The following is a 144,179-nucleotide window of genomic DNA, read 5'->3' on the forward strand; positions in this document are numbered from 1 at the left end:
GAACTTGATGGCATTTTCACTAGCTACAGTAACTGCTACTGCTACTGTTAGCATTTAATGCTGATTGTTGATATGCAAGTATGTATTTTGATACAAAAATATAGCAGTAGTAGAAACTGTCTAAGCCAGTCAGGGCCAATGTTCTTTTGGCCTTAATATGCAGGTGGCTATTTATATAGTTTGATGAGTATAAATGTCTTACTAGAACAATTTAAAGTTGACCCTTAATAGAAAGGTGGCCTTTCATTACAGGTGGCCGCTAAGACAAGTTCCACTGTAATTTGAAACACTTACAAATAAAACATAATGTTATGTAGCTGCATTCTTTGTTTTAACACAGGCATGAATGTTTCAATATTGTAATCTACTAGAGCCTTTCTAACAAGTATAAGTAATGAATGACTGATGCAGTATTAACAGTCGTTTCAACTTGTACCTTCAAAAATTCAATTGTGTACTGATAAATGCATCAGATTTCATTGCATATCAAAGTTACATGTGAATGATTGTAGAGACTGTCATGCAATATGCATCACTTTCAGTCTCAACTTTTACTATAACACTCTGATTTAACTTTGAAGTTAATTGCCTTGACCCTTTCTTTAATCAATTGTTGATGTATTTCACTTAAGGCTATAGATATGTATCAGTGTGCAATTGCTGTAGTGAACCTTTGTACAATGTAATTTCTATGGAACATTTCTATGATTCTATGATTCTCAATTATAGAAGAGCTACATTGCTATTTTTATCATGATACAGTTGATGTATGGAGTTACCTTAGGGCCAAAATTTCTGGGCCTTGATGTGCAGGTAGCTGCTTAATACATTTGCATAAGTGTATAGCAACAATTTAAAATCGGCCCTTACGGAGTGGTGGCCTTTCTATACAGGTGGCCACTTTCCACTCTATTCCATCAAATTTTTGACGAGTAAGTGGTTTTAGAAGTGTACGTTTTCCCAGTAAAGGCATTGTTTATAGGTACAAACATATAAAGGTGGCCTTTAAGTAGTCAGTAGTAGGCTTGCCCTTTCAAAGTATGATTCAAAAGTGATATACAGTGTAACATATCTTAGCGGCTACCTTAAAGGCCACTTTTTTTATAAGGGCCAACTTAAAATAGGATATTTCTACTCTAATGCAACTATATGAAGCAGTTATCTAGGTAATAAGACCAATAAGCTTTGGATATCACTAAGACATGGAATTTCGATTCTACTTTGCATGTACATATGTATGAATAACTGTGTCGTTTACATCCATTATACACATGTATAACTATCATCATAATCTGTGGCCGAATATTATTATTATACAGTAAGTAAAATTGAAAGAATGGATTGGAATATCATTAGTTGTACAGTAAATCCCTTATAAATATAGCTAACTGTATAATACGACCACCTTGTTATAGTGGCCACCTCTATTTTATAGGACACTGAACTTACAGCAAAAACATAATCAGTGATGCCTTTATTAGGCAGCCTTATTATTGCTCCAACTTTCTTAGCTTTAAAAGTGGCTCTGTTAATATGGTTTCGCTGTAATGAGCCCTTGTCAATACAAACCCTAACTATTTTAATGCATAAATGATTTTTGACATACCAATATAAGGTTACTTGCAACTGGTATTAGAAATTACACTGTAAAAATACCGTACAAGCAGCAGTAATTACAAGGCTACACATTAACACTTATAACTCATGATCTACTATTGCTCCCAACTTTAAACTCACAGTGATGAATGATAGGTACTAGAGCAACATATAAACCAAAAATAAATGTAATTAAAGAATATATATTTGAAAATTAAGATCAAAGGAAATTGCTACATTTTTGTGGTTTGACCTTTTTCTTTTAGCAATTATACAACATTATATATCACCTGAAAGAGAATTTAATAAGGATGTCAAACATCTAAACCAGAAGTTTCTACGTCAATTACAAACAAAGTTATGGCCATTTTATTGAAGATGTGTAACCAACATAAAATTTTCAGCAGAAACTTTGAGTGGTCATAACTTAAAGGGAGATCAATGAAATGAGCCAAATGTTGGTGTGAGAAAGTTTCTTGATAGGGTCCATTTGTGTGCCAAATTTCATGAAAATCGAAAGGGGTCTGGATTTTTTTGTTGATTTGGTATGGAATGACCCTATATTATTTTCTTACTCATAAAAATGACAATGAACATGCACTATATATACTTGGGGAACTAACAGTGCAGACCACAAATAACAACTAAACTATGTATGCACTATTTACTACACATTAACCACCAGTATCAGTAATGAACTAAATCATCACTATAATATTATTTTCATGATTCAAACACTGCTAGTGCAGACGATCAGCGTGTAACAGCAAATGTGTATTTCTTATGCTGTTCTTTACATGGACTTTTATCATCACATGTAACACAACTAGATAAAGTGGCAAAAAGTAATGTGCTACTAAACAGTATTCCATAGAGCAGCTAAGCAAAAAATTTCACTTTTTGATAAAAGCACCAAACTTGGTATAACATTTGCTTAATTCATACTATTTCATATTAGATATAATTATATGGTGCCAATAAAATTACCAATCATATCATGCTCAAAACAACTGACTAGTAAAATCAATAGAAATGTATTGGGGAAGCCATAAAAGTGCACGATAGTGAACATACAGGAACTTTGTATCTGCATAAACAAGCAAGGGATTGTCATATCCAAAAGCTGGTGTCCTTCTAGGTCATTAGCTTGCCATAAGAGGGTCATGGTATATGAAGCCATAGATGTATAATATATTATTTCTATTGGATAGTGCCTGTACTTTTTAACACTGAAATATTAGCTCCATTAAAAATGTTTTTAAAGATTTTTTGATAGCACCTGAACAATTTCTCAAAATTTGTTACTCAGCCGTTCTACTAATATATATGTGAGGGGGATAGGAAAAGGGACTGATAGCAGTCAGGAACGGAATTTGAGTTATGCTAATCAAAGAATTCCACAACTTACCAACTATTCATACTTCGAATTTCAAGCCAATACTCAATTGTTTCATAAAGTTATAAAGAATTTAAATACAAGTGTAATTTCCTATTGTATAATACTTACCTACCAATAAACGGAAATTTACTGACTTTAATCAAAAGCTTTTTAAAACTCTATCATATATAATTATTTTCGCATGCGAAATTTGTACGAAAATATCTTGCACGAAAATTTTTATCAAGAGCGAACTACTCTAATAGAGCAGTCATTTACGTAAATCATACGAAAAATTTCTACACGAAAACTTTTATCCCGAAAAATCTTTGCACGAAAATAAAGCGAATTACGGTAGGTCTCCCTTATTCTATGCCCATTTACATACACCCTTTTCATATGGCCACCCAAAAGTGGGTTCAACCCGGGTTGAGAGTAACCCACATTCAACCCAGGTTCAACCCAGTTTCTGTTCACCAGCAAACCTGGTTATAGTGGTCATATGAACACGTTAACCCGGGTTGAATGTGGGTTCAACCTGGTTTAAAGTGACCATATGAAAGGGGTAATATATGTATACACTACTAATGTCAGCTATAAATCGCATTGTCAAAAATACTGCAGCTGATTAATTATAGCTATATAAAGTAATCAATCAGCATAAAATAATTGGCAAACAAGGATGTACATGTTTATTTTAAATTAGCCACTTCCTTTAAGATCTCTTCTCTAACATTTGTAAGCTCCTCTACATTCTTAAAAGCATCCAGCAGTATTGACCATGTTATAGGACTAGCACTCGCACCATGGTCCGCTTCCAGCAAATCCTCAAAGAGTTGGTCACTACATCTTTTAGGATCTCCATTTTGTTTTGCTTCTATCTTTCTTACATCAGCAGGTTTAAACTTCAATGCATAGGCAACTTTTTTCCAGTATTCTTTAATCTTTGGAACCACAATATTATATAGATCAATCATTGCTGGCTCTGAGATATCACAAATAATAAACACAAATTTTTATTAGGCTCAGACTCACCAGATTTCAACACTTCATCTAATCCATCTGGGGGTAAGGGTGGTGCTGTAGAAATTAAAGACAATCACATCATCAGTATAATAGAGAAGAATGGAAATACAAAAAGGTCAAGAAAATGTCTGGCTATAACACTGTAGTCATGTGTCTTGTTCAGAATAATATAAAAGTCAAATTTTACAACAGCTTACAAGAAATGTATAGCCATTTTAAAGACATTGTACACCCACCTGATTCCACCAAATTGCCCTTTTGATGTATTTTAATTAAAGCTGAGGCTCAACAAGCATGACATTGTGTTATGTACCAGCTTTCTCCTGTAAGAAAAAATACAGAATAGGTTCCTTGCTAGTTCAGCATGGTCTACCTTAATTTGTTTTATGTGTATATAAAATGCTTTTCATATGCAGAAAATATTTTACACAACATTTTTTGCACACTAGCTTGTACCTCAGAAATATTGGCCAAAATTTCTAAGGATTAACTGTGCAGCAATGCTATAATGCATAATGTATAGAGCGGTCATATATAATAAATTATTCAAAAATTATTTTATACAAAAATTTTCATCACAAAAAAAATTTTAATAAAGTAAAATTGTGACTGAATTTTGGGCGCACATGAAATAATTAGAATTTTCATGTTTAGTGGGTCGCTAATAAGAGCAGGGCACATTTTTGAAAATATTTCTTGTAATTTAAGGTATTGAGAATGGCTTAAAACCACCAACAAGTAGATTTGTACTATAAACATTAAGTTTGTGATTTGATCATTAAATATTTTAGGTGTCAAATGTTCCCATATGGATGATTTCCAAAATTCGATCACAATTAATTATGATACATTTTGCAGCTCCATATTAGAATATTGATTGTCTCCTTACCCGGATACAAATACAACTTTTTTCGTAAAGCGCTAACAAAGTGTGGCTGTTGTTTATATTTTCCTCCATCAAATCTGCGTTTTGCCATTTTCCTGTTGACTTCGGTTAGCATGTCAGTCAGCTGTTCTTTATCTGCCATTTTCCTAAACACCTCATCCAGCTCCAGTATGAAATATGACCCTATAAGGTTGTTACGAAATGCTGGCCTGTTAGGGATTGTGGCATAAGCTACCAGGTAATCTGACATTGTTGGTAACCCTACATGAGAATATTTGATATTACTATTTACCTACTGTACGTACAGTACATAATTATGTACACATGTCAAAAGACAAGCATGGTTTGAACATGCAGTGCATTTTATGGTACCCATGCAGGAATAGATTCATCTTATATGCAAGGTAACTATAAGATACGTAATGTGGTGCTTCATTGGCCCAGTGCAAATATAAAATGATCTACACACCATGACTTCTGCTACTTTACTAATATACTTCAACTTGGCCCAGAGGATTGCTTCTAGTGGAGTACAGATGTTGGACCAGTTTGGCAGAGAGTAAAAATTGTCAAAAACACTGAGCAGAGTATGGATCCATTCACAGCCAATATGCATACCTAATAGTTTTACTCTCAATCTACATAAGTCGCCAAAACAAACCTGAATTGCTATCAATACGGTCATATGTGACCGGGCCGGTGAAAATAGGGAATGTGGGCACAAACTACACCCCGTCACTCTACAGGGAATATCTCAGTATTGGAAAAGTATATTTCCATCTGTAACTTGCATCATGATGCCCATTAAATGCTTACTAAGTGCTGAAAATCGCAGTGCCATAGCATAGTGGTACAAAAAGTTATGAGTGATGAAACTTTGAAAAAGTAGGCAAAAATCATGTACCCACATGCCCTATTTTCACAGGCATGGTCACATATTTACTTAAATGTTTCCATACAGTGTATATATCATTATTCTGGCAGTGAAATCAGATGTTAATTGTTTAAACATGCTTGCATTTTATAATTTTTGGATAGATAACCTACCCGAGTCTACTTCATCAATGCTGGGCCCATCCGCAGCATCAACACCAGGATCTTTTTCATCACCTCTGCAAGCCTGGACAAAGAATATCTTTGGCTTGCTTATGAGAGAAGGGCAATTGCTACCATCAAAAAGATTAATAATGTGCGTGAGAGAGACAGTTTTATCTGTACCATACACCTTTTCCATCTTTTCACCATGTGTGAGAATAGCAACCAACAAGCAATTATAGCCCTTGTGATCTGATGCAGCTACTTGTCTTAGGACATGTTCCATCTCTGCTGCAGGTAAATCATCATACAACTGAACTGTAAAGCCCAGATATTCAAAAAGTCCTTGCAATGTTTTGGCATCTTCTTCTGCTCCATCTCTCTTATTCTTTCCATAAATATTCTTGTTGTTAATGATAATTCCTAGACCACGAGGATTTAAGTCAATTTTATAGACTTGTAGATCATCTCCATCAGCATCATCATCAACATCCATCAATTCTTCATCGGGTACACTTGCTGAAAATTGTCTATTGTACTGTTGGGTGGAACTATCCCTGAAGTCATTTGCCTGAGAAGCCAAGTCAGGGACAGTAGCCTCATCTATTAAAGAATTAAAGTATTGTAAATTAAGTAGGCATTAAGTGGTTCTATGCCTATATGTGACTGCGTCTGGGAAAACTAGTCTTATCGCCAATGACAGCAGTCTTTTCCATGAACACAAAGCCACATGAATGCACTATCAAATTTCACTGTCAGGCTTGTCAATGAGTGGTCTGCTTTTCCAAAGCTCAGTGGTGAGCTTTAAAAGTAGTCTGGGACCATGATGGGGCTCTTGCCAACTTGGGGAACATTCAAACATGCATGTGTTGTACTGTAATATGTACGCAACATGCACACACACAAACAGAGTACTGCAAAATTTCAGCATTACAATTTGGTGTATATTTGTACATGTGGGCAATACAGTTTACTCACCGGATTTCAGACTTGTATCTGACTGATCATGAGTTACTACCAGATGATTTGGTGGCTGAGAAGAATGCTGGTCTTGTACTGCATAGAGTAATGTGGTAATCTGATAAATAATCTGCAGAGTTGATTTATGAATGCATATATACACACACACAATGTATGTACTGGAGCTGAAATGGTACGTAGCATTGACCTTGGTGACGGAATATATGTGTGTGTATGTGTGTGTGCATGTGCGTGTGTGTGTGTACCACACTTTCACACCTCAGATCAAAGGAAAGCCTGTGAATATAATCACATATTGCACTGGTTCAGAAAAAGTTAACAAGATATATGCACTGTGAACAGTGCATATTATATAGTTATATAACGGGCACGAGCGCTCTGCCTGATTTAAACACACGAGCCTGAGGGCCATCAGGCAAGTGCGTTTATACAGGCAGAGCACGAGTGCACGTTGCATAACTGTTATGTACCACTCACCTAATAGGTGGGGAGAGTCTCACAAGACAGTATAAAGGCCAGGTTTCTAACATTGATTGTGGGTAACCAAGTTGAATGTTGCGATGACATTCCCTCGACAGTACTGCAGGCACCTGAGATAATGAAAGCTAGTACGCTATGGGTCATTAATCCACATTTGCTGTTCGATTCTCATCATGTAGTGCTCAGCATTTCAGCGTGATCAACTCAATCGCCATATAGACTAAGCACCAGACTAATCGCCATGGTGATTCTCTCAAGGGAAAACGCAGCTAATAGTCGGTTTAAGTAAACAAAACCTAACTACTAAATGATACTAGTCTAATTCTTACTATTCACACTAGCTAAACTTGAATCTAGTGGCATGACAAAATCTGGTTACCACAATCAAACATAATGGTGAGTAATATTTAGAATATACTAGTTTTATTGAGTCATTGTCGAAGTGGACTACAGTTTAATCTGGGCTAAGATGGCACCATACTAGTAAGGTGTATAAATACATTTTTATATATGTAGACTAGAATTGTGGCCACTGCGTTGGCTTTTTCGATCGCCATTGACAGCTTGGTAAACATTATACGTATTGGTGACGTTATGGCCCACAATCGACCGTTACATGTCAGGCTATAAAAGAATTCGAGTGATCTGTGAGGTGTCTTTCCACCTATTAGGTGAGGTGTCATAGCAGTCTCAGCTGCTGGCACTTGTGCATTGCCACACAAAACCGCAGCCAGTGCAATATCTGTATAAATTATTGCACTGCGGCTGGTGCATTATAACTTATAATGCATTCGTTGCAGTCTACAAAACTGCAGCCAGTGCATTATAAGTTATAATGAACTCACTGCAGTCAGCAAGAGTGTCATATACAAATTATGGCACTGGAGGGGCCTTGAACTCCTCACGCAGAGTGGTACATATCTTGTTAAGACAGTGTGTGTATTTTGTTAACTCAAGATATTGCAGTTAGGTGTGCATATATCACATTAACTCATTCCAAGAACTCCTCACATTTCTTTGATGTCTTTTGCTATCTCTTTGTGTCATTATAATAGTCACACATCTTGAGATCAATTGTGGGATTAAGTTTCATAGTCCTATTCTCAAAGCATGCTGAGGAGTTCCTTTGACTGAAATAGAGCTGTTTTTAATACAGGTGAGTTCTATAGATAATACTGTTTTGATAAGGTCTAGATATCTGTCTTGATGTTACATAACATGCGCAAAGTAGATTTAGCCATTAGAGGTAAAGTGGCAGCTATTCATGTGCAACTTTAATTTTATTCATGGACATAACTCATTCACAATTATTATACTAAATACCTGGAAGCACTTATAACAGCATAAACCAATTTTGATGTCCTATGTATGTCTCAATGTTATGTATCATGTGCTAAATAGATCAAGTCATTGGTGGTAATACTAAAGTGATATATACTCATGCAGGATCGCAATTTTATTAATGACTATGGCTTACTCGATTAGTGAATACTTGACAGTATAACAACATCATTATCAAGTCGTATTTCAATGTCCTGTGTCTCCTTGCTCACTGTATAAATCCATGATCAAAATTTTCATATGCTCATGTCGCTGTGCGTACGTACGTTTGATTTCTTAGTGCAGCAATGCCTTGCCATTATTCTTATGTTGTTTCCAGTTCCCACTACTGAAATTCACAAAGCCCAATATAAATACACTTGTAAAGCATGCCAGCAGTTTCCCACACGTGTAAGTGATTAACCCACATGGCATATATTAGTTATACTATGGGCACCCGTGCTTTGCCTGATATATATGTACACACTAACACTCGGGCCTGCAGCCCTCATGCTCATGTGCATATATTAGGCAAAGCACTTGTGCCTGTATTATGTAAAAACACTGCTACACACATGTATATAACTCCTTAAACACAGTAATTGACCAACAAATTTAAAGCTGAGCATCTGGGAAATTAAAAATTATACCATATCATTTAAAACTACCTTCATGACTTATAATTCTACCTGCATGTGATTACTTATGGTATTGCAGAACACCGATTCTACCTGCATAACCTAGGAGCATTAAGCAAGCATAATGGGATCACTGAAGAGCATGATGGATGAAAACTTTGGGAAATTCCTGAAAGCATTTTGGGATAACTTTTGTGCATATTTGACTAGGCTTGTGTCAATTATGCCGGCATAATTTCAAGCATAATAGGCTAGCAAAAGCATCAAGCATTATGCCAGCATAATAGGACAATTTTCAAGAATTTTAATTAAAATGTGCAACGCGTGTGCTAAAAATACTGCACAGCATGAACACACTGCACATTATTACTACATTTCATATCAAAAAATCCTTGCTGTGTTACTATTTTATTATTTCTTGACTGATTATTCACACTTTATAGAAATAAGATCGAGATACTCCAATGCAACAGTCAGGAAATGCAGATTATACTCTAATAAAACAGTCAGCTCTTGAGCATAATCTTGATTTTGAGAGCATAATTTTGAGCATAATAGGCTGGATTTTTGAACACTGCTCAAAAGCAAAAATAGGCAATTTTCAAAGCATAATTGGTATATTTGACTCAGGCCTAGACAGAATGGGCAGTTTAGGTGACATGATAACATACTTATGTCTTCATTTATTAGTGTCTTTACTGACTGTATAAGACTTACTTGATGACAACTTATCTAACCCTAGCGTTGGTCGAATTGTGTTAGTAATGGCAAGTTCTAGCTTGCCCCATGTGGCAGTTGTATCCATACGTAACCATTTCTTTAGTGTTTCTCTGAAGCATTCTCTGTGTTTCTGTGGATGATTAGCCTTTATGTTTTCAAGTACAGAGTCTGTCAGTCCTAACTGACCACCAATGCCCTCCCAATGAGTACAGTAGTCAGTTAGTGGTTTCTCAAGATCTCTCATCTCTGGCCTCTGGTTGCCTATATTAAACATTAATAACATTTTGATAATCATTACTTGTAGGGTTAGTGTAGGTAAATTGGCCAAAACATACTAGTATAGGCCTTCCAGGCCCTCCCATACAATAGATATGAATGCACCATATATAACTGTGCTATAAACATTTATTAGTGTCAAGGGCTTTATTAACATGAGCATGTAATGATTTAGGAGGATTGAAGCGCAGTAGCTACATAAACCACACCAACATGACACCTTGGTTGTACATTAAGTAATAGTTATACTTCAGACCACCTAGTATCCGAAGGCCCTGTGTTTTGGTGCCTGAGTTGAACAAAGGAACTACTGCAGGGCCTGAGGGTTACTAAATTACTTAGACCCCTGTGGTCTGAAGTATAACTCATTGAGACCCTTTATGTACAGTAGCTGTTGTACCTTAATCATATTGTTGACAGCTGCCTGTAACAGAGAAATATATCATTAATTATTAGAAACAAGCCATCATCACTCCACCCATAAAAACAGTCACAGGTTTAAAATTAATTGATTCTTTTCCAGTACTACCAGTGCAGGTATGTAATAATCATGAAAAAAGGATCTATGTACAGTAAGTAAACATGAAAAGGGTCTAAGTAACTTAGACACCTCCAAAATCCACCACAAAAGGGGTTAACAGTAGTTTAGGTCAGTGGAGTCCAGTCCAGGTACACATGATTCTAGTGTTCCAGCTTCCATTATTACACAGATCTGTTGCACACCATAGTCTCCATTTTAAATTAACAGGCCTGTCACACACTACATTATAGTGTGCAACAGACCTGTTAATGTGTGTAATAATCATAAACCTTGGTAATTTTCTGCAGACAAAGCTGCTGATTAGTAAATTACTTTGTAAAGTAACTAATGTGCTTGTTTGTTGGATGCAGCCAACATAATTCCAAAACTCAGTACACATGGGATATTAGTACAGGTAAACTACATGTAGTTACTTCTCTTAGGTAACTATCACAACTCTGAGACTCAGGCATGTAGTGCCAAATTCCTACCATAAGCTGGTCTGGAGCCTAACTCAAAACTACTTACTTTAGTCCAATGTAACTCCATGAGTTCCTCTTCCATTTTGAAAACAACCTTTTTCCAGCTTCACCAGCCCCCCCACCCATGCAAAAAAAACTATTTAAAGAAAACCGACTATGGGCTGTTTGCTATTTTTACAGTGAGTTTCCTGGAAGGTAAGGAATTATAAAACATGTGAAAAATATGGTAGCTAAACTCCATTGGAAAGCTGAATAATAAAAAGTAATAAGCATTGAGAATGCTTTTGTCTGAGCCTGGTCACATCTACTAAACATGGCTGTAATGTTTAGTTCAGACTCAATGATATGACTGAGATCACTTCATACCAATGAACTGGACAAAAATATGCTATAGTTAGGTGATAAAGGTGGAGAAAGATCAAGCACTCCTACAATAGCTGCTGGAAAGTGTCACCGTGGGCTCTGGCCCTGCTTACTACAGCCATAGACTCTATTATGTGTGGTAGTAATGCTGTCTAGTAGTAACATTTGAGTAGAAAACTCAGGGTGCTAAAACTCAGGCCTGTTCAGCCTGAATTATTGAGAATTTTTTTACCAAGGCAGCTGCCTCGGTTGCCTCAATGGTAGCTATGCCACTGTTCAGTCATTGAATGCTATATCTCCTTTTCATACAAGAATTCTTAAATACAATAATATTGCTTTGTTGGAAATTCCCTCAATCAAAAGACTAAATGCCAGTATTGGCTGGACCACTTTTCAGCTACTTGAATTTACATGAAAAGATCGAGATATTCTAATAGAGCAGTCAACGTAATATACTCTAATAGAGCATTCAGTACAGCTTATAGCTACTGCTCTCATTACAGTGCTTGGTCTAAATCTTATATGTTAATTGTTACTTTTCAAACTGAGTTCCAGTGAGACAACTGCATGGTATTGCATTGAGCTAATTGATCATTGCATATCATGCATTAACAGTTACAAATACTGCCTCCACGTGCCATTTCAAAGCATGTATTTTCAAAATTTTCCTTGAGGGAGCATGCCCCCTACTTCCTAGCTTGACATGCTTAGCACATGTAGTTGAGTACCACATGAAAGAGATAGCTACAAAATATCACATCACTGAGATCAATAAAAGTAGATAGCCTCCATACATTGCAGTCCATCAATGGCCTGACCATGCAAAATATCTTCGGCAGAGTAAGTCAGTTTTTTGTGTTGAGTATACGTAATAATTGAAGCATAGCAGAGCATTACTTATGACATGTAGAAAAATATTCTGAAACAGTTTCTTCCTTTCCACCAGAGAGTCAACCTGCAAATGCTGTACCACCGATACTTGAAAGTTTTTGTGAGTCAGAAGCAGACTCTCTCAACTTTGCCTCGGTAAAATGTTTTTCCTGGCTACGCCACTGCTGAGTACACATATAACATAGCTATAGAAAAAGTTAGGCCAAACAAAGTAGATTCCTTGTTTCTCATCAACCACAACCACACTTACTTTCAGTCATTCAGGTGGTGGTCATTACTGATTATCAAAAGAAGTACAGTATTCTGGCAACAACAGCTTATTGCGATTGCATTACCAAAAATAATGAATTTTGAAGTGGCAGTATAAAAACTATTGGTGTGTGAGAGTGACGAAAAACAAAAAAATCAACTTTGGCTGGCCTTGATAGCCTGGTGCAGCCATTTCTTGGAAAAACAACATGTAGCTGACTTCCGTCTTGTTGGGACTGTCATTTCAGTGATGACTGTGTAAGATCCACGACAATAAGCACGATGAGTCTTTTAACTGTGTCCACAGAAAACACGAGGCAACACTTACCATTCACGTGATCAGGGAGGAGGCGGTATTTAGAATACAATAACTAAAATACATGGGTGAAACTACTACATACCTCCCCCCTTAAAACAAACACTATTACAATAAACAATGTTGTGCAAATGCATGAAAATGTGTGTGGTGTCAGTATCCATAATAGTCAACAGGTCTTACAACTCTTCCACTCCTAGTAGTGATGGGTGGTCCAGGCTGAGGAGCGGCTGGTGACTCATCATGAATAGCAGGGGCTGGGTGGTCATCACAATAGTATTGAAATAATGGGGTGCTCCATTGTCCTACTGGTTCACAGCATTCGGTTCTTGAGTCAGGTCTCAGAAGTGGTCTCACTCTGTTCACATGAACCACCCTCTCTTTGTTGTCCATTTTTATCTTCACATTCAGAGGCCCCTTCCACTCTGTCACTATCCAGGGTCCAGTCCAATGTGGGTCTGGTTTGCCTCTGGCGGGGTTGTCCAGTAGCACTTCCTGTCCAGTTTGTAATTTAACAGGTTCCTTACTTCGGTAACTTTGAAACTGTTTGTTGGCCATCTCTATGGTATTAGCCTCCACCAACTCTCTGAGTTCCAATAGCTTCAACTGAAGAAGAGAACTGCAGTCTGGTGGATCCAGATGTGATATCATGCCGGATGTTGGAATGTTCAGAGGTGGAGGATTTGATCCAAACAGGATTTCATATGGAGACAAGCCTGTGGTGGCATGCTTGGTTGTTCTGTACATGTGTAGGAGCAACTAAAGGTGCTCTTCCCAGTCTTCTACCTTATGAACCAGACCACGGAGCAGGTTAAGTATCGATCTGTTCATTCGCTCCACTAGTCCATTGCCTATGGGATGATAGGGTGTTGTGCGGGATTTGGCCACTCCAAATGCTTTGCAAAGCTCGCTGAGGATTTGGCTCTCAAAGTTTTTGCCTTGGTCGGAATGCAGCCTCTGGGGAGGACCAACCAGTGTGGAAACCTGATCCTTCAAGGCACGCACAATCTTGCCTGCAGTCTGATCTGACAAGGGTATGGCAAATGGCCACTTGGAGAAGTAATCCTGCATAACTAGCATGTACTGGTTCCCTTGGCGGGACATTGGCACCTTAAGAATATCAACCACTACTAGTTCCCATGGTCGGCTTGCCACTACTGGGTGTAATGGAGCTGGTTGGGTACTGACCGCTTTGGTGCATTGACATGTGACACAATGTGTGCAGTAGTTGTGTATATCCTTACCTATTCCAACCCAGTAAGCACCTTCAGACAGTCGTGCCATTGTTCTCTCAGTGCCCTGGTGGCCAGCCTTGTCATGGGCGTTCTTCAATAGCTGTCTTCGTAATGAAGTTGGGACGACCAGGAGTAGTTTCTCAGATGGCATGGTGGGAGTCTTCACTTTACAGTATAATACAGACTGATGGAGAGTCAGCTGGGACCAGATCTGGTAATATCACTTGAGAGGGAACTTTCTCCAGTTACCAGAGAGTGTTGGAGCTATTTTGGATGTCATCTGCTGAAGGACTGTCTTTAGTACTGGGTCTGATTGTTGAGCTGATGCAATCACTGTGGTATCCAGTTCATTACTGATGGCTACAATGGTGACAGGTTTGCGGGAGAGAGCATCGGCGTGTTGATTGTTGGGTCCCCGACGATAGACAATGGAAAAGTCAAATCCTCTCAATTGCAGAGCCCACCTCTCCAGCTTCTGGGAGCATGCATGGCTGGGTCACTTTGACTGCAACCACTCTAAGGGCTTGTGGTCGGTCTCAACGATAAAGTGTGCTCCAACCAGGTAGTGTTGTAGCTTGTGAGTTGCCCAGACAATGGCCAAACACTCCTTCTCGGTCGTTGAGTAGCTACGCTCTGGTTAGGCTAAAGTACGACTAGCATACTCAATCACTGTTCCCAGGGCAGTAGACAGGACTGCACCGAGGCCGGTGTCTGATGCATCAGTGGAGAGCACGAACGTGTCATGACGCCTGGGGTAGTCAAGTATGGGTGGGCTAACTAATGCATGTTTAAGTGTATCAAAGGCTGTGTCTTCCCACTTAAACTGGACATGTTTACTTGTGAGTGCAGTAAGGGGACTAGCAATGTGTGCAAAATTTGCAACAAAGCAGCAGTAAAAATTAGCTAGACCAAGGAATGCTCGAAGTTCCTTAGTGGTCTTTGGTACAGGCCAAGTTGAGATGGTCTCAGATTTCTCTGAGGAGGGAGCTACGCCCTTAGCTGAGTACTCAAACCCTAGGTGGGTGGTGGTGGTTTTCCCAAAGAAGCACTTGGACCCACGGAGCGTGAAGCCAGCTTTTGATAACTGGGCGAGGACTTTCTTAAGGTCGGCTACATGTGTGCTCATATCATCAGAAAAAACAATGCAGTCATCTACATAGTTGTCAACACAGTCCTTGCAGTCCTGCAGGATGTTGTCTAGGCCTCTCGGGCAGGTTTGTGTTGCACCGGTTAGACCATAGGGAATTCTGGTAAATTCCCACAGTCCGTAACCTGGTCCTGGGCAGAATGCGGTCTTCTCAATTGATTGTGGCTCCATGGGTAACTGCCAGTAGGCACTGCGGAGGTCAAGTTTTGAAAAGACCTTCTTGCCAGCCAGCTTCTGTTGGGGCCCTTCGGCACGAGGAACAGGATAGGAGTCCTTCTTGGTGACACTGTTCAACTGCACATAGTCAACACAAATCCTGACTTCTCCTGAGGGCTTGGGGACACAGACTGCCGGAGCACACCAAGGACTGGTGCTGGGTCTGATGATACCTTCTTGAGCCATTTCTTGGAGTTGTTGGTGGACTCGTTCAGCATAATGAAATGGAATCGGGTGGGATGGGACTTTGACAGGTGGTGCAGTACCTGTGTCAATAGTGTGCTGTGTAGTGTTTGTGCATCCAAGTTCTTGTAAAAAAAGGGACTTATATTCATGTAGTACGTGTTTAAGCGCAGGGTGAATGTCAGTGGGCATGTCTAGTGTGGGTAAGCTCCCATCTGTGCATGGTGTAGGGTTTGCCTGGGGGCATTCGTCATCCATGGTTATGGTGTGGAGCGGCTGAGGAGTTGTCTTTGTGGGCAGTAACTGCAAGACCTCCTCTGGGTTTTGGGCTCGCTTAAACATACATTCCTTAAAGTCCAACACATAACCATGGTTCATCAGGAAGTCGCACCCTAGAAGTACTGGCGTGGATAAATGGTCAACAACTACAAATGTGTGAGTGGTGGAGAATTTTCCCAGGTTAATTGTCAATGTGGCAGGGTGTGATGTCTCTCCCATCAGCATTGACTAGTCTAGTTGTATGTGCAGATGTAATGTGTGCATGGGCAGCATGCAGTCTTGAGACTACTGAGCAGGATGCCCCCGAGTCAAGCAATATTAGGATCTCACGATTGTTAAGCATGCCATGTGTGCATGCCACCCTGTTGGTGTTGTGTGTGAGTGTGGGAACAGTATGCACATGTGTGTTTGTGCATGGTGTATGCGTGACTGTGTGAGCACTCACCGGCCTCGGGGGATGCCCCCTGCTCGTGGGATCTGGGCACCCCCTTGTCCGTTTCCCTGGCTCCGTCACTCCCTGGCCACATGTCCTGTCTTCCCACAATTGAAACATTCGACCATTCTCCGTGAACGGCAGTTCCTTGCCATGTTGCCAGGTCGACCACAATTAAAACAGCATATAGCTGGTTGAGGTACTGTTAGATGGCTGGTGAGGATGGCCAGTTGCTCAGTCACTTGTAACAAAGACTTCTCCACTGTGTCCAGGCGATCGCTTTCACTTCTGATGGAGCTCACAGGGTGGGGGACATTGTTTCGACTGTAGATCAGTTGGAGTTCTCGTGCCTTGGCAATAGTAGCTGAATAGTTGCCTCTAGGTTGGAGCTTCAGCTGAAAGGACACTTCATCCGGTAGAGCGTTAATAAGGTGGAAACGCAGTTCTGCTTCGCGGGTAGCTGCTGGAAGCCCTGGTGAGGCTTGATCGAGGAGCTTTTCTAGGTCCCTGGCTAGTTTGTCGATGCTCTCTACCCCCTCACGGAGTCGCCGTTGAGAGAGTTGCTCCCGGGCGGCAAGGCGGTGTTGTCTGAGTCAGGGTTCAACCTGTCCAGAATGGTCTTCTTCAGCTTATCGTAAGACTCCTTGTCGTCATCGCCGAGGGATTCATAGATAGCCCACAATTGGCCGCGGAGCAGTGTTGGGAGGCGCAATAGTTGTTTGGTGGAATTCCACTCGTTAGCAGCAGCGCACAGTTCAAAGCGCTTAAACCAGGATCTCGCGTCCTCATGCTGCAAAGGTCCCGGCACACAAATACTACCGTTACTTGCCATCTCGTCTGTCCCGGGTTTCGGCACCAATGTAAGATGCACGACAATAAGCACGATGAGTCTCTTAACTGTGTCCACAGAAAACACGAGGCAACACTTACCATTCACGTGATCAGGGAGGAGGCGGTATTTAGTAGTGTTGGGAGATATATCGATACTGTATCAATATCGTTTGATATTTGCTGATATCGACAAGTATCGATAAATTTTTAAAAATTCGATATGTCGATACGATATCTCACGTGATCTGTATTCAATGCGCTAATAAATCCAGTGCGGCTGGGCATAGTGGTTTGATGCTTTCACTGCTTTTGTGCTTTGTTTATTTCGTTGCTTACAGTGTTTTACTTTTGCTGGTTTTCAAGCAGCTATTTTATGGTTCAAGGCGCACTTGAGGTTTTACTTTTGCTGTTATTGTTTAGTGCAGCAGCATCCGCTCCTTTGCAAAGGAAGCTCAAGGGGTGGCCGCGCCAGATTAGCGGTTCTTGTCAAGATTCTTACAGGATATCAAGTATGGCAGAACAGCCTGAGGAGCAACCTGAGTTAATGGCCATATCTAGTTACACAGCTGCGGCACACTTGGCGGCACACTTGGCGGCACACTTGGCGGCACATTCTAGTAGTGACTCTACCTCTGCACGCTCTACCTCTACCAAGAAACAAAGTTTAGTGTGGTCTTATTTCAGAGAGTCAGCAACACATTCAGTTGACAAGGAGGCAATCAGTATGTAACAAGTGCGAAGACAAGGTGTCTACTTGTGGAAATACTACAAATATGGTAAAGGTTAGTACAACATTAACTAGCTATAGCTAATGGTACTGAGCTATACACTGGTAATGTATGTATTGTTACAAGACAAGTTATGCTTGTTTAATAGTATAGCTGTTGCAGGATTGGGCAGAGTTTCCTGCTCTGCCCACAGAATGTTGATTGGCATGAATGGCAAGTAATGATTTTATTGACAGTGTCAACTGTTTGGTTATTATAATTCTAATAGGTGCTTTCATCATCATAAAAGACTTGTAGCCATTATTCATTGTTTACCAATGATTGCTTGCTATGATGCTATAGGTAAAAGGGAGGAGTTGTGCCTGTGTGTAACTCTAAGTGTGGTCAATCACAAAATGCATTGCTTGTATGATTGGTTGCCATATGCATGGCCTTCGTTAAAACCCGGAACTGACCGGACCGGACCGGACCAGAAGTTTATTGTTGAGGAGCACGTATCCAACTAAAATAAATTTCGGTGCGCTTGCAAAGGATACAGGACGTGGACTCTGTTCTTCATTTGCACTCAGGGCACGATTGTCTACTGATATCCAGAGTGGCTGATGGTGATTTCGAAGCAAATATAGTTGTATACTGGTATTTATACAAGCCAGTTTGCGAAGCGGAAACGTAGCGTATTACAAGGACTGGATACTCTCACCGTAGCTAACAATGGTGGCGAGATACAAGCTAGCTACTGTAAGACTGGTCACAAATAATATACCTGGGCTGATCTATATACCGTACGCAAGGAAATTTATACGTAAGAGAATTTGACGAATCAGGTTTGATTAGTCAAAATTTTCTTAAGTCAAAATTTCCTTGCGTACGGTATGTATACAGATCAGTCCAGTTAGCTATATTATCTATGACCAGTCTTGGCTAGCTTGTATCTCGCCACCATTGTTAGCTACGGTGAGAGTATCCAGTCCTTGTAATACGCTACATTTCCGCTTTGCAAACTGGCTTGTATAAATACCAGTATACGACTATATTTGCTTCAAAATCCCCATCAGCCACTCTGGATATCAGTAGACAATCATGCCCTGAGTGCAAATGAAGAACAGAGTCCACGTCCTGTATCCCTTGCAAGCGTACCAAAATTTATTTTAGTTGGATACGTGCTCAACAATAAAATTCAGGTCCGGTCTGGTCCGTTCCGGGTTTTAACGAAGGCCCATATGCATGGTGTTGTTTACAAATGTGGGGCTCCATCAGTCTGAACTTTAATTGTGCCTCACTGTGGGCCATTGGGTTGCAAAGTGTTTACTGAATGTTGTCACTAATCTTGCAGCACCTTTCTTACCACCACAAAGAGGAGTATGAGGAACTACTACAGCAACCATATCAAAACTTGTGTCAAGTTTACCGCAAAAATTAAATTACGCGTATACGAAAATTTGACTCTAAGTTACCAGTAGAATCTCTCTTCTTACTTGATATAAAATACATTACTACAAACCTCAGTCCACTAGAACCCCTGTTGCATCGAGTAGCATCCGTAAAGTAGCTCTCTGGAAAGTAGGTATTTCGTGTGTCCATTCAAATATATGGAGTTTTTGTTACAAACGTTTAACCCTTCAGAGCACTGGCAAATACTGTCGCAATCCACATAAATTTTACACCAACCTGTTGCTGCTAGACTGCTCTAAATAATGCTACCCGTTTTAATGGGGATTTCCCCATGTGTGACTTAGAATCATCGCGATAAATGAGCCATGCGCAATCATCAATACGCAATGTATGGGAGTTATTTGCAATCAACGGACTTCAGCCTGAAAGAGCAGTGACTTCCCGGTTGAATTGTGATAAAATTGTATTGAACAAAAGAAAGCTGAAGGTTAGAAATTGTTAATTCCACCCGTTTTTTTTGGGAAAGTCTAATGTGTAAGGTGTAGCGAACCTTTACGCTTTAAAAACATGTGTTTTGCGTACAAAATGTATTGAAAAAACGAAATACGCATATGGCTTCATTTGACAAAATGTACAGACTAGTTTTGATATGCAACAGGCTGCACAAGCTAATAAAAAACAAAAGTTATCATCACGCCACAAGCAGATTTCACTGATGCAGAGCTTCAGTCAAACAGCTGGTTATGGAAGTATGTCACTTGTTGCATTTACGTAGCAATGATTACATGTATTTTACGGAAGATTCACTGCGTCGTAAGGCTATTGACAAAGCCCTAGTGAAAATGCTAGCTATTGATATGCAACCTGGTAGCATTGTTGAAGATAAGGGATTCCAAGACTTTCTTAAAGTAATTGATCCTAAGTACATTCCTCCTAGCCGCCGTACTATAATGAGAGACCATTTGCCTGGATTATATAGAAATGCTACAGAAAAATTGCATACTCAACTTATGAAAGTGGAATACTGCTCTATAACTACGAATTTGTGGACCTCCCAAGCTACCATGGGGTATATAACTGTAACCTGCCACTTTCTCACAGATGACTGGGAGTTAAAATCAGTTGTGCTAGAAACTGTTCAAATTGAGGACTCACACACTGCCGAGAACATTGCTTCCACACTTCTTTGTATTACAGATAAATGGAATATTACAGATAAAATTTGCTGTGCCATAACAGATAATGCAAGCAACATAGTTGCAGCAATACAGCACAATAAGTGGAATCATTTGCCTTGCTTTGCACATACTTTAAACCTAATAGTCAGTAATTCTCTCCAAGATGTTCCTGAAGTGGCAGCTTTGCTGCAACGCTGCAAACACATTGTGACCTATTTTCATAGGAGTACTAAAGCAACCGATAAACTCACATCTATTCAGAGCCGTCTTAATATTGATAACCATAAATTGATACAGGAAGTGGAAACCCGCTGGAATTCATCGTTTTACATGCTTGAAAGGATTATAGAGCAGGAAGAAGCTGCACGAACAACTTTGTGTCTACTAAATAGGAATGATCTAACAATTTCTAGTGAAGAAATTGAGGTAATGAAAGTAATTGTAGAGATATTGCAACCTTTTGAAGCTGTTACCAGAGAAATATCTGCTGATTCTTATATTTCAGGCTCAAAAATTATCCCATTATCAAGAGCACTGCAGAGACTTACTTGTTCTTCTAAAAAATTGGAAGTGCAAAACCTTAAAGACAATCTGTTACAAAGAATGAATAGAAAGTTCTTGAATATAGAAGATAACATGTTACTAGCTGCTCCAACACTGTTAGATCCTAGATTTAAAAAGATAGCATTTTCAGATTTTGGAAATGCAGCAAAGGTCACACAGTATATTATTCGTGAAATAGCTGCATCACTGAGACTGGATGATAGTGATTCAACTGACAGTACAGAAGTCGAAGTCATTGTTAAAGACGCATCACCTACTGATGAAAGCGGATTGTGGGATTTTTTGATCAACAAGTAACACAAGCTTCTACAAGAACCTCGCTCAGCTCAGAACTGACAATACAAATGCAACAGTATCTATGACTGAACAATATTGAAAGAAAAGATGATCCTTTACATTGGTGGAAGAGAAATAGTGCATCTTATCCACATGCTTCCAGATTAGCTAAGAAGTATCTTGCAATTCCTGGAACATCTGTACCTTCTGAGCGAATATTTAGCAAGGCCGGGCAAGTTATTTCTCAAAGAAGAAATAGACTGAAGCCAAAACATGTAAACATGTTCATCTTTTTGAACAACAACTTGCACATGTAACATTAGTGTTGTTTGTTATACATATCGTATCGAAAAGTATCAGTATCGCTCATATTTTTTAGTATGGTATCAATATCGTATCGTTTTAAAATTCCAGATATTGCCCAACACTAGTATTTAGAATACAATAACTAAAATACATGAGTGAAACTACTACAACTGGACCATTGTTCAGCATTAATCTAGTTTGCTTAGAATTTAGTATGTACGTATCCTCATGCAGGAACTTTACATGTGCACGCAGTTAGCAAACAATTATGGCTGTTGCCATTGTTCCGGCAGTCACATGAATAAAAATAAAACTTAGACAAAAAAGGTTCTCAAATGAAAAAAAAAGAAAATCACAAAATGCCTTGAGCAAGAATCGAACCCGGGACCTCCAGCGCTTGAGCCCAGAGTCCTACCCATTGTGCTACGTGCCTCCCAGCTACCCAACTGCCTTAGTTTCTACCATATATGTCTCCGAATTGAGTAATTTCTATATTATATATATTGAAGGTGAAGAAGAAACTAAAACTGAACCCAACCCTAACACTAGAACTACTTTTCACGTCCCCTAAGTTGAATGCTCGGGGCAACCTACTAGACGCGTTCCCTAAAGTCGAATACTCGGGGTTACCTACTAGACGTGTGCCCTAAAGTCGAATACTCAGAGCATACCATGCAACTAGTGTGCTTGATAGGGGCTCTTGGAAACAGTGGAAATGGAAACCGGAAACGGAAAGTGGAAATGGAAATGGTCAAATTGTTATATAAATGTACCCTAGAGTGAAACCCTTGCTTAGTGGCCACCTCTTAAAGACCACCTTCTTATAAAGACCACCTCTGTACAAAGACCACATTGTAATTAGATCCCAAAGATGGCTAAGGACCACTTTGTGGTCACCTTTGATCTAATATTTGGTAAGCTTCAAACATGTATTTCATGACTCATATCAATGTTATCTCTGTTCACACTTCACTCAAGTCATATACCATCATCACTTAGTTTGTACAAGCATAGATAATACTATGGTACCAGAATGTGTCATACAATAAAATTCCATGCAAGTAAAACATAGCTAGTACACTACAACCTACTGTATCAACGAAGAGCCTAATCTTTTTAGCTTTTTTGATAAAGTGGTCTGACATAAGATGTTTGGAACCTAGCTATTATTGCAATGTGAAGAGGTGGTCTTTGTAAAGAGGTAATTGTTATAAAAAGTTCCTTAGCCATATTTGAGATCTAATTATGTGGTCTTTGTACAGAGGTGGTCTTTATAATAAGGTAGTGTTTAAGAGGTGGCCACTAAACAAAGGTTTTACTCTAGGGTACATTTATACGCTGTTAAAAATAAAGAGTAACCACCACTCTGAGAATTCCCAGTGTAGGGAGGATTTAACACCCCATGGAGAGTAACCAACACTCTGAAGAGAATAACCATTACTCTGAAGAGTAAGTGACACCACCTTCAGAGCATGTGTTACTCCCCAGTTACTCCTTTGGAGTAATGGTTACTCTCCAGGGGTGTTAAATCCTCCCTACACTGGGAACTCCTTGAGAGTTGTGGTTACTCTTCATTTTAACAGTGTATGACAATTTGACCATTTCCGTTTTCCATTTCCAGTTTCCATTTCCAGTTTCCATTTCCACTGTTTCCAATTGCCCGCTTGATAGTGAGAAATCTAGTGGACTGCCGGAACAATAGGACTGACAAAATATTTCGGGCTGCCGGAACAATAGCCTTGACAATAGCAACTTCGAACAATTATTCGTATGAAAATTAACACAAAGGCTTTATAATTAATATAGCTAGCTAATTATTAAATGTACTTATTGATTATTATCCGCAACCCAAATCACATCATTATCAATCCAGCCAGAGCTGATCTTTTCTAGTCAGGACAGGACGAAGGACCGATTACTGAGCCGACGCCTGAGTGGTGATGAACCAGTTTTTGTGACAAGTATTAGTATATTTTAACATCGTTGAACTTACGAGGCATTCCTAGACTGACCACACCATCAGCCATAAGTAGCTACAGGAATATCCAATAGCTCGTCTGAGTGTTCTTCAATGATAGACTACGTAGTCTAGCTCTATAGGCCTCCACCCTTGTTACTAAGGGGCTACACAGCTCAGTGGTTGTTTTTATAATACAAAGAAACCGATTGTATTACAGTGGGGAAAACCAAGGGAAAAGGGTGTGACGTAATGTTAGATTTACGTAATGGTTACAATTTACCTTTAAAAATTTACCTTGTACTGAAAATATTGGATAATGCGAGGGATAATGCGATTTAGGCCTAGTGCGGTTTCCCTTAGTGTCAGGAGCTCGACGCAATTGGGTGCTTGTATCTAAGCCCGTTATAAACCACACAGGCGTGCTAATACTTTACAATCGATTGTGGGTATGAAAATTGTTACCTCTGATCGAGGCTATTGGAAGTAGTAAGTACTGTGCCACTAGGGACCCGAGAAAAGTTGATTAGTAGATTGGAGCTCTAGTAAGATTAACCTTGAGACACTCGTAAGTTTTCTTTGTAGTGTCATCGAGTGGCATCATTATCAGTGACTACACGGGGAGCATATAGACCTCTTACCAGAATGAAGTCTATGGTGCATAGATGTAGGCCTCCCCGCCCCTACTTAATTAATCTGTGATCATGGTATACACGAAAAACTTTAAAGCAAGGATAGAACTGCAATAATTACAATACTCTGTGATCTAGCTAGCCATGGCCAGTCTTCATCCAGTTGGTCAAAGATGAAAATGAATATTGACCCTTGACTCCACTGCTAATGTGATTGACTCTTGATGACCAAAATCTTGTGTACTGTAAAAGTGCCAAATTGTGGTATATATGCAGTGTAGAAATGATGTTCATCTAGGCCATACCTATTGGATCTTATATTGCATGGGCCTAACTAACTGTCTTTTTGCTTGACCTAGAATAATAATGATAATCACGTGATATTTGATCACTTGTGCTGAGATAGGATCATGGCTTCAATCTCATGTGAACAAGTGAAAGTCAGCAACTAAGGCACTAAAAGACAAGCTGTAAAGGTGAAGTCGTCCAGAGAAATTGGCAAGAGGTTTGTTTCAGTGTACAGTAAACGCTATTATTATGGTACTGCAGAACACTACTATAATTCACACAAAGCTTTTTGTAGTAGCTCCTGTATGGTAAACTATATTGCTTGACTTTTCTAATTATCATTATCAAACCAACCTACCTACCCTTTTTTTGAGAGGTTTTACCTGTGCAATGTAAGATCCAAAAGGTATGGCCCTACTGCAAGTTTCTTCTTTGACTGAGGATAAAGATCATAATAATAGGTCACCTCTTAGCTATAATCTAAGGCCTAGTATTCATACTACGTGTATGGTTAATTTTTTATTATTTATTATTATTATTATTATTGCTTTATGGTGTAAACACACCAAAGGTCTGTTGCTAACATGTACCAACAGCCACGAAAGTACATTACATTACATTACTTATTACCTACTTACTTACTTACTTATATACACACATACATACAGATTCTACAAGTAGTTCAGGTTTGAGGTGGGTGGACGTGACTGGTGGCATCTTGAGCAAGGACAGAGATAGTGTAATGAGCAATTGTTGTTATCTTCAAAGTTAGTTATAAAATGATCCCAGAGAAAAGTTTTTAGTTTTGATTTTAGCAGAGGAAACATTAGATCCAAGTTAAGGATAGGCATGGCATTCCAGAGAGTTGGTAATCTATGGAAATAAGAATGTCTAGATACGTTATTTAAATGATGAGGGATGATCAATTTGTTGCTGGTGCCGGATCTAGTATTAGCTGAGCTGAAGTTGATATGATCATGAATATTGAACTGTTTAGTTTGTACCTTGATTGATTTGATTGCAAATAATATATCTTGTAACTCGAACAGGTACATCAGAGGAAGGATCCTTAGTTTTACTAGACGGGTTTTGTAACTACTGGTGTAATCATTTAATTTAAAAAAGGATGTGTCTAGCATTCATGTAAACATATGGCCAATGAAACTGTTTGCAAATGCAAGCAACACACATTTATGTATCCTTGTATACCAAATTGTGAGTGATTCAATCTAGCCATTACGGAGATATGACACAAAGCATCTGGCTGTGTCAAAAAACATGTACCGTATGGCTCCAAATTTTCGTAGCAAAAAATTTTCGTATTTACGAAAAATTTTATTACGAAATTTTTATGTGCATTGAAATCGAGCCACCGATAGTTACAGCACGAGGTTTGTGAGGGTTTAGCTATACGATAGTGTTGGTGTAAAAGGAATTTGTTAAATACCATCTCCAAGTAGGCTACTATCACATGAAATTTACTATTATTATTATCATTATTATTATTATTACTCTTCGACCTTAAAATAATGCTCGGCGTACTACCTGTCCAGTCGTTTTTGGTACACTTAATAACCTCTGACACAAGTATGATGCTTTTTTCATCCATCCATTAAGCATCCGTGCTTCTGGTTTTGTCTTCACAAGTATTCTACTTCGTGACGATGTAACTCGTGTTCCACATATTACTGTAAAAGCACGTATGTACACCGTCACATTTTTTTTTAATTACGAAAGGGTTTGAAATTACGAATTTATTTTTACGAAAATTTACTTATTGATGAAAACATGGCTTTTTACGAAATTTTTATACTACAAAAATTTGGAGCCATACGGTATGGGATAACTTTGTGAATTTCTGACATATAAAACAATCGACACCACCACTCTAGCTGTAATTCAAGAAAATGATCCTACTTTGTTAGAAAACATACCAGTAACTAAACTGCAACTGTCTTGTAGCATTTCCCCAGGCAGACTAAAGCTTCAAGGAAATTTCAATGCACACTACACTACTTCATGCAGTCACACTGAACTGGCATGAAAACCAGAGTAGCTAGAAACTTCCACTTTGATACAGGTAATCACCATGGCCTGGTGTACAAATATTAGGTTGGTTCTGGTTTAGGAGTTACAGTCCATCAAAGCAAAATTCTTGAAGTTACTCTAGTCATATACCATTTACCTTGTGGTATTTTTATTCTGCACAGCATGTATTATGAGACACATGCATGGGATATTAATTATGAGACATCATGCTCATGTTTTCTCAGATCATGTTAGCTAGTTATTGCTGCAAAAAATGTCACAAGAAGCATTGCAAACAGTTGAAACTGTTCAGTTTATTTGACCATCTCACTAAAGACCAGCCTAGTTGTACAATCATACATTTTTAGAAAACATATTTGAAAATATCATAAATTATGCATACTGCAAAGAAAAAATATGCAAGTTTTATTCAAGCAGATAAGCAAATTTTAAATCCATTAAAACTATACACCATTTTATTCTCCTACTCATGGAGAGTTCGAAAATCTTTGTTTCTGTAACTCCAACAGTATGCATGTCACATGCATTAGTGTATGATGCAGTAGATGTAAACAAGATCTTGTCATTTCATCAATAAAACCATTAACCTTTATATGCATATAAGTGCAAGTCACTACAGAACTAAAATTATACCTTGGTTGATTATGGGGAACATTGTAAGCCAAATTCCAATGCTGTAGACTAGAAGTTGGTTGTGAATGTAAGTACCTTTAGTTTATTTTTAGTATAGTTGCTGAACATATTGATTTCCTTGCTTTTCTTACTGTCAAGCACTATCATTCCATAATTACTCAACATGATTAGCTTACAAGTAGCAAGAGCTACACACAATATATTTTCAGGGGACCATAGCACTTTGATAAAAAGGCTGGAGTGTGTGAGTTATATCCTTGCTATGCTACTTCTTATGGTATCTTGAGCACAGTAGACATATAACATTTCTATTGTTTTACTGTGATTTAATATAGTGCACTACTCCAGCTTGTTTCAGTACTTTTTGCCAATGTGCTATGGTCCTACTCTAGTTGAAAATCCCTGTTTGTTAACTTTATTTGTAAACTATTATTATGACTGGTGAACCCCATGCTTACCACATCAAAAGAAAGAAAGGAATGGCACCATGTGCCCCAGCTATCAATTATCGTCTGAATAGTGAAGTATCTATCCATTACACTTTGTTATCAACCTGTTCCACAGCATTACGAATCAAGAATTATTCGAAACGCACCTCTGGAATCAAAGTAAAATATGGACGATTCCCATTACAAAAGGAAACCGTTACGTGCTACCTCCAAATTGACAACTTTTTCTGTCAGCAAAGATGAATGGGACACAAAGAAGGACACTGGTAAGGCCATGAAGAATGCATTGTATGTACTGCGGTATGCCAAAAAGCACGTGTCTGGATGAAGCAACGTCGAACAGTGAAAAAGTCAAGCCTGCCTTAGCCGTTATTGAGTTACGCATGTCTGAAGGCATCAGTCAGTCAAGCAGTCAGTGTTTAAAATTAATTATAAATAGCAACATGTTGAAAACATTTCGGAAGGCTTAGTTTTACCTAACCAATGTAACCTCATCATCATTCGGGAAAAGTGAGGCTGCTTTTCAGGTGATGATTTTTCATGGGCCACACCCAAACCTTTGTGGTGCCTACTTTTTAAGGCAACTTGAACTGAGAGTGTGGTTTCCCATCCTGATGGGCAGAAAGCTCATTATCATTGTTGATTATTAAAAATGTTTGATTTTACACCCTTGTCTGCTTGATGCTCTATTAGGCCAATGAAATTTGATTAGCAGTTTCGCGTCATCGCCCGCATGCTTTTGATACACCCGCATGGAATTTCATTATTGGTGTTTCAGATTGAAATACTCTAATAGAGCAGTCACTTTTACTCTAATGGAGCAATGAGCTATACTCTAATGGAAAAATCACTTGTCATACGGATTAGTAACGTATTTTAGCTATTTAATGCAGGAGTAATCAATGTAGACTCACTTTTTTTGGCAGAAATCTTCATGTTTAGGATGTGTGTTGTGCTTTTTGGAAAATAATGAATAATGAATAATAACCGCCCGCCCGCATCAAATTTTCAAAAATCTGAGCGAGAAACTGGTAATCAAGTTTCATTGGCCTTAGAGTATTTCAGTGAATTTCAACGACATTTAATAGCCAGCTCGTGAGCCAATCTTAAATGGTATATAGCAACAGCTAAAATGTTATGTTGTCATTAACAATTATCATGTTGCATTAAATGTGGTGGTTACTTAGGGTGAATGTTCTTATATCCAGATGCTACTTTACATATATGCAGAAGCATTTATGTAGCTACATTATACAAAATATAGAATGCTAGTATATAACAGCGTTGAAACTGGGTCGGGTCATCCGGGTCACATTTTCTCTGGGTCATCCGGGTCCGACCCGGTTTACAAATTATCCGGGTCTGACCCGGATTGGATCACATGAGAAACGAAGTTGTTCATTTGACGACGTGGAAACTTATAAACGCTATCAGAGAATGTGATTGCAGCCCAATCTATCAACAGTTTTAAAAACCTACTGGATCAACACTTCTCCTCACAAATGTTTACTATCGATCATGACTAGTAGCTAATTTAAATTATGTTTGATTTTATTTTGCTAGCTATAGAATAGGATCATATACAGGCATAGCCTATGTATCCTAAATCACTAATACCAATACTAATACTATCGCGTAGCTCTTTCGTGAGCCACGCCCACTTATCGCATTACCAACATACGCTCAGCCACGCCCATTTATTAGTAAGTGCAGTATGTAGCACGAAACTGATGGTATCTATGGTGAGGGGTAGCTATTGTCAGTAGGTGATGACCCTTTTTTTTTGGTCTTCAACTTACAGCTAGGCTGAAGTTGCAATATTTAATCAACACGAATCGAATGCTCAAACCGTAGTCTCGTTCGCTCACTCACTCGAGACTAGCTGACGCACGCCTGGGCTTTATTTAATCTGGGTCACATCCGGGTCAGTGGGTCATCCGGGTCAGCAGTAGTGACCCGGTTTCAACGCTGGTATATAATATGTGTTTAGAGGAGCAGCAGTAACAAAACTGTATTTTAGTTCTGTTATGCACACTACTGTAAGTAGTAATAGAGAGACCTTTTATTTTACTACGATAGTGTTACGTTCCCGTTGACTGTATTGCACAGATTAAAGATGACAGATCTTTTCCCAACAACGTCGGATTATGACCATTCTCTTGACATTAAGTATCCTCCACTTCAACAATCTAATGACTTCACCAATGACTCTTTTTATCCTCCTGCAGCTCAAGAATTGTGTGAATATAACGGTGAGTTTATTGCCATCAAAGATCCTCTAAGTTCTGTTTACAGTCCCCATCTGATATAGTAAACAAATACAATTAATGTACGTGTACATTTTATACTTAAACTATATAATATGTATGTATACATTATCTCACATTTTGAAGTTCTGTGTACTATAACTGTTTATGTAGCTATGTGCATTGTATCATCATTATAGCTTTCCCCCAGAAATCAGGGACAGAATTTGACAGCACAACAGCCAATGATGCAGAGATAACAGTCAACCAGTTTACAAAACAAAGTGGTGGCGACAGTGATAACTGGAACTCTCTAATTGATTGTATTGTTTACTGCTTATTTCCACCATTATGGTGCAGTGGTAACAAGTGTGATAATGTATGCATTGTATGCACTAACAGATGTGATAACGCTTGCTTGGTGTGCACTAACAGATGTGATACTATTTGTACTGCCTGTACTAATGGACATGGTGTTTGTCAGTGCTGCATACCTGACTCAGTTCAAGAAGACTAGAATGAATGTATAGTTAAAATATCATCTTTTGTACTTTGAAAACAGGCAAAATGTTCACCGGCATTATAACTATAGTACAATGAGCAGTATACACAAATATTTTATTTTTGTACCAAATTGCAAAGCCTTGAATGGTTATAAGAGTCTGTAATACTTAATAGACACAATTTTCAGTTACAGTCATGATTGTTGCAGTCACAGCAGCACTTCCAGACATCACATCTATAAGCTAATGCAGATATGTACATGCAGCCTGTGATACACATGGACATTCGCCATGACTCACTAGACTTTTCAAGGCCCTTAATGTAGTTGCACCATAAGATGCATGTGCTAGTTGAAACCTTCATACCATTGGTTACAGAGTTTAAGAAATTTCTTTTGCAAACATCACAAATCTTCAGGGTATTTTTGTAAAGTAAGAAATGCATTTTGTACAGTGTAGTCAACCTCTCAGCATTAAAAATATGTTCAGTGGCATGCTATTTGCTACATAATGAAGTTTGAGGCGGTGTGGTGAAAAGCGATGCAAGAAATAGTTAATCAAGCTTGCTATCTCTGAAAGTGAGTTGTCGGCTAAAATTCCATCCTCAAACTTGGGTTTTGTATGCATGAAGATAGGCAGGAGTCTATAAGTGCCACAAGGCATGGGCAGTGATTGTGGGCTCCTAAGGGTAGCGATCCTTGAATAAAAGTTGTCTGTGTTCTTTTTCTGTGACTCAAAAACATGTATCTATGTGGCATGTGACAAATACATATAACTGTTAGCATCTTATCATACATATAAGGTCACTTATGGAAGCTAGTGATTGCAGTTAGTGAACTGGAATTCATATAATAATATAACTACTTAAATTTTCAATACAAATTTACGAAAGAGATGCAGTATGAAGTGCATGATATATAAAGTATATAAAATATAGGCAAACCAACATTTCATGTATCAAATATTATATTCTTATTTGCTAAGCCAAATCTAGCTTAGCTAGTTCTTTTTGGATCTCTTCTCTGGCTTTTGTCAGCTCTTCCACTTGGTTGATTGCGTCCAATAGTGTTGCCCATGTTTTGGGACCAGCACGTGCACCATGATCTGTTTTCAGCCAGTCTACAAAGAGTTCTTGGCATTGTTTTTTTGGATCTTGGTACTTAGCTTCTATAGCATCCACACATTCAAGCTTATAGCGTAAAGCATAGGCAACTTCTTTCCAATTTTCTAGAATCTTTGGACGGACAATGCTATTCAGGTCACGCATTTCAGGTTCTGTGTGATCATGTCAAACACATCAAACTAAAATGGTTATATACATATTATATAGTTAACTGTCTCACCACGTTTTAAATTTACTTCTAAGTGATTGTTTGGTACTTCTGTCTGTTGTGGCGGCTGTGAGGGTGGTACTTCTTGCACTGCATAGAGAAAACATTTAGCAATAAATAATTATTCAAATGTGTATGCAACCTTAGTACATATAATACAAATATATGTTTATAATTTGTTACTTTCGAAAAGCTAGACCAGATCTGATAAAAGGTTTATACAGTCAAATCTCTCTACTTTTACGCTCAATTGGAGTCAAATTTTTTGCTGTATTAAGGAGGTTGTTGGATTATCAAGTCACCTATGTAATCTGACATTGTACAATACCTAGAATTATGACAGATTATGCAGTAAATTACAGGTGAAATGAATCACATGATATTTTAAACATGAATTTAGAATTTGCATGCAAGTATTACATATTATTGTTAACCAATTAAATGCTTTGGTCACTTAACAATTATTTTTGTGATTAATTTTAATGCTGCTATTATTCTCTGTCAGATTACAAAGGTCGAAAACAATGTATTTCCAAGTTTAGGGAATTGATTTTGTGTTGGATTACGGAGTACAGGGGTGTCAGATTACATGGATTGTTAAGTGTTGGTAATCGACATTTTGGTCAGATTAGAGAGTATTCTGGATTATGCAGGCATCGCATCGGAGAGGTCTGACTGTAAGGTACTAAATTTGGTCTTATTATATGGTGTAATTTTAAGCTGATAGATGAGGAGCTGTGATCAGCCAAACCTGGAAATTTGGAAAGGCTGCTTTTTTGCAGAGATAGTCCCAGATGACACTTATTTAATTTGCACAAACAGTCTCGATACACTGCACTGCTTAAATGCAATTTCATGTAACAGAAAGCAAGGTATAAACTGGCATGCAGCCAATATTGTACATATAGTATTGTACACAAATACATAACATTTCCATGAATCCTGTTGTGATGAAGCTACTATAGTCTGTTCGTGTTCACCTGAGCCCTCGTTTCTTGTTAATAACTCTTGTTACATGGGCCAACTGCCCAAACATTTAGTAGCACTGTGAAGCCATTTAAATGCCGGAACTTTTAATCAAAAAGCGCTTTGATACGGGAAAGAACCAGTGACCTTTAAAAATATCCCATACATTTAGTATGGACAATTCAGGCAATTCAGGTGTGCAAACATGTTTTCAATATGCAAACATGTTTGTTCCTGCACAAACCATTGGCAATGAACAATTGTAACTTACTTGATGACAATTTAGGAAGGGCACCAGACCCTCGGGTAGCATTAGTAATGGCAAGCTCAAGTTTGTGCCATGTTGCCTTTGTATCCATCTGTAGCCATTTTTGCAGTGTCTCTCTAAAACATTCCCTTTGCTTTGTATTATCAGCATCTATTACTCTAAGTAGTGCAGATGACAATCCCAACTGAGCACCAATGTCCTTCCATTGTGTACAGTACTCAGTCAGCATTTGGCCAAGGTCTCTCATGTCAGGCCTCTGGTCATCTGTAGAGATACGTGGACAAAGATGGATAATAATGTTGTATTTCAATGTACACAATCTATGCTGTAAGTGGTATTCATAGTGATCACCAACTAAAGCAATCTAAAACCAATTTCACTAAACAAAAGAAAGAATGAACTTGTACCTTGCAGGCATGGGGCGAAGTACATGTGAAAGTACTTAAGTAAAGTACAAGTACTTTGACATTTGTTGAAGTACAAGTACAAGTACATGACATTGTTTTAAGAGAAATACTTAAGTAAAGTACAAGTACTTTTGAAAGTATTTAAGTACGAGTACAAGTACAGATTATGTTTACAGTGTTCACAATTGCATTTATATAGTTTTGGTTGCACCTAATAAAATTGTGAAAATCTGCCTTCTGTAAGGCGAAATCTTTTAGGAGTAAATACCTTTCCTGCAATGCTAAAGGGTCTCTCAACAGGCACAGAGGAAGATGGTACTCCTAGGATGTTTTTTGCCAACCTTGAAAGCAGAGGATATTTCCTTTGGTTATCTTATTTGCTGGACTTTGGGCCATTGTTACTGCGTCAGCTTCAATGTATTCATCCACCTGCTTAGTGAGTGTACTTCGTTGTTTTTGACTTTCTGTTCAGGACATAATCTTTCTTCTTAGCTGCTATAGCTGCCTGCTTCTTATAATGATCAACTAAATCTTTCAGGCCAAAAGCAGTACAACTATTTCTAAGATCAACAGAGAAATGAATCAGAAGATGGGAAACCTTTTGAATCCTGTTTTTAGAGCAAATGCAGCAATTGTGACTTCAACCAAAAGCTGACCATGTCAATCCATCTTAAGCCAATATATATATAGCTACAACTTATTTCACTTATACATATGTAAAAGGACTTCATTGTACTTCATGTACTTCAAAGTACTTATAAGTACTTTGAAGTACTTTAAGTACCTTAAGTACATTGCTTAGAACTTAAGTATAAGTACAAGTACATTACATTTGTACAAAAAGTATTTAAGTATAAGTACAAGTACTCAAGAAGGTGTACTTAAGTGTCCTTAAGTACAAGTACCAAAGTACTTCGCCCCATGCCTGGTACCTTGCAATGTGTATTAATGTGTATAGGCAACAAAGCTATGGTGTATACAGGATGCTGTTGTAAGAGCCAGCTGGTCTCCTGCACTTATATACAAAATTAACTAGTGCACAGTTTGTGTACGAACATGAATGGCATAGCATATACATGGTATGTGACATGGTACATGCTATATCAAGACACACGGTAGTGTGTCGTGCGGCCCAAGAAGCCGGCGCGCAACACCCGTGAGTATATTGACAGGAAGAAAGAAAACGCAATTTTCGCACCTCCGTAGCTCTGTGCTGCCTTGATGAAACAAGACAAATTTTGCTGTGTACATTCCCTCCAACTTCAGTACTCCACATTCCAAATTTGAGCGAAATCGCTTCAGGCATTCCTGAGATATGCGACTTCAAAAATTGGCTTAGTTTCTTCGTTTTTTTTTTTCTTCTTATTTTTCTTCCTCTTTTCGCACACTTACAAAAACCGCTATAATACGCGAACGCGTTATCCGATTGCCTTGAAATTTGGCACACAGAAGGGGGGTATAAAGGCGCATCTCTGTACCAACTTTGGCTGGAATACCATAAACAGGCAAAGAGTTATGAGCGATTATGCACGAAAAATAACACCAATATGTTGTCACGCCTACAGGGTAAACCGCGTATGGGAAGAAGCTGAAAATCGGTGGGTGAATAGGTTAACTATTGAACCTCAAACCTTTTGTGGTTTGAAAGAAATCGAGCTAAAAACCAGGAAGATACAGCGAACAAATCAACAGTGTGTAACAATTACGCAATCGAGATTAGCTAATTTTTATTATTATTATTATTATTATTATGCTTGCCACGCCTACCAGATAAACCACTCGGGGTAATGCTTTGAAAATCGCTGTACAGATGGAGTTATCATCTTAGAAAGGCTCTTCAATGGTATAGAAGAATCAGACTTAAAGCCACGGAGTTATAACACGAAATCCAACTTGGTGTAGCAAGTGCGAGATCGAGATACTCTAATAGAGCAGTCATCCTAATAGAGCAGTCACCCTGAACAGAATTCAAGAGATCAGTTAGAAATAAGTAACCTGTATAGAGATCAGCTACAAACAAATCACCCTGTAGAGAGTTCAGCTACAAACAATTCACCCTGTTCAGACATCAGTTAGAAGAAGTTTTCTTGTAGAGAGTTCAGTTACAAACAAATCATTGATCCAGACACATATACCCCTGTCACCTCTCACATACGCGGAGTTGGAATATTTGTCTCTGAGAAGCTGCAGGCTCATCAAGTATTTTTTCACTCACCTGATCTTGAAGATCAAGTATGGGTTAGAATTCAACTTTGTGGATCTGATTCACTGTTAGTTGGCTGTCTGTATCGTAGTCCTACGGGTGATCTCAGTACTAGTGTTTCATCTCTTTGTAATTTATTTACCAAACTTGATAACTATTCTCACTTATTAGTATGTGGCGACTTCAACTTTAAAGAAGTTACTTGGTCAGACCTTTCAGGTTCAACTACTAATTCTCATATAGTACCTTTTCTCGACTCAGTGGATGATTTATTCTTGTTTCAGCATGTCAACAAGCCCACAAGAATTAGACAGGGTGATTCTCCAAGCCTACTCGATCTAGTATTCACAAACGAAGAGAATATGGTTACAAACTTGTTGCATCTTCCACCCTTGGGTAATAGCGACCATATTTGTATACAGTTTGATCTTTTGTGCTATTTGGAGCCGAAGAAGACTGACAACTTGAAATATAATACAAGAGCGGCAAATATTGATCTAATGAAGCAAATTCTTGGTGATGTTGACTGGGTATCCTTATTGGACCCCCTTGATATGAGCGATGCTTGGTTGCAATTTAGGTCGATCTTTCAGGATGCTCTTGACAATTGCGTTCCTACTTATAAGCCCAAAGAGAAGAAAAGCCTATACAGTAACTCTGAAGTGTTTAGTTTGAAAAGGAAAAAGAATCATCTTTGGAAAAAGTACCTCTCGACTCGTTCTCTCATAGACCTTGCAAACTTTAAATCAGTAAATAATCAGCTTAGAAGCTTGACTCGTAACTTTAGAAAAGACTACGAAAAGAATCTGGCTCAAGGTGTCAGATCTAGGCCTAAAGCATTCTGGCAATATGTTAACTCAAGGACAAAAGTACGCCCAGGTGTTACCGAGTTGGTCTCCTCGGATGGTTCTGCAATACATTCCGATACTGAAATGGCTACTCACTTTAACGAATACTTTTCTAGTGTATTTACCTGTGAGGACACCGCAAGTATTCCAACAGTTGATTCAACTAATTCCCCTCTCCTTGATGACTCCATTGAAATCACTCCTGCAACTGTTTTCAGCAAGCTAATAGCTCTACAAAGTAATAAATCCTCTGGACCAGACGGATGGCCTATAACTATTATCAAATCTGTAAGTCAATTTATTTCTGTACCATTATCTATCCTGTTTAATAAATCGCTAAATAGTGGCACTTTACCTTCAGATTGGAAGTGTGCCAATGTAACACCTATTCACAAAAAAGGTGCACGGAATCTGGCCTGCAATTATAGACCAGTCAGCCTCACTTCTATTTTCAGCAAGCTAATGGAATCCATTGTCAAAGATCATATACTGAACCACCTATCCACAAACAACTTACTGTCTCCCTATCAATTTGGCTTTATACCAGGAAGATCGTGTTCCACTCAATTGCTTCTGATGCTGGATTATTTAACTCATCATCTTGATGAGGGCTATTCTATTGACGTAATCTATTTAGATTTCCAAAAAGCCTTCGATTCTGTTCCACACCAACGTTTATTGCAAAAGTTAACATCGTTTGGTATTCATGGAAATGTGCTAAAATGGATTGAAAGCTTTTTATCTAACAGAGTGCAACAAGTTGTACTTAATGGTCATAAATCTTCCACCATTCCAGTTACTAGTGGTGTCCCCCAGGGTTCTGTGCTGGGTCCTCTACTATTCACGATGTTTGTAAATGAGATACCATCAATTGTATCAAGTCCGGTGCTATTGTTTGCTGATGATACAAAAATCTTTCAAGTCATTAGAAATAGAGAAGACTATACTGCGTTACAGAGTGACTTAGACTTACTTCAAAGATGGTCACAACAGTGGCTATTGAATTTTAATATTTCCAAGTGCAAACACCTTCACTTCGGCCCAGCCCACCACTATGGTCCATACTGTCTCAATGGAATATTTATTGACATCAATGCAACGCACAGCGACCTCGGTATTGTTTTTGACGATCAGCTCAAATTCCACCATCACACCACTCAAGCTACTACCAAAGCTAACCGAGTACTTGGTTTGATTAAGAAATCATTTGAATACCTTGACTCTACCATGCTAATTTGTTTGTTCAATACATTAGTTCGACCTATCTTGGAATACAATAATCCTATTTGGGGGCCTCATTACATCCTAGACAACAGAAAGGTAGAGAAGATACAACGAAGGGCTACTCGTCTCATCCCACAACTTCAAGACAAATCTTACTCAGAGAGGTTGACACAACTAGATTTGCCATCTTTTAATTATAGACAATTGAGAGGTGATCTAATATTTCTTTTCAAAATTCTTAACAATTATTTCACCACCGATTTTACTGATATATATACGTACTCAAGATCTATTACCAGGGGGCATCAATTCAAATTGCTTAAGGAACGCTCAAGACTATTGTGTAGATCTAATTACTTTATCAATAGAATCACCAACAATTGGAATAGTTTGCCTAATTATGTTGTAAATAGTTCTTCGATTAACACTTTTAAATCATTATTAGATAGTCATTTAATTGATTCAAGATTTATTTTTGTGTAAGTTATTTAATTGATTCAAGAGTTATTTTTGTATAATTACTGCATTGATCGGGTATGCAGGCTGTGCCTTTACCCGTATTTAATCATAATCATAATCATAATCAAATCACCCTGTTGAAAGATCAGCTAGAAGATGTCACCTTATAGATAGTTCAGTTACAAAGAAACCACCATGTAGAGAATTCAGCTACAAACTAGTGACCCTGTAGATACATCAGCTAGAAGAAGTTACCTTGTAGAGAGTTCAGCTACAAAGAAACCATTCTGTAAAGAGCTCAGCTGCAAACAAATCACCTATACAGAATTCAGCTACAAACAAATCACCCTGAAGAGAGATCAGCTAGAAGAAGTTACCTTGTAGATAGTTCAGCTACAAACAAATCATCCTGTAGAGAGATCAGCTAGAAGAAGTTACCTTGTAGATAGTTCAGCTACAAACAATTCACCCTGTACAGAGCTCAGTTAAAAGAGGTTTCCTTGTAGAGAGTTCAGCTACAGACAAATCACCCTGTAGAGAGACCAGTTAGAAGAAGTTACCTTGTAGATCGTTCAGCTACAAACAATTCACCCTGTAAAGAGATCAGCTAGAAGAAGTTACCTTGTAGAGAGTTCAGCTACAAAGAAACCATCATGTAGAGAATTCAGCCGCAAACAAATCATGTATAGAAAGTTCAGCTACAAACAAATCTCCCTGTAGAGAGATCAGCTAGAAGAAGTTTCCTTGTAGAGAGTTCTGCTACAAACAAATCACCCTGTAGAAAGATCAGCTAGAAGAAATCACCTTGTAGAGAGTTCAGCTTCAAAGAAGCAATCATGTGAGAGTTCAGGTACAAACAAATTGTCCTGTAGAGAGATCAGCTAGAAGAAGTTACCTTGTAGAGAGTTCAGCTACAAAGAAACTATCATGTAGAGAGTTCAACTACAAACAAATCACCCTGTAGAAAGATCAGCTATAGAAGAAATCACCTTGTAGAGAGTTCAGCTACAAACAAATCGGCCTGTAGAGAGATCAGCTAGAAGAAATTACCTTGTAGAGAGTTCAGCTACAAAGAAACCACCATGTAGAGAGTTCAGCTGCAAAGAAATCACCAGTACAGAATTCAGCTACAAACAAATCACCCTGTAGAGAGATCAGCTAAAAGAAGTTACCTTGTAGAGAGTTCAGCTGCAAACAAATCTCCCTGTAGAGAGTTTAGTTAGAAGAAGTTACCTTGTAGAGAGTTCAACTACAAAGAAACCATTCTGTAAAGAGCTCAGCTGCAAACAAATCACCTGTACAGAATTCAGCTACAAACAAATCATCCTGTAGAGAGTTCAGCTAGAAGAAGTCACCTTTTAGAGAGTTCAGCTACAAAGCAACCACCATGTAAAGATTTCAGCTGCAAAAAACTCAATCACCTTGTAGAAAGATCGGCTAGAAGAAGTTACCTTGTAGAGAGTTCAGCTACAAAGAAACCACCATGTAGAGAGTTCAGCTGCAAACAAATCACCTATAGAGAGTTCAGCTAGAAACAAGTCACCCTGTAGAGAGATCAGCTATAAGAAGTTACCTTGTAGATAGTTCAGCTACAAACAAATCTCCCTGTAAAGAGATCAGCTAGAAGAAATTACCTTGTACAGAGTTCAGCTACAAAGAAACCACCATGTAGAGAGTTCAGCTGCAAAGAAATCACCCTGTAGAAAATTCTGCCAGAAACAAATTTCCCTGTAGAAAGATCAGTTAGAAGAAGTTACCTTGTAGATAGTTCAGCTACAAACAAATCTCCCTGTAAAGAGCTCAGCTGCAAACAAATCACCTATACAGAATTCAGCTACAAACACATCACCCTGTAGAGAGATCAGCTAGAAGAAGTTACCTTGTAGATCGTTCAGCTACAAACAATTCACCCTGTAGAGAGAGCAATTAGAAGAAGTCACCTTGTAGAGTGTTCAGTTACAAAGAAACCACCATGGAGATTTCTGTAATCAATATAATATTATGTGACCGGATTTGCGAAAAGGGGTCTTCCACACACATCCAATTCCGTAACCGTTGGAGACCATAACTCAGTAATCAAGTAACATATTAATCTGAAACTTTCACCACATATTCGGCTATAGTGGTGCTCACCACTGTCCAAAATTCAAGGCAATACCTCTTTCCAATCTGAAGTTATCAATTGTCAAAGTTGGAAAATTGGATGTGTGTGGAAGACCCCTTTTCGCAAATCCGGTCACATATGTATTACACAGTATATATAATTTGTACATTTACTGATAAAATATTTAAAGTACATCTACTTCATCTTTTCTTCTTCCTGTAGTAAAGAAAAAAAACATAGGTTAAAAAAGTCCCAAAGCTGGCCATAGGCCGGCTTTGGGGTATACAAATACAAAAAGAAATGAAATCTAATCCAAAACAGCCAAGCTGTAAAAAAAGTGTGCGGCCCTCAGAAAGGCTATGGTGAAAAAAGATGTGAAATCCAAGGTGGCGGCCAAGAAATGGCTGTGATGGTAGGTTAATGGTAAAAATTTTAATAATGACAATTTAGGTAAATTTTGTGAAGCGGCACAAAAATTCACCTGAATTGTCGTTGTTAAAATTTTTACCATTAACCTACCATCACAGCCATTTCTTGGCCGCCACCTTGGATTTCACATCTTTTTTCACCATAGCCTTTCTGAGGGCCGCACACTTTTTTTACAGCTTGGCTGTTTTGGATTAGATAATAATATTATCAACACTTCTATTAACCATGTATACATACCCACATTTTTTTACTACCCACAACACTTAATACAGTTCAGTATCACTGCACTGAAGTGCCTATGTATGCAGCAAACTTTTAAGGACTGGTTTTCTTTATTTACTGTATATAGTACTATATATATAGTGTATAGATATAATGGTTTTTATGCATATGCGCAAGTAGGAAGCTTGTAATTCACTTTAATTTTCGTGCAAAAATAAAAATTTTGTATAAAAATATTTTTGTATGATTTACGTGAATGACTGCTCTATTACTGCTCCATTAGAGTGTTCAATCTTATGTAAAATTTTCGGTGTAAGAAATTTTCGTACAAGCTTTGCATATGAAAATTATTTTTCGACAAAAAAAGCAACTTATGGTACATGATCATGCACTGGTCAAATAAACAGCTGGGAGGGAGGCAAACAATTACAATTGAAGGATACCTAAAGAACATATTATTGTACTTTCCATGATGCTTACACACAACCATGCATGCTCACACGCACGCATGTACACACACAAATTAAAACTTTTTTCAGTATAAGCCATTGATTGCAATTTTAAACACATTGTTCTTTGTGAAGAAAGGGCCTTATGATAAAAAGCTGGATATCATCTTATTTGCCTAAGTTTAAAAATCTTTGTTTCGTTGCAGCAGATATGTGAGTTATAATTATGGACGTTTGTTTATGCTACATCAAAGTGATCGTACATGATCAATCTTTCTTCACTGATTTCGTCTCTCTAATAGTCTGTATGTAGTGAAGAAAAGTAATAAAAGGAAAATTTACCCAGTAGTGGACTTCCCTGGTGCAAATTGCAACTCTGTACTACATTGTGTTTGTAAGTTACTGCCATTTTTGTGAGTGCCTGCAATTTATTTTCCCGATACTTGCTGTACAAATCAATCTTTCTGTTGTTGCTACTTTGTAGGGATGTAACTTCAAAAGTTGTTGACATACAAGGCTGAAACTTGGCCGGAACATGTACTCGGCTAAGTAGATTATATGTAACTGGATCTGTGAAAACCCAACATAATGGTGTATTTTTCAAATTCTTTATTTATATATAGCAATAATGCATCCTTAGTTGGCCATGCACTCTAAAGATTAATACACTGTATATAGTTTCTTGTCCCCATCATATCTAAAGTATGACTGCATTAAAGTCGTTAGCCGCTATCATTAAAATTAATCAAAGAATTTCCAGTACATGTGCTACCATATGGAAAACCAGAGGAGGTTGGACACACTCTATAAGTGCCACTAAAACAAATCACACAAAAATTGTTTTGTTGAGGAGGGTAATAAGCCAATCTTAGTTTAATGTAGTAGATCATCATTGTTCTGTGTACAAAATACATACTTGACAAGTCTGGTAATGTTGTATACACCAAACTGTGACTTATTAATAATTTCATCCACAATTCAAGTAACTTTTATGAAACAAAGTACAATACCTTAAAGCTTACGTGAAGTACATTCTGAATATCTAATGAACACCAGAGGATCCCTTCGTTTTTCAATTTTGGATTGTGACTATTGTCAAATACCCGGCAAGTAAAACAATGAGTAATAAATTTAGGTAGTGCTTAAAGCGCATCCAACCTCCTCTGATGGAAAGCTTTCTGTGATTACAGTTATCATTATATAGCTCACAAGTTGACTACTTCATGTCTCGGAAATCCAATCGGCTCAATGTACTTCACAAAGCAGTTACCATATTTACTCGTGTAAATGTCACGGCATTTGTTATATACAGTAGTTCAAAAAATCAATGCAGTGATTATTCCATCCTTGATACTCGAAAATGATGTTTATACAAAATCAATTGTGGCACTACGTAAGTGCTGCTACTATTGAAAGTGTGGAATTTAACCAAGGAAGTACTATAACTCCTCATTCATTCAATGATTGTAAAATTATCTGGATGGGAAGCTACACATTCTTAATTGGAGTGCATAGTCTCACATTTAAGAGACTGCTTAATGTATAGCATTATGAGGATTGATATAGTTTTAGCATCTATTTTCTCAGTTTAAATTAAAAATCCGCCTGGAACTCCAAGCCCGCCCAAATTTACATTCGCGTTGTGCCCCCTTGCCATGTACGTTAGGTCTATAATAGCCATCATTTGCATTTAGTTAGGTAATTACTAAGCAAACCGCCGCATCATTAACTACGGGGGAAAACCAGGAAAAATCCCCTAGCGTCGTCATAGTGATGATCAGTGATGCGTAGCGGAAACTACTGAATGCATTCACTAGTCTAGGTACCAATATAGCTATTGCTATAACCGTTAGGTGACCACGTCATGTCGACAGTAGACTATGATACACAGAATAATGATCGGATTGTGCCGCACAGATACGCTCATATGTAGAGGGCGTGGTTGAGCTTACTCAGCACTTTAAACCTTCATTATCACTTTGATAGCAACTGATAGAGCTAAAGCTACTTAGCTACCCACTTTTATTACCCGCGAATACCAACCATTTATATGTAAGCTAACAATTACTTACAAGGCATTCCAAGTCTGACCACACCATCCGCCATCGTCGATATAGCTAGCCACACGCTTTAAAAAAAAAACAAACAATAGGCACTAATAGGCACACTTTTATTGTCATGATCACGTGCATCAATTGCTTCACTAATTATCTTTCATACCCACACGTAATGGTAGCCGCCAGATGCTTCTACATATCATTTAAAATCGCATGGAGGTAGCTGTACAGAAAAGGTGTAGCTAACTTTTTGGGTCTGCCATGGAAGCACCGCCAGGATAATTAGCTAGATCTTCTGAGTGATTTTCAGCGGTTTATCAAAATACTTGTTTGACTGTTGTATTAGGGTGACTGCTCTATTACATTTATTGCAAGCATCCATCAATAGGCAGTTGATCGTCTGCGTTAAATTAATGAACACGTTTTAACAACACATAAAAACAATTGTTCTAATCAGTAAGAATACGGCTCTCCACTAAGCGTAGCTCAGTGGAGACAGCGGGGAGCTCTGTTGGTCGCAGCTTTCTGCTCCCACGAATGGCTAGTACAGCGGAGTTGATTGTAGCTTCAGTATAATAGTACAGTATCGTATCGTGATACTTATTTACTGTATCGATATATTGCCGTATCGATATGTTATGCAGATCCCTAGACTATATTATAGTCTAGGGATCTGCATAACATATCGATACGGCAATATATCGATACAGTAAATATAGTCTAGGGATCTGCATAACATATCGATACGGCAATATATCGATACAGTAAATAAGTATCACGATACGATACTGTACTTAGAAAATATCAAAGTTTTCTAGTAGAACAGTCTGGTGATTGCTCTATTACTGACATTGGCTGTGTCTTTACCCGTATTTAATCATAATCATTATTATTATTATTATTATTGGGGGTACAGGTAAGGAGGCAAAGCCTGTAAAAACCTGATCTAAACAATCAAACTACTACAAAAATAACTATACAATATCATACTGGTAATCATAATAAAATCTATCTAGGTGTGTCTTAAACAATGAACATTAACTGAGTCATATGGGAGTCTATTCCAATCATTTATAATTCTTACTGAATAAAAGTGACGGCGTGGCAAGCAGGTAGCGTGTGGTTTATAGATCTTCATAATCGTTAGCTACACTGTTAAAATGAAGAGTAACCACAACTCTCAAGGAGTTCCCAGGGTAGGGAGGATTTAACACCCCCTGGAGAGTAGCCATTACTCTAAAGGAGTAACTGGGGAGTAACACATGCTCTGAAGGTGGTGTCGCTTACTCTTCAGAGTAATGGTTATTCTCTTCAGAGTGTTGGTTACTCTCCATGGGGTGTTAAATCCTCCCTACACTGGGAACTCTCAGAGTGGTGGTTACTCTTTATTTTTAACAGTGTACTGTAACCGTGCAGATACTCAGCCTCTCTATTTTTCTGTGCTATAAGGCTATAATAAGCTGCAAATGTGCGTGTATAAGTGCTGCTGCTATGGCTAAAATCGAGGCTAAAAGATTCTTTTCCAGGTCTTCTAAAACAGTAGTTGTTATGCTTTAAGTATAATCAACCCTAATCAACATGGCTATAGACCTGGTTTTTCCTGCAATACCCAACTAATGTTACTTGTAGATAACATCTTAAAAGCAATGGTTCTCACTATCAGGTTGACCTGGTACTGCTTGACTTTTCTAAAACATTTGATACAGTTGCTCATAATAAATTACGACTTAAATTTGCCAATTATGGTATATGGTCTAACATTCACAAGTGGACTTCTACCTGGCTCACCTACAGAACACAAAGAGCCTTAGTCGAAGGTTGCACATGCATCTAGCACAAAGAAAGTATTGTCTGGTGTCCCCCAGGGCACTGTCCTTGGACCCCTAATGTTCTTACTATACATTAATGGCATAAATACTAACATTACCGTTTTATGCTGATGATTATGTGTTATATAGAGTAATTAAATCACCTCAAGACCGTCTTCTCTTACAACAAGACCTCAACCGCCATCTTGTCCAGTGGACATATATATACCTGGCAGATGGAGCTAAACACTGGGAAATATGTATCAATTACATATACCAGATCACCTGCTTCAACCATATCTCAGAGCATGCCTTAGAAATTGTGGACCAGCACGACTACCTAAGCGTTAATAGACTACACAGTTCTATGGCATGGTCTTATCATATCCAACTGAAGAACAATAAAGCAACTAAAGTTCTTAACCTTATCAAGCATACGTTACACAGGTGCCCTATAAAGAAGTCAAAGAATCAGCTTAGTAGGACTATAGTGCTTGAATATGCTGAAATTATATGGGACCCCCACCAAAAATATCTAATTGATAATTATAGAGAAGACCCAATGAAGGAAAGCAAGATGCGTAAGCAATGTTTCAGGCATTAAATTGGTCTACTCTAGAACAGCATCGTTATAACAGTAGGCTTACTATGTTTTATATATAATCTTGTAAACACAATCAATGTACCACCTCACTACAGTCCACTTACCTCTGCTTACAACACCTGCCAATTCCATCCTCTCCACTTTGCAGTGCCATGTTCATCCACAAAATATTATCAGATGAGTTTTTTCCCTAAGACCATCCAAGATTGGAACAAATTACCCCCACCGAATTATTGAATCTGATCCACTCAATGAATTTTCTGATTATTTTCACTGACACCCAAGGATGGACCTAGCTACTTATTATTTTATGTATATTAATTGTGTCATATTTGGGTAGCTACCTATTTAGTTAGTGTACATTCTTGTACTGGAACTGTCATGTGATGTTTCAGCTCCCTGCAGGGATACTATCAGTAACAAGCTTCCTATCCCAGTCACAAATCGATCAATCAATCTATAAAGCACTGCACCACTAAGCAGTAAACAATCTGCTGTGTAATTATATTAGCCATCTTAACAACTCACCAAAATGCGAAGTAAACCGGACAAGCCTTTGTGGGAGCATGCAATAAAATGTTTGTGGTAGCTAATTGTCTGGGTGGTGTAATAGGAGGTAGAAATGTGCTTTTAATAGCAACTCTGTTTTCCATACTAAGAATCATATCAGAACACACTAGCTACTTGTCACATCAGTATAATACTGTAATTTATTAGCATTCACTGAAAAATAAAGAAATTTATATATGCAGCTGCAGTGAATGTAGAATCAGTGTCAGCTCTTTAAGGTACAGATAAATGGATATTGTTACAATTAGCTAATATGCCAGTCATAACTAACTATGACCACTTCATTATAGTATCATGATAGAGTATCGTATTGAACAGTTTATTGATGGTAATACATGATACACAAAATTCACTGTATGATCGCAGAACACTTATCTAATAGTTACCATATATAGTATGTTCACGTTGAGCTTAATCCTGAAAAACAGCTAAAAATTGAAAGTGGATTTTTTCTCAGCAGAGTTAACATTTCAGCCAACCAGATGATTATTGATAACAGCAAAGGTGTCAACAACAGACACATGCGGTTTGGCTCAAACATTTGAACAAAAATATTTTAAAATATTTTTAGCGGGTCAAGCAGTACTACAAATGAGCCAAATTTCAAGATCGTGTGTAATTGCATCCATGAGTTATTAAATGTTTTTGAGGGTTCAGCTCAACGTGAACGTACTATAGAGAATGGACAAATGTCAGTATTCACAATCACAGCATAGTTGATCATATACAAATCAAGCAATAGAGCAAATGGCGTATTTATAAGTGAGTTGCAGAGCTCTGGGTCTAGATAACTAGCTAAGCTTTAATATGTGACTGTAGTAGCTACATTATTAGGGAATTCATCAATTCATCTGTGGCTGTGTAGCATATATAGCTCATGTAGCTGGAGCATGCATACCATGCATAGATAGCATTTTTATCAAGTTTACAGTTGATACAATTACAAACGGAAGGTCAGCTGATGATGTATTACCACAAATTACTTCATTGGTGCTACTGTTTGTTTACAGCTACCAATTTATTTTTGTCAGCAATCGTCAGAACAAAGTTAACAAAATATCATTTAAACAGAGACATTACATCTATACAATAGAAACCAAAATGTCTAAGAATTTTAATTTGTTACCTTGTAGTAACTACTAAATACTTCTTGATGGCCTCAATTGACATTCAGAAAATAAGGACCAATGCATGAAACTGATAAGTTTGATAACAGTCCCACTTTATTGCTGGCACAAAATCACACCCTCATGCTGAAACTACCAACAGATTATGTATTTCATCAGTATAACAAATACATACTTTTAATGTCTTCAATAGCTTTCCAATCACCATTGCTTTTTCTCCAGGCTGTAGGTTGTGCACAAGGAAAGTCAGTATTCTAAAGCCCCCAATGGAATCACTGAGGGAGACAACACCACCATGTTGGTTAACCAGTTCTGGATTGACTTCAATTATTTCTAGTATGACAGCTGAAAAAGCTTCATTAATCTCCCACATTGTAATATCACTAACTTTCAAACCAGTACTTATGTAACATTGATGTGTAAGTTGGATCAACATTTTCCCACTGTACTATAATAATGCAAATGTCTCTATAAAAGTAGCTATATACATGTGGGATAGGTACATATATATGTGTAGCTAGATGTGCATATCAATGTATGTTCTTTAGGTTGTGAATACAACCATCAAACAACAAGTTATCTATATAGATATATACTAAGGCACAATAATTATTGTGCATTGCTATCCAAGTTAATTTTGACTTGCATGAATTGTATGGATACAAAATAAAACAATGTATGCATATCAAGGTATCCTTCAAATTTCTTGATAGCTGTGCATGTGGAAGTCATGTCCTCCACAGCAACAAACTAGTTGTGTGTCAAGCTGCACCCAAAGTTAAGTTTGTATTTGTACAGCCCTAGTGTAAGTAAAAAATATTAGATCCTTATGTTGTTGTAAAACTATAAGGCAATAAAATAATGGTTACTTTACATTGAAATGGGGAGACCTTGATAATCAGGTTTCCTGCACTTAGTTTAACTATTATTTGATGTTCCTACAGTATGTAAGCAACTACAGAACATCTTCAAACTCAGGAAATATAAAGAAAAGTAAGAAAATATGAAAATACAAAGACTCAAACAGCAATAGTATCCCTATATAATTGCATCATGTATCAAAATATAGCTATATCTAAGAGTTGGAATACCTAGTTCCATACTATTGATGTCAACATGTCACTATAGTTGAGCCACTTCTTTCAAAATCTCTTTCCTTGCTTTTGCAAGCTTTTTAACTTTCTCAATTGCACCCAGTAGTGTTGCCCAGGTTTTGGGACCAGCACGTTCCCCGTTATTTGTTGATAGCCAGTCTTCAAAAAGTCCTTTGCAACTTTCTTCTGGATCTTTTTTGTGTTTTGCTTCTATACCATTTACAGTGGTAATCTTATAGTACAAAGCAAAAGCAACATCTCTCCAGTGTGCGTAAACCCTTGGAACCACAATTTGACGCAGATCAATGACTTCCGGTTCTGTAAGATCACCAGTTAAATTGATTTACTACTTTCATGCATTTAATGCTGACTCACCAGAATTAACAATGGTATCCTGTAGCTGCTTGCCTGATTCAGTACTCTCAGATTTTTTCATCCTTTTAGCTCCTCCCTTCTTGGATTGTTTCCTCTTCCTTCCACTATTAGTTGCTACTGGTTCATCAGTTGTATCATCTGTAGATGATTTACAGATATAGTTGATATGAAAGCATTGGACATTTGGTTATATACAACGCTGGACAAGCAATGATTGTCCTAATATACACATGCCCTGCACTGTACAGTGTATATAAGCTGGATAACAGCATTGTTGCAATACTTCAGTGGATATTTACTAGGGTAGGTGTGGAGGTTCAGGCTTAAATTCATGAAATAAACATTCAGTTTTTTCAGTTTTCAATTTTTTACCAGCCGCTTTATGGTGTTGAATTTGTGATATATTATGGTTATAGACATTCATTTATCACAACTTACCCAGATCACAGCTATTGGAATGAGTGTTCATATTATTACTGACTTTCTATATCAGCACTTAACAGCCAACACAGTGCAACTGGAAGCATATACAGATATATACAAAACAGTCATTTTCAGACGTATACGGAGAATATACAGACAAATACAGAGACGGAGCAAGATGGCAGGCCAGTGTATAGCTTGCCAATGAACGAAGTTACATATACGTGAACGCCTTCTTCTGTTCACATAATTGTGGTCAAGACTGACTGCATTGTGTGAAACGTCGTCAGGGGCGAATCGCTATTGTGACAAAGAACCAGCCGCAGCTACTGATTGACTCAGTGACGCTTGAGTGGCAGTATGGTGCAGCCGAAGCACAGATGGTAGAAATGTCTGATGTTTCGAGTGAGTACTAGTTTGTATGTACAAATATAACAGCAGTTAGCCGCCGTCCTTGTTGAGCTACCAGCGGCCCAACGGGAAGGAAGAACTGGTTTTGCCCACTCTTGCCGGTAACTCAGGTGCCCTTGTTCGCTTGTCCCTTTTATTCTTTTAGTCAATGGGTCGGAAAAGAGAATGAACAACGGATGAAAAATCATGCGGCTAGCTACACTCAGGAAGAAAAGAAAATTTTTGGGTAACATGCTGCCACAAACAGTGTCATGTAGCTACAGTCTCGGTGGACATGGAACAGACTTAGCTAAATGCTACAGATCGTATGTTAGTTATAATTATTTTCAGTTTGTATGAATTTGGTTAGACAATATGAATTCCTAGCCACTCTTTACAAACTTTAGCCAGAGAGATTCTTTGTGATGTACGAAATATCAGCATCATGTTATTAGTAAATTTGATTCAAGGTGCAAACGTTAGCAGATTCTTGATGGTAGATATTTAGTAGTGACCCAAAACCGCTTCACATACAGTAGTAAAACATCTGTTTCTTTGCTGACCCAATGACAAAACAGTGCTCTGGCTATAGACTAGTTGCTCACTGCCAATCCATATATGGCAGCATACTTCATCTGCTGTCTGAAGAGAAAGTGGCATGGCCACAACAGACTAGTAGAGTCAATCCAATGGTCCCAGCATAGAATCTGGGCTGGCCTGATTTCTGTGGTCCTGGAACGGAGGTGTAAAACTCTGAGTGGGTCAATGAAGGTGAATCCATGGCAGAATTAAATTTTGTTGAGTCAGTCTGGCAATGCTTATCCCTTCAAAAAGAACAACAGAAGCTTTTACACACGCAGTAGTACGCACAGGATTGCTTGAGTGTGGGATTGTAAGGGGTCATTCTTTACACGTACTCATAAAACTGTCAACACGTTTTACTTACCAGTTCTACTTGTCTGGTCTCTTGTGTGGGAATTCTGTGGGATGCTTTGCATCTGTGGGAGCTGGTGCAATGTATTGAGAGACCCATCTGTATCAGATGAGTCCTATACAAATATTAATTATTGTGATATTCCTGTAGTGTGCTTTTTTAAATCTCTGTACCATGTTATTATAAAGTGCCCAGCTAGTTATTAATATAATAACTACGGTTACAGACAAAAGTGTAACTGTTGCATCTTTGTCTCATCTCTCTTGGGTGTGATGCATGTGACTGGCCTAGCCCAAGCCCAAGACAACATGTGGCCATATATACCCCTTAGCTTTGTGAGCTAATAGTATTAGCAAGAATAAGTAATAATTTACTGTAGGTATTGGTATGAATTTTACTTGTGTATACCATGTCCTGTGTACAATATCCTCTACTTATATAGCTGCATGTGGGTCTCAAGAATGCCAAATGATGACACAGGCAATTTTAACTCTTAGGAAGGACGTTGGTGAGCTGTGAAGTCAGATGACCAACATGAAAGGGAAAGTCCATGCAGTGAGCCATTACCAATCAGTGTTATAATTATCACAATTTTTTAATTTACAACAACTTCATAAATATTATAGGTTTTTTGACTGTTATATTCAATTACTTGCTAACGAATTTACTCAAGATGAGAGAGAAAGCTGATGACTATTCAGTTTCTTAAGTTGTAATTTTGTCATATCTCTAATTCTGTTCACAGAGCAGCACATCGACACTATGACACCAGCGTTTACAGTGTCAACCATGAAGGAGTGAATGAACAGTTAAAAAAGAGGTGCACATAAACTACAGATAGTCAGATACTGTAATATGCAAGCTACATTATGTTGACTGCATATGTCCTTTCATAGAACAATTACATGCAAGACATGGACCTACGAGAAGAGGGACAATGAAAGTAATCAGGTGTTACATGTCCTACTAACCACTGTGGAGATCTGACAGTGTGTGTATATGTGTACCCTATAATAATTGGTGACTGTGCACTTATGCAATATAGACTTTGGACTGCCTACATTTTTGAAATGCTGGAACATTGAATAAAGCATTGAAGGAAAGTGGATATTGTCTACTCCTTTGTAAACTCTGTATGATGTACCTGCTTGGGTGATTCAGTAAGTTATTTGTGCTGCATTAACCCTGTGTTTCTAGCAATCTTGAATCTTCAAGGTGCACAAGTGCTGAATATCACAGCGTGGTACGTGGCATGCAAGATACGGGTCACATGTATGTTTTTATATAGAGCACTCCAAGAGCAGTTAGTTTGAGAGATACCGATGTGAGTAGAGTTATACTGTATGGTTTTGCTATTTTTTATCTCATGCACTACAGCAGTCCCATCAATGACTCCACAAGTTCAGTGCACCCACCCACCTTGAAACTGGCATTGGTAAGTATATTTACAACATGCGAAGTATGAACATTAATGTTAACTATTTGCAGATGAAGAAATAATGTGATTGTCCTCAGTATGAAGAAAGCAAGGATTGGGTTGTGGGTTCTTGCTACACAGCTCAGTGATGATCAGGCAGAACAATTATAACTGAAAACTCATTGACTATGAGGTTGTTTTACCTTTTTTTTTTCAGTTTCATTATTGTACAACTGTACTTTGTTTTGGCTCACGTGAAATAGCAACAATAAATCGAAAGCGACGTCATTAATTGGGTATTTCGGAAGGGATATGGGCCGTCTGAGGGCAAGGCGTGGGTCTAGCAGATGCGTATACAGCCATATAGAGGATAGTATGCAGCGGTATTGAGGTATGTGTGACTCTGTGTGGGTCTATAATACGATTGTACTCGTGACCAGTTTCGGGACAGACTGATCTAGAGTAGCTCACCTAATATCGGACGGGCTCCAATATCGGACGCCATTTCTCCTAAACTGCAATGAACATTCAAACATTCTGCACATCTCCAAGTAGGCCAATGCTTCATCAACTTGTGTACCAAGTTTCAGATCTCTCGGGTTCTTGGTCTCGGTACAGCAGTCTTTTGAAGACAAGTCCAAATTATACGGAAAATCGGAAAAAACGCTCAATTCAAGGACAGCCATTGTTTGCAGATCACACTTGCATTAAATCAAAAATTGCATACTTTCAGATTGTAGGGTTACTCATTTGCTTTCTAAATATGTATGGTTTATTTCATTTAAAGTATTGTACTGTTGAGTTATAGACCAAAGAAAAGAGGCTGTCACTGGAGCAATAATCGCCCTAACTCAAAATTGTAATCAATGCTTTGAAAATATTTTAAAGTGGATAATTGCATACAATTAATCATTTACAAGTTGTCAAACAACTTTTCTAATAAATTCACTGTCCCCCAGACTTAAAGTATTACAGGAATACCAAAACCTTCTAATAGAGCAGTCAAATACCCTAATATAACAGTCACCAATTTTTTGCAAACAGGTGGTGTAAATCAATTCTACATAATGCTGATATACTTAAAATGTGGTTCTATGTATATTTTGTTTTAGAATTTTAGGATTTCAGCTGAAATGATTGACTTTTTATGTTAGAGTGTTTGACAGCTATATTACATATTTTGCTATTTCTGCAGTCAAGTCTGCAGTATTTTATGTCTTTATAGTGTTGGATTTGCAGGAACTAGTGTTTAACAACTTTCAGTACATAATCGAAAACAATCATCCACCTTGTATGCATTTTCAAACTATTTTTTTCTGATTTTGAGCAAAAATAGCTATGGCGATTATTGCTCCAGTGACAGCCTCTTTTCTTTGGTCTATAACTCATCAGTACAATACTTTAAATGAAATAAGCCATACATATTTAGAAAGTACATGAGTAGCCCTACAATCTGAATGTATGCGACTTTTGATTTAATGCAAGTGTGATCTGCAAACAATGGCTGTCCTTGAATTGAGCGTTTTTTCCGATTTTACGTATTATTCGGACTGGTCTTCAAAAGGTTGCTGTACCGCGACCAAGAAACCGAGAGATCTGAAACTTGGTACACAAGTTTATGAAGCATTGGCCTACCTGGAGATGTGCAGAATGTTTGAATATTTACTGTAGTTTAGGAGAAATAGCGTCCGATATTGGAGCCCGTCCGATATCAGGTGAGTTCCTCTATACGTTTGGGTTGACGCTACACGTATGTAATCAGTCTTTGTTTATATACGTGTTGTAGACGCTGCTATACTGATCAGTCTATGCCTCTCGTTGCGCTGTGCAAGAAGGCAGTATAGTAGTTTTAGTTAGCTATACCCTAAGTCTCTGGATTTCAGTTGTTGTGCAATAACCATCATTCATCTGTAACTCAATGTGTAATACTAACCCAATTCAATACTGTCTGATCTCTTTGTCCTTTTAGCTCCTCCCTTCTTGGATTGTGTCCTCTTCTTTTCTCCTGCAGTGGCTGCTGGTTCAGAAGCTGAATTATCTGTGAGTGAATAATAATAATCTAGCTATATTGGTTGCATACGTAAGCAAGGATTGCTTGCGTATGTATGCATCTTACTGTTTGGCTTGAGGATATAAAAAAATATGGGTTTTAGACATACATGTCAGCAAACCAAGTATTACAATTAATTTACAATTAATTTGTCTCACCACGTTTTAAATTTGTTTCTAAATGATCCTTTGGTACTTCTATCTGTTGTGGAGGCTGTGAGGGTGGTACATCTAGCACTGCATAGAGAAAACACTTAGTAATAAACAATTATTCAAATATGTATGCAACCATAAATCCATGTTTTATAATTTGTTACTTTGGAAACACTACAAAGTGACCAGATCTGCAAAAAAGGTTTTATAACATGTACAGTATTATACTATTAGTACTATTGTTTGGTGTTTTTAAGCTGATAGGTTAGAAGCATGAGCAGGGGCTGATCTAGGATTTTTTCAAAGTAATGAATCTGATGAATCTGAGTGATGAATCTGAGTGTTTTTAGCAGTTAGAATTGTTTATATCCTTAAATTTTACTTTTACATTAAATCAAGACTGACTGCAATATGCATTGAGTATAGCTATCATGCATGCATGATAATTTATTTATTTGTAGCTACCAAGCATTTAGATATAGAGATATAGCTAGCTATTATTTTTATTATTGTTAAGATTTTACAGCACAAGTGTGAAGGTCTGTAGGACTCCTGGTCCTACAGCCTGTTAAAGTTGTTACAGAATAGGCCTATTACAGAAAGTATGTTTGAAAAAGTGGAGAAAGGAGAAAAAATCCATGACTGGACCTGGGCAGCCTCAAACCTGCAGCCATCTGATAAACACCCAAACGCTTACAGGAGTCTGCCAAGCAGTCATGATGTATTCTCCTTGTTAATGTCAAGTATTTGTGTCCATAGGAACCTTAGAGAGTGACTTTATTTTTTGCAAAGTATCCCAAGTGGACATTATTGTATTTATTAAGACTATATACCATAATGCATCAGCTTCTCTTAGCCATACTCTAATCAGCTAAATCTATGATACAGAAACATATATAGCTAAGTAGTAGTGGTGTTGAACGTCACAATTGTTAGTGTGCATGCTCCTTAACCTAGTGACACTAACCACCACCAATAAAGTGTACTAAAAGGCAGAATGTAGTGAAGAGTACTAGTAGCCATAGGTGGCAGAGAGGGGAATATCTCACTGAAATTATCCTTCTTGGAGTGGGGCTGAAAACCGTGATAAAGATCGATATACTCTAATAGAACAGTCAAATACTCTAATAAAGCAGTCAAGGCCTTCATAAAAACAAGTTCCTAAAAATAGCTTTAAAAATAAGAAAAAAGTTGCCTACAGCAGGAATCAAACCAGGTACCTCTTCTTACTTTAAGAGGTGGCGTCTTACCACTGTATCAAGTGTTTCCAGGTGGCTATAGGCTGTTTGTACTGCTTATCAATGCTATTATGTTCATTAACCCTGTAATCAACAGCTAAAAGCTTTGCCAAAAGTTTTTAACTGGCAAATAGCCTGTTTTAAATAGTTTTGACTAAAGTTGCTGTTTTAGTTAAAATGCTTTAAATTGTACCTATAAAGTTGCTATAAATTAATTTTGGTGAACTTTGAGACATTGTGAAAGCTAAAATGGCTACAGCTTCTGAAGGGTGCAGCCCCCCAGACCCCTGCTGCCAGAGACTTTATACTCCAGTCAGCCCCCCCTCATATCAAGTACTTCTTCCACAACTGCTTAGCTAGTCCACTGGCAATCCTTAGCAAAGTGCAACTATATTTGCATTTATGGGCTTCTGAATTTGCTGTTTGATAGTCAACTTATTTTCTAGATCTGCCGGGTTATGAAGACTGAACTATAACTAGCTACAAATTCCAGCATGTTAACCCACAGCATGGGGTCATATCTGATACAGATTTTACATTCATATATAGACAAAAGTGGGTGAATATGCTATATCGCTGCCTTATGAGATGACAAATTACCTAAAGACTACAGTTTGCTTAATAACTGAGTTGGTAGCTACATTTTATACTGAAGCTGATAACTCTAACCAATTAAACCAACTAACACTTTTTGAATCATATAATTCATTTCAAAATAAAACCACACTAATCAACTCTTATAGCCATAGTGGAAATCACTGGTAATTATCTGAATAATACAAAACCCACAATTAAAACTTTTGTAACTGGAGATTCAACCCACAATCAAAACCTGTTTTTGAAAAACTCTTGAGGAAAAGGACACTATATTCTTCTGGAGCGGAGTTGAACAATAGGTACAGTTACATAGACATTATTTGTGCTAGTAGTGATGTATAGTTCCTAAAGTAAGTCTACTTTTGATACACATAGAAGATTTAGGGTTTTATTGGCCCGAGTATTGGCCAAGTACTAACTGTATATGTACAAATTTTTGAGGTATATAATTTTTGCGGTTGCTTGGCTGTCCACAAAATTTTCATTCCCAAAATTAACAATTATTAGGGTTAGCTCTATCCTTTCTAATAGGTAACATCAGTGAAAAAGATGTGATTCTTGAAATAAAACTGTGAAAATACTGAAATTTGTTGATTCGTGCAAATTATGTACCTCAAAAATTTGTACCTATATATATACATATTATGGCTAAATACATTTGAAGGGCATGTGAAAACTGTACATGTAGGCACATAGCTACAGGTCCAGCCATTTGAGCTGAATAACAATAGTAATATCACTGTATATAGTGGTCGACATAATTATTATAGTATACAAGTTCTATTAATTTCTCCAACCCCAGATTCTCATTATAGCTTACTTGATGACAACTTAGGAAGGCCAAGATACTCTCGGTTAGCATTAGTAATGGAAAGCTCAAGCTTGTGCCAGGTTGCCTTTGTATCCATCTGTAGCCATTTTTGCAGTGCCTCTCTAAAACATTCCCTTTTTTTTGTATTATCAGCATCTATTACTTTAAGTACTGCAGGTAACAATCCCAACTGAGTGCCAATGTCCTTCCATTGTGTACAGTACTCAGTCAGTATTTGGCCAAGGTCTCTCATGTCAGGCCTCTGGTCATCTGTTGACAACAATGGATAATAATGTAGCATTAATAAAATTATTTTTTGGGATTAAAGTGGTATCAGGAGCCCATAAGCGTTGCAAGGTGTTTGTGTCTTGTGGTGCTTTTGAGCTCCTGGTGGTATCCTTAGTGATCACCAGCTAAAGAAATCTATAACAGATTTCAATAATCAAGAGAAAGAATGAACTTGCATCTTGAATGTGTGTTAATGTGTATTGCAACAAAGAGCTATGGTGTATACTAACACAGTAGTTGTATATAGCTGGTCTCCGTCTGCTACACTTATAATACAAATATGTGTTAACTAGTGCATGGTACAGTATGTATATGAGCATGAACGGCATAGCATATACATGGATGTGACATGGTACATGTTATATATTCAACTTCTACAAACGCAATTAACCATGATTGCATTTATACAGTTGTTACCACCCACAGCACTTAATACAATAGTACTTCATATAATATATAATGATGTTGCACATTTAGAAGCTTATTACATGGTCACTGGTCAAATAAACAGCCAGAAGGAAAGGGGAGCAATTGAAGGATACCTAAAAAACGTATTGTAGTGTTGCCAACATTGGAATAATTACTGTATGATGCTTCATATGCCTTAACACACACATGCACGCATACACGCACATGCACATAATGTACACACTCACAAACACGTACACGCACACTCAACACACAGTATAACATTGGCTTGACTCTCATATTATGCAATTCAAAACACTCAAACTGCCCCTCACTAGCATATTTCAATTTAGTGATGGCAAATAAGCAATATTGCACTCCTTAGATGGCCACTCCAAAATTTCCTATCCCCATCATGTCTAATATAAGTACCAATGTCATTAGCAGTTGTCATTACAATTAATAAAAAGAATTTGCTATACATGTTCCACCATATGGAAAGTTTTCTATGATTACAGTATCATTATATAGCCCACAATTTGGCTACTTCATGTCTCGGAAATCCACTCAGCTCAATATAATATACTTCAATAACAAAAGCAGTTACCGTATTTACTTGGTTAAATGTCACAGCATTTATAATACATAGTAGTTCAAAAAATTAATTCAGTGACTATTTTACTCGATACTCGAAAACGATGCTTATGCAAAATCAATTGTGCCAAATTAGTGCGGCTACTACTGAAGATATGGCATTTAACCAAGGAAGGTAACCTCCCTCCATCCTCATTGATTGTAAAATCATCTGGATAGGAAACTACATTCTCAATTGGAGTGGCCTTACAGTTGAGATGACCGTTTTTCATGTGCATAGCCAGGGGAAGGGAGGAGGGGGATGGATGGTTCGGACAAACCTCCATTTCAGAGGCAGAAAGTTTTCAATTAAAAGTTACGCCAAACTTACAGCCTTGGAGCTCTTTGGTAGCTAATTGCACACTGGTGCGGCTCTGTCACATCACATTACTGCAGTGGCAGATCTAGAAGGGTTTTGGTAGTTTTGACAAAAACCCATTTTCAGAATTTCATTTTTAAGAGTGATGCTGGCTGAGTAAGCCATTCTTCTGTTGTAAATAGCTCTTTATCATAGCAGTAACATTTATAATATATATAACTTACAGAATGTCTTCTTTTTCATCTGAGTCTGAGGTAAACTAAACAGTAGCTCATCTGCTCACTTGGTAATTATTTTTCAGGTGCTTTTTTGGCGTGAGTTCAAAATGAGAAAACAAAAGAGAAGAGACTCTGATGAGAATTTAAAGCAAGAAAACCATTCAGTATTTTTCTTTGATAAAAGAGCAAGAGCAAGTAAGGATGTCTAAATGATAGCACAATAGTGTAGCTACATAGCTATACTAAGGTTATAGCTTATATACACCCCTTTCAAAAATCCTAGATCCGCCACTGTACTGTAATGCCAGAATCATATCGATAAACAAGTATTGCACATGATGTGGTGGAAATGCTGAAGGGCTGTAGGTTGAGAAACATAAGGCAGCAGCTGTGATAAACTTGAGTGGTCATATTATAAATGTGTCAGGTTAGCACAAACTGTGTATATTTACATGATGAATGTTTTGTTTATTTGCCACATGATGCAGGCACATGAAGTACAAGCCAAGTCTGAAATTACTGACCATCATCAGGAGGACCTGCCAAGAATAATTGCTTTGGAAGAACGTTTACCAACTAAGGGACTCAAGTGTGGATGTGCTAGGAAGTTGAAGTTGGCTGTCAATAATTATGTTGTCTGGAAGTGAAGATTAGTTAGTATTACAATAGGTAATCTTCACTTCCAGACAAAATAATTATTGACAGCCAACTTCAACTTCCTAGCACACGAGAGGCATCCACACTTGATATAGTTTCTATAAGCTACATAAACTACAGTGTTAGATGCACAAACAGCACCTTTTAATGTTACCACCTAAGGGCACATTAAATCATGGTGTAGCTATAGTATGCATCATTTTTGTTTAAACATGGTGCAGGGGAAGCACCCAGGCCTTCCCCCAAAGACATTCCACTTCAAATCTGAAACAATCCTGGTTACTAGACCCTATTTTATTATAGCATTATATTCATAGCGTTGGAATTGATATAGTTTTAGCATCAACTTTAAGCCATTTTCAGGCCTTTAAAGTTTAAATTAAAATCCTGGGGTTGCAAACTCAGGCCCATGCCCTTCAGAAATTCTAATACCAAAAATATTCATTCTGTGTCCCCCTGCAAGTATGTTTGGCCAGAGTCTAGAATTTCCACTGTTTGCATTTTAGTTAGGTAAGTAATTAATCAGAGGTGGGGTAAAACCGGGATGGGAACAGGGATGGGGACGGGGACAATAGGGGTAAAACCAGGACGGGGGTGGGGAAAATAAGGGTAAAATAGGGATGGGGACAGGGTCGGGGATGGCCAACAAGAGTAAAACCGGGACGGGGACAACCAAGGGCATTAGGGACCACAGACGGAAGGGCTCATCTACTGTGTACTTAGCTACTAAAGCTATTAGCTTTATGAATTAGCTAGCTGGTTAGATAGCTATGTGCATCTTGTTAGAGTATCATGTATAGTGATCATAAGCAATTTTCTCTGAACAGGTTTTTTTTTTTTTTTTTTTTTACTTGAACAGATTATAAAACTAAGCAAAGAATATCAAGTATAGCTTTGAGGTAACCTTTAAACTACCATTTAAGGTTTGAGAGATTTTTACGTCCTTAGCTAGTGCATGGCTTAGCTAAGAAAAAATCAAGTAGCTTTCGTGGGTAACCTTTGAACTAATGTATAAGGTTAGAGAGATTTTGACGTCCTCAGCTAGCTGTAAACCCAGACCTCACACTAAGGACTCATGAGTGGTTTTCAAATGGATTGTAGGGAAGAGCAAATCATTTCGCACTCAGATTGTAAACTACTTTCTAGCAATTTGAATGTAGCTCTGGACTATAGCCAAGTTGTAAATTACAGTACTTGGAGGATGCTGACACAACATATAAGGAGTAGTTACATCAACACTTTGGATACTAATCCTCCTAAAGGAGGGATAGTGTTTCTTTATGATCTAGGCTTAGATGAAGCACAGTGAGAATTAAGTAAAGAAGAAGAAACTAAGGCAAGTGGAATTATTTAGCTAAAAGTGCATGATTTACTCATATGCGCCTGTATACTACTGCTATGCAATTCAATTGGCATGTGTTCAAATTCATTTCATATGTATACATCAACACTCAATGGCAGAATCCATGATGGGTCATTTGGGGCAAATTGAGCCAGCCATACTGCCAATTGAAATGAATTGCCAATTGCAAATTGAGCCAGCCATGGGTCATTTGAGCCAGCCATACTTCTGATTAAAATACTAACTTTATGCCAGGCCAAGATCAGTTTAGCTATAAAACTCATGAAATATGCATATTGTACTAGCATTTATTACAAATTCACTCAGAACTAAAGCAAACTACTGTAATGTCAAACTAGCCGTGAAAGTGTTACCCAGCACCTTCGTGCATACTAAGTGCCTCTAAAAATAATTATCCTGTTGCTATTATTCAAGCCTTTTAACATTTCACAACCATCTGCAAAGGCCAAAATGGCAAAAATTAACAGTTAGACACTTCTAAGGGGTGATTATTTGCTGCTTCAAAAATGTACCAACTAGCTAACAAGAGAATTTGAATCTCCCAACCACCTACAACTTAGCCTGTTTGTGCCCCTCCCTTTTCCAGCTCCTGGGTCTGCCCCTGACACTATGCTGTATGTTATTATATTTGAGCACTACATGTACGTGTACAAAAGTAACAACTTTTTTTGGCTGTTCTTCATTATAATTAGCTATAGGCCCAACTTTGTATGGATATTATAAATTATGCACAAGATTTTAGCTAATCATCCTGGATATCAAAATGTTTGTCCTTATTTTTTATTAAATAGTTGTAAATATGCTATAATATATATATATATATATTAGTTTTCTGTTTATATCCAAATACGCTATATTTATTAGTTTTCTGTTTAAATCCACAGGTATTTTCAGCATACAATGAGTCTGCCAGAGTGGAGCTGAACTATCATGTTGCAATTGCTACCTGCACATTCGTTCAGTTAGCTCTTGCTTATCACACATCAGTCCAGTGCTTTAACACTGATTATGCAGATGCTATTACAGCAGTACTACTAATTGCAGCTTGTATGGATGAACACCTAGACCTGGCCAAAATTAAATGGGACAATTAAACTGCTGCAAAAATGTCATGCATGATTTCCTTTCTTTGAAAGAAGCCAATGATAAAATGTTTGATCTTTATCAGCCTGAGATAGGTGAAGTACACTTAAACTTCATTGTTTTTGTTTGACTCCTTGGATTGATGGATCATATTTCCCATCCCAGGCCATGTCATGGTTTTTGTAGAACTGGATTCCCAAGCAAGCCACCTCAAAAAGCACAATATATTATCACTGATCAAATTGATGCTACTGTCTGTACAGCAAACAGTGTAAGGGATCAGTTTTATGCATGCAAATGTACGTAAATCAAAAGTTTTGTCATTCCTGTTACCAATAAAAGTCCATGGGTAATTCTGATCAGCATAGAATCAACCAGCCTCGAATAAATCAATAATTTGTCATTGTCACTTATCATTATGATCAGCATTATTGGCTTGGTGGTTGCACCATCAATACTGGAGGACATTGTGTCTCTATCATGATGTGGCATGGACGGCCAGTCCCTACTATTGTGATGGTATGAAGTCAACAAAACAACAGTGATTTGTGAAACATTCCTCTATCATGGCCACAAAGTTGAAAACTTCAACTGGTTCATATGCTTATACCTTTGTAGAGAAGGTAATTGAATAAGTGTTTTGCATGCCACAAATTGTTATATAGCTACATTTATGATTTCTCTTAGCAATTTTTTATTATGCTATTGGTACTGAGCTACATTTGTAACTCATGATTTTGGTGTCTTGTATATAGCTAATCCTATATTTTTAGTGTTTATTATGTCATCATTGTCTTATCAGTATAGCTAGTGGCAATCTTATATTACACATATCATACACTATGATAGTAGTGTATAGTAGGGACCACAAAGGAGTAGGCGTGGCCCAAGAAATAATATCACCCAAAAAAACAGTCTCAATTTCCCCTAACGATGATCAGGCAATATTGGTTAGGTGAAACTAAGCCCAAACAAGCTTTGCTATGGAATTTTAAAATAATTTAGTTAACGGAATTTTCTATTGAATGAGTAAGTAACTGACTGACTGATGCCTTCAGACAAGCGTAACGCGATAACAGCTAAAGCTATGGGCTTGATTTTTTCACTGTTCCACGTCGCTTCATCCCGACAGGTGCCTTTTGGCATACCGCAGTACGTACAATGCATTCTTCATGGACTTACCAGTGTCCTCCTTTGTGTCCCATTCATCTTTGCTGACAGCGAAAAGTGTCAATTTGGTGATAGCACGTGATGGCTTCCCTTCACGTAACGGAAATCGTCCGTATTTTTCATAGTGGCTATTTGATAGCAGAGGTGCTTGTCAAACAGTTCTTGATTCATACTGTTGTGTAATGGGTTGAACACAGTCAACAACGAAGCGTAATGGATACTTCACTTTTCATATGATAATTGATATAACTGGGGTGCACGGCTTCATTTCTTTCGGAATGCGTCTCTGTGTGCAGAGGTGCTTTTCGAACAGTTCTTGATTTGAAAATGCTGCGTAATGGGTTGAATATAGCTGACAACGAAGTGTAATGGATACTTCACTCTTCAGACGACAATTGGGGTGCGTGGCTCCATTTCAGATGCGGTATGCGTGGGTTCACCAGTCATAATAATTATTTACAAAAAAAAGTTAACAAACAAGTACAAAGAAAAATTTGGAATTTTCAACTTGAGTAGGGGCCATAGCACATCGATAAAAAGTACTGAAACAAGCTGGAGTAGTGCACGATATCCAATCACAGTAAAACAATAAGAAGTGTTATATCCCTACTGTGCATTTCCATTATATATGGTATCTTGAGCACAGTAGGAAATAACATGTATACTTCTTATTGTTTTAATATCGTGCACTACTCCAGCTTGTTTCAGTACTTTTTATCAATGTGCTATGGTTCCTACTCTAGTTGAAAATTCCAAATTTTTCTTTGTACTTGTAACTATATAAAGCTCCTCCATGCTGGAAGTATATCAGCCTCCCTGGCCACTGAGCCACATTTAATTTAAACACCATCATGCAATATGATGAACAAAGGAAATTAAGTATCATATAATTGCAGAACCTTGCACAGCGAGTAACTATAAATGTAATGTGCACAAAAATCAATAAGCAAAATCATACACAAAAGAGCTAAGAGCTATACTTGAAAATCCATGTGTATGGATCCTGCGACCACATGCATATCTGACCAACTTGAGTCAGCTGTGAGAATGGCAAGGAAAGCAAACACACTAAGTATAAAGCTAAAAATTACACTAGCAGGGGCGGATCCAGACTTATAGAAAGGGGGGGTCAAAAATGAACTGAAGCACTACATTGTCTCTGGTTTGATAAGATGAGACCAATAAAAAAAAAAAAAAGGTCACAGCCAGCTGACAATAGCTGTCTACCTCACCAACTAGTCTCGCATGCCAGACAGTTTGTGTGGGGGCAGTAAATAAACCGTCTGGTCACTGTTGCACACTTTCCGTGAACTCACTGGAATGCAATTAGATTACATCACGGTATTGTTTTGCACCAAGGATGATGTAAGAATTGTTCCAATCACCTCTGTGAGCAGACTAAGACGATAATTGCACTAGTAATGTCCTGATGACATATTCGAAACATTGCTGAAAGTCTTCCTCGACATTTTCACCATTTCACAAATCCGTATTAAACCATAATCCTTCTTATACCTACGCTTTTAAGAGCCCTGTACTAGGGAAACAAAGATCCTAAGCCCATGGCATTATTAAACTTTCGAAAAAGTAATCTGTAGCTGAGATTCAGTTCTTTATTACACTAAGAATTTGAATTATTAGTGTTTGTTTTCGTCAGAGTCCGCAAAGCGATCTGATTGACTCTGCCAACATTCCGGCAGTGGTCCCGGAATATGTGCAACAGTTACCAGACGGTTTGTTTGCCGCCCCCACACAAACCCGGTGTCTGGCACGTGAGACTACACACCAACCACGCATTTATAGCTGATAAAGTACATAAAAATCCTTAAATTGCTCACTACACACTTTATTAGAGTGACTGCTCTATTAGAGTATCTCGATTTGGTATACTAAAAATTTTTGGAAGATCAAGAGCCCCCTTTGACCCCCCCCCCCCCCCCCCCCCTGTATCCGCCCCTGAGCTAACATACAAACTTTATTGACTTCAAATCTGATCACGATATGTTTTATACTCAGTCTGACAGCGGAATGCTGTGCTGACCTTGCAGCTTAGTATTAGTATTAAATTATGGACAATGTACAATCATTACAGGTAACTTAATAATAGGCCGAGGGCCTTTTAGTCTGTCCATATCCAATTTGATGCCAGTAATTATCTAAATTGTTCTTAAACTTGAAGACAATAAAGCCACCAATTAGATTTTTTTTTTCCTAATTAAACATCGCCAGTTCTCTATTTGTGATGGGCAGCTAGGGATATAACTTCTGTGATACTTGCTGTCCCCGTCCCGCACCCGATTAATTAAGCACACGGGGAAAACCATGAAAAATCCCCTTGCATCATGATCAGTGGTGCGTAGCAACTAAATGTATTCACTAGTCCAGGTACCGATACTGCGGTTCTAAGAGACCTTGTGCGACAACAAAACAAGCGAAAATCACGTGCACAAGTTTTCGTCCAATCAAATCAAATCCTTTTTGAAGTTCAAACTATAATTATCGCACGTGACGTTTTGTTGTCGCCCAAGGTCTCTTAGAACTGCAGTATAACTATAGCTAACCGATAGCCGGTCACTACATGTACGTCATGTCGACAGCATGTATAGTTACAATAGAGTGGTACACAGGTAATGATCGGATTGAGCCGCACAGATACGCCCATATTTAAAGGGCGTGGTTGAGCTTACTCAGCACTTCAAGGCTTCAATCATCACGTTATCACTTCGATAGCAACTGATAGAGCTAAAGCTATTAGCTAGTTACCCGCGAATACTAATCGTTTATCTGTAAACTAACAATTACTTACAAGGCATCCCAAGTCTGACCACGCCATCCGCCCAGGCACTGATCCAGAAATAAATGAAGGTGGGTGGCTACCCAGCCTAGCCCAGATTTTAAGTTGAGAGTTCTGAATGTCTTATTATTTACATCAGGAAGAGCTGACACTGTTATTGTTTGGCTTGTACAGTGAAGCGCATGCACAGTAGCATGTGCACTGTGCTCTTATGCACATATAATGTCTGATCATGAGTTAACACTAATGGTTAAAACAATACATCTGTAACACCTGCATGTGTACATACTACACGTACATTCCTCTCTTTTGCATGTGATATGTAGGAGTCACTAGGAGATGATAGCTTAGGTTTGCTCCATTAAATAACTTAATGTGAACTCAGTATATCATCTCCTACTGATCACATGCTCCTGCTGGTATAAACATTCCTGCTACCATCTACTGTAAGATTATAGCCAGCTAGCATTGGAATCTGATGCAATGCAGGGATTTAGTTTATATTGATATAACGAAAGAGTGTTCATGATCAGTAATATTCGGCAATATTAAATAATGCAAATCTGAGTGACTGCAAGGCCATGCATGGTGGGTGGCTGGCCACCCCATCCACCCCCTCTGGATCAGTCCCTGCCGCCATCGTCGATACGTTTTTCAGTAGTTATATTATAGTAACAATAGGCGCTAACAGGGACACCTTTGTCATGATCACGTGCATACTGTAATATCTCATGTATGATGTATCCGCCCGATTCACATTCTCAACGGCTATATATTTTTGATATTAAGTGTTGCATGAAGGCTGCTATTTATAGGCGTACTGTACCTTAGTTTGCAGGTTCACTAGGCTAGATCTTCTGAGTGATTTTCAGCAGTTTATCAAAATAGCCTTCTCACAGGTCCCTACTGAGTAGGATAGCACTTAATATAAAAAAAAAACTTGCAGCTAACTACCATAAAAAGACAATTATCAGTGTTCAATGACAACAGAGTTGTTCATATGTGACTGCAGAAAAGAGGTCTTATAGTCATTCCAAATTTCCATGTTTGAAAAGTCATAACTCATCATGTGTTTAACTCATTGTCTTATAATTACATCCAGAAATAGTGCTATATTAGGAATATAAAGTGACCAAATTTTAGACTGGTATCATACGCACAAGTCAAGTTATGGATCAAGTACATGCAATTGGAAAAGCTATAAGACCCCTTTTCGCATATCCAGCCACATATACAAATCAAGCAACAGTGTAAATAGCATTTGTAAGTGAGTCCCAGAGCTCTGGGGGGTATAGATGACTAGCTAAGCTTTATTATGCGGCTGTGGTATAGCTACATTATTAGGGAATTCATCTGTGACTGTAGCATAGCTTAGAGCATACATATTGATATTTACATTAAAGTTTACAGTTGCAAAAAATTAATACAATTACAAATGGAAGGTCAGTTGATGATGTATTGCCACTAAAGACCTCATTGGTGATAGTACTGTTAGCTTACAACTACCAGGTTTTTGTCAGCAATCATCAGAACAAAGTTATTTAAGCGGAGATATATACTAGGCTTGCGTCGATTATGCTGACATAATTTTTGGCATAATACATAGGGGTTGAAAAACATAAAGCATAATGATGGCATAATGGAGCATAATTAGGAGCACAATGGGCTAATTTCTGCCACACCATAAGTATAACTTCTGCTATAACAGTCACAAAAATAGGGAGGAGGATGGTGGTAGGTATGTCACAGCTAATAGGGAGGATGGTGCGAGACTTGATGTGGTAGCCCGGGACTTTTGGGGCCCGAACAGGCAGCGTGCGTTTTTTTGACATTAGGGTGTTTAACCCATTTGCAAGCTCCTATTCGCTGTCTCCTTTGTCCTGGTGCTGTGTTACCAATGAGCAAGAAAAAAGGCATGCTTATGATGAGAGAGTGAGACAGATTGAGAGGGCATGTTTTTCTCCTCTGGTGTTTTTAGCTAGTGGTGGCATGGGGCCAACTGCTTCCACAGTTTACTAGAAGTTAGCTTCTATGTTGGCAGACAAATGGGATATGAACTATAGTAAATGCTTGTTTTGGCTGAGATGTAGGCTTTGCTTCTCACTGTTAAGGTCTGCCATCATGTGCCTGAGGGGACATCGATCTTCTGTACATCGTCCCATACATGCTTGCGTTGATCTGGCCTATTCCTAGGGCAGGCTCAATGCTGATGCCCTCATGTAGTTTATTCTACTGTCGCTGGTGTTATCCAGCTGTCCAGCATTTGACAGCCAGTGCTGGGGGTGGTGGCAAGGGCATTCCATCTAGCCCCGAGAAAAATAATTAAAAAATATATATATAAATTTTTTTTTTTAATTTACAGTCACAAATGCAAGGGCTAACCTCATTTGGATGGTAAAATGATTCTTGACAACGAGTAGAAAAATGTACCACAGTAATAATAATAATAATAATATTAATGCTTTACAGAATAATAATTCTGAGGGTCTACCAGTGACCTACACTGATAACCTAACATACATTAAAAAATAACTATACACTAACATTTACATACTTATAGTTACAAGTGGTTAAAATTGTTAGATGCAGGATTCTTGGAACAACGGGAACAGGGACAAAGGTAATGGAAACAACAGAATGAATTGTCAAAGTTAGCTAGGAAATGATTCCATAAAAATTTCTTCAATTTTTGTTTTATTACAGTTAGTGATTGTGTATGATCAATTATTGGCAAAGAGTTCCATAGTCTAGGTAGGCAAAAAAAATAGGAGTTCATAGCTGTATTGGTATGGGCTGTCTTGTGGTGTAGTTTGATTCCAGAAGATCTAGTAGAACCAGTATTGAAGCTGACATAGTTCAGGATGTTGAATTTATCTGTAGGAGTTTTAAGTCTTAGCTACTACAAGTTTACACTCGACTGAATGAATGCTTTTCATTGTGGGTTTGAGTTTTATAGAATACATGTAGTCATATGCCAACTAGTACGAAGGCATGGCAAAACAGTTTAGTTGAGTTTCAACCATTGAATTTGGTATCATATAAAGCGTCTCATCATCTGATTTTGAATAAAATGTGATATGATGATTATGAATCTTGGAACTGAGCTCGATTGGAAGGCAAGGCAACACAATGATAGAAGCCGCTCTGATAAAAGTAAAGTTAGTGGTGAGTCAGTGAATGATTATGATTATGATTACTGAAAACACAGTTACAAACTGATATGTTCAGGTAAGGAAAAACATTACAAATCACATAGATAGGAGTCAGTTATAATATACTTGTAGAGATTGGGATTCTATTGTGGAAGTCTCTGTAGGTCTGCAGTGAGACTGGGGTTAATATCAAACCAGGAAAATATTTCAAAATGTTCGAGATTCTCTAATAGAACAGTCAAACACTCTAATAGAACAGTCATAGCATGCAACAGAGAAAATAATAACCATTTAAGTGTTTGTCTCCAGGAGGCTATAGTTAATATGTTCTTGGCATGATGCTGCAAATACAAGTTACATATTATACTGAGCAGTTGCTGCCTTTTGAATACCTATTGCTACAACTCAGAAGATCAATCGGAAACCATACAAAGCTACAAAGATATTAGACTATGAAATCTCTATAGCTTCTGAGGGACTATAGATATGCACTCCTGCTCTAATATGCCTACTAACTCTGGAGGACATCCCAATTCAAGGTAGTGCTATTATTTGTATGTTGCAGTTGAATTGACATTTCTCCAAGAACATCTCTGCACAAAGAAAAAACACACAGAATAAAAGCATAATGCATTTCTGAAAAGCATAAAAATGAGCATAATAGGCAAAAAATTAGGGAAATACCAAAAAGCATAATAGGCAAATTTTGGAGCATAATAGACTAAAGCCTAAGGATGAGGCATGTAGATCCTTTCCTGAGAGATGAATATAAAGTTTTATTTTGTTGTGCTGTACTGCATACTGTTACTCTCACTTATAACTTGGTGTGTTAGACTCCTGCTGAAACTTTAGAAATCTAAAAATTCAATGGCACTTTGCAATACCCTTATTTGGAAACTCCCTCTCTACACCACTGACCATTGATATTATTGATGCAGTTGTGGTTTCTTTCAGTTTTATTTTGGTATACTAGCATGCATTATGTGTCCCAGTAAAGAAATGCTGGAATGCTGATTGGGGTAGCACATATAGTTATTGCTAAACCAGTATACTATATCTAGCTCAAGATTTGAATGAAAACTGCACATATCTCTTAAGTTGCAAAAGGTTCATAACATATATTAGCAGCTTAATTGACTCAATAATATTCTTGTTGCAGAGTTAAAATAATGTTCAATAACTTTACAATTGGAACGTATTCATTCTCAAATTTCTGGTTCTAAAAAGATTTCACAAAATATTAATGACTATATATCTGTTGGAATTGATAGATTGTAGTGGTACAAGTCACAGAGAATGAGCTCTAGCGTTAGGGTATTTGAGCATTCTATTAGAGTATATTGATCTTTTTACAGTTTTCAGCCCCAGTCCAAGAATAATTTTTGCGAGATATCATTCCAGGAGGCTAAGCCCCCTCAGCTGACCAAGGGGCTTCAACCCTTTATCCCCCCCCCCTTCCTTCTGCTGCCTATGCTGTAGAGTATTTAACAACTTACAAAGAGTAAAAAATAAAAGTTGCAAAACATAGCCTTATATATATATATATATTTAAATGAGGTATGTGTATGTGGTTACCAAGTTAACATATTATGCAAAGTTCAGCTATAATGTGAGCTTGTTACTTTAACTCAGCAACTTTTTGTATAATCTCTTCTCGTGCTTTTGCAAGCTTGTTAACTCTTTTAATTGCTCCCAGCAGTGTTGACCAGGTTTTGGGGCCAGCACTTATACCATTGTCAGTTGATAGCCAGTCTTCAAAAAGAGTTTTGCAACTTCCTTCTGGATCTTTATGGTTCTTTTCTTCTATACCATTTATAGTGGCAATCTCGTATTTCAAAGCAAACCCAACATCTCTCCATAGTGAATAAACCCTTGGAACTACAAATTCATACAGATCAATCATATCAGGCTCTGTAAGATCACCAGCACTAAGCATAGATTGATTACTTTTTGGACACTAACCAGAATTTAAAATTGCACCATCAATTGCATCTAACAGGTTCTTAGGTGCTTCTGGCTGCTTTTGCGGTTGTGAGGCTGGTACATCATCCACTGCATATACAGAGAACAATAGCATGTAAATTAGCACATTACCAAAGTAAAACAAAACATTTATTAATAAATATTTCTGGCTCTGGTTTACTTTTATACCTGAATGAATTGTGCAATTACTACATAATTTTTATAGCTACTGTTGGAAGTTTTTTTTGTCTTGTAACTATCCGTTTCATTGTTATGTCAAGATGTACGAACTTTATTATATATACATGACCAATGTTTGCCCCTATTCTTGTTATTGGTATGTTAAATGTAATGAACTAAATATAAAATGAAGCCTGGACATCTGGTCAAGTTTGAGGAGCTGGTAGGGCCAAAAATATATAATTAACTTTGCGAGGCATATACACAAAATGCATAACATTATCCTCCTTGCTGCAAATACTATACTATAATTGCTGAATCATTAACTTACATTGTGCATTCGATTGTTATAACTTACATGATGACAATTTAGAAAGACCACCAGACTCTCGGTTAGCATTAGTAATGGCAAGCTCAAGTTTGTACCAGGTTGCCTTTGTATCCATTTGTAGCCATTTTTGGAGTGTCTCTCTAAAACATTCCCTATTCTTCAATGGATTATCAGCATCTATTACTCTAAGTACTGCAGATTTCAATCCCAGTTCAGTACCGATGTGTTTCCAGTGTACAGTATTCGGTCAGTATTTGGCCAAGGTCTACCATGTCAGGCCTCTGGTCATCTACAGATATAATGGGGATGATGATGGATAATAATGTTTGTAACACTAAAAAGTTATTGATGTGTGTTCAGTCCCATGCTGACAAGAGGTTGAAGCATTCTATATAAGGCTGTGATTTTCAGAGAGAAAATGCATGCAGATGCATCAACATATAATTATTATGGAAAAATTACAATAATAATCACATAGTGATTTAATTTGCCATACATTGGTCTCAATAGTAGGAGTGCAATTAATCCCAAATCACATGGCCTTGTTTCTGTAATTGCACTGTAAAGTAGCCAATAAAATAGCAGAATAACAGAAGCCTTTTAAGTGCAACAAAAAGTGATATAATGAATAACCAATCACATGAGCTGACAATAGAAGCCTTTTAAGTGCAACATATGTAGATATTTTAAGTATCCAATCAGAAACTGCTGACATGTGAAGCCTTTTAAGTGCAACAACAAATGGTGTAATACAAAGAAGGATGATGCGATCACCAGGTAGAAGTTAATGGCCACATAGAACTGGATAGATGTGTACTACAAACCAAGAAGGGTGGTCACTATGTGATTAGTAGGCAATCACACACATTTTCGTGCAATTATGGAATAATTGTACTCATAACAGCCAAAATTGCACTCGGCGAATTTTGACTGTTACTCGTACAATTATTCCCTAACTGCACTCAAATATGTGTGATTATCTATACTATTATTATTATGTTAATTATATAATTTGATATTGTGTGACCAACTCTTGAAATATCGTCAATCTACACACACCCAGTGAGTTCACTTTTCACCATGAATGGATAGCCACACCATTCAATTCCCTACACATTTGCACCACAGCCATACCTCTGGTTTGATTAGGCTACTTTTCATGAGTGGATTTTTAGAGATGTGCAACAGCCACTGGGATTGATCTGGCAACCTGTAATGCTACTGGCCAGCTGAAACACAAGACTAGAGACTTGAACAGCCTTGGACAGTTGTCCAGATATTTTCTACATACATTTCATGCAGTGGCACAATTGGTTTTTAGAGCCCAATATTAAACCACTCCCAGGGGTGAATTATTTAAACACCAATGATATAACAGTCCTATGCAATTACATAATTCCTTAGATATGACTGCTACAATAGAATTAATGATGTTACACCAAGTGCTATATTATGGTAAATAACTGCTTTTTAATAAATTATTGTTCACATTTGCAAGCAGACCTGTTCCAGCTATGTCTGCATTAATGATGCCAGAGAAGTTATCCCTCTAAAGAAGTGATGACATGGACCACACTACCATAATATAGTGTACATAACATGCTAAGCTGTTTTGATTAGAATCGTCATACCATTTTATTCATTGGCATGAAAATGCCTAGTTATTGTGCCTTTGTTCATCTGTAATCATATTCCTAGTTAGTACATGATTGCAGGCCTTAATTGTAGTTTACCATTTTTATGACATAATGTTTAGCACTTGGTTGTATCTTGTGATTTTCTTCAGCCATCCGCTGTACGTTCACACACTTACAGGAGATCAGGATGTTTTCTCTTTGTTAATGACATGATACTTTAATAGTGAACACTTTTTGTTAATAGAGCATACATAGATTTTCCACTTATAGATCTAAAAAATTAGTTATAGGATAATACAGTAATCCTTGGCTGTATATGAAGCCATATATCAAAGTACTGACAGTAATTCACTTGAATATAAGCCAGTTGTATCACAGCAGTCATAGAATATCCTAGTTATTAACATTCGTCTTTGGCTTTGCCTCGGACTTGTTTCAATAACTAATATGTTACTATGGTAACCTAATTTAATACTTGATCACTGCTCTATTAGACTATTTCACCCATGCCAGGTTGTTTTCTTATTGAAACTCAGCTGTCATTACAATTACCCATAAAAGGTTTTAGCTAAGATGATTAACCTACACATAGACAGATTTTCAAGTTATTCCCATAAGTGGTTTACTCAGCAAATGTGACAAAAATCAGTCTTTTTAACACCAATAATCCTTCATATCCCTGTGAGTGTTTATAACTTTTTAACCAGACTTGGTAAGCGTCAATGGATATATTTTTACCTTTCAATTACCTAACCTAACCTTGAGACTTTAAATAATTACTTAGCCAACAGTAGTTGACAATAATGTGAAAGAGAAAAGGGACAAAGAAAAGAAAAAAACCCTCCTACCAATTCTTGTTTGTGACTACAATATTTTTTTACTGGTTCTGAATATAACACATATAAAATCATGTGATGTATTAGCTGTGTGTAACACATCACATGATTACACTTACCAGACAACCCACTTACCAAAAATCTGTTATACGGAAGGTGTATTAATCATCATAGAAACATCTCTTAGTGGTGTAGAGGAATGAAAAATTTGCCATAAAACCATTGATTAATAATGAAATCAACGACACTGTAGCAAGCGCATGATTGAAATACTCTAATAGTGCAGTCACCATAAGCTCATGTATGTAGTAAGCTAGACATTTTAAAAGTCACCACGTATAGTGATTAACCAGGTAACAAGTCAATCTGTAGGATTTAGGTCATCCTGTAGAAAGTTTAGCTACCTTACAAGTCACTCTTATTGTATATATAATTCATGCAACTCCTTGATATTTTGTACAACTTTGAAATCTCTCAAATCTCAGCTCATCCTAAATCTTGAAAATTAGTATAAACCAAAGCAATCAAGCTGTAAAAAGTGTGCAGCTCTCAAAAAAGTCAGGGTGAAAAATAATGAAATTAAAGGTGTGGGTTTGCTAAAAAAATACTACAGTAAATCATTGTAATGATGATGATTTATTAGGTAACTGAACTCTCAACAGGGATACTTGTGACATGCCTGAACTCTCTACAGAGTGACTTGTTTGCAGCTGCATGATCCCTAGATTTTCAGGGAAACTTGTAACACAGCTAAACTGTTTGCAGGTATAAAGCCTATTGGATTATCTAGCAGAAATGCGGCTCGACAATGATTTTTGTAGAGTGTAGCATATTACAATTCAAATATAAAATGACCAACCACCCACCTTTACGCTTTCACGTTTGGAAAATCTTTGGCCTTGAACTGTGAATCAACTTTTCCTGGCCTAAGGGAAACTTAAAAAAAAGATGCTCATGAGTTTAATAGATATCAGGCACATTCTGGTTAATGGCACTAGGGTAAACAGTGGAGGATCTAGGTGGGTTTCTTTGAATTCTAATAGAAACCCCTTCTAAACTTAACCTCAGTGGTAGTCTAACTTGCCAATTTATTATAGCAAAACACTATATACCACAGTACTTCAGTGGCAAGCTTGTAATTGTATTTGTTATAGCTTATAAACCCTCAGCAACACTTTAATAATTATTGCTTTCTACCTCCCATTGCACTAAAAATAATAGAGCAGTCAAGTAATTACTCTAATAGAACAATCAAGCTACATTTTGATCAAAACTTTTGTCTTGCAGTCATATGATTGCTAAATATGTATCATAACAGTAGCCCAAAATCCAATCATACAACTTCACAAAATTTTCTGGAGGCATGCATTCAGATGCCTTATTATTAATGAGAAAAACCATCATTATTGAAATATATGGTAGGGCTCAAGTGTAACGTCATCTCGGGAGAATGCAAGCAATTGAAAACTCACCAATTAAAGAGTGTGGTATCAATTTAGCTCACAAGTATTCATTCCAAACAAAATGGGATAAATACTTGCAAGCAAAATGGGTGCCACGCCCTTTAAATAGCGAGTGTTATTGCTTGCACTCTCAAGAGATGACGTTACATTTGAGTGGTACCATAGTCTGGTGCTGCCCACCTCTTCACAAAAGTAAGTATCTGGAGAAGTACAGATCCTACATCAGTCTTTCAATTAGACAGCATATGTATATAACTGTTGGTTACATCACATGATTGCTCTCAAATTTGAATATAAAAGCATTGTACACATTGCTAAGGAAATTTGTATGTGAACGTCATTAATTGGCCAGTGTGGAATTCACCAGACCCTTACTTTTTGCATAGGGGACAGGCGGCACCAGACTAATTTAAATAATCAGACACAATAAACTACACAAATATATCCAAGGAAAAATAATTTGGAATTTAAATTCAGTTATTATTGGGATAAACTAAAGTAAGTCCACTAGTACTGTAGATGACCTCCCTAGTTTCACTACTTGATCCCTAAGAATTCTACTATTTTCCTGGTACTCATTTGTTTACTTTTCTAGTAACATTATTATGAACCTGTGCACACCACATTAAAAGAAAGAATGACGTCATGCATATTGCTTTCATCTGTACACGTGCCTCAACTATATAATAGTGAAATAGCGAAGTGACCACTTGTTCTCAGCTATGTCCAGCCTGTTACACAGCATTACATAAATAGAGAACACTACACTATAATGGAAAACTCAGACGATTCCTGTTCAAATGTCTGAAAGTCATTACTTGGCGCTACAGCAACTTGACACCTTGCATTGTCAGCAGTTTAACTAACTTGCTGTGGAGGTATGACACAAAAAAGGAAAAAGTAACATTTTTATTGAATTTGACGGCCAGACATTCATTATCAGCAGTAGTCCTTTCCTGGTGGTTGCATGTCTCCATTTTGTATGTCAGTTTTATTTATCATGCATGTGAGATCGTATAATTTATACCATCGGGGTTGAATGCACCAGCGTTGTAAGTGGGCCGGGTCATCCAGATTATCCGGGTCATTTGGGTCACATTTTGTCCAGGTCATGATCAAGTGAGTCTTATCCAATGCACTGAATCACAAACCGGGATGCTCTTCGTTGTATCTGCTTTAACTGGGATATTAAGGTAGACTGCCAGGGTGCCCACACTGTTGCAACATATTCGTTCCCAACTCGAATATGCTGCAACAGTGTGGGCACCCTGGCAGTCTACCTTAATATCCCAGTTAGAGCAGATACAACGAAGAGCAGCCCGGTCTGTGACCAATGCATACACACGTGACCCTACTGTTGACGTAACTAACCTTATGGACCAGCTGGACTGGGAATCACTTGAAAGCAGACAATTAAAATTAAGATTATCCATGATGTACAAAATTATCCACAATGAAATTGATATCCCATTTGATTTGTATACTAACTTTGAAACATATTCCAGTACAAGAAATTATCATCCTTTTAACCTCCTATCATTGCAAGCATCAAAGACCTCATATCAGTCCTCATTTTTTCCAGCAACAATTTCACTTTGGAATGATTTACCTAACCTAGCTAAAGACTCTAATTCACTTGCATTATTTAAATCTATAATTAAATTATAATTTACTTATTGTATTGATTTTTTTCTTTTTTTTTGTGATTCGTCTGTACATTTTTCTTCATTTCTGAAGTTGTACAGTAGCTATAGGTAAATAAAAAAATAATATCTGGGTCTGACCCTGATGAGATCATGTGTGACTATAAGTTAACAAGCTCGATTGTATTGATGGAAATGCAGTTGTAAACACTCAAGAAACTTACGTGGAGCCACACCCACCATTCTGGAATATGCTTTGCTGTCTGTGCGGGGTATGCAGAGCCACACCCAATTATCGGAATTGTACTAGCTGTGCTCTGTGGGCATGCATGCATCACCAGATCCGTGTTGCTATTTGAAATGTAGGTAACTAACTTCTGGAAATTCTGTAGCTGCATGTAAACTCATGTGGAGCCACCCCCACTTGATAATACGTACGTGGAGCCACACCCACTTGATAATACGTAGCTACTCACTTCTTGCAGACAATTTTTATAGTGTAAAAATGTAGAGCTGACTAATGGAACTTGTGAACTTTTAATCTAGCTCTTGGGGCACGCCTCTATTTTAATTAAACCGGGTCCCATTCGGATTACTATTCGGGTCAACAGCACTGACCCACTTACAACGTTGGATTGCACCATTTGATTTTAGCAAGAAATGCTTTTGATTGGTACATAATTTTAAGCAGTACTCTTCCTAAACAGGTTCTCTGTAAAACGCTATATATATGGCTCATATATGAACAATGTGATACCTGCTCTGTTGTGTTTCCAATTTATCATTGCAAAACAGGCACAAAGGAGAACACAGGTAAGTCCACGAAACATGCATCGTATGTAGTGCGGTATTCCAAAAGGTATCTGTTGGGCTGAAGCAATGTTACACAGTGAAAAATCTAGCTCAAAGCTTAGCAGGGGCGGTGGAGCAGGCCAAAGAGTGAGGGGGCCAGGCAGCTGCAAGTTGAAGACAAAAAAAAAAAAAAAAAAAAAAAAGGTCACAGCCTGCTGACAATAGCTGCATGCTCTCCACAATTATATCTCCTTATTTATAACTACACATACGTAGCTAAGTAACTTGCTACACTGCTTCTCTGAATACTATGACTGCTCTATTAGAGTATCCAGATCCTGACTGTTCTATTAGAGTATCTCGATTTTTTTTGCAAACAGACTGTTTCCATAAAAGTGGGGGGGCCATGCCCCCCCCCCCCGTCTCCACCGCCTATGAAGCTTAGCCATTGTATTGAGTTACGCTTGCCTGTAGGCATCAGTTAGCCAATAGAAAATCCACTAAATAGATGTAAAATTGTAGCTAGGAAGTGTTTCAGGTTGTAGTGAGGTACTTATTAGCTGACAAAAACTGTCAAGGTGTCATGAAAGGCCTGCGGCCTAGCTTGACAGTCTTGTACTGCCAAGCAATTTTTGTCCATTAATAATAATAATAATAATAATAATAATGAAGGTATTGTAAGGCTGGTCTACTCTATTTGTGAGAGAGTGCAGACTGAACTTCCTGATACAGCAGCTAGCTACAACCCCAGCTAACTGAGCTGCACTTTATGATCAAAATGAGTCCTCATGCCGGTGATACACTTTACAGAAACCCTTTCATCATACCATAGATAGTACACTATGTACCCAGTGACGAATCAGTATCTATATGATCATACTGATTCGTCACTGCTGCTTAAGTGTATATAGATAGAATTTGTCATAGGCCAGGCCAGGCCACGCCATTATACGTGCCGACATACAACTGCCAGTGCTATATAGCGCTACGTGTAGTTATTAGCTATTATACAGCGGCTACGATCTGACATTATAATTTCAAGCCCCATCCTCACCCCGGGAGTCCCGTACACTTACTCGAGATTTGACACCTACGCTTGCCCCACCCCTGGGGCTTTGACGGTGGCAGCCGGTTTGCTGAACCAAATGTTGTTTTTTTTAGTAGGTAGCTAAATCAAATCCCCTAATGAGTACTTGAGGTCTATCTATGTACAGAATCGCCAAACTGTACCATGATAGGGTGTGGCTGTGCTCGATCAGCACTTTCAATTCAGTTGCACTACCGGGTCAAACGTAACCTACATGTCAGAGGTAGCTAGTGTACAACTTTTATCGGGACTTAGTACACACCAATTATTTATTATAAGTACTCACAAGGCATTCCAAGTCTGACCACACCATTCGCCTTGCTTTCCGCCATCGTCTATATACCGGTGTCACAGTGATATATGTTTCCCCGGGTAACGTGTTTCCCGCACACATATCCCTAGGGATCCGTGTTTCCCCGCACGCATATCACTAGGGATCCGTGTTTCCCACCAAAAGCTGTCAGTGATATGTGTTTCCCGTAGCGATTTTTTTAATATTTCACCGCACACACATATCCCTAGGGATTCGTGTTTCCCCGCACATATATCACCAGGGATCCGTGTTTCCCACTAAGATATAGCCATCGTGCAGTAACTCCAAGGTCCTATATGGCCAGTTGCAAACAGTACGCGATCCAACCATTCAGTAGATATTATTGCTATCTAGCTAATAGACACCCATGCATGCATATTGCATGCAGCTGTATATAGCTATAGTTAGCTAACTAGCTATATAGCTACTATATAAGCTAGTACAATAATTATACTATAGCTAGCTATACTAATAATGATAACTATAATAGTCATTTAAAATAAACTTTGCTGCTCTTCTCTGGACCTGCTCAATAAGTGTGATGTCCTTGACAGGGGCGGATCTAGGATTTATAAAAGGGGGGGGCTAACTCAAGGTGCTAATCTCTTGGGTAGAGAGCATGCTGGAACTAGGGGGTCTGGGGGCATGCCCCCCAGGAAATTTTGAAAAATAGGTGTTAAAATACTGCAATTTGGAGACATTCCCACATAAAATTCATAATATTTTCTATTATATATACTACCTTTAGATTATAACAGAACCAACTATATGCTTCCAGTGAATGTTCTATTAGAGTAGTTAGCTGACTGCTCTATTAGAGTATCTCGATCTTGTACACCTCCAGGTCCTTGTTGCATAAACTTTAACATATAAATCCACTGATAATACCTTGGAAAGATGTTAATAAGGTGGTTTTATATTATTGGTGATCATATAATTATGCTAAGACGAAATTTCATTGTAATTCTCAGCATCATATTGATCAAGTAAAGCCTATAAATATGAAGGGGGGGGGCTTCAGCCCCCAAAGCTCCCCCCCTGAATCCGCCCCTGCTTGATATGGTTATAGGTTTCCAAATCACTGAACAGTATATAATTTGCAGTCTCACTAAGGAAATTATACAAAGTTCTCTTGGCTGTCACTGTTTGATGCTTGCTAAAGTTGCGATGGAGCAGTCCTAGCATTCTGTAGGTCTTAGGGATTGTGTTTTTGTAGTGTTGATCCCAAGATAGGTCTGATGATATTATAAGACCGAGATTTTTATGTGAACTATATTTGTTAAAACCTGTGTGTCAGCTATTTTGTAATTAGTGATGACTTTTGCATTAATATAGGTGGACACTCTTTTTTGGATTAAAGAACATATTATATCTCATACTCCACAAAGTTGCTGAGTCTAAATCATTTTGAAATAGTGAAATATCTCCAGGACTACAAACAGTATTATAAATCTTGGTGTCGTCAATAAATAGTAAAGTTTTACTGATGGTAACACAAGATGGTAAATCATTCATGTAAATAATGAAGAGTAGGGGTCCCAAAATACTCCATTGGGGAACCCCAGATAGAACCGGCAAGGGGGTAAATAATGACTGACTGCATGCCAAAGCTGTAGCTACATTGATTAGTTATACATATCTGCAATCACATGATTTTCTCTATATAGCTAGAGATAGTATTTTATTGTATACATGTACTTGTAGCTACTGTTTTATTAAACTGATGCTATAGCTATACGTAGCTAAATCACAGCACAGTTTAGTAGTTATAGTTGAATGCCAGTGAATGGCTTGATTTCCTTCATCAACATGCATAATTATAGTATTAGTTGCAGTGGCGGATCTAGATGGGTTTCTGGGGTTTCGACAGAAACCCCCTTTTAAATTTAGCTCAGTGGTAGTATCAATACATAAACATTGTTGTACTAACAATTTGTCATAGCAAACAACTATATACCACTGTATTTCAGTAGCATGCATGCAGTTACACTTAACTAACACCATTTATAGCTATTAAACCATAGCAGCACTTCACTTTTCATCTCCCACTGCATTAAAAACGATCGAGATACTCTAATAGAGCAATCGAAGCTACAGCTTGTAGTCACCATATTTGCACCATAATTGCTCTGTAGTTAGGTATATAGTATTTACAGTTTAGAGCATTGAGTTGATTGTAATTGCTAACTAAAATTAGCCTAAAATCCGATCTAAAATCTCAAAATTTTCTGGAGAAATGTCATCAGTTGCCTTACTTAGCTAAACTAACTTTCAGAAACCCCCTTTTAAAATCCTAGATCCGCCACTGAGTTGTCAAGGTAGCTATATGGCTAGCTATGATTATTAAAAGTGCATGCGCGCCTATGCTAACACTATACGTAGCTACGTTGCACATGCTTTATAAAGGGGAAACATATTACCCGGGGAAACACATATCACTGTGACTTGTAGGTCGCTAGCGAGTTAGTGATATGTGTGCGGGGAAACACGGATCCCTAGGGATATGTGTGCGGGAAACACGTTACCCGGGGAAACATATATCACTGTGACACCGGCAATTTTTCTATGCTAACTTATGGCACCGCCTTTATTTGTGTTATAATAATTATTGTGGCGCCGCCCGCATTATTACGTAGATTCTAATATCTATGCACTGTCATCCTTCAGAACGCTTGTCGTTGTTTGACGCGTAAGAACACAGTTTAGCAGACTAGAGTACAGCTTATTATCATCAGGGAACTGACCGCATACACACTATTGGTAACAATGATTTTATGGCATACACCAACTTATCTTGTCAGTAAACACAGAAGCCAACAAACAAAATAAGTTACAGTGCTGTGAACTAAGCTAACTCCTTAACATAGAACGATTATGTGAATTGCTTACTCCCCCACAACAAGTTTGTCAGGCATTGAGACAGACTACAAAAACATTAATGAGTTGTTTTGGGAAGAGGCTGGAATACTTGGGAGTTAATGTACAGAAACTTAAAATAAGATAACCTCACTTTTTAGTAAATATAAATATGTACTTAAAGGTTACCTGTATAATACACAAAGTAAATACAGTGCATTTCAATAGTGAATTAAAATACACCAATACATTTTGATATCTATAGCTTTTCAATCACCATGGCAGCAGCCCCACCCCCTCCATTGCAAATACTAGCCATCCCCTTCTCTCCAGGCTGCAAATTGTGCACAAGGTGAGCCAGTATTCTGGTGCCTGACATTCCTATGGGATGGCCAAGAGAGACAGCACCACCATGTTTGTTAACCAGTTCTGGATTGAGTCCCATTAGTTTGATGTTGGCTAGTACGACAACTGAGAATGCTTCATTGATCTCCCACATAGCAATGTCATCAACTTTCATACCACAAGCAGCTAACACCTTCTGCATGGCTGGGACTGGAGCAATAGGGAAGTCTATTGGAGCAACTGCAGCATCGCCGTACCCTGTATGTGATGGGGGGTATAAGTAGTGTGTGATAATGACATAGAAAATAAACATGGGAAGATACAAAATCATAATGAGATGGAATTTCAGAAAGCATCAAACTCATGACTGCTGACCAGATCAGCCAACTAGTCTAAATAAGGATTCTGTACACAACTTTATAGCAGTTCTATTGCACTTAATACTGACAAGGCAACGAAACTGATACGAAGACCTACTCACTGAATAAAATCTTGATCCAACTCAAAAGATTTTAGGACCCAAAAGCCCTAAACAGGTCTTGCTCCATACATATAACAGGGAACAGCTTTATCAAATATCTGAGAATTTCCACTGTAGTTGACATCACAAAACTCACAACACATAGACTAGTCTTGTCCACATGCTTGATCATGAGAAGGTATCTGGTGACATTACTTCAACTTCTTGGCCCAGGAAGTGTGCATTAATAAAGTATACTCCTGAAAAACTAGCTTAGAAATTGTCTAAAGGTCTCCTTCGCCATTGATCATTGTTCTAAGTCAAATGCTAAGAAGGTTTTCGTACATAAAGTTTTAATCAGCATTCATTAGTCACTGCAGTGATTTTTATAAAGTAACACTCCTTTAAGTGAATGAAAAATTTATTCATTAGAGAATATAAGTATGAATGAGTACAAGAAACATGTTTGTAGCAATATTCCACTAGGGCCAAGAAAGTGGACCAAAGCAACCAGATGACCTTCACGTGATTGAGCATGTGGGTGGTCGAGGACAAGACTACACATATACCATAACACAGTCACTACAAAGATACAAAGACCTCCATACCGACTACTCTAGCCAACGGCGTCACTCCATTCTTCTCAGCAGCCTTGCTGGTCATCAGTACACATGCAGCAGCTCCATCATTCAATGTACTGGCATTAGCTGCAGTGACAGTACCATTGTTGGGCTGGAAGACTGGCTTGAGTGATGACACCTTCTCAAACACCACACGCTTGTACTCCTATACATGAGCACACAATGGTACAGCATTTCAGTTACATGCACTGTACAATTATGACAGTGTATGGCACAAAAAGTGTACAAACAATCATACTGCAATCTACTTGTCAAGAGCACATTACATTATTATGATGCTATGCAATATTTATCAAAATGTAACACTTGTATAACATTTGTATATGAGTAGAAAAGTTCCCAAGTTTAGACTGCCACATACCGTCTTTTATCATGCATGTCAAAGCAAATAAAATCATTTGCCAAAAGTTCCAGAATGTCTGTCACAGAGTGTTTTGGTACACTTACGTAAGACATCACCAATTTATATACAGATACAGCTTAACACACCTCTAGTAGGCTACCAGTCTGTCTGACCATTAGAAATATTCAGCACAAATGTATGCATCATACCACTTTGCGAATTCAGTACAGTGCAACCTGGAGCAATTTGAGACCAAGTTGATGTTGCGCTACGTCTAAAAACCAGGTTCCCCCATACAGTTAATATTCAATCATATATATATATAAACAACAAAATTAATGCTATGTTAATATTTTAACTGATTGCATTATATCTGTAACAAAACCAGTCTTAAATACATGCAGGGGCCCACCAGGTGCTTCATCTAATACATGCCTGGGTCTGTTTAATGTTGGGATGCTTAAAATAAACACAGGAGCCGTGTGATACTATATACTAAAGTCTACACAGTTGATAAACATGCTTCACTTTGTGTTTCAAATGAAGATCCCAAATTGAAACTGAAAGTCTACTATATAAACATTCTCAGTACCACTTTGTCCATAATCACCCAGTACCTTGTGTGATCTTATAGTGTGTTTACACTAGTAGCACCAGCTTGGTACGGTACGCTACGTTTTAAGTGCGTGTTTACATTGGTAAAGAAATAACCGTGCCGGGCAAGTTTATACATAAACATGCCATACAAGCTACCAGCAATCCGTTTGAGGGACAATATCAGCAGCTACCACTCGGTGGACAGCTCATTTCAAGTCGAACATGGTAACTGGACTTTGTTTCACGTTTGGCCATGGTAGAAGCCATCGTATTTACGTACAGCAGCCAAGGATATAGCAAGATTTGTTTCAATTTGTCTACCGTGCCGTGCCGTATTGAGCCAGCACAGTTGAAGTAGCAGGGCCAGGCGAGCCTGGCATGTAACGGTTTGGCTCAGATCGATACCCGTTTACACTAGCAAAATTAAGTGTACCGTGCTGTACCGTACCATGCCCAACTGCTAGTATAAACGCACTATAAAAAATAGACTTAATAGATGCCAGGCTCATTTAAACACCAGGTCTAAAATGACTGATAAGAAATAAATATAAATACTATCAATATTAATTAACCATTAATTACTGTAGACTAATTACATTGCCATGGACCACAGCTGTACTACAAAAGCAGAACTTGGAACACACTGCATCAAATCACCAACTCCCTTTGCATGAAAATGTAGAGTAACCTTGATGAGAGTTTGTACAGAGAATTTGAATAAAAAGCTTGAGGAGATACCTCTATGCATGGAACATGCGCTTCTTTAACTAGAAGGAATCTATTAGCCTATTAACATAAAACATTTTGCTCATGGAAAGACAAACGTAGAAACATACAGACATACCTTTTGGAAAACCATTTCAGAAACCACACGTTTCCAGTCAGCCTGTAACTGGCCGTTGACGTATACCTGGTTTTAAAAGGTGGTCTTAGACTTATTGAGGAGGTTTGGCCAAAGATATTATAAAGTGCAATTTAGAATGATCATTCAGCAGACACCTAATCGGGACCTACTTGACATAGTTGCTATAATGAGTATTATTGCATATATGAAGTAAATCTTTGCTACGTTTGGGACCTACTTGATATGGTCACTATAATGAGGTGGTCTTATTAATGAGGTCATGAAGTAAGCCTTAGCTATGTTTGGCACCTACTTGACATGGTCACCATAATGAGGTGGTCTTACTAATGAGGTCATGAAGTAAGCCTTAGCTATGTTTGGCACCTACTTGACATGGTCACCATAATGAGGTGGTCTTACCATAGATAATATACCCCCCTGGATATGAAACTAATAAGCGCCACCTGTCCCACCCTAGTTTCGCGCCCCTTCGTAAAATGGCAGCTGACGTCCCAGTGCATAATGTCAATTGGTACGCACAAACACGCTGCAGCAAAGATTTGGGTTTCATAACACACTTCATAATGTAAGGATTAAATGATAAAAAATTCAAAGCTCAGGGTTGAATACACACTGAAAAAACGCATACATAAACATCATTGTGTCGAACTTTAAAAAACCGGCTTTAAACGTTCAAACCTACTTCGTGACACGTAACTCCATACAGAAACACCATTTTACATGGCAGTAGTGCGGTACTATGAATGGTTAGGCTGAAAACGCGTACACAATTACATAGACCAAGAAGTAAACTCAGTAACCAATCTGTCAACCGAGGGTTCCGGTAGCGTATAATTCACTGAATGGCTTCTACTAATGAACCGCAACACTTAAAAGAGTTCACCACTGTAAACTAGCTCCTACTACCTGTCGCATTTTTAGACACGCGAAACTAGGGTGGAACCACAAACATTCTATTGTACCCATGCGCGCACGTGATTAGTTTCATATCCAGGGGGAGTGTATTATCTATGGTCTTACTAATGAGGTCATGAAGTAAGCCTTAGCTATGTTTGGGACCTACTTGACATGGTCACCATAATGAGGTGGTCTTACCATAGATAATATACCCCCCTGGATATGAAACTAATAAGCGCCACCTGTCCCACCCTAGTTTCGCGCCCCTTCGTAAAATGGCAGCTGACGTCCCAGTGCATAATGTCAATTGGTACGCACAAACACGCTGCAGCAAAGATTTGGGTTTCATAACACACTTCATAATGTAAGGATTAAATGATAAAAAATTCAAAGCTCAGGGTTGAATACACACTGAAAAAACGCATACATAAACATCATTGTGTCGAACTTTAAAAAACCGGCTTTAAACGTTCAAACCTACTTCGTGACACGCAACTCCATACAGAAACACCATTTTACATGGCAGTAGTGCGGTACTATGAATGGTTAGGCTGAAAACGCGTACACAATTATATAGACCAAGAAGTAAACTCAGTAACCAATCTGTCAACCGAGGGTTCCGGTAGCGCATAATTCACTGAATGGCTTCTACTAATGAACCGCAACACTTAAAAGAGTTCACCACTGTAAACTAGCTCCTACTACCTGTCGCATTTTTAGACACGCGAAACTAGGGTGGAACCACAAACATTCTATTGTACCCATGCGCAGCGGCGGAGGAAGTAGTTGATATGAGGGGGGGCTCCGCTGAGCTGACCCAGACTTATTTCTATAGTTTGGTAAGGTGAGACCAAAAAAAAAAAAAAAAAAAAAAAAAGGTCACAACCAACTCACAAGAGCTTTCCACCTCACCAGCTACCATTTCTAACTGATAAACTACATAAAAATCCTTACATAGCTCGCTACACACTGACTACTTTATTAGAGTGACTGCTCTATTAGAGTATCTCGATCTTTATCACGGTTTTCAGCCCACTCCAAGAAAGATAATTTCGGTGTGATATCATTCTGAGGGGGGGCTTTAGCCCCCTAGCCCCCCCCTTTCCGCCGCCTATGCCCATGCGCGCACGTGATTAGTTTCATATCCAGGGGGAGTGTATTATCTATGGTCTTACTAATGAGGTCATGAAGTAAGCCTTAGCTATGTTTGGGACCTACTTGACATGGTCACCATAATGAGGTGGTCTTACTAATGAGGTCATGAAGTAAGCCTTAGCTATGTTTGGCACCTACTTGACATGGTCACCATAATGAGGTGGTCTTACTAATGAGGTCATGAAGTAAGCCTTAGCTATGTTTGGCACCTACTTGACATGGTCACCATAATGAGGTGGTCTTACTAATGAGGTCATGAAGTAAGCCTTAGCTATGTTTGGCTATCAATGAATCCTTGCACTAAATAGCTCAGACCCCTGGACACAACCTATCCTTCCTAGGATAATCTATTGTGGTTAAATTCATTCCTACATGCAATATACAAACTCATTGCACGACTGTAGGGTTTTTCTGCTATCATGATTGGTTCTTAGATGTGCTGGTTGGTGTACTATAATATGTGACCAAATTTATTAACATTGTACAAGAGCTTGCTACTATCTCTAAGACTTTATTGTTGGTTAACCATAACTAGCACATTCCCTGCAGCATACTGATAAGGACTATAGGTATATGTACTGTAGAAGAACATAATAGGTGAAATCACTGGAAGTAAGTTTTTGCTTATTCCACCTCTCACACTCATCATTTTAATAGCAGACTGCAAGTTTTCTGAAGGCCCTTGGCTAGCAAGACTCAATAAAACCAACCTTAGAATGTGTAAAAACCAAAAACATGTCAGTCCAGTAGTCCAGTCCAGTGTTCCAGTCCAGTGATTAGTTACACCCACAACAGAATAGAGGACAAATGAAGAATTGATGATGCCTGAACAGGTGTATCCATTCACTGGACTGGACTACTGGACTGGCATATTTTTGGTTTTGCCACATTCTGTGGTTAAAATTTAGTGAGTCTCGCAAGCCAAGGTCCTGAGGGAACCTACAGCCCACTACTAAATGCTGAATATGAGCAGTGGAGTATGCAAAAACTGTCTTAATAATTTTGCTGTGATTTATTATGTCCTACAACACTTATTCCTTACCCTGGTATATAGTAATGCTGTAGAGAATGTATATCAGCAATAGTTAACTAGCGATCAACTCGCCAGTTGACAAGATGTCCTTAGTGTGAGCTCAAGGAGCAAGCTATATATAGTATAGTCTTGCATGGCAAGACCTTTACTTCTGGAGAAAGGCTTACTGATTAGAAAATTTTTCAGCGTGTGCTTAATTATAATCATTGCGCCCCGCGGCACTGAAAACAAGTCCATCCATGCTAGCTCAATTCCTGAGCTCGCGCTAAGGATATCTTGAAGGATATTGTCAACTGGCAAGTCGATTGCTGGTTAATTATTGCTGATATACATTCCATACAGCATTACTGTACACCAGGGTAGGGAATAAGTGTTGTAGGACATATTAAATCACAGCGAAATTATTAAGACAGTTATCACATACTCTGCTGCTCATACTCAGCATTTAGTAGTGGGCTGTAGGTTCCCTCAGGACCCTTGGCTTGCAAGACTCAATAAATTTTAACCACAGAATGTGCAAAAACTAAAATTATACCAGTCCAGTAGTCCAGTTCAGTATTCCAGTCCAGTGAATGGATACACCCTACTGTAATCCCATATAAAATGATACTGCACTTTTCAAGTCTACATTTTTAATAACAAAAGTAGATGGCTTCTGCAAAACATTTTGCTCATGTAAGGGTCCACCTACCCTCCCACATTACACTACGCTAGCATTCACACATGTAGTATGCATATATTCCTCATTTAAACCATTTGCCAAGTGGACTACACATTATTCAAACAAGCCCACTTTGTAGTATCAGATTGCTTGACCCACACAGTACTAACTACAATTCAGTACCTCATCTTCACTAATAGTCACTTCATTCTTCTTCATCATCACTGTGACAGGAACAATCTCCTTCTCAAGTATACCATCCTCCACAGCTTTAGCTGAACGCTGGTATGACCTGATGGCATACTCATCTTGCTCTTCCCGGCCTATCCCTTGTTGAGCAGCAGTGTTCTCAGCACAGTTACCCATGTGGAATTGATTGTACACATCCCATAAACCATCCTTGATAATGGCGTCTTCAACTTGTTGATGTCCATAGCCAAAACCAGCACGACCTTTCATTACATAGTAGGGAACGTTCGACATGCTCTCCATTCCACCAGCTACCATAATATCTTGGTCACCCACTGCTAGTGACTGAGAGGCCATCATTATCGCTTTAAGGCCTGAGGCACACACTTTGTTTATGGTTGTGCAGGGTGTCGATTGGGGAATTCCCGCCCCTAGGGTTGCTTGTCTTGCCGGCGCTTGTCCCATACCCGCCGAGAGCACATTTCCCATATATACTTCTTGAATTTGTTCTGGTTTCAGTCCAGCTTTTGACACGGCTGCTTGGATGGCAATGGAACCAAGTTTAGGGGCCGGAAGGGACGCTAAGTTACTTCTGAAGCTTCCAATAGGAGTCCTTACCGCACTAGCGATCACCACATCACTAATAGTACTAGAGTAGAATCTCTGAAACAAAGTTCTGTTGAGTTTTCCGGCACAAAACAATACTTGAATAGCGGCCATTTTACTTTAGATGATGTAAGTCCGGACAACACCGTAAACCAAACCAATGACGCACTAAAGTGACCGGATAACTTCAAGTTGACCTTTCCAACTAACTATCACGGTTATAACCACTAGTCTATGATTTTTAAACCAGGCGCACGCCCACAGCCGGCCGAAGGCCGGCTGTGGGCGTGCGCCTGGTTTACTGTAATTGTTTTCGTAAAAGTGTGTGTGTGTACCTATCTACCTATCTACCTATGTTTGTCCGTACGCACCCACGTGAGCAAAATCGTTTAATAATGGTAAAAGCAGCTTTTACGTTAGAAGTTAAAGTGAAATGAAATCTGTATTAAACTTCTGCACAGGTGAACTTGGCTCTGAGGTGGTTTCTTTTCGGCGGACTGAAATACTGGTGTGGCGACTTTCCTCAGACTACCTTCCCCTTGAGGTTTTCAGGCGTTTAGCAACTGAAAAACAACGGTGCAGGCCTCGTACACTGCCAGGAATAGCCTATCGCTTCGAGTTGAAAGGGGGCGTATCCCTTACGTACGCGAACGAAAATGAAGAGCAGCTTTGAGGCTTTGTCGAGAGAATTTGTGGGAAAAAACACGTTAGTCAAACTATAAAACAGTTTAGAAGATACTTCTGTGCGTAATATGTTGGTAAAAGCGGTTTGTTTAACAAACGCTTCCTTAGCAGTGCATGGCAACGTAATTGAACGAATTACGAATATTTCATGAATTACGAGAATTAGCTAATAATGTTATTGCATAACCCAAAATTACCCTATTGTAAAGTAGTAATACATAGTTGGTCAATTTATAGTAGCATAGATGAGTTAGCTAGCTGCATGGCGCCTGGTTTTTAGAAGTAGCACAACATCAACTTGTTACTAAACTGCATGCATGAAGCAAAGTTTGAGCTACAAAATAGTAGTCTGTAAACACATGTATACTGTCGGCTGCTATACTGTTACATACATGTATATTTGATACAAATTACAAACAATACAAAATATGGCAAAATGATCTGATGTTAAAATAGAAATTCCTGTGATGGCTGGACTGGCTAAAGCTTGGCTACTTCTCTTCTTATTTCTTTTGTCACTGAAAACAGTTCCTGAACCTGTTTAAGCTTGTTTAGTAGCGTTGACCATGTTTTAGGGCTGACACCATTTTCAGTGCTGATCCAATCCTTAAAGAGTTCTTGGCAACATTTTTTAGGATCAGTGTGACATGTTTCTCTTATGCCTGTGACAGTGGGAATCTTGTAGCGGAGGGCAAAAGCGACGTCTTCCCAATAAGCCATTATTCGGGGAACAACTATCACATTCAAGTCGCCCATCTCTGGTACTGCACATAGGACAATATGTGTACAAAATAATGTAATATTCATGTACTTTATGCTTACTTCTATCGAACACTGAGTCAGTTTCTGAGGTAGCTTCCAACTGAGATGTCACTGGTTGGCCATCTGATCCTAACGGTGGCACTAAATATGATATGTACAAATTAATTACCAACATTTAAAACCACAGTGGTCCCTCCATTATCTGAACTCATTGGGCTCCGGGTGAGTTCAAAATTTTGGATAATAGAAGTCCATTCATTTGTATACAAAACTCCATTAAAATACTCTAATAGAATGTACACCTTTGTCAAAATACTTTAATAGAACAGTCATTTCCACAGTTCAGTTTAATAGAATATTTGGAAAATGGATGGCCGGATAATGGAAGGACCGCTGTAATGCAAACCACGTAGCAGGAAACTGTGACAGAATAAAAAGTTGACAATTCTGACTCCTCAATTCAGGAATTAAATTATGATGGGTGAGGCAGCATACACATGGATAATGGACTTTACAAATCATTGGTATGTGTCATCCAGTAAACACGTAAAGGAGATGAAAGTCAATTACATTATACAAAGTCAATAGTGACTGTTCAATTAGAGTACTTTGAAAGTTATAACAAGTGAATTGACCAAAGCTCATTACAGATCCGTCAACTGGGGCTTAGCATGGTCTCTAATCCTTAAGCCCAATATTTATTAACACTATATTTAATTGATTCAAGTATGTCACCCTGGATATTAAATTTATGTGCCCTGTACATTCTGAGTAGCTACTACTCTTTGCTATATATAGGGTACACAACAAATGTCAGGTATTCAGCATGACAGTATGGCCATTACATCATTACAGACTTCTCAGATGACAAAATGAAGGTGAAAGTCCACTAGCTTTGGTGCACCTGGAGCAATGCTCTTACAAAACTATTTACATCACATGTAGTACATGATGTATAAGACGCTGGTGCTTTGGACACTGGCAGTTTGATACCTTACATGTTCAATATAGGAATATTTAATGCATAAACACTTAGCATTTGAAGTTACTATTTGAAATCTGCAACTCTAGCCTTGCATACATGTATACACGTTACACTGATGTGGGAACCATCAAAAAGACACTTTAAAAAGAGACATCTTCATAACTGGGACACTTGTCATAGTATCATTTGCCATTTACATAACTATAGTAGCCAGACGTTTGGCAAATTTGACAAATGAGCAACGTTCTTACTACATGAAATTTTAAGTCTTTTTGCCCAAAATCCCACCTCAGCAAATCTGCCATTTTTCTCTAGCCAACCTTCCTCACCTTTTAATAAGGTGCTAATAAGGCAATGGTCTTTCCAAAGTGTCTAAGCTACACTGTACATTTATAACCTTAAATTTTAAGGGAAACTTACAGTCTAATTCCTCTCGGTTTGCATTAGTGATAGCAAGTTCTAGAGTCTGCCAAGTTGCATTATCTCTGTCTAGCTGTAACCACTTCCACAATGTTACTCTAAGGCATTCCCTCTGATCTGTTTGATGACTACCTTTTATCATATCAAGCACAGAACTCTTTAGTTTCAGCTTAAGGCCAATAGGTCTCCATAATGTACAGTATTTTGTGAGAAACCTGTTGAGTTCACTTTCAGTAGGTTTTTGGTCATCTATTAGTAATTAATATCACACATGTGTAAATCACATCCTAATATAATACTCCACTAAAATATGCATCTCTGTCATAAGCTAAATACACCCTACTGTATGTGTGCCACTGTATACAAATAAAATGACCTTCCTGCACAACAACCTGCTTATATGGTCAACAAAATTAATTTTGGCTAAAGATGATTAGAATAGACAAGTCTCACTGCACATCATTATTATATCACATTTGCAGGTTGTGTTCATGTCACCCTTGGTCTCAAAGTGTTCATACCATAAATTGTATTACACTGAAATGCAGGTAAGGTATTCCACTCGTGGAAGCATATTTGATGCATGTGTTTAAAAGTCACAAAGGTTTGCCTTAGTAAAGCAGCCAGAGTGCTGAAAAATTGTTTTCATGCATCATCCACTTCATTCGTAATATGTAGCTACGTACGTAACCAACACAGTTCTATAGTACCAAGCAAGATCAAAAACTGTATGATGATACAACAAAATGCAAACATTTCTACTATATTTTGTTTGGTGCAGCACATCAGTGCACACTACAAGTAGCAGGTGAGTTGCTTGTACACTGGAGTTAGCTATTTGGGTTATTCTTAATGATACAACATCTCTAGTGTCATTTTATCATCAACTTGTTGTTTCATGGGCAAAAATCTCAAGAGTATAGTCTTAGTTTAGTTACACGATCTATGGCATGGTCTGACAAAAGGTTGCTACGGCTTCAGATTTCACGGTGTTTTAGGGGGGAAATGAGGGCAAAAGTATAGAGCACATACATGTATGTTTTTGTTACCCTCAAAAAATGGCATCTTCTTGTACACACATAACTTTAGTGTAGTCATGTGAATAATGATTTTACTATTACATCAATTATCATGATTGTTGCACCACAATGCGATAGTTTACCATGATAGTATAACAAGTTGCATAATATAGTAGAAATTTTACTGACCCTATGCCATACCAAAATGCAACAATGTTAATACAGCAAATGTTGATAGAGAGCAAACCATCAGAAATACAGAAAATATTGCGAGCTAATTCAATAATTGAAAACAAAAGCTTCAACTGTACGAGTATTTTGAGACAAAAATATCTGACTCACTCACGATAATATCATATCATAATAATGGATTACTGTGATACAATTCTGTATCACACCATAGATACTATCGTGTGTGTGCGGCCCAAGAATCATGGATACTATACTAATAACATGGGAATGGAAGCTCCGTTCGCAGACTCAATATGGCATGCACATTCCAAATAAGCACTCTTCATAGTTTCACGGACTTACCTTTCAGTTGGTGAAGGCTACAAAAGTCTGGTTATTTTGATACCAACTTAGTTAAGGGTAGTGAAGAACCAAGATAAGTGTATAGGATGATATATGAGCTACTGTAGTATTTCTATGCAATTAAGCTCACATTGTCTTGTGACAAAACGTAAATTGGGGAACACTATAAAACTGTATTTTGTACAATTTGCCTAGTCTTTGAAGACATACAGTGGAAACTAATGAAAGTGTATAAAAGTACAGAAGGGCTTGTGCCATGTGTTGGTACAGTTTAACATTTTTTCCAGAAGATTATCAAATGAGAAGTCACATAGTTTGTGTACCTGTTTCAGGTATTTCTAAGCATCCTCCAGACAATTGCTGAAATTATGATGGAACTAAGTAATTCGAGTGTGGCTTAGCGTAACAATTACAGTTCTTTGTTTTATACGGATGAACTTACAGCTCCTGGAACAAGAGCCAATGATGATAATAGAGCATAGCAACCATAACTAATGACATGACACACCAGTCAAATTAATTACTTCCAGTACAACAAAGAGTGCCAGCATGCGAAATGGAGCTTCCGATCCCATGTTATCAGTATAGAATCTATGATCACACTCCATTGATATTATTGCACACACCGAGTGCCATGACCTAGATTGCAACATATCTACAAATAAAACACAGCAATCACAATAACAAATACAGGCAAGGGAGTCTAGCTCCAGCTTGTTTGCAGTCGTTTGTCAATGAACATGCATAGGAAATGAAGAATAGGAGACTGTTTTCCAGAGTTGAAGCAGTATGTTACATATAGAAAAGGTCGGCCGTGCAACAACAACTAATGATCGTAATTGCACCAAAACACAACATTGACATAGGTAATGCTTTCTATGACATGATGATGATCACACAGCTAGTGTATTTACTTTTCAGTGTTAGCTACCTGATCACTAATATACTAAAAGTTCAATATAGATATTTGGCTAGCTCAGTAGCTAACAACAGATTGTTAAGGCATTGTACCTAATTAAACAGGAACCAGTTCAAGAGTTGTAAGTAAATCATAGAAATTAGCGGCCGCCCATATCACATACTAGTACAAATGTCAATATTCTTATTAATGATCACCTACAATGAACTAGCTGAATCTTTCTCACTGCTGTAACTAATCACAAAGCCACAAATTCCAGTGATCACGAATTATAAGTGTCAGTAATTACATAGATTTCATTCAGCTAACTCCTTATTCTTTATCAGTTGGTCTCAAAATAGATACCTTATGGTCTCAATCGGCATGCAATGAGAAACTAGGATTAGGAAACTCATCACTTACGAGGCATTCCCAGTTTAACCATGCCTTTCTGACTATTGTCCATCTTCGTAGGTCGATCTGAAAGCCCCGCCTACATCTGACGAACCCACTGCCTCATCGAACACACGGTGGCAGTATGTAGCTAAGCACCTGCGCGGTAAAGTGAATTTGAATGTATAATCACTATTCCATCCACTAGGGACCTACGAAGAATCCTGTGTTGCAGGGAGTCAAAAACATGACACAAAAATTGTTGAATGCAAAAAACTATCCCAGATCATCCCCAGGTGCACGGTGAAGCGAGTCAGTGCAGAGGAGCAACCTAGGATCTATAAAATGTATGTGTTTCTTGTTTCCATTACTGCAATGCATTATGGTTTTGATGTTGAGGGTGCATGGATTGAGCTAGCTAGCTAGTTACTGACTTGATTAGATGCCACAATGATGTGTTTTAGTGCTTGCAAATTGCCGGGGTATATGCTATGATGAGAGCTATGGTGATGATAAAAACGAACAGCTTAAGTCAATGTGAAGTCCTCTGATTTGCATCAAAGCTTTGTAGCTACCAGAAAAACAATTTTGAAATTTGACTGATAGCTGTCCACTAATCTGAATATTGGTGTGTACTGAATGGAGTTAAGTAGCCTATAGAACTTAGCTATGTATATTGGTATTGCATACAGTCCTTACTGGGGTCTACACACACTAGTAGCACCTACAGCCCTCCCCATACTATTTTAAGTACACTAATTTAAAGCATAGTTTCATTAGTTCTTTTGTTGCCACTTTATTGTGCTTAGAATAATCCTAGCTACTGAGACTGACATGCATGCAATAGATTACTAATATAGCCAATGGCTAATGCATTAATTATGGCTATGCAGCACATAATTCATCAAGTAGAAGTGATCTCTGGAGCAGAAATAATTTCTGAAGTCTTTCTGCTAGTGGGTTACCCTAGTTGCATAGCAGCTAGATGTGTTTCCTTTTCATCATTGCGCATATATAGAACTTTTCCTTAGCTCCTACGAAAAAAGTGGTTTGCCCATGTAAGACATATTGTTATAGAATTTACACTAATACAAAAATAATAATATAAATACAGATAAAAAAGATAAAATAATCAGCCACTGTTAATTATGTAGCTTCCAACAACAAAAAATAAATTAACTTGCAAAAAACTGCTGTATAATAAAGGGTATGGATCTTTGTATAAAATTATCTTAGCTCAGCAATTATAAGTGATAGTTTAATACTTTCCTGGATTAAAGTACAACTTCTTTCGTAGACCAGTAACTGGCTCTGGTTGTTGTTTATATCCACCACTGCCTAATCTTAATTCTGTCATTCTCCTGTTTACCTCAGTCAACATGTCTAGTAAGTGTTCCTTGTGGGCATTGTCCTTGAATACACCAACCAGGGTGTATATGAACCATGAACCAGTTGCACTGTTACGCCATGACACACTGCCAGGAATTGTGGAGTAAGCTAGTATATAGTCAGACATTGTTGGTAGGGTTCCTGTAGATAAAAATGTTAAACGTGACATATGTCCACACTGCTGGCCATCAGCACATTATAATGCATACAAGACATTAACTACAGTATACTGATCACATGCAGTAAGCGACTTCTATTTGGAATTAGCATTTTGCAAATAGGATCTAATTGTGACTCAGGAGCTATGACTACAACACAGAAGCAGTGGCGTAGCCAGACTTTTGCCATGCCTGGGCAATGGGTGGGCAAGCCATTTCCCATGCAACACACGTACGTACACATGCCCATCTTCATATGGACATCAATATAACATTTTAAAAATGCATTATGTATCATCCTACACTACTGTATGCAAGATGACTAATATCAACCTAATAGAAGCGAACACCTAGCTAGCTATTGGCCTTCTAACATATTACACACATCTAGCTACATGTGTCTTAACACCAGACTACAAAGATTCTTGAATTAAAGCATGAGGCGCTCTATCATGTGATGACTATGCTCTGCCACTACAGTTGATAACCTAGAAAAGTGGAAACAAAAAGAAAAGAATTACTGACTGAACAAGTACTTCATACCGTTTGAACTGAGCAGTATCCACACGGATAGATGGGTGCTAATTTCACAAATACCTCTAGACTGCTTTGCCTCCCGAGTTTTGACCACACCAATAGCTACCGTGATCACTTAATCCAAATGTAAACCGTCCAGCCCATTATAGTTAAACCAATTCTTTGTCCTTCACTCCTTGCCACGATGCTGCACGGTTTTTCGTAATCACGTGATCTTGCTTCTATTCATTTCCTCTATTTGTGCACAATCAAGTTACTCATAGGGAAAACCCCTTGGATAACCCCATCTCTGTTTAGCCAAAAAGAAGGAAACCATTGGCAAAAACGGCACGGTGAGTGTTGTATAAGTTGTGCTATACTTATTCTTGTACAGTGACTAGTTAAGTAAATTCAGCAAAATCTCGAGCTATCCAGCCCACGTCTTTATAATTACTCTAGGAGCTGATGGTGGGGCAAAGAAGTCTGATGCCCGGGCAATGCCCTGGCTTGCCCGGGTTTGGCTACGCCACTGCAGAAGCACGATTAATAGAACAGTTAGACTACAGTATATTATGCTCTAATACTGTGCTGTTGAATACAACAAAAGGAGCTTCAAGTTTTGCCTGAAATCTGATATGCATCACACAGCCATCACCTGTCATTTAAAGCTTCTGTCCCTGCAGTATTTGGGTTGAAATTAGGTTAACTGAAGACTCAGGGCAGACCCACTAAACAGAAGAATGATAATGCAGCAAAAGCTGCACAACATGAGCACACTTAGCCAGCTAAGAATATTTTGCAAATGAAATGTACTTGGTCTTGTGTATATATACCATTCTTTAGGTCCATAACTATTAGCTAGCTACAGCTACGTAGTTCAACTACTCATGTCTGTCACTTATCCCTATATAACTCATGATCAATGAAGTCCACTTAGAAAGCAATAAAATTAGATATTAATGTTGCGGATAAAACCACTCTATATCTAAATTTTGCCCAGAAACATATAAAATAGCTATAGCTTTTGGGGGCTGCGCCTCACAGACCCCCTGCTCTTTCTGCCTGCTACATTTGTGCCCCCCTTGCCAAACCTTGGATCCTCCCTGAACATTGGTAGCAGTTAGGCTACTAATACAAAAGTGTTTTTCATAAGACTTGATACACAATCAAATAACTTGGTGTGTTTCCATTTATTGACTGTTCACAATTCAACACTGCTTACAAACTTCAGCTCACCTAGTCTCATCATACGGCTCCTATGGGTTGACTAAAGTTCTACTTCCTCTGTACAAAAAGGCATTTTTATCTACTACATGAGCATCACCCTAGTGAAAGGGATTAGACTACGGCTCATTTCATTTGTCTTTAAAAATAATTATGAGAAGCCTCATGTGTATACATTGTCGAGGATAATCAAATTTTAATACTTTACAAAGCAGATGAGACCCAATCGACCCAGACAGTCTACATAGAGTGATCCAGTTTTAATCCTGATTTGTATGTGGCTGCAAAAGTTTTTCTGTACAAGTAGTCTGAAAATTCAGAGACTGCCATAAAGGTTTTGTCTGTGTGGCAAACTTGTACCCATTATTTACATAGCAACACAAGGAACATAATTTAAATTTAGACCTTCTAAAGACATCTGTCAACTTGGAAATATTCTTATTTAGAGTGTATTCCAAATTATACTAAGTTCAGCTTTTGCATGCAAGCAATCTTTAATATAAGAGAATGCAAATACCATACTGCAGGTAAATTTTAAAAGGTTAAATTTAAAAATATTTTGAAATGGACCCTCTTTTACCACACCACACCTTAGGTAATTATTTAACTAGCGAACTCTGTGCACTAGTTAATTGGAGGAAGCTAACAATGGTTGTATTGATCACATACAGTAGAATATGCTGCTTCGATTGTTCAGTTGAGTATAATCGATAAACAACAATCTGACCTCGAAGATTTGTGTCTAGACCTGATTACCCCTTCTCCCTTTGTAACTTGATCTGTATTGTTTGGTCTAATGTTAGCTAATCCAAATGGCCTGCAGATTGAGCCATAATTAGTTGGCTTTCTTCGCCCTTCCAGCTATTTTCACTTTGGCTAGGATAACAACTTTCTCTTAGGTTTTAAGACTCATGGTATCACTTGTGAAGCTGAATCAGTCTACCTTCCATGCAGTGCCTATAGCTATACTGATCGAGGTTTAGCTATAGCTAGCTAGCTAACTAACTGATATTATAGTAGAAAACAACCATTTGAGCATTGTTATACTTTCCTTGATTATCAGTACCTAGGCTAGTTTTGAAAGCACATTGTTGTTTTTGAAACCATGTCACATTGCAGTGCTCACCTAATACTTTTATGAAACTACTATAGCTTGCTAGCTTACAAAGCTCTACCATGCCCTCTAAAAGTAACATTTGGGAAAGCAATTAAAAAGTCCTTTGATCACAAAACAGTCATACATATTTAGCTAATGAATTTCATGTAGCATTCCATACTATGCTCACAGTATGAGTAAGGTTTCAACCACACATTTGTCTGGCTGCTTACTTCAAAGGGTGATGCGTAAGATAGTGATAGGTGAAAAATACATCTACATTGTTTCAGTTTTATAGGCATGTGGTTATGGACGTTTACACTTTCTCAAAGAAGAAAACCAGCTCCACAATACATTCATGGTACCTTGGCAGGTATTACTAAGCCCAAAATGTGTTCAGTATGACTCCAATAAAGTAAAAATGATGTTCAGTGGAATTTCTACTGACTGACTGACTGACTATCTGCCTGGGTACCTACCTGACTGACTGATGCCTTCAAACAAGCATAACTTCTAAGGACTTGATTTTTCACTGTTTGATTTTGACAGGTATTTTTTGGCATATCACAGGATGTACAATGCTTGCTTCATGTTCTACCTGTGTCATCCTTTACGTCCCATATATCTTTGCTAACAGTGCAAGGTGTCGATTAACAGTAGCACCTTGTGATGGTTTACCTACATTTGTAACAGGAATCAACCAAGTTTTCCATTGTGACTGGATTAATTGCTTAAATTTTTGTCATAATGTTCTTTGTTTGTACAGACTGAAAATGAAGAGTAATTGTCACTTCTCTATTTCAGTAATTGATAGTTGAGGTGCATTAAGATGAAAACAATAAACCCGGCATCATTCTGTTTACTAATGTGATATCCACAGGTTCGCCAGATCAAAAACAGAAACAATTACAAGGAAAATAAGTTTAAGTAGGGATCAAAGAAATACAAAGTAGGGAAGTTATTATAATTGCCTATACCTGAAGATGTGCTAGTGGAGATATCATCCCTAATTCAGTCACGGGTATAGACTGAAGTAGGGAATAAATGTTCACTAGTATGTACTTTTATATCAAACTTAACTTTTCCTTGAACTGCTATACAATATAATATGTCCAAGGTGTTTACACAACAGTTAGTGAATTCACTAGGTAGTTGCTTTACACATACCTGAATCTGTTGTATCATTTCCATCTATCATGTTTACACCATGATCATAATCATCTCCCCTACAAGCTTGTATCAGGAATATCTTTGGTTTTCCTATCAGCATAGGACAATTATTACCATCAAACAGGTTTATTAGCGGAGCAATCGGAATAGTTTTGTCTGTTCCATATAACTTTCCTTGTTTGCCATGTGTAAGAATAGCAACCATCAAGCAGTCATAATCTTTATGATTTAAACTGGCTACTTCTTTTAGTTTATGCTCCATGTCAGCAGCCTTCAAGTTGTCATAACGATTAGTATAGAATCCCAAATAAGTGAATAACTTCTCTAAAGCAGATGCGTCTTTATCAGTCCCATTTCTCATAGGCATGTCACAAGTAAAAATACGGTTGCTGATGATGACACCAATCCCACGAGGCTTAGCCTTCATTCTATAAGTGGGTAGACCGCTGGCATCAGTGACATCTGGTGGAAGAAGTGATATCTGATCTGACAGTTCATCAAGTTGTCGCATGGCTGTTATAGGCCAATTTCCATCACCAACCAGTTCAGGATTACTTGGAATACTCGAGATCTCAAGTGAAGGCATTGCTAATGGAGAGGTAGCTCCAGCTATAATTGAACATTTAAAGTTAAGCTAGTACTACATAGTCAAACTATGTAGCATACGAGACCATATGTCATGCACCATATTAAGTCACGCATACCCCATTACATGCCATAAAAACTGGTAAATTATGCCGGGATATTAACTGCTGTCTTCAGACCCTGTTTGATAGGAGGTAAGGAGAGAAAAGCAAGCAACAGTCTTTAAATGAGCCAAGAAAAATGGCTCTAGTATGTCACTAAGTAATAAACACCATTATCAGTTAAAGGAAGTATGGATTATTGTTATAACCTGCACCTGCATTGGCCAATCAACTTGGTACGTAGGACATGCAACACATTCTAAGCACAAGAAATTGCTCTGTATTATGTGTGCAGGTTGAGGTGTCAGTGTGCAGCTTTTGGTTAATTTTAAATTTTTTATAACATGCAGAGTTGCAATTGTTGTCCTCAATTGTAGTACTAACTGCATAGCTCTGGAGGGACGGATCACATAGCCATGACATTACTTGGAATTATGGGTGGAGTCATTGCTACATGGAGCTGCATATCAAGCATGAAGACAGGAGCTTATATGCACTGAAGTGCGCTTATTAGCTTCTGAGGTAAACATACCGTCAATGATAATGCATATAATTTGATAAGTATCATACCATCATTTTGTTCCAAATAAGTACTGTTCCCATCTTGCTGGGCTTGTGGTAAAGCAGCCTGGGTAGCAGGCACTATACAATGTACATATCAATAATAACTGTTCAGTGGACAACACAATAAAACCTTACAAGAGAACTATGAAACTTGTGGACCAAAAGTACAACTTCAACAGCGTTTAAAGAAGGTGATGAAATACATCTTAATTGGGAACTGGGTGGCATACATATACCCATCTGTGTGTATGTATCACCTCCAAATATCTTTTCCCAAAGAGATGTTATATAATAGATTCTAGAGTTACTGTACAATTATGTGATCAGCTCTTCCCATATAATGTTAATACCCACGCATAGTATGTACACAGCTGCAAGTGATCATTATCAGTCCATATACGTATGTATCTACTCTATACACTCCACCTGTACATATCATTGAGTACACACAAAAATTTTGTTTTGTCACAAATAAGGGGTTGAAACATGACCACACCAAAACTGTAGTTAAGTGTTAATAATACTTCCCAGGATTCCAGCATAATGACCTTTGTGTATCAACCTTATGCCTAATAAGGCAATTACCTTATATTATGAGTTCACAAGTGTCACAAGGTGTGAAATGAGTTACGTAACTTAATTGAAACCTGCTAGACATGTAGGACTGGGATTGTTTTGCTTACAACATTTATGTAGGAGTAAAATTACTAAATACACTACATAGAGTCTCTAAATATGTAGCTCGCTGCATGATGATGCACCTCTATCAGTCTTACTTTCTGAAAGTGGTTTAATCCCCAGATCAGCACGATTTGAATTTGTGATAGCTAGTTCCAGGACACCCCAAGTTGCCTTATCTTGATACAGATCCATCCAAGCACTCAGAGTCTTATCAAAACGTTTCCTTAGATAACGGTAATCAGCTTCTATATTATTAAGTACAGAAGCTTCCAGTCCTAACTTGAGACCAACTCCTTTCCACAGTCTACAGTGCTCAGTAAGAATATTATCAATTTCATTAGGATCAACTTTATCATAAGCTAAAATGCAATAAAAAATTATATTAAAAAATGTACGTCTTAAATTGATTACTATAAAGGTACATGTGGTTATATTCTTCTTCCCAGTTGTGGGTATTGGATCAGAAAAATGTGGTGGTATATGTACAGGTATCCAGGCACATGCAAAGACACATACATGTATGTTTATGTGCACAATCTGTAACATAATGTACTAGCCAGCAACATACAGTATTTATGTCTAGAACAATAATGTTGACAGATTACAAAAGTGCATCATTACTACTTTACAACTAACTTTAAGGTTAAAGGTAGGATCTACATTACTATCACATTGGACCACGACGTGATAAATCACTAATTATACTTACAAGGCTTTCTAAGTCTGATAAAACCTCTGGTGTCCATCAGCTGTGCTCTGTATCAGCGCTGCTCAACCTTAGTATATTGTTGCTATATACAAGTATAGATACAAATAATGTATTATTACTGTGTAATACAAATATTCTGCTGGTTATTAGTACACCGTATGATGCATATTTTTCTGTGAAAATTTAGCAATGGCAGATTTCACAATCACTACTACATTCATACAAATACACAAATATGAAGTCTTGTAAAAAAGTAAACAAGGACATTTTACATAAGCAGGCAGACTAACTCTCTGTGATGCACTAAAAACTCATCTCCTAAAAATTTTGATTCAAATTAAGTAATGGACATTGCAAATTTGAAAATACTGAGTCACTCTTCCCACTGAGGCAAAGTATCAAGACTTTTAAATGGTGATGAAACAACTATATGACCTATTTGTATGTTTATAGCTGAACTGAAACAGCTGTTTGTTAACCCTAAACAGTCTGTTTCATTGATTAGCACCACTCAAGTATTTGTTGCCAAATATAGCTTGCACAATGAGTGAATATAATTATACATTAGTTGTAAGTGGCTCCATGTGATCTGCATGTGTGCTAGAATAAGTGTACATGCATGTATGAGTATGAGTGTGCATATAACCTGCATGTGTTTGTGTATGTGCATGCACATGTGTGTATATCGATAGGCATTAGTTTGTGCATGTGCATTGTGTGTGTTCTGTATAGTGCATAGTGAGTGTGGTGTATTGAGTGCATAGTATGTGAGTGTGTGTAATGTGTATATAGTGTGTACGCACACATGCATGTGTGTGCCTTCATGGCACAATCTATCAATATAATTTATTTATTTATTTTTAATTGTTTAACCATAAGGGTAAGGTAATTACAAAAGGCAAATGCCTATAGGAGTAACACCTACAAAAACACAAGATATATACAAAAACAGAGAACAACAAACATTACAAGGACATTAGTACAATACAGAACAAATAACTAAATACTGTAGCAAGAAAAAAATAAATAAATAAAGTGTTATAAAAATTTATGCAACTCTCGCCTAAAGTGAGACTGATGAGGAATAAAAGTTGTCTATAAAAGCCACACACTATCAGGTAGAAGTAACTAACAAAATAACTACTGCTCTACCAAAAGCTGATGGCACAAGACTGTTTATACTGGTTTCATTGCATATCAGGAAGTTTGGCTCAAAAACAAAAATTTCAGGCCAGCTGCGGGTGATTTGTCCAATTATAATCAAAGCAATTTAGCAGCTGCAATTATTTTAACTTGTTATATTTTGTTGATTAAAGGCTTTACTGTTGCTGTTTTTTTCACTTTTGTAGGTCACAAGTTTTGAGACATTTCTGCTTAAAGGAGTCATCAAAGGCTGTCTGTGTTGCGTATAGTGTATTCATCACAGGTGTACTGGATCCAGGCCGGAACATTAGAACTTCAGTACGCATACAGAACTTCTTTAATAAAATCGTTTTAAAGCTCTGTATTAAGTCTAAGGAGTGATTTATAGTCCAAGCCTTGCTGTGCGTTACTAGTCAGACCTAGCCAGACGGAGTCCAAGCCAAATCAAAGCAATAATCTCGCTCTGAATCATGCACATATTTAACCTCCAACTTTGCCATCGGTTTGACAAGTGATAGTTTACGCTATAAGTGCTCACTATGGCTTGTTGGAATCGCTCAAGAATAAGCTAAACGAATCTAGCAGCGAATCCGGAATAATCCAAATGTGTCATGAGATATGAATGAATCTATTAGAATCATCAAAATGCCCATTGAAAATGTATTGCAGATGATTATGTTCCTTTATTGTGAAAATGACAAGCGGAGTTTTTGTGTACTAAGCTTCATTTGGTACCATCCTGTTTGCCAAGAGTTGCTCATTCTTATGGTACTTGCGAATCTGAAATTTGTCTTTTGAGTGAAAAGATATGTGAGTACAAAGTGTCAGTACAATAGAAACTATGCAACTTATAGTGAACAAATCTGTGCAGCTGGGCCAAATCTCCGCAAACTTCTTGATATGGCTACTTTCAATACATGATTTAGTGCATTCAATTTCCATAGTTAACCATGCAACCAAAAATCAATCGTAGTAAACTTACTGTACGCAAGGAAATTTTGACGTCAAAAAAATTTGACGAATTCAGACTTCAGCAGATTTGATGAATAAAATGTTGACGAAAATCAAGAAATTGTAGGCAAAACCTGTACTTTTAAGGGCGCTTATAAACATTTGACGAATTTAAATTTGACGAATTTAAATTTGACGAATTAAACCAATTCGTCAAATTCATCAAATTTTTTTTGACATCAAAATTTCCTTGCATACGGTATATACACAACAGTTGCATGATTCAATAAATCTCTACAAACCAAATCATTTTGCCAACCATTCAGTTATGCATGATTCACATCCAATAAAGCTACTCAAGTAGAATTTAACAATAGTGATGAATATATATCATGCTGGCACAGTTATTCGTTATAGATATAGATCACAATTATACAATTATTGATCACTGCACGCATACATAGAATTACATATATGTATAGAAGCAATCTTGATCGTTATTTACGAGGCCACTCCAAATACATTCTCCGTTTCCCGTCCACCGCCCACATCTAGTTACTGTCAGCTCTAAATATTCCATTATTCCGTATTCTTCCATTATTTTCTGGTTATTCTTGCATACTGAGAGGCTTAGTAAAAACCATATTGAAACAGTGTCAGCTCACGTGTCAGCAGTGCTATCGAGTTGGCACAAACTTCACGTTTGCAACTTGAAAAGCTTAAGCATGCTTTTATGCAGCTTTTTATGGTTGTGCCAGGCAAATAATGGCTTGAAAAGCTGCCAATCTTATAATGAAATAATGGAAATGAACCGCCCGCCCGCATGCAAATATGCTTGAGTCCAGGACGGGAAACAGAGAATTTATTTGGAGTGGCCTAACAATAACTGCTGTGATGTGGAAAGCTTATTAGCTATCATGTACCTTCAGTCTTATAATTAGTTTTCAGTGCTATGCTTTTCTCTGTGCCGGCCGCGGGCCTCTTATCTTATGATGATTTAAGGGGGCATATAGGAACTACGTATACATAGCCACAGGCATGGAAATTGTAACACTTTTATTATATAGATAGCTACGTGTTTATTATAACAGAGCATAGCTAACTAGTTTCAAAATTAACATGTTAGCTATACAGCATGTGGGCAGCGGCAGGCTACGTTGCATGCTAAGACAGCTGGCTTGGACTACGAAAAGCGTATATAGCTGCGTACAGTGTAACTCGAGGTACGTATACGTAGATCCATTAGACGAGCTACTCGCCAGGCTTGGCAGACTAGTAGCCTATAGCTAATTGTATGAACAAAGTGCAGCGTACGTAGATCTAGGCAGAGATTAAGGAGCATTTAACACTAATGCAGTATACATGACTGTGTATCGGTGATCAATGTTCGAGTAGGCCACTGCCAGTCCGCACCAGCATAGGCCGGGAAGATCCCCAAGTTTCACTCACCTCAGTCTAGCGCAATATTCGCTCCAGTAGCTCAGTCTTTGTCAATCATCAACGCTTGATCCGGTATTACTAGTACGGATTTCAGCGCCTATGTATTCCCCACTACCGCTGACTTGTATAGATTAGCATAACAAAAACGCCCTTTCAGTGTCCTTGTAGATACACGTGATATTACGTAAACGTGGGCTGAGGATTCAAGGCCACAAAACCACAATAATATCCTTTGTGCAACTTATGAATAGCATTTCCGGCTACCCAACATTCCTATAATTATAGCATCGTGTGATCATTGTTTGTACGAGTGAGTACACACACACCGCTACGTAGCTGCTATAGCATGATATTCCCTATCATATAATCTATATACTGTATGCTACTAGTTCCTGTTAAAATAACCCATGCATTGCTACAGGTGTACAACTCTCAGCAAGAGTTCATAATTTGTATGTCTAACTGGAGTGCATCAACAAAAACACTACTGCAAGTAGCTAACATATCAGAACTTCAAGATAGATGTGACTTTATTAATGCCAATCATCACCTATCAACAGTTCTCTGTCATCAGTAGAATCAAGCTAGTTGTGTACAAATAATCAAAAGTGAGCTTATAGCAGTACTTTTGTACAGTAAGCATTATATATTTTCATGTGTCACTAGCTACATGCAGCATGCCGGTGACATGTAACTGTAGCTAATGCATTCATATGTGGAGGGAGTAGTAGCTAGTTAGCTATAAGTATTTTGTGTCTATTTTCACCAAAGGTCTTGTCACGTGGCAAGTTTGCCACTGAAATGTTACTTCCTACAGTATAAAAGTTTGTCTTCAACTTCTGAAGGAAGGTGTTGAACAACTAGGTGGTCCACCAGCAGCATTAAATTACTGATTCAATACTGAGACAATGTACTTCCCTTTGACTGTATTAGTGCTAATATCACACCCCCGGCTTTTTAAGAAGAGTAACAACTTCCCTTTGACTGTACATATTAGTGCTAATATCATACCCCTTTTAAGAAGAGTAGTTACTACCTTGTCTCTAACTGCCATCCAATTTGTATCCTTAAGTTTGTTAAAGCGTTAATTATTATTATATTTCGACTCCAGATTTCAGTGATGCCAAATTTTTATTTTTAAGTTGGGAAAAAACATCACATTGCATGTATGCATCTGTACTCTTGTCTGCAGTTAGTGACTGGGCATCAAGTTATATCACGATCAGTATTCATTTTATTTTGCCTTTGATTCTGTTCCTCACCAACATTTGTAAAAGCGCATGCATTATAATGCTTCATTGGTTTTGTTCATTATTACTAACAGAAGGCAGTGAGTCTAGCAGCTGATTGGTCTCAAGTACTACTACTGGGGGCCAGTCTCTACCCTATGACCCTTACTATACCATAAGTTATACTATACATCAGTGATTCGCCATCTGCAGCTGCTGTCTGCTCTCACGTGAAAAATTTTGCTGATGATGTGGCAATGTATTGTTTAGTGCAATATGTTCAATTACTGGTCGTAATCCCTCCTTTGTGAGTCACTGTTAGATCTAATTGCTGCTTGTGCTTTGGGATCCAAAATGGCAGATACATTTAGATTCCTTCAAATCATCTGTTAAGACACTATGATCAATAATCATAATATTATTATCTTTAATGGGTTTCATCTGTAAAATATTTAGGTGTTTTGTTGATTACAAACTATTTCACATGTTTCTTGCTAAAGCTGCCAAAGTTTTAAACTTTTTGTGTTGTAACATGTACATGTGTCATACATCCTCAAATACAGGCACTTGTTCTTCTTGTCCTGGTGTTGTATGGAATCTCCATGTTAGCACTGTAGCTACCTGGTGTTGTATGGAATCTCCATGTTAGCACTGTAGCTACCCACAAAAATGTAATACTTCTACACAGGAAAATACAAAACCATGGTACTCCTTGGGTTTGTAGAAGCAACATTTTTTCAGTAATGAATACTATGGAATCACCTACCTGATCACCTTGTGGAAACTGATAATGTCGATACTTTTAAATCTTTACTATTATAGTCACTTACATGTGATTTATTAAGTTTATTAATGTTTAGTTTGTTGACTAATCATGTACATTATACTTGTGATTGAGGTCTGTACATTATATAATATAATAATAATACCCGCATTAAAATTCCAAATTTTGTGGATGAAAAGCAAGCAATCAAGTTTGCCGGAACTTATTAGACAAGGTGCTGATATCCCATCACTCATGCAGTCAGTCCTTCCAAGCACAGCAAAACAACCTGCGTGCATTCTATTATTATTGTACATTCATTCCTCAAAGTAAAGGCAGCTAATATCCTACAGAAAAGCAGATCTAAGATTGTTGTTAGAGAAGTAGAGAACAGAAAAATCCAAGTTTGAACTCATGTGTGAACTAAATAATTGTATCTCAATCCAAACACTGTACTGTCCACTGTATCTTTTGTACCAACAGTTGCTGCACAGGATGTTGGAAAATAAAATACAGTCAACCATGTCTTTCTGGCTTATGGCCCCCACTTTTTATGGTCAATGCTGGTAACAAACAAAACATCAAAATGCTCTAATAGAGCAGTCAAACACTAAAGACAAATTACTGTTATCTGTTTTAAAATTAAAGCTGTAGGTAAGTAGCTACTTAGTTAATCTGCAACAGCACAGTAAAATCTTCTAAAATAATTCTCTCAGATCTCTTCCTGAGAGTGACTGTGCCAGACCTCCTAGAGTAGGCATTCTATAAATAAGCTAGAGTCTAAACAAAGATGTGCAACTCGTTTTGTGATGAACCACTATTTCCAAACTGGTAGTGTAACCATTAATTATGCTGTTACATCTTAACTGGAATATGATAGAAGCTCACTTTAAACTCCTGTAAAACTACAGATGTTACACAAAATTAATCATGTTGACATCACATTACCTAGTTATATAACATATAGATCAAGACATATATACCCGGAGCAGAGATTTTAAATTCACTGAGATAGGCTCAACTGTGGATGCTTATAAGTACATACAGTTTCTTCCCAGTATGATTCGATTGTGAAACGGGTGTATCCATCACTGGTCTGAACTAGTGGACTCAGATTTTTTTTCTTATGCTATTATTGCCAAATTTAACTTAAAGGTATTTTAGAAATTGACACCATTGCATGAGATGTGCAGTTTGTTATCAAAAATAGTTTGCCTACTGCAATGCTTCAAGTACTGTGCACTGTTGTTAATGCATGTCTGTCTTCTCTAGCCTTTTTTTTTGTAAAATAGCACACCATATGAAATATATGTTTTACATCATGCAAATACATTGTGTTACTGTAACATAAAAATTCCTATAGTCTGTGCATTCACTTCAGCGTTGCTGGCTCTTCGGTTTATCATGTTTGCAAAATAGCAACGAGTGCACAGTGGCACTTTTAAGCTTCCCAATGTGCACATTTTTAAACAGGAAAGTATAAGCAAGAGTTCATAATATAGTAGAGAGAGTACGTATCTAACTGAGATGCATTTATCAAATGCACTGCCACTAGTACAGTATCAACACTTCATTCTGTTATGTAGAATAGAGGCTTCACCATATTTAACACCTATCAACAGTTCTCTCTTACCAGTAGAGTTGTATTAAGCACCTTTCCATACTAGGAGAGGCATTGATTTCATCAAAAGGCGAACTTGTAGCAGTGCATTTGTACAGGATATATTGAGAGTTTGATACTCTCCCTCTTCTAATATTATGAACTCTTAATTGGTATAAGGTTACACATATTTGAAAAACAAATGCAGTGACTGTAACTAGAGTAAAAAAACCAAAGTCATACCATTAAATAGACCACCAAAACTACAGCAATTTCAAACATACATATTAAAGCCTAATAAAATAATTTTTTTTAAATAGACTAGCTATACAATAATTTTATTATGTGCCCCTTTGTTTTTATATGACAAGACATGGAGAACCTTAACCCCATCTTTGGTATACTATATACTCTATGTTGTTTGTTGTTGAAAAAAACGTGTTTGAGCAAATTTTATGTGAGTCCAGTAGTCCAGTCCAGTAATCCAGTCTAGTGAATTGATACACGCATTGTGGAAAATCTACCTGAAGATATTATAAATTGTAATAATGTAGACAGTTTAAGGATCTCTTACATCAAATCACATTGTAGCTTAATTTGTAGTATGTACGTAGTTTTAATTTCCTAACATACTCACTAACATGAGTGCTTAGTCCTATATAACATTAAACAATACAAATAAAAGACTAAATGGCATCCATATAATTATTATTTGCTCAGAAAATAAAACTTTCATTGCCCCACCCCCACTTTCAGGCCTGCTGTACTACTCCTCTCAGGAGTATAGGGGTCAGGAAGGTAGTGCTCCCCAATAGAGCTTTCTTAAGTTGCAATGTCTACTTATACTAACTGATGATAACATCAATGTTATAATATGACTATTACATGTACAATATAATTACAAGCAGTCAGGAGTCTAGTAAGTATAAATGATGAGTATCATAATAATATGGAGCCCTGACAAGCCAAAAAATTGGATGTATATAGCTACTTATAAACTTATAACTATTATCAACAATTCAACAGATCAACCACATGCACATCTCATGATGCTGAAGTCCAAGAGTTAATATCCTGTATGAACAGGAGATGGAAATGCCAGCTGAAGTGTGTAATGTATCTACTCATCAGCAGATAACATACATTGCTAAGTTTGTAATGGTCACTGGCATGAAGTGGCGGAACAAGATCAACTGAAAATCCAGCATGTGCAAGGTCAAGTAGTAATGAACTATAGTGATCTTCTTTATGGTTCCTTGAAGCCAAAAAGTGATGCTGAGTATTGGTAACCACAGAGAGTTCTAATAGCACAAGATTTACACTTGACGTCAATTGTCTTAAGCACATTATCATGTATTGCAAACAACAAAATTCTGATCTCAACATACTTTAATAACAGTTTACAGCTTTATTATAACTTCCAACTAACAATTATTTTGGATAGGTCTGTATCAATTATACAAACACTACGAAAAAGCATAACAGGCTCGAGTGCAATGCCAGCATAATATTAGTATAATTACATAGGTGGATTGTCCAAACTATGGAGCTTAATTCTATCAAAATAGCCAGATTGGTACTCCCTGATACAGCAGTCAGTGGAAACTGCAAATTACAATGGAGAACTCAAATGCATTGTACACAGCTCCTTAGGTCGTCACAATTAATCACTTTGCAGTTAAATACTTTAATAGAGCAGTCACTGATTCCAAGATAATCATAAGAAATGTTGCTACCTATACCATAATAAGTGAAAAATTTGGGAAATTTCTGAGAGCATTTTGAGCATATATTAATTTTAACTGAGGCCTAATTATTATTTTGGGTGACATAATAATGTTCATTTGAAGTATATTAATAAGCGAATATAATTATAGTAGGATAGGGGATCTAACCGTGCTAAAGGATCTGGAAGAACAATTTGTAAGCAAATTTCTGTGCCTAAAGTACATTCAACATTCACAAGGGCCATAGCCGGACTTTTATCTGGGTAGGTCCTTTATGGATAAATTATATTAAAAAAATAATGTGGACATTTAAATTTGTGTAGCAAAAGTGATACAGGATTATACGCCGGGATAATGAAGCTAGGGTGTATGGGAGTAACCCAAACATTGCAAACAATGCATATGCAATACACTGTATGCTACAGTCATTGGCCTCAGTAGCTATTATTCAATTTTGTCAAAACTAGCTAGGCCTGAGTCAAATATGCTTAAAATTTTGACCAAAATGTGCTTTCAAGAGTTTCCCAAAAATTTCATCTCTTATGCTCTTTAGTGTTCCTATGATGCTTCCATTATGCTCAAATGTAGTTTAGCTACATTTCTTACAATTGCGTATCTTTGAAACATTTTAACCAGTGAAAGCTCTATTTGTTGAGTGACTGTTCCATTAGAGAGTATCGATCTAATGAGCTTTGTACAATGCATTTGACTGCTCTATTGTAGTTTCCACTGACTGCTCTATTAGGGAGTATTGATGTATTTTCATGGAATTAAGTGCTATAGTTGAAATATCCACCTAACATTATGCTGGCATAGCATCAGGCTTATTATGCTTTCCTTGCATACTTAATTATCATTTGTACTCTCTTCAACTCTTCCTTGCGTTGGTTACATATTAATATTAAAATTTTAATGCAGACCTAATGTCACTACAAAAAATGATCAATTTTCAGGTGCTTCCAAATCATTGGAAGGCACATTATTTCCAAAGGACTGTTTGGAAACATGGCCCTTCCAATGATTTATAAGCACCTGAAAGATATTGTTGTTTGTATATATAGTGTCTAAACTTAATTCAAATCTGCCAATGAATTGTAGTGTAGGAGTACTCAGGGATTCCTAGAAGATTCAGCTGCAGGAAACCACTTTGGATTTTATACCCACATTAAGAAATTGAAACTTCAGGTTTCCAGAATCTGGAATGTATTGTGGAACAGGACACATTTTAAACTCAGTTTTTCTCACATGATAGCAATACTTTTAGCGGTGCTCTGCAGGGGCGGATCCAGAGTTTGGAAAGAGGGGGGGGGCACCTTTCTGAAAAACAGTTGAAGACCAAAAAAACTTGCTGAAAACCAGTTGAAGACCAAAAAAAAAAAAAAAAAAAAAGGTCACAACAATAATAGCTAGTTATCCTTACCAACTATATCACGTCTGTTATGTAAAATAAAATCCTATTTATAGCTTCATAGGTAAGCTACACTGCCTCATGAACATTGTGACTGCTTTATTAGAGTAATTGACTGCTCTATTAGAGTATCTCGATCTTGTATGCAATTTCTTGAAGGGGGGGGGGGCATTTGCCCCATCCTGGATCTGCCACTGTTCTGAATTATGATTTTGGTAAAAACACTGAGATGCTCTAATAAAGCAGTCAGGAAATACAGTGGAACCTGTTACCCAAACCCATTGGGACCAGGGGAGGTACATTTATAACCTTAAAACAATAGCATAAAGAACATAGGTAAAATATCATAATTATTCAACTACCCTAATAGAGCAGTCATTTCCATACTTCAGTTAACCAAAAATCTGGATTGGGTGGGGTCTGGACAATTGGTCTGTAACAGCCTATGGATACTGTGAAAGGCCTTAGACCTATTGCGTATACATTGCTTTATTCATTAGCAAATAAATCAATATCTTGCACAAAATGTAAACCCACAATCACTTTCCACATTGTTATCTATTATGAAACTAATCCACTATGCATAGCAGATCAGTGATCATTATGCAGTGCTACTTTCACACAATAGGCATATCACTGATCATTAGTGATGTGTGTTGACTCCCTCAACTGGAAATATGCAGATACCTATCTGAGGTCTCCAATTATTTTCTCCAGAAGCCTTTTTAGTGATTTTAAAGACCTCATTGTGTTCCAAAGATCAAAGGAATTTATGTGTGCCATTTTTTAAGCATTGTAAAATTAAATTTTGTTGCTAGCTACTGTACATGTAATTGCACATGCATATGAGCATGTGTATAATTTATGTACCATGTTAATAAAAGAATACAACCTCAAAGTTTCAATGTACCTTCACTGTTAACTGACCCTCAGTTATATTGGAAAACACTGCAACAAAGTAAGCAAGCAATTACTGAATATTCAAACCAGTTCTCACTGTTAGTAGCTGTAAACATTACATATACTACTCAAAATTATATAACCTTCTCTTTAATGATAGCAACTAATACCATGTGAATAAATACAATATAATATGTGATGCATGAGCAGCAGCAGCAATATCAACAAAAGGGTAAAAGAAAACTGTAAAGTATTTTATGTGTTCTACTATTAGCATATTAGCAGAAGCTGAGTTTTTATCTACCGGTGTTTGATGGATCTACAGTATTGAAAAGAGAGATAGCAATGAATAAACATAAACATTACAAGAATTTATAAGTATATATGGCACACAAAATCATATACTCCATTAAAACTAACAAACAGAGTCCAGTTCAGTGGATAAATTGCTAACTGGTGACCAGGCTTGCACTAACACTAAACATGTTGTCATAGTTGAAGTATATACAACAAGCTAGTAAAAACATCACGGATTATGCCAAATGCCAGCATAATGCTAACTTTATATTTTCAAGATTTTACAATTTTCATGCTATAGAAAGAAAGTAGGGGTGTACCAATATACTGATACATATGTATCAGTGAGATTTCTGTCAGGGTGAAAGTATTGTTACCAAAACCAATGCAGTGTACCATAAAACTGAATTGTCTCAAGATACTTTTGCAATGGTTGAGCCACATTATAATACAGCAAACAATTGCAAGGCTGGAAAACAGTAATTTTCTACTTGAAAAATGAGAAGCCATATAAATATACATGTGGCTAGCATTTATTATTACAGTGCTTACCAGCCACACAACACACAATCACAGTGGAGAGCTATAAAATAGCAACTGTGGGATGAAGGAATGAGAAACACAATTTGAAACAGCAAGCCATTTTTACAAGCATTAAATACAAATACAGTAGAACCTCAGTTATCCAGACCCCACTTATCCAGATTCTAGGTTAACCGAACTACGGAAATGACTGCTCTATTAGAGTAGTGTCTGTTCTATTAGGGTAGTTGAAAACACTGATATTTAAAAAAAAATCTTTGCTATTTTAAGTACAGTTTCAGATATATGGACTTATCAGACATATGGACTACCCCTGGTCTCAACTACTAAGGGATTTGGATAACTGAGGTTCAAATGCATGCTTTAAAGGTTTGTGGGTGACTTACTGTCTGGATTATTATGTAATTGAGGTCACAGCATTGATAGTGATTGCTAGCACTTTGAGCTACTTTCTAAGTTAATATAATTAGATCAGGGCATAATGGCAAGGAATAAAAATTTTAAAGTTCCCCTTCTCAAGCTTAATGGCTATACTTTTAATCAGCATATCAGATTTGTGTTTAGACTCAATAAATTTCTCTATCAGAACCAAGTAAGTATGAACACATTGTTCATATTTCATGTCTAAAATGTTATATTCATCAACATTTTACAGAAATTAATGAGATACTCTAATAGAGTAGTCTATACTCTAATACATCAGTCAGAAAACTTTGATATAAATTGTTTGACTTCTGAGTTTTACTCAAGATTATTTTCAGGCTTAACCTCATTCTGTATAAAGGAAAGAATGGCACCATAGTTATTATGAAGTAAATCATGTATCTGAACATGTACCTAAACTACCGTATAGCACAAATATTTGGCAAGGTAAACAATGAATTGTAATGTTTGCTTTGCTGCTAATCCGTATCTTACTTGTGGCTATATTCTGCATACACTGGTTCATCAGTCAAAAATCATGCTATAAAAAGGTAAACAAGTACTTAAGGAATGATAAGGATTCTAAAAATACACAGCATGATGACACCCAGGGTTATATAACAAGGTGGTGGCATCCATCTTTCACTGCTGTGGTGAAAAAATAATAACACGCCTTTCTTCACTTCAAAGCACGTGAGTTATGTGGGTTATTGTTACGTTTTTAGATGTTTGGGTAGAAGGAAAAAGGCACTTTCATATGTCATATAGTTCAGTCTGTGTTAATTAATGGGTGGGTCCACATGTATCATGCAAAGATCAAACAAGCCACAAAATTCCATTTCCTGCAATTTACTGTTTAAAAATAAAGTTGGGTAACAAAGGGATCATAGAAATAAGTGAAGATTTTTACTATACTTGTATACAAGTATAGGAATTTCAAGTTCAATTAGGAATCATAGAAAAAGTAGGGAACAAGGGAGGTCATCTACACCTGCAGATATACTAGTGGACATTCAATCCCTACTTCAGTCTACATGCACCCATGGCTGAATAGTACAAATTCATAATTAATAAATAGGAAATAGAGAGTTAATTAACGGTACAGTGGGCATGTGCGTTATTTAGAATGTAACTCAATGGATTGACAGCGAGGGTGAAGACAATGCCGTCTGTTTACATGAAGAAGACGTACCAAGCACTTCCATGGGTGGCCAAGAAGTATCGGCACTAAAAAATTTGAACTAAAGCGATGGCTACAGTGTAGAAGAGCCTCAGTAAAGGGTAAGAAAGCTGATTTAGTGGCAAGGTATGCTCACTATAAACTAGGGCTGAAACAGATAGTAGTTTTTACTATCCGGATATCCTGAACAAAATCTTTCCAGATATCCTACGGATAGTGACATCATCACTTGCTATAAAAGCATTGTATATTTTGTTGTGAACATGTTTGTTTTACTAGTACTTTAGAATAAAACATAACACTTAAACGAAGATTAAGTAAGTTTGTAATCAAGACACACGGTAGTGTGTCGTGCGGCCCAAGAAGCCGACGCGCAAAACCCGTAGTATATTGACAGGAAGAAAGAAAACGCAATTTTCGCACCTCCGTAGCTCTGTGCTGCCTTGATGAAACACGACGATTTTTGCTGTGGACACTCCCTCCACCTTCAGCACTCCACATTCCAATTAGAACGAAATCGCTTCACGCGTTCCCAAGATATGCGACTTCAAAAATTGGCTTAGTTTCTTCGTTTGTTTTTTTTTCCTTCTTATTTTTCTTCCTCTTTTCGCACACTTACAAAAACTGCTATAAAACGCGAACGCCATATCCGATTGCCTTGAAATTTGGCACACAGAAGGGGGGTATAAAGGCGCATCTCTGTACAAACTTTGGCTAGGATGCGATAAGCAGGAAAAGAGTTATGATCGATTATTCACGAAAAATAACACCAATATGTTGTCACACCTACAGGGTAAACCGTTTGCGTATGGGAAGAAGCTGAAAATCGGTGGGTAATTAGGTTAACTATTGAACCTCAAACCTTTTGTGGTTTGAAAGAAATCGAGTTAAAAACCAGGAAGATACAACGAAAAAACCAACAGTGTATAACAATTACGTAATCGAGATTAGCTAATAAAAAACGACTACTTGCCACGCCTACCAGTTAAACCGCTAAGGGGAATGCTTTGAAAATCGCTGTATAGATGGAGTAATCATCTTAGAAAGGCTGTTCAATGGTGTAGAAGAATCAGACTTAAAGCCACGGAGTTATAACACAAAATAAAACTTGGTGCAGCAAGTGCGAGATCGAGATACTCTAATAGAGCAGTCATCCTAATAGAGCAGTCACCCTGAAGAGAATTCAATAGATCAGCTAGAAACAAGCAACCTGTATAGAGATCAGCTAGAAACAAGTCACCCTGTAGAGAGATCAGCTACAAACAATTCACCCTGTAGAGAGATCAGCTAGAAAAAGTTACCTTATAGGGAGTTCATGCAACTATGGAAAGGGATAGTTCAGCTAGAAGAAATCACCTTGTAGAGTTCAACTACAAAGAAACTACCATGTAGAGAGTTCAACTACAAACAAATCGCCCTGTAGAGAGATCAATAGAAGAAGTTACCTTGTAGAGAGTTCAGCTACAAAGAAACCATCATGTAGAGAGTTTAGCTGCAAACAAATCACCTGTAGAGAGTTTCCTTGCAGAGAGTTCAGCTACAACCAAATCACCCTGTAGAGAGATCAGCTAGAAGAAGTCACCTTGCAGAGAGTTCAGTTACAAAGAAACCATCATGTAGAAAGTTCAGCTACAAACTAGTGAACTTGTAGAGACATCAGCTAAAAGAAGTTACCTTATAGAGAGTTCAGCTACAGAGAAACTATCATGTAGAGAGTTCAGCTGCAAACAAATCACATGTAGAGAGTTCAACTACAAGCAAATCTCTCTGTAGAGAGATCAGCTAGACGAAGTTTCCTTGTAGAGAGTTCAGCTACAAACAAATCACCCTGTAGAAAGATCAGCTAGAAGAAATTACCTTGTAGAGAGTTCAACTACAAAGAAACTATCATGTAGAGAGTTCAGCTGCAAACAAAACACCTGTAGAGAGTTCAGCTACAAGCAAATTTCCCTGTAAAGTGATCAGCTAGAAGAAGTTTCCTTGTAGAGAGTTCAGCTACAAACAAATCACCCTGTAGAAAGATCAGCTAGAAGGAGTCACCTTGTAGAGAGTTCAGTTACAAAGAAACCATCATGTAGAGAATTCAGTTACAAACTAGTGACCTTGTAGAGACATCAGCTAAAAGAAATTAACTTGTAGAGAGTTCAGCTACAAAGAAACCACCATGTAGAGAGTTCAGCTGCAAACAAATCACCTGTAGAGAGTTCAGCTACAAACAAATCTCCCTATAGAGAGATCAGCTAGAAGAAGTTTCCTTGTAGAGAGTTCAGCTACAAACAAATCACCCTGTAGAAAGATCAGCTAGAAGAAGTTACCTTGTGGAGAGTTCAGCTACAAAGAAACCATGTTGTAGAGAGTTCAGCTGCAAACAAATCACCTATAGAGAGTTCAGCTACAAACAAATCTTCCTGTAGAGAGATCAGTTAGAAGAAGTTTCCTTGTAGAGAGTTCAGCTACAAACAAATCACCCTGTAGAAAGATCAGCTAGAAGGAGTCACCTTGTAGAGAGTTCAGTTACAAAGAAACCATCATGTAGAGAGTTCAGCTACAAACTAGTGACCTTGTAGAGACATCAGCTAAAATAAATTACCTTGTACAGAGTTCAGCTACAAAGAAACCATCATGTAGAGCCTCGCTCCAGGTATGTTCACAAGCCATCTTTGGCAGGTTTTAGTAAACCTACTTTTTGGAACCTACCAACAATGGTTTAGGAACATACCTCTGTAGAGAGTTCAGCTGCAAACAAATCACCTGTAGAGACTTAAGCTACAAACAAATCTCCCTGTAGAGAGATTAGTTAGAAGAAGTTTCCTTGTAGAGAGGTCAGCTACAAACAAATCACCCTGTAGAAAGATCAGCTAGAAGAAGTCACCTTGTAGAGAGTTTAGTTAACAAAGAAACCACCATTTAGAGAGTTCAGCTACAAACTAGTGACCTTGTAGAGACATCAGCTAAAATAAATTACCTTGTACAGAGTTCAGCTACAAAGAAATCATCATGTAGAGCTTCGCTCCAGGTATGTTCACAAGCCATCTTTGGCAGGTTTTAGTAAACCTACTTTTTGAAACCTGCCAACAATGGTTCAGGAACATACCTCTGTAGAGAGTTCAGCTGCAAACAAATCACCTGTAGAGACTTCAGCTACAAACAAATCTCCCTGTAGAGAGATTAGTTAGAAGAAGTTTCCTTGTAGAGAGTTCAGCTACAAACAAATCACCCTGTAGAAAGATCAGCTAGAAGAAGTCACCTTGTAGAGAGTTCAGTTACAAAGAAACCATCATGTTGAGAGTTCAGCTGCAAACAAATCTCCTTGTAGAAAGATCAGCTAGAAGAAGTCACCTTGTAGAGAGTTCAGTTACAAAGAAACCACCATATAGAGAGTTCAGCTACAAACTAGTGACCTTGTAGAGACATCAGTTACCTTGTAGAGAGTTCTGCTACAAAGAAACCATCATGTAGAGAGTTCAGCTGCAAACAAATCACCTGTAGAGAGTTCAGCTACAAACAAATCTCCCTGTAGAGAGATCAGCTAGAAGAAGTTTCCTTGTAGAGAATTCAGCTACAAACAAATCACCCTGTAGAAAGATCAGCTAGAAGAAGTCACCTTGTAGAGAGTTCAGCTACAAAGAACCATCATGTAGAGAGTTCAGCTGCAAACAAATCACCTGTAGAGAGTTCAGCTACAAACAAATCTCCCTGTAGAGAGATCAGCTAGAAGAAGTTTCTTTGTAGAGGGTTCAGCTACAAACAAATCACCCTGTAGAAAGATCAGCTAGAAGGAGTCACCTTGTAGAGAGTTCAGTTACAAAGAAATCATAATGTAGAGAGTTCAGCTACAAACTAGTGACCGTGTAGAGACATCAGCTAAAAGAAATTACCTTGTAGAGAGTTCAGCTACAAAGAAACCATCATGTAGAGAGTTCAGCTGCAAACAAATCACCTGTAGAGAGTTCAGCTACAAACAAATCTCCCTGTAGAGAGATCAGCTAGAAGAAGTTTCTTTGTAGAGGGTTCAGCTACAAACAAATCACCCTGTAGAAAGATCAGCTAGAAGGAGTCACCTTGTAGAGAGTTCAGTTACAAAGAAATCATAATGTAGAGAGTTCAGCTACAAACTAGTGACCGTGTAGAGACATCAGCTAAAAGAAATTACCTTGTAGAGAGTTCAGCTACAAAGAAACCATCATGTAGAGAGTTCAGCTGCAAACAAATCACCTGTAGAGAATTCAGCTACAAACAAATCTCCCTGTAGAGAGATCAGCTAGAAGAAGTTTCCCTGTAGAGAATTCAGCTACAAACAAATCACCCTGTAGAAAGATCAGCTAGAAGAAGTCACCTTGTAGAGAGTTCAGTTACAAAGAAACCATCATGTTGAGAGTTCAGCTGCAAACAATCTTCCTGTAGAAAGATCAGCTAGAAGAAGTCACCTTGTAGAGAGTTCAGCTACAAAAAACCATCATGTAGAGAGTTCAGCTGCAAAGAAATCACCTGTAGAGAGTTCAGCTACAAACAAATCTCCCTGTAGAAAGATCAGCTAGAAGTTACCTTGTAGAGAGTTCAGCTTCAAAGAAATCACCCTGTAGAAAATTCAGCCACAAACAAATTGCCCTGTAGAAAGATTAGTTGGAAGACGTTACCTTGTAGAGAGTTCAGCTACAAAGAAACCATTCTGTAAAGAGCTCAGCTGCAAACAAATCACCTGCACAGAATTCAGCTACAAACAAACCACCCTGTAGAGAGATCAGCTAGAAGAAGTTACCTTGTAGATAGTTCAGCTACAAACAAATCACCCTGTAGAGAGATCAGCTAGAAGAAGTTACCTTGTAGATTATTCAGCTACTAACAATTCACCCTGTAGAGAGAGCATCAAGAAGAAGTCACCTTGTAGAGTGTTCAGTTACAAAGAAACCACCATGGAGAGTTCTGTAATAAATATATGTATTATATATATAATTTGTACATTTATTGATAAAATCAGAAATATTTAAAGTACAACTGATTCATCTTTTCTTCTTCCTGTGGTAAAGAAAAAAAAGACAGGTTAAAAAAGTCCAAAAGCCAGCCGGTGGTATACAAATACAAAAAGAAATGAAATCTAATCCAAAACAGCCAAGCTGTAAAAAAACAGTGCGGCCCTCAAAAAGGATATGGTGAAAAAAGATGTGAAATCCAAGGTGGCGGCCAAGAAATAGCTGTGATGGTAGGTTAATGGTAAAAATTTTAATAACGGCAATTTAGGTGAATTTTTTGCCAAGACCAAGCGGCACAAAAATTCACCTGAATTGTCGTTATTAAAATTTTTACCATTAACCTACCATAACAGCCATTTCTTGGCCGCCACCTTGGATTTCACATCTTTTTTCACCATAGCCTTTTTGAGGGCCGCACTGTTTTTTTTACAGCTTGGCTGTTTTGGATGAGATAATGTTTAACTGGATCAAGGAAACATTAACATAAAATTGCTCCAAATTATTAGAAATTATCCTGATGGCATCAAATCACTATCCGGATAGTAAATTATTATCCGGATATTCGGATAATACGGATATCTGTTTCAGCCCTACTATAAACGTGCACGAGAGATAGCGTATGTCCAATAGCTATTACAGACGGTGCTTTACCTCCTTGATACGCCAAAATGTTATATTATCATGTTTGTTTATGTAGGATAAAGGCATATATATAAAATGGATGGGAACAACATAATTATAATCAATCCAGATGGCCTAATTCAACCCCAAAGCAGTGAAAGTTTAGCTGAAGTGGACAGCAGTGTTTCACTTGGAAAAGTATTGAAAGTGCGTTTCATACAGCCACAGAAGTACCCAAGTTTTCCATTAGTAATACTCTGAACTATTTTGTCAAAAGAACAGCTGTAGATGAAAAGGCTACTAATGACTTCAAGTTGATGAACTCTGGCAAAGGTCTCTTTCGATGTGGCCATGTACAAGCTTTGTCAGTTGCAGACGATGATGAATTCTGATTGTCATTCTGAGATGAAGAAAGACAAAATGTACAGAATGGTGATGTCATTTTGCAGAGGGAGTTGGAAAGTTATTTCAGCTATTTGTGGTTGCCCAGCTGGTAGGGGACCATGTGCATCATGTAAGCATATAAGATTGTTATGTTATGCGGTAGCTAATTTCTGTTTGTATGGACAGCTTCCAGATTTTTGACATGTACAGATGTGAAGCAAGTGTAGAACATACCTGCCCCAAAGAAGCACAAGCCGATTGCTGTTGACCAGCTCAAATTAACTAGAAGAGAGATTTTAAACAAACTAAGTGGGGCCCAACCTATACCAGGAATGTATGATCCCCGTCCTCCTTCATTAAGAGTAGTTAACCCTCAGAATAGTGAACAACTACGCTTATGTCTGCTACAAATTGATCATTCCTGTGGCTTACTCCAGCAGTTGATTCCATCAGAAGTTTACTCAAAGCATGACCACACCTACTGCCTTGTTGACCCAGAAAGACTAAATAATTCACCTCCTGTAAATGATCCAGTTGTGGCGAATTCAAGACCAGCAATAACAGCTGAGCAGAGACTCTCAGTTTTGCTGCAACTTACAGTTTCAGCTGCCGAACATTTGGAGATAGAAACTTCATCTTGAAGTCAGTCAGACTGTCCACTTTGGAATGAAAGCGGATTACTGCCTCAAAATGTGGAAAGATACTCTGCCAACATCCAAAACTGATGCACTTTTGACATCAGTACTGTACCATAGTTCCATGATTCACAAGCCAGCTGCTATAAAATGGAGAAATGAAAATGAAAAACTGGCTAAATGTGTGTATGTTGAGTACACGAAGAAACAAGGACACAATGGATTGGTTGTAGAAGACTGTGGTTTTATTGTGAGCTTGCACAAAGAATACTTGGGAGCTTCTCCAGATGGTCGGGTTAGTGATCCTTCTTCAGACCAGCCAAATGGTATACTGGAAATAAAGTGCCCTTACACTAAGAGGACCAACAAAGCTTGTGACGATCCGTCATTTTACTGCAAAATAGAGAACGACAAAATGCAACTAAAATCTTCTCACCATTATTACCATCAAGTACAGTTGCAGCTGTATGTCTCTTCTGACATGTTCAGTTGGTGTGACTATTGTATTTATACAACCAAAGGTTGTTTGGTTACTAGAATAACTCTAGATAAACAGTGGGTAAAAGATTATGTGCCACAGCTTAAGGAATACTTTAATAATTCCATGCTGGAAGAAATATTACATCTTTGACTAAAACCTTCACATGTATTGTAAGTATAACTCGATTTTATATGTATACTGAACAACTTTATGTTAGAGTTAAAGCACTGCCACGCGTGTGTAGGGAAAATACAGTACGAGGATGTGTGTCGAGGGCTAATACAGCACGAGGTGGCTCAGAGCAATTTTCTCTAGTACTCAAACCACCGCGATTTTTAGTGATAAGGATATCTAATCCAAAACAGCCAAGCTGTAAAAAAAGTGTGCGGCCCTCAGAAAGGCTATGGTGAAAAAAGATGTGAAATCCAAGGTGGCGGCCAAGAAATGGCTGTGATGGTAGGTTAATGGTAAAAATTTTAATAATGACAATTCAGGTAAATTTTGTGAAGCGGCACAAAAATTCACCTGAATTGTCGTTATTAAAATTTTTACCATTAACCTACCATCACAGCCATTTCTTGGCCGCCACCTTGGATTTCACATCTTTTTTCACCATAGCCTTTCTGAGGGCCGCACACTTTTTTTACAGCTTGGCTGTTTTGGATTAGATTTCATTTCTTTTTGTATTTGTATACCCCAAAGCCGGCCTATGGCCAGCTTTGGGACTTTTTTAACCTATGTTTTTTTTCTTTACTACAGGAAGACGAAAAGATGAAGTAGATGTACTTTAAATATTTTATCAGTAAATGTACAAATTATATATATAATACATATGTGATCGGATTTGCGAAAAGGGGTCTTCCACACACATCCAATTTGCCAACTTTGACAATTGATAACTTCAGATTGGAAAGAGCTATTGCCTTGAAATTTGGACAGTGGTGATTTCTTTGCAGCTGAACTCTCTACATGATAGTTTCTTTGTAGCTGAACTCTCTACAAGGTAATTTCTTCTAGTTGATCTCTCTACAGGGAGATTTTTTGTAGCTGAACTATCTACAAGGTAACTTCTTCTAGCTGATCTCTCTACAGGGTGATTTGTTTGAAGCTGAATTCTTTACAGGTGATTTGTTTGCAGCTGAGCTCTTTACAGAATGGTTTCTTTGTAGCTGAACTCTCTACAAAGTAACTTCTTCTAACTGATCTTTCTACAGGGTGATTTGTTTGTAGCTGAACTATCTACAAAGTAACTTCTTCTAGCTGATCTCTCTACAGGGAGATTTGTTTGTAGCTGAACTCTCTACAGGTGATTTGTATGTAGCTGAATTCTGTACAGGTGATTTGTTTGTAGCTGAATTCTGTACAGGTGGTTTCTTTGTAGCTGAACTCTCTAAAAGGTAACTTCTTCTAACTGATATTTCTACAGGGCAATTTGTTTCTGGCAGAATTTTCTACAGGGTGATTTCTTTGCAGCTGAACTCTCTACATGATGGTTTCTTTGTAGCTGAACACTCTACAAGGTAATTTCTTCTAACTGATCTCTCTACAGGGTGATTTGTTGTAGCTGAACTATCTACAAGGTAACTTCTTCTAGCTGATCTCTCTACAGGATGATTTGTTCGTAGCTGAATTCTGTACAGGTGATTTGTTTGCAGCTGAGCTCTTTACAGAATGGTTTCTTTGTAGCTGAACTCTCTACAAGGTAACTTTTCTAGCTGATGTCTCTACAAGGTAGCTAGTTTGTAGCTGAACTCTCTACATGGTGGTTTCTTTGTAACAGAACTTTCTACAAGGTGACTTCTTCTAGCTGATCTTTCAATAGGGTGATTTGTTTGTAGCTTCACTCTCTACAAGGTAACTTCTTCTAGCTGATCTCTCTACAGGGAGATTTGTTTGTAACTGAACTTTCTAAATGATGGTTTCTTTGTAGCTGAACTCTCTACAAGTTAACTTCTTCTAGCTGATCTCTCTGCAGGGTGATTTGTTTGTAGCTGAATTCTGTACAGGTGATTTGTTTGCAGCTGAGCTCTTTACAGAATGGTTTCTTTGTAGCTGAACTCTCTACAAGGTAACTTCTTCTAACTGATCTTTCTACAGGGCAATTTGTTTCTGGCAGAATTTTCTACAGGGTGATTTCTTTGCAGCTGAACTCTCTACATGGTGTTTTCTTTGTAGCTGAACTCTCTACAAGGTAACTTCTTCTAGCTGATCTCTCTACAAGGTGACTTGTTCGTAGCTGAACAATCTACAAGGTTACTTCTTCTAGCTGATCTCTCTACAGGTAGATTTGTTTGTAGCTGAACTCTCTACATGATGGTTTCTTTGTAGTTGAACTCTCTCAAGGTAACTTCTTCTAGCTGATGTCTTTACAGGGTCACTAGTTTGTAGCTGAATTCTCTACATGGTGGTTTCTTTGTAACTGAACTCTCTACAAGGTAACTTTTTCTAGCTCATCTTTCTACAGGGTGATTTATTTGTAGCTGAATTCTGTACAGGTGGTTTGTTTGTAGCTGAGCTCTTTAAAGAATGGTTTCTTTGTAGCTGAACTCTCTACAAGGTAACTTCTTCTAGCTGATGTCTCGACAAGGTCACTAGTTTGTAGCTGAGCTCTCTACATGGTGGTTTTTTTTGTAACTGAACTCTCTACAAGGTGACCTCTTCTAGCTGATCTTTCTACAGGGTGATTTGTTTGAAGCTGAACTCTCTACAAGGTAACTTCTTCTAGCTGATCTCTCTACAGGGAGATTTGTTTGTAGCTGAACTCTCTATAAGGTGATTTGTTTGTAGTTGATCTCTCTGCAGGTTGATTTGTTTTAGCTGAACTCTCTACAGGCTGATTTGTTTGTAGCCGATCTCTCTACAGGGTAATTTGTTTGTAGCTGAACTCTCTACAAGTTGATTTGTGTGTAGCTGATCTCTCTGCAGGTTGATTTGTTTGTAGCCGATCTCTCTACAGGGCAATTTGTTTGTAACTGATCTCTCTACAGGGTGATTTTTTTGTAGCTGACCTCTCTTCAGGGTGATTTGTTTGTAGCTGATCTCTCTACAGGGTGATTTTTTGTAGCTGACCTCTCTTCAGGGTGATTTGTTTCTAGCTGATTGCTCTACAGGTTGATTTGTTTGTAGATGAACTCTCTACAGGGTAATTTGCTTGTAGCTGAACTCCTTACTTTATGTCTAGTTTGTAGCTGATCTCTCTACAGGGTGATTTGTTTGTAGCTGAACTCCTTACATTGTGTGTAGTTTCTAGCTGATCTCTCTACAGGGTGATTTGTTTGTAGCTGATCTCTCTACAAGTTGATTTGTGTGTATATAGATGATCTCTCTGCAGGTTGATTTGTTTGTAGCCAATCTCTCTACAGGTAATCTGTTTGTAGCTGAACTCTCTATAAGGTGATTTGTTTGTAGCTGATCTCTCTGCAGGTTGATTTGTTTGTAGCCAATCTCTCTACAGGTAATCTGTTTGTAGCTGAACTCTCTATAAGGTGATTTGTTTGTAGCTGATCTCTCTGCAGGTTGATTTGTTTTAGCTGAACTCTCTACAGGGTGATTGCTTGTAGCTGAACTCCTTACATTGTGTCTAGTTTCTAGCTGATGTCTCTACAGGATGATTTTTTGTAGCTGAACTCTCTTCAGGGTGATGTGTTTCTAGCTGATCTCTCTACAGGTAGATTTGTGTTGATTTGTTCATTGCTGATCGCTCTAAAGGTAATTGATTTGTTGCAGTTGAACACCCTGCAAAGTGTTTTGTTTCTAGCTGATCACTCTAAAGGGTAATTTGTTTGTAGCTGAACTCTCTCCACAGTGACTTGTGTGTAGCAGAATTCTGTGTAACTGAATTCTCTAGAGAGTGACTTAATTGTAGCTGAATTCTCTACACAGTGCATGACTTGTTTATAGCTGAACTTTCTTCAGTGTGACTTGTAATGTTCTGAATCTCTATAGTGGTATATTTGCTTAACTCTCCACATGGTGACTGTCTTCTTGCTGAACTGTCTATAAGATTAACTGTTTGCAGCTGAACTCCCTACAGAATAACTTGTGATGTAATAAAATTCTATAATGGAGTAAATAAATTAGCCGAATGCTCTATTAGGATGACTGTTCTATTAGAGTATCTCGATCTCGCATTTGCTACACGGAGTTGGCTTTCGAATCATAACTCAGTGGTTTGTAATCCGATTCTTCTGTACTACTGCAAGGACTTTCTATGAAGATTATTCCAGCTATACACCGATTTTCAGCTCATTGCTCTAAGCGGTTTGCCTAGTAGGCGTGAAAACTAATACTTTTTTATTCATAAAAATCGATCGCGTAATTGTGACACAGGTTGGGTTTTGTGTCATATCTCCGTGGTCTTTATCTCGATTCCTTTCAAACCACCAAAAGGCACTCCTACGATGGTTACTCCATCTACATAGCAATTTTCAACTCATTCCATGGAGCGGTTTACCCTGTAGGCGTGACAACAAATCGATCTTGTTTTACGCGAATAATCGGTCATAACTCCTGAACCATTCATCGGATTTGTACCAAAGTTGATGCTAGGATTCGCCTTTGGACTCCCTTTCTGTGTGCCAAATTTCAAGGCGATCGGAGTACGCGTTTGCGTGTTATAGCAATTTTTGCAAGTGTGCGAAAAGACGAAGAAGAAAAAAAATACGAAGAAAAAAAACGAAACTTTGGCAGCTCGTATCTCGGAAATGGCTGGAGCGATTTCCTTCAAATTTGGACTGTAGACTCCCTTGGCTGGCGGGCAACTGTGTAGCAAATTTGGTTCCAATCAGATAAGTGATCACCGAGATACAAAGGTGTGAAAATGACGTTTTCGTTCTTCCTGTCAATATACTCACGGTGTGGCGCGCCGGCTTCTTGGGCCGCACGACACACTACCGTGTGTCTTGATCAGTAAGTGTTCATATAATCTATTTCTAGTCGTAGAACGAACTGATAGGATTAATTTGGCTAGTTTTAGCGATTTACAATGTCACGCATGTGATCAGTCGTGCTGTCTTAGTGGAGTCGTGTTTAAAAGCTTCGTGATCAGACAATAGTAAGTGTTTATACAATCCATTCCTAGCCATGGAATGAACTCGTAAGATTAGTTTGGCTAGTTTTAGCAATTTACAGTGTGTTGTTTACGTAACATATATTCCACAAATAAATTCTCCAAATAACTGTGCTGTATTTGCCCAAGTGTGCTGTATTTTCCCAATTAGCTGCATAACTGTACTGTATGACTCATACAGTACAGTTATGCAGTTGATTAGTACTGCATGGAGAATACGATACGCGGCATCGCTTTGATCCTCCCATGCAAAGTACAATATAGCAACAATACAGTACATTATCACATGTTATTGTGTACATAAAGGTGGTTGAAAGTTACTTAATACTGCACAAATATAAAATATTTGGTTAGCTACTGTAGGCATCGATGAAGGTAGAGTTCGATCAAATATGTGGAAGTTCTTGATCCGTTTCATTGCTCACTCTACATGAATTCTGATGGAAGCGATTCCCCTTGTCTCCACCAGCCCAGACTTGACTTGCCTTTCAAGAACGGTGGGATATTCAGTCCTACTACAAGTAATGCCAAGTCCTCTTGAATATCAAATACTTGATCTACCATTACCGAGTCACCTGGTTCAAGTTTTTCTAAAATACCACTACATCTTGTAAATTCTTTATCTGAGATTGACCCGGCATAAAGGTTTGACACAAAAGTAATAACACTGGATGAGGAAATCCCCATAGTACTTTGTATGTATTGGTACTATTGTAATTTAAAAATGTTACCTGTTGTAGCAATGGTAGACCAGGCTTTTCTACGCGAACTTCAGTGGCATCTAAAATTACTCTCGTGGATGGATACATCTTCTTGAAACACTGTGGCATGTCAGCATTTATCATAGCTCTAGTTGGCCATAGAGGTATCTCCTGCAACTGAAGGTAAATAAAGTTGATCCAAGTTATCTATATTCTTGAAACAGTGGGTTGTGACACTCCTAATCTTTAAGCCATTCAAACAAACCAGCTCAAAGGCAAACTATCACACCAGTAAGTCAATCTGTAAGCAGCATGTCCCAAAAAATCAAAGCAGGCTTTGAATATCTCATACAAGTTAAAACTAGTTTAATAATGCAGCTTTTTCTCACTGTGCATTAAAGCATCAACTCGAAATTCACGTGCTCTTAACTTACATCAAGTTTCTTCTAACTCTTTCTTTAATTTTCACACTCTGCAGCACAAAATATCTATATCTTTTGAGATATCTTTGCTCAGTACTAGTTAAGGTAGTCAGAGAGCAGTCACTTACACTTGCATCAGAGCTTCCGCTGTTTGAAGCATCATTTTCAGTACTGTTCAAGGTACTGTTCGTCTTTACTATGGGCACTAACACTTCTCTTTTCTTTGGTGACCTTCACTAACACGGTTGGGTTACTTTTGTCCATAGCTTCAGTAAATTAAGCGTTGGATACTCATCAGGTCTGAGCTTTCAATGCTTCGACTCCACAAAGTGTTTACTGCAAATTCTAGTTGACGTTGTAAGTGGAAGGGTTTTTTCTACCGATCTTGTGCATCCAAATTTTCAACAGTCTTTTCTTCTGCAATAGCAAACAATGAAACGATATGTCCTTATCACGGTCTGATCTCTTCGAACAACCTGGAACACAAGTCCAACCCATGATTACGTTCTAAATAATGCACATGCCCACTGTACCGTTAACTCTCTATTTCCCATTAATATGAATTCATGCTACTAGGGATTAAAAGTCCACTAGTATATCTGCAGGTGTAGGTGACTTTCCTTGTTTTCCCTACATTTTTTTTCTATGATCCCCAATCGAACTCAAAATTCCTAATTTTCTTTGCTCTTGTATGTTTGTTTACTTTTTAAACGTTATTATGACTGGTGAACCTGCACATACCACATTAAAAGAAAGAAGAACGCTAGAGTTAATGCTTTTATCTGAACATACACCCCAGCTATCAAATACTGACTCAAAATTGAAATGGCCATTGTGCTTCACTGTCAGCTATACCGTTACACGGCACTACAAATGATGGAGAATCCCCTCTGCAATCAATTCAGTCACCATGAAAATACAAATGATTCATGTGCCTCATCTATCAATTACAGACACAGAAGTGGCCATTACGTTTTTGCTTTCAGCTATGCTCAGCCCATTTCACAGCATTGCAAAAGAAGAACAGTAGGAGAAGCGCCTCTGCAGTCACCGTGAAAAATACAGATTATTCACATTTACAAATGTGCAGAAGCTATCATGCTGCAGCGAATCAACACCTTGGGCTGTCGGCAAAAAGAAGTGGGACATAAAGAAGGACAAAGGTAAGTCCATGATGCATGCATTGTATGTACTGCAGTATGCCAAAAGGCATGCCTTGGGACAAAGCAGCGTCAAGCTGAAAAATCAAGCTCCAGTTTTAGTCGTTGTCGAGTTACGCTTGTCTGAAGGCATTAGTCAGTCAGTCATTCAGTCAGTCAGTAGAAAATTCCATGAATATTTTTTTTAACTTTCATAGCAACTTTTTGGAGCATTTCAGGTTGTACTGAAAGCACTTTTGGGCTTGGTTATACCTAACCAATACTGTCAAGGTGCCATGAGGGTATTGTGAGGCTGGTTTAGTGTGATGTTATTGACCACAAAAGCTCAAACCTTCATGATCCCTAATATATAGTACTACTGTACTGTATGATACTGCTTCCATACTGCTCTTTCCTCTGCTAATTAAGTTATTAGAGTTCTCAATTACTACAAGAATTATGCACTACTGTAGCAATCGCATAATTATACACCTATGCTGTATATAGTCTCTAGATCATACCATGTTCTAGTTAGTGTTAACAGTACAGATTCTCACTTTTTAAGCAAAGCTGATATCTGATATTTTTTGTCGTATTTTACTAACAAGGTAGTTAAATGATATCCGATTGTAGGTCTCTACAAGTTACACTTGTGCATACTCCACTAAAAGTACAGCTTGTAAAGCCAATGCTGTGAGGTTGTACAGTTAGATGGCAATCAAGTGAGTGGGCTAGAGCTCTAACCATCACTGTTTATTTAGAGTTGACTTTTTAGTTACCACAAAACATAAACAATTACCTAAGTACATGCCAGACCCTTTGACACCAGCTCTCCAATGGTACTGCAGCTGCTAAAGTGGTGGCCAGAGCCCATTTCAACTAATTACCACTTATTGCAAAAACAGCTAATTGTCAGTTTCTACCAATTACCGATCTAATTGTCAGTACAACTCTAATTCCAGTAAATTATGAAAAACTGGTCTTGTTTTGATAATAAATGTGTTACTACTATAAACTGTATCCGCACAAAAACAGCCAAGCTGTGAAAAAAGGTGCAGCCTTAAAAAGCCTGGGTGAAAAAAGTTGTGAAATCAAAGGTGGCGGCCAACAAATGGCTGCAATGATGTTAATACTAATAAATTTTAACAATGTGCAAAGCCATTATTAAAATTTATTAGTATTAACATCATTGCAGCCATTTGTTGGCCGCCACCTTTGATTTCACAAATTTTTTCACCCAGGCTTTTTAAGGCCGCACCTTTTTTCACAACTTGGCTGTTTTAGTGCGGATATCACTTCTTTTTGTAATTGCAAGTTCCAAAGCCAGCCTACGGTTGACTTTGATAATTCATTTTAACTTTTTCCCCTTTTCTACAGGTATCATTGAAGACTGCTTGGCTGAAATAAGATGAAGTTTGAAAATACATAGCTATACCCCCAACAACTCAAACTAAGAATGGGAGATTCCCTACCCTGAGGAAGCTTCCATTGCAGAAATGGTTAATTATACCATTCTAGCACTTTGAGTTACGGATACATGTTGTTTAGATTTTTTATTATTCCCAGGGTTACCAGAACCTCTTGTCTCCGCCCTGACATCACAGAACTATATGAAACTACTCCTTCTGAAGAGAGACAAGGAGAGCAAGTCTTCTGTAAAATACAGCACTGAGCAGCATGACCCATACCACCCATTAATGTTGAAAATACAAGTGGGGTAAAAGAACCCATCTCAACTTCATTTCTGGTGCTTCTCACATTCAAAACATCAATAAACTATCACGGGTGAGGATACTTGGGTACCACGATATGAAGGTGCAATAGCCTTAACTTTGACATTAAAGAATACCTTCAGATGTTTGTTTACCTCCCCAGAATCCTGAAGCATAAACGTCTAAACGAGTTCCATCCTCATTATTAACTGTTGCGTATCGAAGGCCGGGTCTCACCTGTAAAGGATGCATGAAAATGGTGTTTTCTGGTTCCGTAAAACGAGTATGTCGTCCGCCCACACTGGCTGTACTTGCTGGGCTGCACGATACGGCTGCTTTCATAATTTTTGTAGAATGTTCTAGAACAATCTAGATTATCCATTGGTAGATCTATGAAAGATCTATGAAATTATGAAACTTGATTATTGAGTAGATTTTACCTAGAATTTTCATTTATAAAGTAGAAATAAAGTGAGGTAATCAACCGTGATAGCAGCGGCTCAGTGGTTAAGGATTTGGGTGTTCAGTATGGAGGTCTCTGGTTCAAACGCTGGTAAGTAACTTTTTTTCGACATTTTTAATGCACCTTTTTTTTACCCCGTGGTGACTGTTCTATTAGAGTATTTCAACTCCGCGAGTTACAGTTGTTTGGTTTTTGCCTTGTAACTCTGTAGCTGTCAATGCGATTTCTTTTAAACCACAAAAGGTTTGAGCTATGGTGGTTAACCTACGTGCACACTGATTTTTAAGTTATTCCCATAAATGGTTTATCCTGTAGGCGTGACAACAAGTTATCATTTTTAACGCAAATAATCGTCCATAGCTCTATGAATATTAATGAGATTTGCACCAACCTTGATACGTGATTGTGCCACAATACGTTCTTAAAGTACACCAAAGCTCAAGACAATTGAGCTACACTTTTGTGTTTTGTAATGGTTTTTGTAAAGTGTGCGAAAAGAAAAATCTAAGCCCCCCAAGCCCCCTAAACGAAGAAAAAAAACGAAGAAATTAAGCCGAATTTTGAAGGCTTATATTTCACGATTGCGTTAAGCTATCTTGCTCAAATTTAGTATGTGGGGTCCTGAAGGTGGAGGGCATTTGCAGTATAAAAATGGTTCCAATGCGAGAAGGGAGCATGGAACTACGTATGTGTGAAAACCGTGTTTTGTTTTTTCCTGTAAATATACTCACGGTGTGGCGCGCCGGTTTTCTTGGCCGCACAACACACTACCATGTGTCTTGATTGTTGACATCAGGGAAACACAATGGTAATGCAGTACACTGACTGGGTGTTGGTGTTAGTTCATAGTCTCACCATATATATCATCAACTGGATCAAGACCAAGTTGCATTCTGTTTGCATTAGTAAGAACAATTTCTAACTCTTTCCATGTGGCACTGGGAGTTAAGTTCAACCATTTGTCCAGTACCTCTTCAAAACAATTTACTGTGTCCTGTGGATTATCTTTTGCTATGGCTTTTAACACACTACGTTCTAATTTTAACTCTAAGCCGACATCTCTCCACATGGTAGCATGTTTCTTGGTAACATATCTGTTGAGGTCTCTCATTATTGGAGTATCATCCTCTACAGGTCACATATGATATGCATACTGGCAATGATAAAACAATACAAGACACTTACTATTTTTAATTTGATCAATTACAACTGCACCTTCCACAACTGCCAAAATGATACAACATTACAAACAATTACTTGGTCTAATGTACAGCAGAAAAAAAATGAAAACTAATGGGACACATCATACAATATGGTAGTAATGTACATACTATGTATATTGGGGATTATGGAGATTTGCATTTTCTCACAAAAATATTGACCAGAAACCAACCTTACAATACCTTCATGGCACCTTGACAGTATTAACCAAGCCCAAAAGTGATGCTTCCAATAAGTTGCTATGACATTAGTGGAATTTTCTGCTGACTGACTGATTAACAAAATCCTACTCATTTAGGGATGAGCCTATTTTGCTTTTTTTCCACCTATTTTTCTTTCCAGCAATTCTTTTATTTGCTTGAAATTTTTCTATTTTGCTGTGCATCAGTAAAAGTTAATTACAGTATCTCAAGCTTACAAGCACGTGTGACTGCTCTATTAGAATATTTTGTACATAGTGACTGCTATATTAGAGAATCTCGATCTTTAGTTACCATTTCCTATGTGCATATGTTGTCCTAATACCTTGCATGACTGTTCTATTAGAGTATCTCGATCTTTTTCATACAACAATGTGCTAAATTGCTATTCCTTGGTGAACATTTTTTCTATTTCCCACCTATTTTTCCAGCATTTTGCTCTTTGCTTTTACCAACGTATTTTCCAAAAATTTTGCCAACAAAATCGGTACTTCCTTACACTCATTCACTCACTATCCAGCTAGCTAACTAAAACTGGCAACATATATTCTAATAGAGCAGTCACCAATGATGATAAAATTCCCAAGCGATATACGGATTATGACTGTAATTGTGATTGGTCTCATCAGTTATAATTTTAAACTTGCTAGTGACTGTAGTTTCAGTTCAGGAAAGTTTCCTCTCTTTCCAAAATCACTCTAAGAAATATTTGAGAATATTTTCATAAATACTATATGTGCAGAAAAATGGAATCACAGTAAGAATAATAGGAAATATGAAAAGTGTAATGCACTTAAGACTAATAGCAGTGCTTTTAATACAAAATTAATGTTAACTAGTGCATAACTCATGTAATATGTATGCACAATAACTAATGCAACATAATAGTAACCTGATTTAGTAGTACTGTCCAATTTCTTCTTTTTAGCTCCTGTTAACTGGGACCTTCTTTTTTTCCTTCCTCTCACAATAGTTGCTGATTCACCAGTGCAGTCATCAGCAGACGATGAATAATTGGCTGATATTAAGGACAGTAGAATACATACATGTGATGACTTGCATTGGATCCAGCATGGGGCATTTGAGGCAAATCCCCCTTCCCCTTCATTCTTTTAGAATGAAGCTATAATATATTGTGAGATTCCAAATCAGTTTATTGCTTAAGGATCAGTAATTGAATAATTATGGTTTTAAAACACAGACACATCACCTGCAAATTCTTCTCCAGCACCTTCATGTATACTAAGTGGCTGCCTTTAAAAGCAATATCCTGTGGCAGGCGTTTAAGCCATTAAATGCTTCGTAACAGTTCTTAACACTTTATGACCTTCTGCAATAGTAAAATTTAACGTGGAACACTCACTAAGAGGTGATCAATTGCTGCTATGTGTATGCATCAAGTATAACAGACTGTAGCTAGCTATATATTATAGCTTGTAGCTAGCTATATATTATAGCTGCCCAGAGTGGGCCTCTTTTTTAATGGTGTGGATATGAACTTGTTTGTGCCTCTCCCCTTGCCAGGTCCTTGATCTGCCCCTGACAAGTACACTACACATGCACACACAAATACACATATACAAATAAAAAATATATATACATGGCTATGAAGAGTAGTCCACAATGACAAATACAATAACATTTCATAGTAGACCCACTAATCAGTCCTGGTAGGACACTTTAACTAGGAGTCAAATAGACAAACCTATATGTAACTTGTGCACACAAAATTTACTGCCATTGTTGTGGGGTGGAGCCTAAAATGTTTTTACTAATTTGGTTTATTATATGTGCCAATCAAAACTACCACTTGGTTGCTATATTAGAGCTAAAATGAACATCAAATTTACTATTCGAATAGACTGAATAGCACAATGAGCAAATAATTCTAATAGCCTGAATATGTTATTTCGTTTGAATTGATGTGACATAATTTGTAATTCTCTATTTTAAATTCTGTGGTAGTATTTCAAATACAATATAGAAAATATAATCAGAAATAATTAATTACAAGTTAAATTGAAAATATATTCCTATAATCCAAAATATACTGTAATTATTGCTAAAATTTTAGTTGCTTTGTATTCAAATACTTACTGAGATATTCAAAACAGAGCAAATGTCTGAGTCAATCAAATGTTTGTTTCAGCTCTAGTTGCTAGGAGACCCTAAATTCTTACAACCTAACAGGGATGACCATGAATTTACTAAGGCAAATCCCGCAAATATGTGGTGTCCAACATTTTATCCCCATATATGTACATATCATCCACACTTACCTGGATGCTTAGATTTTGTGAAATCATCACACTATAACGGAAAAATTGGATCAATACCAGACAAAACAATATAATATTCAACAACATTCAAAGGCTGTATTGTATACATGTATAGACATGACAACCAAACAATTATCATTGATACAATTCAAATTACAAACCTTACTAAACCAAACTTTATGAGATTCTCTGATGTAAGTTTTGTGTGGCTGCTTTTTGCTGCATTCTAAAAAATCTGGCAAAGGCTCATCAGGGTTAAAAACCACTATGTGATCATCTGTGCTACAAGTATCATCTGAATGGCAGAAAAATCCATATTCAAGTCTCCCATGATCAAAATGCAGCTGATTACAAACATCCTTCATGTGCTTTTGCATGACATGAACTATTTCAGATTGATGTGAGCTGTCAACATCTCGGTCAAAATGCCGTACTTGCAATTCAAGATAATATATTTTGTCATGTAAACGTAAAAAAACTTCATTACAGTTTCCATCTGATATGCAAAACGTTATCATATTACTATAATGTTTGGTGGTAGCACTGCCTAACTGATGTTTCCATCTCTCAGGTAGCTTCTCTAACAAATGCGCAACAAGTGAGCAGAAGAAACCACGTGGAAGAAATCCTGATTTAAACCGAATCAATAGAGGCTCGCTTAATAGAAATCTACAGTTATCACTGTACTGCATTGTGCTTGGAAGAGAACAGGGTAGGTAGTAATATTCAACTTTTTTATTATCTTGTTCTATTGTCACAGTGGTAATCACCTTTAAACCCTCCAAAATTTTTAAAAAGTTTTGTAGTTCTGTTTTGCTAATACCTTTAACTTTCAAATCAATACGTCCCTCATCAAGTAAGTATTTAGCTAAAAGTCTATTGTCACTAAACATTTCTAAGCTGTCTCCAGTAAAATGTATTATGTATGTCTTCTGCAGACAAATGCATTATTTCAGCTAAATTGGTAAAGAGCCACTGGTGATTAATAATCACCCAGTTACACAACTGAAAATGTAGCACAACTCCTAAAACATGAAAGTATTCCAAACTAGCTATGATTTCTTCTTTATCTGCTATAAAAGCATTTTCTTTTGCCATTTTTTCATATTCTTCATATGATATGTAATTTTTATCACGTAATTCTTGTATTTCAAGTTCTAGATACATCCATTTGACAGGTAGTTCAATATCTTCTGTAGTTTCAGCTAACTTTTCAACCTCTTGACGGATAAATTCAACTTCAGCACATTCCGTTTCACTATTACCTGCAGTGGTATTATCTACTGGAAATATATTGCCATTTTTTGGCTGTAGCAAATATTTACAACAATTTCTCTCTTTAGCAATTGAATACAGCTTTTCATCAACTGTTTTCATTATTTCTGCCTTTTCTTTTTCACCTCTTTTCCCAATTTCATCGTAATGTGTACCAATAAAACTGATATGAGATTTTTTAGCCTTTAAATGTGTACCAACAAGACTAATATGTGATTTTTTAGCCTTTACATACTGCGATTGAGTATGTTCAACTTCAGTTGATGGCTCAACTGAATCAGTGATAAAACTCATTAACAGTTGAATCATATCTAAATATGAATAATTTAGAAAATAAGTTGGAGCTTCATCATGTCCTTTTCTCTTATAGCGCACTTGCACCATGTCTTCAAGATTTTTAGTCAAGTCATGAACAACAAAGTTAATGGTGGGTACACTGTTAATGGCTGGTAACAACATTATGTATTCTGGCTGACCTCCAGTGTCAAGTATAGTAATCATTTTTACTGTATCGCCTATTTCAAAAGTATCAGAAAGGTCAGAACTATGTAGAATCTTGTCTTCCATATTGCTTTGTGGTTTGTCAGTGGTCAATGAATGATCTACATTGTCAGGTGCTGTATTAGTAGAACTTGACATTTGTTGAGATGGCTTCTTACTTACCAAATTACTTTCATAGAACATACGGTGCTTTAAAAAAGTCTTTAATTGACCTAATTGATTTTTGAAACCACGTTTTAGCCATACTGATTTACCTTCTTGCTTCAACAAGCTATAACTTTGTACTGCCACACCTTGTTTTGTTTCCAATATTTCAGTACTTTCATAGTTACCTGAAAAATCTGACCCAAAAAGTAAACAACCAAAACTTGATTTTCCAGCGGCAGCTGGTCCTGACAGCAAAATTTTGATGTGTTGAATCTTTATAACCATGTTGTTTTTCTTTGCTTCAGATAAGTATTGTAAATATGTCATGTCTTCAACTACATGACAGGAAACACAAACAGATAATAAACTAGCAATGAAAATTTTTGGGACACCATTATGTTATGTCAATAGCAACAATATTTTATGGAACACTGGATGTATAATACAGACCTTTCAATGCATAAGCCATTAGATGCTCTACTACTTAGCATCTTGAAAATCACCATTGCAAATTGCACAATGAACAGATAATTGTATTGTTAAGCACTTGTTTCATTACAGTAGGCAATAAGTTTTGCTAAAATCATTCACTTTGTGATAAAGTACCAAATTTTCTATGGAATCTGAGTAAGGTATACCATACTAAAACATTTGAGATATGGTGCCACATTAAATTAATTGCCTGATCTGGAAACCATATAAAGATACCAAAATTACTTACCGTATAGCCTAAACATTTTGGATGGAAAATGTTCGCTGATTTCGTGGTTTGGGGGGTTACCAACGAAAATTTATCCTAGAAATATTTAGACCTCCATATAGTCTAATGCATTTTGGGAGTGCTTGCAAATCTGTGAAATTTTTTTTATCAATATTTCTCAACCTCAAAAAATTTTCCCCTTGAAATATTTAGGCTATACGGTACATAGCATCAACATTACAGGTCCAATCAAAAAATCTTTCAAGATAAGCTGTTTTGGATACTTTTATGTACCACTCTGCATGGGTAGTTCAAAGATGCTGCCAGTGCCATAATTTGCATGTGGCACTGTTGCAGACCTCAGTGAGTGCTTTATAACTTATAATGCACTGGTTGTGGTTTTGCAGACTGCAATGAGTGCATTATGTACTAGTGGTAACATGGGCATGAGGGCCTTGCCTGATATGTATGCCCGACTGCCCAAGGGCAGAGGGCATACATATCAGGCAAAGCCCGAATGCCAGTGTTACAGCTAATATGTAACACTTACTAGGCAAATAGCCTGTACAGGGCGATCAATCACCTAAGCCAATATGAGTGCAGCCACTGGATGTACTGTATAGTAAAAAACTTTGGCGGTAAAAAAGTGTGACGAAACCCCTCTGTTGAAAAAATTGGCAGAAAAAACTTTGGTGATTGAAATAATACTTGCCAAAGTTTTTATTGTACAGTACGTAAGGATCTCGGTAAGGATAAAACGACAAGCTGCCAACTCATCAGTTAAGTATAGTGTAGTAAGTGTATAAGTAGCTAGTGTTGTTGTTGTAGCAGTACTTTTGTAGCTACTGATCTAACGACGTGCTAGCAAAGGCGTGCTTCTCTATCTCCTGCGATGCCGAGAGCAACTATATTTGCTTCTCAGTGAACTCCAGTAGCAGAGGTTATCACGTATATCAAAGTATTTGGCCAAATCCATCACGAGACGACGAACTAACTGACGTGCAAACGGGAAGCCGGTTGGAAATGCTATCCTAAGGAGTGCTTACAACTGTGGGACACATTCCTAGGAAAATCAAGATCTCCAAAGTCAGCTCGATCTTTATTGCGTGGTGGTACGAGCTGACCTTCATTTCAAGTTCTAGTTACTCAATGAGAGACTCAATGTTCTCGTATGATCATCTAAAATAATTGGCAAAAAAACTTTGGCAAATTGAATGCTATTCGCCAAATTCGTCAAAGTTTTTTACCGCCAAAGTTTTTTACTATACAGTATTATTATATGCATACCTAAAATTTTTGATTACGGGTCAGCAGCTAGTATGTTCTGGTTACAATGAACGGACATATCCTAGAAATATCACGGAGAATTTCGGTTATGCAAGTTTAATGGTTTAATCAGTGCTATGGAGTCGTTTATGGATAAAGTATGGAGTCCTAGATAGGTAAGCTTGCTTGCATAGTGGTTATTCCATGCTAAGTGGTTAACTTCGTGATGGAGGCGTGTCCGTATTCGAAACGTGTGGAAACGATCAATGAATAAGCTATAGCACTAGTTGTCACCTTAACCTAACCTTTTTCAACTCATAGGATGGTGAGGATAACAAAATGCTCTCCGTCTGAGTGGTTTTCATGGCGAAATTGAAGTTGTTCATCCTAATCACGTGAGTATTAATCAATCTCCACAATCGATTTCGGCATCAACATCTATATAATCACTGCCCTGTTGTAGCCTGGTCTACATTTCGTATGTATCCCGGGCGGCTCCTTTGATCTGACGTGTGAAAGCGTTACATAAGTTATAATGCACTGACCACAATGTAATATACAGATATTGCACTGGTTGCAGTTTTTTGTAGCATTGCACAAGTGGTAGCCAAGACCGCCACAACACCTCATTTGATAGGTGGAAAGACACCTCACAGTTCACTCACAGTCTTTTATAGCTTAACATGTAAAATTCAATTGTGGAACCATAACGTCACCAAATGTCACCAGACCAAACATCACCAATACATTTACCAAGCAGCCAATGACAATCGAAAAAGCTAGTCTATATGATATAAACATACAGCTCTAAATACATACATACATATGTATATACCTTACTATCTGGTGCTATCTGAGCCTAGATTAAACCACAGTCCATCCTCAACAATGAGTTGAAAAAACTATTACATTCTAAATAATCTTCACCATTACATTTGATTGTGGCAACCAGTTTTTGTCTTGCCACTAGATTTGAGTGTAGCCAGTGGAGGATTTAGACTAGTAGTGTTTAGTAGTTACGTTTGTTTACGCATACCACCGATAATCGGGTTGGTAATCAGTAGAACCCAATAATTAGAAATCAGACAAGTGGAATAGGGTTCCAACTATTACTGTTTATTTTTGTGGTTATCACAAAACATAAACAATTACCTAAGTACATTCCAGAGCGGGTAGTTGAAAAAGGCAGATGTGGGTGGACACAGACACGGACATTTTCAAATACACTTTTACATCTACACAACAGTTAATTGTCATACCTAACATTGTTCTGTGCAGTAGTCTTCACTTCTAGGCCCAGGCATAATCTTCATGTAGCTCTTATCCATTTATAAGCACAAGTGTGGAGGATTGGCTATTATAGACAATGTACTGTTGTACAAGTGCTCTAGAAATCTAATGCAGTTATGAAAGTGTAGAGATCCACCGTGGTAGGCCAGATCCAGAAACTCTCAGCTTTCAGTATAAGGCACAGGCACTTATACCTACTAAGGTCCTGGCTTGCAAGGCTGAGTTGGGGCATACCAGCTGAATCTCTGTGAGTATGCATTAGATTTCTATAGTGGGTGTACAATAGTATCAAGACACACGGTAGTGTGTCGTGCGGCCCAAGAAGCCGGCGCGCCACACCGTGAGTATATTTACAGGAAGAAAGTAACCGCGATTTTCATACCTTTGTAGCTCCATGATTCCTCATCCGATTGAAACCAAAGTTGCTACAGAAGTGCCGGCTAGGTAGGGGAGTCCACATTCCAAATTTGAAGAAAGTCGCTCCATCCATTTCCGAGATACGATCGGCCAAAGTTTGGGTTCTTTTTCTTCGTTTTTTCTTCTTTTCGCACACTTTGCAAAATCCCCCATAAAACACGAATTCGTGCTCCAATCGAGCTGAAATTTGGCACACATAAAGGGCTCATTAAGGCGATCGAATCTCAGTACCAAGTTTGGTAGGAATCCGATGAACATTCACCGAGTTATGACCAATTATTTGCGTAAAATAAGGTCGAAGGTCTGTCACGCCCACAGGGTAAACCGCTTGAAGAAATGAGCTGAAAATTGCTATGTAGATGGAGTAACTACCGTAGGAGTGCCTTTTTGTGATTTGAAAGGAATCCAGTTAAAGGCCATCGAGATATGACACAAAACCCAACCTGTGTCACAATTACGCGATCGATTTTTATGAATAAAAAACTATTAGTTTTCACGCCTACTAGGCAAACCGCTTAGAGCAGTGAGCTGAAAATCGGTGTGTAGCTGGAATAATCATCATAGAAAGTCCTTACAGTA

The 144,179-nt window shown here is 37.7% G+C and overlaps 9 protein-coding genes and 2 long non-coding RNA genes across 20 annotated transcripts in view; 3 read left to right on the top strand and 8 right to left on the bottom strand.

Annotated features, from left to right (window-relative positions):
- Positions 1-3,593: 3,593 nt before the first annotated feature.
- On the bottom strand, positions 3,594-24,069 carry LOC136252152 (uncharacterized). The gene is made up of 7 exons (XM_066044544.1): positions 23,919-24,069; positions 10,058-10,321; positions 6,900-6,977; positions 5,934-6,524; positions 4,890-5,147; positions 4,010-4,054; positions 3,594-3,959 (listed from the first exon to the last, which is right to left on the bottom strand). Exons 1-7 carry the CDS (start codon positions 23,950-23,952, stop codon positions 3,667-3,669), a joined length of 1,563 nt encoding a protein of 520 aa, XP_065900616.1. The 5' UTR covers positions 23,953-24,069; the 3' UTR covers positions 3,594-3,666.
- On the top strand, positions 20,274-21,968 carry LOC136252153 (zinc finger BED domain-containing protein 4-like). The gene has a single exon (XM_066044546.1). It carries the CDS (start codon positions 20,345-20,347, stop codon positions 21,638-21,640), a length of 1,296 nt encoding a protein of 431 aa, XP_065900618.1. The 5' UTR covers positions 20,274-20,344; the 3' UTR covers positions 21,641-21,968.
- Positions 24,070-24,185: 116 nt separating the features above from the next.
- On the top strand, positions 24,186-25,920 carry LOC136252139 (uncharacterized). Its single transcript, XR_010699365.1, has 3 exons — positions 24,186-25,019; positions 25,471-25,569; positions 25,618-25,920. It is a non-coding gene; the product is annotated as an uncharacterized lncRNA (long non-coding RNA).
- Positions 25,921-31,525: 5,605 nt separating this feature from the next.
- Positions 31,526-43,771, bottom strand: LOC136252138 (uncharacterized). 2 transcript variants are annotated; one of them, XM_066044528.1, is made up of 4 exons: positions 43,665-43,771; positions 33,251-33,511; positions 32,026-32,103; positions 31,526-31,957 (listed from the first exon to the last, which is right to left on the bottom strand). In XM_066044528.1, exons 1-4 carry the CDS (start codon positions 43,696-43,698, stop codon positions 31,662-31,664), a joined length of 669 nt encoding a protein of 222 aa, XP_065900600.1. In that variant the 5' UTR covers positions 43,699-43,771; the 3' UTR covers positions 31,526-31,661. The 2 variants fall into 2 exon arrangements, with proteins under 2 accessions (XP_065900600.1, XP_065900599.1); XM_066044527.1 differs by having other exon boundaries at positions 33,224-33,511.
- A 4,961-nt stretch (positions 43,772-48,732) lies between these two features.
- LOC136252140 (uncharacterized) lies at positions 48,733-79,567 on the bottom strand. 2 transcript variants are annotated; one of them, XM_066044529.1, is made up of 7 exons: positions 66,806-66,865; positions 66,185-66,211; positions 57,249-57,509; positions 54,600-54,677; positions 54,325-54,429; positions 49,228-49,365; positions 48,733-49,170 (listed from the first exon to the last, which is right to left on the bottom strand). In XM_066044529.1, the coding sequence occupies exons 1-7, from the start codon at positions 66,810-66,812 to the stop codon at positions 48,881-48,883; spliced, it is 906 nt and encodes a 301-aa protein (XP_065900601.1). In that variant the 5' UTR covers positions 66,813-66,865; the 3' UTR covers positions 48,733-48,880. The 2 variants fall into 2 exon arrangements, with proteins under 2 accessions (XP_065900601.1, XP_065900602.1); XM_066044530.1 differs by lacking the exons at positions 66,185-66,211; positions 66,806-66,865 and adding an exon at positions 79,542-79,567.
- Positions 49,810-52,674, top strand: LOC136252141 (uncharacterized). 7 transcript variants are annotated; one of them, XR_010699367.1, is made up of 8 exons: positions 49,810-50,055; positions 51,417-51,529; positions 51,601-51,794; positions 51,871-51,963; positions 52,020-52,217; positions 52,263-52,298; positions 52,352-52,409; positions 52,463-52,674. It is a non-coding gene; the product is annotated as an uncharacterized lncRNA (long non-coding RNA). The 7 variants fall into 7 exon arrangements; XR_010699368.1 differs by having other exon boundaries at positions 51,720-51,794; XR_010699370.1 differs by having other exon boundaries at positions 51,472-51,529.
- LOC136252735 (uncharacterized) lies at positions 70,821-72,044 on the bottom strand (the record flags this gene model as incomplete). Its single annotated transcript, XM_066045303.1, has 3 exons — positions 70,821-71,235; positions 71,287-71,376; positions 71,825-72,044. Coding segments are annotated over 3 exons (603 nt in total), but the record flags the coding sequence as incomplete, so codon positions are not given.
- Positions 79,568-82,482: 2,915 nt separating the features above from the next.
- LOC136252142 (acetyl-CoA acetyltransferase, mitochondrial-like) lies at positions 82,483-90,378 on the bottom strand. The gene is made up of 3 exons (XM_066044532.1): positions 89,605-90,378; positions 83,838-84,015; positions 82,483-83,027 (listed from the first exon to the last, which is right to left on the bottom strand). The coding sequence occupies exons 1-3, from the start codon at positions 90,328-90,330 to the stop codon at positions 82,684-82,686; spliced, it is 1,248 nt and encodes a 415-aa protein (XP_065900604.1). The 5' UTR covers positions 90,331-90,378; the 3' UTR covers positions 82,483-82,683.
- Positions 90,379-91,269: 891 nt separating this feature from the next.
- Positions 91,270-96,102, bottom strand: LOC136252143 (uncharacterized). The gene is made up of 4 exons (XM_066044533.1): positions 95,942-96,102; positions 93,068-93,316; positions 91,723-91,803; positions 91,270-91,664 (listed from the first exon to the last, which is right to left on the bottom strand). The coding sequence occupies exons 1-4, from the start codon at positions 95,982-95,984 to the stop codon at positions 91,381-91,383; spliced, it is 657 nt and encodes a 218-aa protein (XP_065900605.1). The 5' UTR covers positions 95,985-96,102; the 3' UTR covers positions 91,270-91,380.
- An 868-nt stretch (positions 96,103-96,970) lies between these two features.
- Positions 96,971-107,796, bottom strand: LOC136254015 (caspase-7-like). 2 transcript variants are annotated; one of them, XM_066046653.1, is made up of 6 exons: positions 107,648-107,796; positions 104,105-104,186; positions 103,491-103,754; positions 102,721-102,792; positions 101,462-102,073; positions 96,971-97,441 (listed from the first exon to the last, which is right to left on the bottom strand). In XM_066046653.1, the coding sequence occupies exons 2-6, from the start codon at positions 104,139-104,141 to the stop codon at positions 97,170-97,172; spliced, it is 1,257 nt and encodes a 418-aa protein (XP_065902725.1). In that variant the 5' UTR covers positions 104,142-104,186; positions 107,648-107,796; the 3' UTR covers positions 96,971-97,169. The 2 variants fall into 2 exon arrangements, with proteins under 2 accessions (XP_065902725.1, XP_065902727.1); XM_066046655.1 differs by lacking the exon at positions 104,105-104,186 and having other exon boundaries at positions 107,648-107,789.
- Positions 107,797-138,755: 30,959 nt separating this feature from the next.
- LOC136252147 (uncharacterized) overlaps positions 138,756-144,179 on the bottom strand; it is a 49,593-nt gene continuing 44,169 nt past the window's right edge. The window contains exon 8 of the mRNA XM_066044540.1: positions 138,756-140,262. Coding sequence (XP_065900612.1) covers positions 138,890-140,262 — 1,373 coding nt within the window. The 3' untranslated portion in view covers positions 138,756-138,889. The remainder of the gene's footprint in view (positions 140,263-144,179) is intronic.

Source organism: Dysidea avara, chromosome 4 (genome assembly GCF_963678975.1).
Source record: "Dysidea avara chromosome 4, odDysAvar1.4, whole genome shotgun sequence".
Lineage (NCBI taxonomy): Eukaryota > Metazoa > Porifera > Demospongiae > Dictyoceratida > Dysideidae > Dysidea > Dysidea avara.

Bases quoted from the DNA above. Each gene is read 5' to 3' on its own strand.
- LOC136252153 (XM_066044546.1), top strand. From the start codon at position 20,345: ATGGAAGTATGTCACTTGTTGCATTTACGTAGCAATGATTACATGTAT.
- LOC136252152 (XM_066044544.1), bottom strand. From the start codon at position 23,952: ATGGCTGATGGTGTGGTCAGTCTAGGAATGCCTC. The intron at 6,525-6,899 runs GTGAGTAAACTG...ATTCTTTAATAG, and splicing joins AGATACAAGTCTGAAATCCG to ATGAGGCTACTGTCCCTGAC. The intron at 5,148-5,933 runs GTAGGTTATCTA...ATTCTCATGTAG, and splicing joins CATTGATGAAGTAGACTCGG to GGTTACCAACAATGTCAGAT.
- LOC136252138 (XM_066044527.1), bottom strand. From the start codon at position 43,698: ATGGCGGATGGTGTGGTCAGACTTGGAATGCCTT. The intron at 32,104-33,223 runs GTTTGTGCAGGA...TTCTCTATGCAG, and splicing joins ACAATTGTTCATTGCCAATG to TGCAAGAAGTACCACCCTCA. The intron at 31,958-32,025 runs GTGAGACAGTTA...ATGATCACACAG, and splicing joins AGAAGTAAATTTAAAACGTG to AACCTGAAATGCGTGACCTG.
- LOC136252140 (XM_066044529.1), bottom strand. The intron at 54,678-57,248 runs GTAAGCTATAAT...TTCTCTATGCAG, and splicing joins CCTTCCTAAGTTGTCATCAA to TGCTAGATGTACCACCCTCA. The intron at 54,430-54,599 runs GTGAGACAAATT...ATTCACTCACAG, and splicing joins AGAAACAAATTTAAAACGTG to ATAATTCAGCTTCTGAACCA.
- LOC136252142 (XM_066044532.1), bottom strand. From the start codon at position 90,330: ATGGCCGCTATTCAAGTATTGTTTTGTGCCGGAAAACTCAACAGAACT. The intron at 84,016-89,604 runs GTACTGAATTGT...GCTCATGTATAG, and splicing joins TGACTATTAGTGAAGATGAG to GAGTACAAGCGTGTGGTGTT. The intron at 83,028-83,837 runs GTATGGAGGTCT...CATCACATACAG, and splicing joins GCCGTTGGCTAGAGTAGTCG to GGTACGGCGATGCTGCAGTT.
- LOC136252143 (XM_066044533.1), bottom strand. From the start codon at position 95,984: ATGGACAATAGTCAGAAAGGCATGGTTAAACTGGGAATGCCTC. The intron at 93,317-95,941 runs GTAAGTGATGAG...AATTACTAATAG, and splicing joins GGTTAAACTGGGAATGCCTC to ATGACCAAAAACCTACTGAA. The intron at 91,804-93,067 runs GTAAGTTTCCCT...TATCATATTTAG, and splicing joins AAACCGAGAGGAATTAGACT to TGCCACCGTTAGGATCAGAT.
- LOC136254015 (XM_066046653.1), bottom strand. From the start codon at position 104,141: ATGGACACCAGAGGTTTTATCAGACTTAGAAAGCCTT. The intron at 103,755-104,104 runs GTAAGTATAATT...ATTGCATTTTAG, and splicing joins TATCAGACTTAGAAAGCCTT to CTTATGATAAAGTTGATCCT. The intron at 102,793-103,490 runs GTAAGACTGATA...TACATTGTATAG, and splicing joins GATTAAACCACTTTCAGAAA to TGCCTGCTACCCAGGCTGCT.